General features: G+C 43.1%; 5 protein-coding genes and 1 pseudogene across 7 annotated transcripts; 1 reads left to right on the forward strand and 5 right to left on the reverse strand.

Annotated features, from left to right (window-relative positions):
* Positions 1 to 16,847: 16,847 nt before the first annotated feature.
* Positions 16,848 to 18,901, reverse strand: LOC129811024 (uncharacterized). The gene is made up of 2 exons (XM_055862123.1): positions 18,769 to 18,901; positions 16,848 to 18,086 (listed from the first exon to the last, which is right to left on the reverse strand). The coding sequence occupies exon 2, from the start codon at positions 17,930 to 17,932 to the stop codon at positions 17,003 to 17,005; it is 930 nt and encodes a 309-aa protein (XP_055718098.1). The 5' UTR covers positions 17,933 to 18,086; positions 18,769 to 18,901; the 3' UTR covers positions 16,848 to 17,002.
* An 18,108-nt stretch (positions 18,902 to 37,009) lies between these two features.
* LOC129869339 (MAP kinase-interacting serine/threonine-protein kinase 1-like) lies at positions 37,010 to 40,085 on the reverse strand (annotated as a pseudogene).
* Positions 40,086 to 46,025: 5,940 nt separating this feature from the next.
* On the reverse strand, positions 46,026 to 52,501 carry LOC129811026 (MOB kinase activator 3C-like). Its single transcript, XM_055862126.1, has 4 exons — positions 52,066 to 52,501; positions 48,656 to 49,270; positions 47,409 to 47,611; positions 46,026 to 46,350 (listed from the first exon to the last, which is right to left on the reverse strand). Exons 2-4 carry the CDS (start codon positions 49,071 to 49,073, stop codon positions 46,321 to 46,323), a joined length of 651 nt encoding a protein of 216 aa, XP_055718101.1. The 5' UTR covers positions 49,074 to 49,270; positions 52,066 to 52,501; the 3' UTR covers positions 46,026 to 46,320.
* Positions 52,502 to 54,275: 1,774 nt separating this feature from the next.
* Positions 54,276 to 81,856, forward strand: LOC129811025 (elongation of very long chain fatty acids protein 1-like). Its single transcript, XM_055862125.1, has 9 exons — positions 54,276 to 54,335; positions 66,593 to 66,703; positions 78,782 to 78,885; positions 79,023 to 79,213; positions 79,611 to 79,691; positions 79,885 to 79,941; positions 80,039 to 80,144; positions 80,578 to 80,714; positions 80,994 to 81,856. The coding sequence occupies exons 3-9, from the start codon at positions 78,825 to 78,827 to the stop codon at positions 81,318 to 81,320; spliced, it is 960 nt and encodes a 319-aa protein (XP_055718100.1). The 5' UTR covers positions 54,276 to 54,335; positions 66,593 to 66,703; positions 78,782 to 78,824; the 3' UTR covers positions 81,321 to 81,856.
* A 9,665-nt stretch (positions 81,857 to 91,521) lies between these two features.
* Positions 91,522 to 104,288, reverse strand: LOC129811027 (zinc finger FYVE domain-containing protein 9-like). 2 transcript variants are annotated; one of them, XM_055862127.1, is made up of 16 exons: positions 104,126 to 104,288; positions 101,883 to 102,754; positions 101,646 to 101,745; positions 98,895 to 99,106; positions 98,312 to 98,444; positions 97,775 to 97,897; positions 97,438 to 97,593; positions 96,984 to 97,208; positions 96,658 to 96,740; positions 96,375 to 96,479; positions 95,836 to 95,986; positions 95,284 to 95,364; positions 94,739 to 94,901; positions 93,098 to 93,203; positions 92,805 to 92,984; positions 91,522 to 92,541 (listed from the first exon to the last, which is right to left on the reverse strand). In XM_055862127.1, exons 1-16 carry the CDS (start codon positions 104,187 to 104,189, stop codon positions 92,380 to 92,382), a joined length of 2,916 nt encoding a protein of 971 aa, XP_055718102.1. In that variant the 5' UTR covers positions 104,190 to 104,288; the 3' UTR covers positions 91,522 to 92,379. The 2 variants fall into 2 exon arrangements, with proteins under 2 accessions (XP_055718102.1, XP_055718103.1); XM_055862128.1 differs by lacking the exons at positions 91,522 to 92,541; positions 92,805 to 92,984; positions 93,098 to 93,203; positions 94,739 to 94,901 and adding an exon at positions 94,917 to 95,102.
* Positions 104,289 to 104,783: 495 nt separating this feature from the next.
* On the reverse strand, positions 104,784 to 111,051 carry LOC129811028 (transcription factor BTF3 homolog 4-like). 2 transcript variants are annotated; one of them, XM_055862130.1, is made up of 6 exons: positions 110,918 to 111,051; positions 109,646 to 109,707; positions 108,683 to 108,796; positions 106,872 to 107,073; positions 105,262 to 105,324; positions 104,784 to 105,157 (listed from the first exon to the last, which is right to left on the reverse strand). In XM_055862130.1, exons 2-6 carry the CDS (start codon positions 109,697 to 109,699, stop codon positions 105,111 to 105,113), a joined length of 480 nt encoding a protein of 159 aa, XP_055718105.1. In that variant the 5' UTR covers positions 109,700 to 109,707; positions 110,918 to 111,051; the 3' UTR covers positions 104,784 to 105,110. The 2 variants fall into 2 exon arrangements, with proteins under 2 accessions (XP_055718105.1, XP_055718104.1); XM_055862129.1 differs by lacking the exon at positions 110,918 to 111,051 and adding an exon at positions 110,402 to 110,497.
* Positions 111,052 to 120,739: the final 9,688 nt, after the last annotated feature.

Consider the following 120,739-nt stretch of genomic DNA (forward strand, 5'->3'; position numbering starts at 1 on the left):
TGAGTGACCTGGGCCTTGCATGTGACATCACACACTGTGTGAGCACTACATGTCGTATTATTAAAAGAAACACTTTGATGTCTGTTCTTGTTCACGTGCATAGAATACCATAAAAGTCCAATATGTGAGTGAGATATTGAGTAATACCAAACATTTGTATCATAATGATATACTCTTGTCTTGCAGAGTTCATGTTTAACATGCAGTAGAGCTTGTGATCAGATCTAGCACGGAAATGGTAAATACACTCCCTCCACCTACACCCACCTTCCCATTCCCTCCCTTTAGTATCCACAGGGCTAATCCATGCATAGCAGGGCCCACAAAGGGTGATAGACTATGGGAAAATGGTGGCTTGGGTGTCTGGGCAGTGGCTGTCCCTGTGTACAGTAGCTCCATGCTGAGTATGAATCACACAGCAAGGCCCCTACCCTGGCCCCTGTCACAGCAGCTCCAGATCAATGATAATTACCGCCTTGACATGAGTACGCTTATTACAGTACAGGTTCAGGGACAGGGAACCCCAGGGGCCCCGAGACGCCAGTGGCCCAGGGGCCCGATCGATCCTCCCCTGAATAATGTCTATCCGGGGCCCCAGATTGGGCTTCAGCCACTAAACAAGCCATTAAGGCCAGGGCGCATGACAGCTTAGGTGTGGATATGTGGGGTATGAGCCCTAACTCTCCTCTCTCAGAGCTCTGTATGGTGGTTCCCCCATACCTCCGCACTCAATCTTCCCCCAGCCAGGGTGGACGGTGGTGGGGGTGGTGAGTGGACACACGCCCCTGGCTCTGATGCTGTAACCGTAAGAGTGATGAGGGAGAGAGAGCTAAAGCACATTGTGCGCTTGGATACACTGAGAAGGGGGGCCTTCGTAACGTGGCCTATAGATTGCTAGTGAGCATGCAGATCAAATGCAGGCACACATGTGTGCAGACGAACAGACGGACGGACGGACGGACGGACAGACAGACAGACACACACGACAGACAGACAGACACACACATGACAGACAGACAGACAGACACACACACATGACAGACAGACAAACATTCCCGCTGATCCATATGGTGGCAGCCCTCATCTTCTCTTCTCTTTGATTTCTCAACACTCCTCCAGATCCCTTGTTTTTTTCCCCTCCTTTTTTTTAATCCGGTCACACCTGTAATCGGGCTCTGCGACAGGAAACTTCAGAGAATCAATTAGTCCTCCCCTCATCCGGAAGCCAAGACGATTCCCGGAGACTTGAGCCGCAAACTCCTTCTATCAGGAGTCATTCTGCCTTCCTAACACCCAGCCTCCTCTCTCCTGAGCCTGGATAGGTTTGACTGTAAGCCTCTAAAACGTTGACAACCCAAAGCGCCTTTCTCTCTCTCCTCTCTTTCCTCGAGCCCCTACCACCCGCCTGCCTCACCCCGGCCCTTTTCTCTTCTCCTCTCTTCTTCTCCTCTTTCCATCCGTCACCGCTAAATAAAGCTAGGATTTGTTTTCCCTTTCGCACCTTGTGATAATGGCTGCCACGTTATACAGCATTTCATCCGCAATTAAATAAACAGTCCTTTTGAAGATCTCTGAATTCCACCTCTCTCTCTCTCTCTCTCGCTCTCTCTCTCTCTCTCTCTCTCTCGCTCTCTCTCTCTCTCTCTCGCTCTCTCTCTCTTCCACCGCAGCCTGCTCGGGCTCCTGCCTCCATTCCTCCCTTTCCCAAGGCCTGGTGACTAAGAACTCTGGGGGCAAAGCCAAGGACTCAAGCCTTTCTTTTGTCCTCCCGGGTGAAATTAGCGACTGAAGAGGCTTTATTGTGGGCGCCGTTGTTTTTAAATGCCGCCGCGTCGCACAAAGGGAAACGTAAACCTAGGGGGCCTCGCCCTCCTCTCCGGGCTCTCCAAACCGAGCCCTCCACTCGGAAACAAACAGCACATTGAGGGGTCAGCTTTAATCCCCCTCCGCCCCTACCTTTTGTATTCAGATTAGAGTCTAAGGAGGATTTGCAGGAGCCCGAAGCCTCTTGTTAAAAGGCTGTGTTCCCCACTTAACCTGCAATTTACCTGTCACTTAAAAGCCCGCTGCAGCAATCATACACACATTGTTGTGTTACTCCCTCTCACTCCTCAGCCACGGGTCTGAATGGACGCTTTGTGATGACTGGGTGCGTCCCAAATGGCACCCGAGTCCCAACATAGTGCACTACTTGTGACCAGAGCCCTATGTGCCCTGGTCAAAGGTAGTGCACTGTATAGGGAGTATGGTTTCATTTGGGACAGACCCTATGCGTAGTAGAAAGTGGGCAGATGGATAAGTTAACTAGTAAACAGAGATCTGTGTTTCTATAAACTCAGTTGAACATCTGACATGGAGGTAGTACTGTCAGGAAATGCAATTCTGATGAAAAGATACTGAGCAAGGAACACAAAGGAAGAGTTTAAGAAACCATGTCAACCTGGACTCAGGGGTATGGCGGGTGAGAGAGCCACGGCACAGACTGCAGCTCAATGACTTGACTTGTATTGTTATCAGCCTTTCTCATCTCCAACTAGTAGGATCCCTGCAGAGGAACTTGCCCACTGGGCACAAACGAGTTGAATCAACGTTGTGTCAATGTAATTTGTCAACGTATTGTGATGTGGGAAATAGATTGGATTTGAGGGTTTGCTGTTTTGAGGGTGACATTTCAACCACAGGATTATGTCATCATGGTAACCAAATGTCAACATAGACCTTGCATAAAATATGTTGTATTTGTACCTTTAAAACAATCTCAGCTTTTCAATGTTATAGTCAACTATCAGGAGAAGAAGAAAAAACAGCTGGGCAGCACCTCCTACTGGAAAATGTATCTCCAGCTATGATATTTACTGTATCACTGACTATTACCAATGTGCTATTGTGAGAATGATTGTTGAGAGGTCACCACTTTAAAACTAAATACACGAAACAAAAATATACACGCAACAAGCAACAATTTCAAATATTTTGCAAAGTTACAGTTCATAAGGAAATCAGTCAATTTAAATGAATGAATTAGGACCTAATGTATGGATTTCACATGACTGGGAATACAGATCTGTTGGTCACAGACACCTTAAAAAAAGGTAAGGGCGTGGATCAGAAAACCAGTCAGTATCTGGTGTGACCACCATTTGTGTCATGCAGCGTGACACATCTCCTTCGCGTAGAATTGATCAGGCTGTTGATTGTGGCCTGTGGAATGTTGTCCCACTACCCCTCAATGGTTGTGCGAAGTTGCTGGATATTGGCTGGAATTTGAAGACGCTGTCGTACACGTCGATTCAGAGGGGTGACATGTCTGGTGAGTATGCCGTGCATTACCTCATGCTGAAACATGAGGTAATGGCGGCGGATGAATGGCACGACAATGGGCCTCAGGATCTCGTCACGGTATCTCTGTGCATTCAAATTGCCATTGATCAAATGTAATTGTGTTTGTTATCCGTAGCCTATGGATGTACCATACCATAACCCCACCGCCACCATGGGGCTCTCTGCTCACAACGTTGACATCAGTAAACCGGTCGCCCACACAACGCAACGCCATACGCAGTCTGACATCTGCCTAGTACAGTTGAAACCGGGAATCATCCGTGAAGGTCACACTTTTCCAGCATGGTAGTCGCCATCGATGGTAAGCATTTGCCCACTGAAGTCGGTTACAACGCTGAACTGCTGTCAGATCAAGACCCTGGTGAGAACGACAAGCACGCAGATGAACTTCCCTGAGACGGTTTCTGACAGTTTGTGCAGAAATTCTTTGGTTGTGCAAACCCAGTTACATCAGCTGTCCGGGTGGCTGGTCCCAGACACTCCAGCAGGTGAAGAAGCTGGATGTAGAAGTCCTGGGCTGACGTGGTTACACGCGGTCTGCGGTTGGGAGGTCGGTTGGCCGTACTGCCAAATTCTCTAAAACGGCTTATGGTAGAGAAATGAACATTCAATTCTCTGGCAACAGCTGCGGTGGGCATTCCTGTAGTCAGCATGCCAATTGCACGCTCCCTCAAATCTTGAGACATCTGTGGCATTGTGTTGTGTGACAAAACTGCACATTTTAGAGTGGCCTTTTCTTGCCCCCAGCACAAGGTGCACCTGTGTAATGATCCTGCTATTTAATCAGTTTCTCGATATGCCACGCCAAGTGGATGGAGAAATGTTCACTAACAGGTATGTAAACAAATTTGTACACAAAATTAGAGAAATTAGCTTTTTGTGCTTATGGAACATTTCAGGGATCTTTTATTTCAGCTCATGAAACATGGGACCAACCCTTTACATGTTGCGCTTATATGTTTTGTTCAGCGTAGATTCACTCTCTAAGTCATTCCAAACGGTAGGTTTAACAGAGCAACTGAAATGTGACCATGCTTTATTTGTGATGTTATTAGACCTAGCATTTTGCAAAGTCATCAACAGACAATACACAATACAATAGGCCTAGTGTTTCGAGCTCTGGTTGATTTAAAATGTAATGATATTTAGTGATGTTGAATTGTTTTGGGTTTATCAACGTTAGAAGGAGATGTATATTCTGTTTGGATAGTTTCATCTGTGCCTGTCAAGGTATGCGTGAAGGGCTGTAGGAAGTCAGCTGCAGGAGAGCAGATATTTGGTAACAAAACGGAGCCTTTTATTTGGCGAACCAAAAGCACATGGCACAAACGAACACGAAATACAAATACGGGTTGAACATAACCCAACGCAACCAGCCTAACGTGCGCATACATGAAAACAGATAAACAATACCACACAAAGACGTGGGGGAAACAGAGGGTTAAATACACAACACATAACGAGGGAAATGAGAACCAGGTGTGTGGGAAAACGAGACAAAACAAATGGAAAATCGATCAACGACGGCTAGAAGACCGGCGACGTCGACCGCCGAACACCGCCCGATCAAGGAGAGGCATCGACTTCGGTAGAAGTCGTGACAGTGCCACTGACTGACAGGAGTCCAGATTGTCTACAAATGAAAAATGTATATGTTGGATTCAAATCTCCATCTCAACCAACAATCTAAGTTAAAGAATATGACTAAATCAAATCCATTGAAAGTTTGATTTGATTTAGTCCTACTCTATAACTTCCATTTTTGGTTGACATGGAGACGTTAATCCAACATATCAATTACTTTTTGACAAACTGGAATTAAAGCTAGAATAAGTCAGTGTCACAGATGGAACTATCCAAGCAATAAATACATCTCCTTTAAATGCTGATAATTGGTTGTGTTGTCAACCAAACACAATTAAATTGGACTTTTGCAATACAGTAAATAGCCTACATTTAAGGCTATCTTACAAACTAATGTAACATTCAACCTTAAACTGAATAGCACATCCATGGCCACAGTTTGAGGCTACTGCAACTCTACATGTCTTCTTACGTAATCATATAAAGCGGGAAGGTCTGTGAAGATCTTTATAATAATTGCTGTTATAATCTTTGCAGAATCTCGAACGGCATTGACCACTTGCACCATGTACTTTTAATGTAATCTCAACTGCCGTCCAGGTCATCTGGTTCTGCTATTAGATGAAGCACAGTGATACAGTTTGATTCATGTGGCCAAATCAGAAACAGCCTGAGAAAGCAACCACCATTATTCACCCTCTAAACAGCATCCATCTCCTCCCTCTTGTGAGTTCTTCTACCCAACACCACCACTTGGGGCTCTCCAGGTCCACGGTGGCTGTGAAGAGGCCCATTTATTCTCAATGGCAGAGCCAAAGGGAGAAAGAAGTGCGGCTTTGGTAGTAGACAGAGTCGGTGTGGTGTCCCAAATTGCACCCTATTCCCTATATAGTGCACTACTTTCGACCAGAGCCCATAGGCCTCTGGTCAAAAGCAGTGCACTGTATAGGGGATAGGATGCCATTTGGGATGCACAGTCAATCAGTCACTCAATGCTGGCTGCCAAAGCTCTCCTCCAAGCCCCTCCTTCTTTTAAAAGCATGAAGCATCAGGCATCAGTCGATGCCCAGCACCAAACAACAGCTCCGTTTCTGACGGAGCTTTACGAGAGTTCTGATTCGCTCTCCCTAATCTCTCCCTAAACTATCCCTCTGTAACACCCCGTACGCATTAGCCTATGTCTTATAACTTAAAAGTTTATCGTTATATGGGCTAAATTTAGATACATTTAAAAAAAAAATACTCTGGATTTTAAAACTCTGGGCAGCTTGGATTCAATGTGCACTGTGCCAAATGATAAATCTTTACAATACAACAATACAAAAGGACGGGATATTGTCCATTGTTTTAAAATTAGTTCCCTACTGCCATTGAGCCATCTCAGATTAAAACGATTTAAAACACCACTTCACCTCTTAGGAAATACAATCATTTGGATGGTGGAGACAATTTTCTCTCCCTTGTGATTTCCTTAAGACCCCTACTACAATGAATAAATCATTCCAAAACAAAAGAAGGCAAAAACTTTTTTTATAAACGGGCCTTCTCTACCAGATCAAAGTGAAGAGCCGGAAGTACGGTGTCCATATTAGGGCAGCTTGACCTTGAAGCAAGTCCTGTTATGGACACCACACAGGAGTATGGAGGATCTGAAACCAGGTCAGTCATCCAGCGAAAAACACTTTATTTTCTCCTTGTGTTGAACAGGATCAGTCGCTGGGCTGTTTTATTTTTAGAGCCTCTCCTCTTTCCTCCCCTCTTCCCCTCCTCCCTTCATCCTTCCCTCAGAACCCAAGAGAGTTTCTCCCTTTCTTGTTGAGGAACCCACCTGTCTGGTTGCACATAATGCCTGCTGTCCCCGGTGGCACTCCGCTTAGATTCCAGCATTAAAAACCCATTACGGAGCCATCAGCCATCTATCAGCCCACTCATAGGGTGCGTCCCAAATGGCACCCTATTCCCTATATATATAGCCACTGGCCAAAAGTAGTGCACTATAAAGTGAATAGGGTGCCATTTGGGACGTACAATAATGCTGTCTAACGACCTAATTGTCAGCCCTGTCAGTCACGGGAGGCTCCGCCGGCCCAGGCTGCCACCACGTGCCGCCGCCGTCTGAGGCATCGGCATCCGCCACCCGCCGGCGCCGAGTGGCTCGTCCTCATCAAAAACAGGATCGAAACGCTCCATCTGTGGAAATATGAGAGTGAGGGAGAGAAGGAGAGAGGGAGAGAGGGAGAAAGAGAGAGGGGAAAAAAACAGTTATTCCGTTTGCCGTATCCACTCTATTAGTCAGAGCAGTACAGTCAATCAGGGCCACATTTTGATTTGAGGAAAGGCAGAGAGGAAAGGAGGAAAACTGGGACATGATGGCAAAATGGCTGCCGGTCACGGCGTGGCTATTCCAGCTCAGCCGAATCAGTCAGAAGGAGTAGGTGTGTATCAAAATGGATTATTACTGAAGTGATCAGAACGCCTCTCCTGTTCCTGCCCTGGACTGTGTGTGTGTGCGTGGGTGTGTGTGTGTGCGTGCGTGCGTAGTAGGGGGCAAGAGTGAGCTTGAGGAAAGGAAAGAGTGTGTGAGTGGGTATGTTCATGAGCACTGGTGCTCCATCTTCTCTCCCTCCTACACTACTCCCTAGGTCCCTCTGCACACTTTCCTGTGAAATGATTGGGCGAATACGGAAAGGGCCCCTTAGGCCACACAGGCCTGGACTCTCTCTCTAGGAGGGGATCATTGACTCCTTTTCCCTTTCCTCCTCCTTGATAATTCATTGCTTGCATATGCCAGCTAATACATCAGATAGCCTGCCCCTCCCCTGACACACACACAAGCATGCACACACACACACCACCCAGAGGAAATGGTGGAAAGCGTCAGTCGGCAGAAAAACGGGGATGACAAACGAGAGCACTTCTAGATCTATGAATGAATTATGTCTCCTAAATACCTTGAGCAGAGGCAACTGTCAGCCTGCCTCTATGCTAATCTGGGGACAAAATATGACCAGTTTGGCATTAGGGCTGCTAGAGAATGAGGCGAGAAATTAATATGTCTGAATAGAGCAATCAGGCCATTAGAATACGATGTCGGTTTCAGCTTTGTTGGACATTTATGCATTTATCATGAGATGAGTAATAATAGTAATATCCTCCATTCGGCTTAAATGCCGTTCCTCCCTGTTGAAATAGATGTGGATTATTGTGTCAAGAAGACAGACATATCATTTGTTTTACAATAGCCGAGTCAGCGCTCAGCAGCACCTATACTACAGCAGTCATCAGGAATAGAAGAGCCCACTGCAGCGAGAAGACAAGTGCACCATGCGGCTCATTTTGTAATTGGGCTGGTGATTTACATAGGAAATCAAAGACACCACAAGGGTCGAGACAATAGCTACATGAGTTAGTTAATAGAATTACGCTTTTTCTAAAAAGAAGGCACTCGTGCTTTAATGTAAAATTGATATTTTTTTGTAATGAAAAATGTCAATTAAATGTTGTTTGTATGTTTTATTTTATATTGTTATGACAGAAGGAAGGAAGTTCAATATAACTGGAAACTGGAAGCTTCGGAAAAGGTGGAATTTTATGAGAATCAAAATAATGTTTGACATTTTGACTTTGACTGAAAGTGGTCCATTTTTAAAGCATGATGTTTATCCTTACAAATGCGCTATTATAATATATAGTGAGGTCATTACAAACTCTCACGTTCCTGGTCATTCACCTGCAGCTGATAGTTTTGTGCAAAGAGCGTTAAACAGACGGTTCACCTTGCTATTGTTCTATCTTCCAGAATCATCTCGCACCCCGGGTATATTTCCCCGGGGGAAAAGTGCGTTTAGCATCTCAAGTTAGTAGGCTCGAGCGGTTCGGGGCCACTGGAGGATACGTTCTCTCTGAACAAAAAGTTGTTGAAGAAATTGGGGCCCAAGGACAGCGACAAAGTCTGCCATTAATATTCCGATCCAGGGTTTGCCGAATTCAAACCAGGACTTCTGGAAAACCTGGGAATTTTGGAAAATGTCCAATCATTTTCTCAACCCTATTATTACAAACGTCAATAAATGATATTCCGACTCCAGAGTCCTTGGATCTACAACATTGAAGAAAGCAATATGTTACATCCAACGTAATGAATCCTAAGATACCATTACAGACGTGATCGTTTTGATTAGATTGATCTGATTGTTAGATCTTACAAAGACAAGATGATCAAAGCAACTCTCACAAGTGTTGAAGAGTATGAATAAATGATCTAATAACTCATTTGGTCAGAATATTGAATACAATACAGAGCATATATTTTATTACCCGTTCTTTACCAGGTAAATTGACTGAGGAAAAAATTGAATTTACAGCAACGACCTGGGGAATAGTTACAAGGGAGAGGAATGAGCCAATTGGAAGATGGGGATGATTAGGTAGCCATGATGTTATGAGGGCCAGATTGGGACAGCACCCTACACAGGGCAATGTCCCCAATCACTGCCCTGGGGGATTTATTTTTACCAGAGGATAGTGTACCTCCAACATCACTTCTAGCAGCATCTGGTCTCCCATCCAGGACCAAACCTGCTTAGCTTCAGTGGTAAGCCAGCAGTGGGATGCAGGTGGTATGCGGCTGGCTATTAACATCATTTAGAAGGCGTAAAAATAACATCTAGATATAACTGACATGTCTTTTGTGCCAAGCCTTGCACAGTCTCACATTCTCTGCCTTCTATTGTGAATGGTTAGATCTCCCTCTAGTGGCAGAAATATACAGTATACGATATACAAATTGACCGTTGGTGTCTTTTCCACCTTTATTCACTAGATGGAGACAGGGGTTCAAATAACTTTGTCTGACTGTCAAATAAAATGCTTGTCTGAGTAATAATTGCATGTCTTCAACAAATCATTAAAAAAAAAAATATGACAATAATTCAAATGTAATAAAAAAACAAAACAGAATTCACCATTTATCAAATCTTCATATGAGGTTATTTTGTATTTCCTATACCCCACTTTATTTGTCAGAGTTTTGAATGCATTCTTCATTCAAAGCATCACATTTGCATGACAAGGCTTGCATGGTAGGTGTGTAATGGCCCTGAGCACAGGCTAATGAGAAATGCAATGCTTTACTGAATTATATAGGCAATAACCATGTGCTCTGCCCCTGACATGACCAAGCGATTAGGCCTTTAGTCCCAATGTCAGCGTTATTAAATACACAAAGCACTGCCCCACAATGAGAGAAGAGAAAGGGACATGGGCTCCCAAATCACATTAGAATTTTGCCTCCGTAAGCAGTTATTGTCGCCAGTGATTGCAATTCAGATCCTATCTAATGAATATTCCCATGAAGGTATACAAATGAATCTACGGCCCCTGTGACTGTGGTTCATCGTAACACATCCAGGCTGCGTACCAAATGGCACCCTGTGCCCTATAAAGTACACCACTTTTGACCAGGGCCAAAGGCGTCAAAAGTAGTGCGCCATACAGGGAATAGGGTGCCATTTGGGATGTAACCCTAATCTTCTCTGGATGCAGCCAGCCAAATGAGATCAGTGCAAACATAAATCAACCTAACTTCGTGTGCGCTGTCCCTACTCCATCTCAAGTGGCAACAATGCCAGTCACCAGATTTACAGTGCCTTCAGAACGTATTCACACCCCTTGACTTTTTCCACATTTTGTTGTGTTACAGCCTGAATTTAAAATGTATAAAAAAAATAAAAAAAATAGGTCATTGGCCTCCACACAATAATTTCAAAGTTGAATGATGTTTTCAATTTTTTTACAAATTCATACAAAATGAGAAGCTGAAATGTCTTGAGTCAAAATGTGATAAACAAGTCACGTAATAAGTTGCATGGACTAGCTCTGTGTGCAATAATAGTGTTTACACCACTCCCACACATACAACCAAAAAGACCAGGGAGGTTTTCCAATGCCTCGCACCTATTGGTAGATGGGTAAAAATACAAAATAAAGCAGTCATTGAATATCCCTTTGAACATGGTGAAGTTATTAAACTACACATTGGATGGTGAAGTTACTGTACAGGGGGTACCTGTACCGAGTCAACGTGCAGGGGTACGGATTAGTCGAGGTAATTGAGGTAATATGTACACTACCATTCAAACGTTTGGGGTCACTTAGAAATGTCCTTGTTCTTGAAAGAAAAGCACATTTTTTGTCCATTAAAACAACATCAAATTAATCAGAAATACAGTGTAGACATTGTTAATGTTGTAAATGACTATTGTAGCTGGAAACGGCAGATTTGGTATGGAATATCTACATTGGCGTACAGAGGCCCATTATCAGCAACCATCACTCCTGTGTTCCAATGGCACGTTGTGTTAGCTAATCCAAGTTTATCATTTTAAAAGGTGAATTGATCAATAGAAAACCCTTTTGCAATTATGTTAGCACAGCTGAAAACTGTTGTGCTGATTAAAGAAGCAATAAAACTGGCCTTCTTTAGACTAGTTGAGTATCTAGAGCGTCAGCATTTGTGGGTTCGATTACACGCTGAAAATGGCCAGAAACAAAGACCTTCCTTCTGAAACTTGACAGTCTATTCTTGTTCTGAGAAATGAAGGCTAATCCATGCGAGAAATTGCCAAGAAACTGAAGATCTCGTACAATGCTGTCTAGTTTGAGAAACAGACGCCTCACAAGTCCTCAACTGGCAGCTTCATTAAATAGTACCTGCAAAACACCAGTCTCAACGGCAACAGTGAAGAGGCGACTCCGGGATGCTGCCAAAGGTGATTCTACAAAGTATTGAGGGGTGTGAATACTTATGTAAATGAGATATTTCTGTATTTGTCACGCCCTGGCCATAGAGAGGCTTTTATTCTCTATTTTGGTTAGGCTAGGGTGTGACTAGGGTGAGCATTCTAGTTTCTTTATTTCTATGTTTTCTATTTCTTTGTGTTTGGCCGGGTGTGGTTCTCAATCAGAGGCAGCTGTCTGTCGTTGTCTCTGATTGAGAACCATACTTAGGTATCCCTTTTTCCACCCCTCTTTGTGGGAAGTTGACTTTGTTTAGGGCACATAGCCTTTAGCGTCACGGTTTGTTTTTGTAGTGTTTATTGTTTTGTTCGGCGTCATTTTTATTAATAAAGGAAAACGTACGCTTACCATGCTTACTGCCGTGACAGTATTTTATTTGCAATTTGCTAAAATTTCTAAAAACATGCTTTCACTTTGTCATTCTGTGGTATTATGTGTTTTTGGTATTTGGTGTTTTATTAGGATCCCCATTAACTGTTGCATAAGCAGTAGCTACTCTTCCTGGGGTCCACACAGAACATGAAACATAATACAGAATGTCATAATACAGAACATCAATAGACAAGAACAGCTCAAGGACAGAGCTACATACATTTTTTAAAAGGCACACGTAGCCTACATATCAATGCATACACAAAAACTGTCTAGGTCAAATAGTGGAGAGGTGTTGCTTTATCTGTTTTAACCAGGTTTGCTGTTAATTTGAGCAATATGAGATGGAAGGAAGTTCCATGCAATACGGGCTCTATATAATACTGTAAGCTTTCTTGAATTTGTTCTGGATTTGGGGACTGTGAAAAGACCTCTGGTCTATGTGTAGATGGGTGAGAAAAACAAATCTATTTAATCCATTTTGAATTCAGGCTTTAACACAGGAGAGTCAAACTCATTCCATGAAGGTCCTGCTGGTTGTTCCTTTCAATTAAGACCTAGACAACCAGGTGAGGGGAGTTCCTTACTAATCAGTGACCTTAATTCAACAATCATATACAAGGGAAGAGCGAAAACCCGCAGACACTCGGTCCTCCGTGGAAGGAGTTTGACACGTGCTGTAACACAACAAAATGGGGAGTAAGTCAAGGGGTTTGAATACTTTCTGAAGACATTGTATAATGTGTTATTGAAATACCCGACGGCCATTTTGTGTCAACTTGGAGCATCTGCTTCCTCTGCACTGGTCTTGTCTGCTGTGAACTCTGCTCGTTGTAATGTATGGTTGTGTGGCTAGCTGTGTTTGCGGATGGCAGATGTGTAACGATGAGTAAACAGACAGTCTCGCCTTGCCACGGCCTGTTGGGTGAAATGCCAAGTGGTGGTGGGGCAAAACGCTGTGGAAAGAGCTGAAGAAGCTGTCTTGTATTCACTGCACAGGCTTCCTTGCTGATAAGACAGAATTATCCCCACATCCTGCCTGGTCTAGTTTACACTGAGTGTACAAAACATCAGCAACACCTGCTCTTTCCATGACAGACTGACCAGGTGAATCCAGGTCCCTTATTGATGTCACTTGTTAAATCCACTTCAATCAGTGCAGATGAAGCGGAGGAGACAGGTTAAAGAAGGATCTTTAAGCCAATGGAGACGTGGATTGTGTTATGTGGTTCGGTGTGCAATTCAGAGGGTTAATGGGCAAGACAAAAGATTTATGTGCCTTTGAACGAGGTATGGTAGTAGATGCCAGGCGCACCATTTTGAGTGTGTCAAGAACTGCAATGCTGCTGGGTTTTTCACGCTTAACGGTTTCCTGTGTGTATAAAGAATGGTCCACCAACCAAAAGACATCCAGCCAATTTGACAAAACTGTGGGAAGCATTGGAGTCAACGTGGGCCAGCATCTCTGTGGAATGCTTTTGACACCTTGTAGAGTCCATTCCCCGACAAATTGAGGCTGTTCTGAGCAGGGGCGCAACTTTGGTTTTAGAAAAGGTGGGCATCATTTTTTGATCCGTTCGGATAAACACTCCAAACAGCCAACCCTCCTCGCCCTCTCGGAGGCGTCCACATGGTCCTAAAACACACCATTGCCTCGTTTTGTATCTCATTCCAATGACAAAACTGGGGGGGGCCAGAAATGCAGTGAAAGTTGTGCCCCTGGTTCTGAGGGCAAAGGGGGGTGCAACTCAATATTAGGAAGGTGTTCCTATTGTTTTGTACCCTCAGTGTATACTGTCTTGTCTGAAATTTGCCTACTGTCTGGTGTCAGCTGCATGTTAATCTCATCCCCAGGCTACAAGGAGGAGATCTGGATTAGGAGGCTTGCTACATTTAGACTCCCAGAATGTTCGTCCTGCAGTATATCTGAAATGTAAGCATACTGTATATCTGAGTCAGTTTTAGGTTGCAAACAGTATTTTCTTTATGTTTTCCCAACAAACCCATCACATTTATTGTACAACAGTTACAGCGAATAACATCTCCCTCCTCCTAGCATACAGTAGAAGAATAAGATGCAAAGGACACATATATTTTAATGCTCTACATTAGTACTACAATGCAATGCTTGCAGTTGACACAGAGAGAAAATGACAGGAATCACAGTTTCTGCTAGCCAATGATTCACCAGCTTTCATGACTCAGGGAGCCTTACTTTGCTGTAAATACTAAGTTGTCCCTTTTACTGTACATACGGTGTCCAAGGTAACAGGACTTACCAATATAGGCCAAGAAAAGAAAGAAGAATATCTCAAAATAGTATGACAGGATCTGTGCTGGTACTGTCCATTATGTTTTTACAGTCTTAAAGGCATAGTTCACCCAAATTACTAAATTACATATTGGTTCCTTACCAGATATGCAGTCAGGTGGCCAGGTACACAAAACCAAAGCACAGATTGCTGTTTACCGTTGTCCAAAGATTGCTGACTGGATTTTGTCATTTGGGTGAACTGTCCCTTTAAATGCTTTAACTGTACTTCGTATAAGCTCCTCACCAAAGGGGGTTTGGCTGTAAATGTAGCCATCATCCTACCCACAGTCCCCAGATCTTAGTACAACATCCAACAAGATTAACAGTGTTTTTTTCTCATACCGAGGACTAGATTTAGCCAGACAGGGAGACCGACACAATCTACGACGAATCAGAGGCTTAGTTCTCCTCTTCTTCATTTTTTTTCTCCTCATATTTTATGCGTCCCAAATGGCACCTATTTCCATTATAGTGCACTCCTTTAAACCAGAGCCCTAAAGGGAATATGGTGCCATTTGGGACGCAAACATTAACTGACGCTGAGACTGACTGGCAGAGCTTGCCCTTATAATATCTGAGATAATCTAGTCAACACCTCTTTCCACGTCTGAATTAACCTCATCCTTCAGCCGGCTCTCTGTCATAGCAATTGAGTCTGGGGACAAGGTTAAGTTTAAACACATAATGTAACAGTCCTTTAAAAATATGCACAGTAGAACATATTGATTTGTTTCGTTTCTCGAACATGCACTTCATCCCATTTTACAATTGGGTTCATGACCACAGCCCACCATAGATCATGGCCATTCATGAGTTCAAATGATCCCAAAAGAATATCCAGGATGAAACTTCTTGACCAGAGACTCCACTACCCACAGTTTACAGTGCATTCGGGAAGTATTCAGACCCCTTCCCTTTTTCCTCATTTTGTTACGTTACAGCCTTATTCTAAAAAATCCTCATCAATCTACATACAATGCCCCATAATGACAAAGCGAAAACAAGTTTTTAGAAATGTTTGTAAATTTATATGAAAAAAAAACAGAAATACCTTATTTACATAAGTATTCAGACCCTTTGCTATGAGACTCGAAATTGAGCTCAGGTGCATCCTGTTTCCATTGATCATCATTGAGATGTTTCTACAACTTGATTGGAGTCCACTTGTGGTAAATTCAATTGATTAGACGTGATTTGGAAAGGCACACACCTGTCTATATAAGGTACCACAGTTGACAGTGCATGTCAGAGCAAAAACCAAGCCATGAGGTTGAAGGAATTGTCCGTAGAGCTCAGATTGTGTCGAGGCACAGATCTGGGGATGGGTACCAAAACATTTCTGCAGCATTGAAGGTCCCCAAGAACACAGTGGCCTCCATCATTCTTAAATGGAAGAAGTTCGGAACCACCAAAACTCTTCCTAGAGCTCGCCGCCCGGCCAAACTGAGCAATCGGGGGAGAAGCCCCTGGTCAGGGAGGTGACCAAGAACCCGATGGTCACTCTGACAGAGCTACAGTGTTCCTCCGTCGAGATGGGAGAACCTTTCAGAAGGACAACCATCTCTGCAGCACTCCACCAATCAGGCCTTTACAGTAGAGTGGCCAGATGGAAGCCACTCCTCAGTAAAAGGCACATGACAGCCTGCTTGGAGTTTGCCAAAGGGCACCTAAAGAACTCTCACCATGAGAAACAAGAATCTCTGGTCTGATGAAACCAAGATTGAACTATTTGGCCTGAATGTCAAGTGTCACATCTGGAGGAAAGCTGGCACCATCCCTACGGTGAAGCATGGAGGTGGCAGCATCATGCTGTGGGGATGTTTTTCAGCGGCAGGGACTGGGAGACAAGTCAGAATCAAGGGAAAGATGAAAGGTGCAAAGAACAGAGAGATCCTTGATGAAAACCTGCCCCAGAGCGCTCAGGACCTCAGTCTGGGGCGAAGGTTCACCTTCCAACAGGACAGCGACCCTAAGCACACAGCCAAGACAACGCAGGAGTGACTTCGGGACAAGTCTCTGAGTATCCTTGAGTGGCCCAGCCAGAGCCCGGACTTGAACCCAATCAAACATCCCTGGAGAGACCTGAAAATAGCTGTGCTGTGACGCTCCCCATCCAACCTGACAGAGCTTGAGAGGATCTGCAGAGAAGAATGGGAGAAACTCCCCAAAGACAGGTGTGTCAAGCTTGTAGCGTCATACCCAAGAAGACTCGAAGGCTGTAATTGCTGCCAAAGGTGCTTCAACAAAGTACTGCGTAAAGGGTCTGAATATTTAAGTAAATGTTATATTACCATTTTAATAAATAAAATAAAAAAAGATATAAAAAAATAAATGTTTTTGCTTTGTCATTATGGGGTATTGTGTGTAGATTGAAAAATTATTTAATACATTTTAGAATAAGGCTGTAATGTAACAAAATGCGGAAAAAGTGAGTGTCTGAATACTTTCCGAATGTACTGTATATAGTACCAGAGGAGTATACAGCACCAGTTTATGTAATAGCCAGGAGATACAGCCCTGCTACGTTAGGTAAGGTGTGTTTATAGCCTTCATCTGGATGCTCTCCTTATATTCAATATCAGAGGTCAATGTCTAGTCCTCAGAGGTCAATGCCTGGTCATCAGAGCTCAATGCCTGGTCCTCAGAGGTCAATGCCTGGTTCTCAGTGGTCAATGCCTGGTTCTCAGTGGTCAATGCCTGGTTCTCAGTGGTCAATGCCTGGTTCTCAGTGGTCAATGCCTGGTTCTCAGTGGTCAATGCCTGGTTCTCAGTGGTCAATGCCTGGTCCTCAGAGGTCAATCCCTGGTCCTCAGTGGTCATTGCCTGGGCCTCAGTGGTCATTGCCTGGTCCTCAGTGGTCAATGCCTGGTCCTCAGTGGTCATTGCCTGGGCCTCAGTGGTCATTGCCTGGTCCTCAGTGGTCAATGCCTTGTCCTCAGTGGTCATTGCCTGGTCCTCTGCGGTCAAGACCTGGTCATCAGGTGTCAAATCTATATTATAGGTCTCTGAGGTGGTGAGCCCACAGGCCCTGGAGGCAGGGTCATCCTCACAGGCCCGCAGTGCAGGGGTGTCCCTATGGGTGGAGTTACTAGACTTGTGGGAAGAGCTCGGGGAGTTGGTGGGACTGAGCTGCACGGCAGTAGTGTCCTGCAGCGTGTGTTCGCTCGTCTCCATCTCAAACGTTGCGCCGGCCCCCATCCGCATCAGCCCCCAGCTCTCGCCTCCCTTGGCCTTACGGGTATCGCGGCCCGGGGCCCGTCGGCTACACACGCAGCATGCCCCAAAAAAGGACAGAGCCACTATTAGGAGCAGTGGCCCAATGACGATGGATGGGTTGCTGGCGGGGATGAAGGACTTGAAAGTGAAAGCCCCCACCAAGGTGATGTTGATGCCTGCCAGCATGATCCCCAGGCCACAGGCGCAGCACAGGGCCGGGGAGGGGAAACTCTGGGGCCACAGGCCCCATTTTATGCATGCTTTCTTGGGCCCCGAGGTCCTGGAGCTCTTCTTGGAAAGGACCATCTCTCTTGGCTTGATGATGGGTACTGTCTAACTCTGATCTTTTTATGATTGCATATTACTTAATTGTCTTATGGATTCAGATACAATGTAATAGGCTTGATTAATGACAAGATAGTCCAGCCCAGATACAGGTCAGGTCATGGTTTTCTCTGCCCTACAAGAGATAGACAGAAGAGTCAGATGACGTGTTCCTTCCATAGAAATAGGTTTTCTGGAAATAGGTCATTGTCACACAGGTCTAAAGGTAATTGAACTGACATTGAGGGAGAAAAGCTGATGCATTATGCATCCATGTGTAATAAATGCTACAAAGACCAGATAAATCAAGGGTATTATTATCCTTATCTCTGCAACACACTGATGCCCCGTTTTTTCACGGAGAATAACACATTCAGGACTCGTTGTTATTGTTCACACGTACAGAAAGAACAAGTACAATCACACTTTGTTCTGCAAGTCAAATAAACAATTGCTTCTATAGTCCTATTTGCAAAGCTACACGCAGACATTCATAGACAACATTGTGGTAGTGATCTTATCTTATTAAAAGTGCCTTCTAGACTACATAAATGTGCAATATCAGTTTAAAACTGACAAAGCCAATAAACAAAACTGTCTAAACTATTTACACATTTGGCTACCTTGATGAAAAATGTTAGTACCATTATAGTTCTCTCATTTAACTTGTTCTTTAATGACCAACATACAGTATCTTCTAAAATCACTGATTGTCATTTAACAATTCCTTTAGAATAGAATAGATAAATAAATCCTCTCTTGGGGATGAAAACATCAAATAGTGTACAACGCCGTTGAGAGCACCTGATCTTACTTACATTTGATCAGTTCCATCATTTAGGTAATGTTGTTTGAAATTCCCAGTCGTTTGCCTTCGATACGAATCGTCGACTTTAGGTTACACTCCTCTTGTGCGCTCACACAGCCAACAAGGTGAAATACCATAGAGTAAAAGAGAAGAGCGCTCGTTAGTGTCATGCATGGTTAACGCTAAACCACTAGGGGCACCATTTGAACGCCATTCACCGATGAACACTTGCTGTACAATTATAGTACAACGGAACTGTGAAAGCACAAAGACAAACGGTTAAACAAACCAACACAGACAGGATCGTTTTTCAAATAACTTTTTCATTCTATTCCAGATATCTGCAGCAATTGACTATGCAGGCAAATTATATTTTTTGCAGAAATTGAAAAAGCTCAATATGTAGCCTACTATGGGGATAATTCTTGTTGATTAAATGATTGCGATAGCAATGTGAAAAGCTTGTTTTGGAAAGCTGCTTTGTAGACCTATAGCCCAGACAAATGAATCCACACCTGGTTCAGAACTATCCACCAACACAGTGCAACCAATAAAGCGTAACTTGTGATACACCTTCCTCTCCAGCACGGACGGCGTTATGGTCCAAAATCTGTCCAGTGTAAGCCCAATGCGTTTCTATGGGAATAATATGAAGTCATAAACTTGCCCTAAAGTAAATTGACGTTTCGGTAAAATCATATAATTACTCCTGTCTAAATAAAATCATTCAAAATACTTCATCAAGGAGCATGACTTAGCCACAGAGGATCAATAGCTTCTTAAATGTTTTTGTTGTGGATTGTTTCTAATCAAAAGTGTGTTTGGGAAGCCGGCAATTTGGGTAGTGCGCGTGGCAATAGGTTTAGCTGATTGAGTTGCGGCAGTCAGTGAAAAGCGTCTATAATATGTGTGAAGATAATGTGTTTTGAGTATCATTTTAAATGTTGGATCAAGTAGAAGGTGGGGTGGGGGTGGGGGGGACGAAGATATGGTGCGTCTCTCTCCAGAATGCATGCAAATGTAGGAAGGTGCCCATTTTGTCAATGTCTTCTTATTGCTGAACCGAGGTAAAGACAGTTTCAAATTGGATATTCGATGGATATTCACGCTTTCAAACGTCAATAGCTTTCAAACCACTTGAGCCACACTCTAAATGAGTGTCATGATGTTGGAAAAAATGCGCACAACATTGCACAGGTTTTATTTTCACGATTTGTACATTAATTCGCTTTCCAAAGCTAATAAACATGTGGAAATGTGAGCAGCATTTTTTTATTTCAAGTTGAAATAGTTAGGGAGCGTAAACAAAGTGCAAACATTTTTTACATTTGAATTTAAATTGCTTCTTGGTCATGTGACCTACTTGACTCAAACAATGTTCAGAATGTCCACTGACTACCCTTCTTTATTGCACACCCTTTGGTTTGTCCATTTTCATCTCACACGTTTATACATGAATTTTTCAAACGTTCAAATTTCAATAGCTCCTTGGTCATGTGACCTATGGGACTCAAACAAGATTCAGAATGTCCACTGACTACCTTTCTATATTGCACACCCTTTGGTTTGTCCATTTTCATCTCACATAATTTTACATTAATTTTTCTAAATTAAAAATATCAATAGCTCCTTGGTCATGTGACCTAATGACCTCAAACTACTTCCAGAATGTCCACGGGCTGGCGGAGACGAGCATAGCGAGGCATCCAGTGCGGTAACGCGACCGATCCCGGAGAAGCTGGCGGGAGCCCCGGGGAGAGTTCTCTTTTCTTTGTGAAAGGCAGGGCGCCCTGGAAAGGGTTTGCCACGAGAGAGGGGCCAAGGCCCTGGAAAGCGTCGTCCGGTGAGCTCTCCCTGTCCGTTGAAAATCCGGGGGAGAGGGTGTAAATCTCACACCGGGCCGTACCAATATCTGCAGCAGGTCTCCAAGGTGAACAGCCTCTGGCATGTTATTACAATGTAGGTAAGGGAAGTTGGCAAAAAAGATCCGTAACTTCGGGATAAGGATTGGCTCTAGGGGCTGAGTCGGTCGGGCTGGGGTGCGAAGTGGGGCTGGGCTCGAGCTGCGGCTGGGGGAGCAGTTGCTCCATCGCCCTCCTCTCGCCACCATTGGAAGTTCGTTGTGCGGCCCATCTCGCGGTCCCTCGTCCGTGGTCTCGCAAGGGGCTGTGTGCGGGGGTTCATCGGGGTCGTGTCCGTCAGCGGGCCGAAGGCGGACTGGTGGGGATTGGGTCTGACGGTTGGCAGCGGAAACTCTGGGCGTGCGCCGGGCCCTTTTCGCGGATCTCCCCAGCTACGGCGGTCGCCAGCCCCACACATTGTAGGTGGGGCGGTCTCCTCTATGCTCACTAGATTTAAGGCGGAAACTAAACCCAATGTCCCCACAGTGATAGGGCATTGCATGGATCTGGCTCATGGCCTACAAAGTGGGGAGAGGTATCTTCAGCTTGTCTGGGGAGGGAGGCCTACATCTGATGTGGGTAGTACCATCCACGCCCATTAATTTGCTGCGGAACCATACAACGGACGGAAGAAGCCTAGGTTCCCACTGGGCACGGATCAGTGAATGTCAACTTGATGAAATTCAAAGGAGTGTACCCACCTGTCGCGGTCGCACTCAAATCACCCGTGGAGTGACTGTGACCCCCTCATGTCAAAGTGAGGAATATCAATGAAGCGCTGGTAAAGGTGGTTCCTATTGGCTCTGTCCCGGACGGCTGACTGGGCAAGCAAATGATTGAAAGGGGATGATTATTTTCTGTTGCTTCTTCCGACACCCGGTCGATGGTGTCGGTAGATACTGTGAGAGGTATCTGGTTCTCAAGCCTATAAGTATTGTGCTGGCACTTGATGTCGATTGGGTGTAAAAACCCAGTTAAAGTCCGCTGAAGGTTAGTAGTAGCAACTGATGTTCATTTTTTAAGACAGAAAAGCCTCTGATGATACCACCGGGCGTGACTTGAGTGGATGTCAATTTGATGATATCTGACTGTAGCATGCTATCCTTCGTGGTCGCACTCAAACCACCTTCGGGGTTGCTGTGACCCCCTCATGTCAAAGTGAGGAAATTCGATGAAGCGGGGGTAAATGGCGGGACATAATTAAGAGTTTCTTGAGGTAGCCAAATGCCTCGGCATCTAATTAGTGATGTGCATGAATGGTGAACGAGATTCCCACTGTCCCTACCTACTATCTAGCAAAAACTCAGCCAAGGGAACGGGCTTGAAGGAATCAGCCTTGGCCGCCGGGATAGCTTCTTTTGGCAGGTGAGTGCCCGCACCTGCCGGGGACTGCGACCGGACTCAGGAGCTGGGGGCAGCACTCAGGCTGTGGAGGTTGGGTTGGAGACTTAGTCTCTGAGCGAATAAAAGCGGGCGGGTCACCAGGTGCACAGAGCTTGTTTCAGGTTACCAGGTGCACAAGGAGGCCTCCATCAAGGTGGGGGGCACTCCGAGTCCAAGCAGGGGCGGCCGGACTCGGTGGCTGGGGGCAGCACTCAGGCCATGGAGGTTTTGAAATTGTACATTTTGAAAAGTGTATGTAAAATCGTGTGAGATGAAATCGGGCAAACTAATGGGTGTGAAATGTGTAGGCCCACTGATTGTACATTCTGAACACAGTTTGAGTCCAGTAGGTGACATGACCAAGGAGCTATTGAAATTAGAAGCATAGCTATAGTATAGCTATACGGTTACATTGATGCTGTTGACCCGGATCACTGGTTGCTACGGAAAAGGAGGAGGTCAAAAGGGGGGTGAGTGTAACCGATGTGAATTGGCTAGCTAGTTAGTGGGGTGTGCGCTAATAGCGTTTCAATTGGTAATGTCACTCGCTCGGAGACCTTGAAGTAGTTGTTCCCCTTGCTCTGCAAGGGCCATGGCTTTTGTGGAGCGAAGGGTAATTATGCTTCGAGGGTGGCTGTTGTCGATGTGTGCAGAGGGTCCCTGGTTCGAGCCCAGGTAGGGGCGAGGAGAGCGATGGAAGCTATACTGTTACACAATGTGTAGGGCCACCGAGTGTACATTCTGAACCCTGTTTGAAGTCAGTAGGTCACATGACCAAGGAGCTATAGAAATTCAAACATTTTAATAAATCATTTAAAATAGTGCGAGATGTAAATCGACAAAAAAAAGTGTGTACAATGTGTGTCTATGCCATCGGGTTAGCTAGAACCAGTTTTGAACGTTTTATGAGTAATGGTTAAATAGCTATTGAAATGAGAAAAATGTGATTGGTCACTATATTGACGGTCCCTAACTCCTGTTGGTGGACGTAAGGAAAACTACAGGCGAATATCCATCGAATATCCAGCCTAAAACAGTCTTTACCTCGGTTATCGCTGATTGACCAACTCACCACGTACACCACTCGTTTTTTATTCGCCTCACAGAAGTCAACAAAGTCCGTTTTTTTTAACATAGTTCCTCGATAATCACCACGCCCCCTATTGTACTTCAGATTTTTATGATTAACCACGTGACACTGATTTTGAAAAAAAAAAAAGCTATTGAAACGAAAATGTTGCAAGACATTGTGCATAACTGGAACGCAGATGAGTAAAAATGGTAGGATACGTACTATAAGCTTCCCCAAACTTGAAACTGTAAGAAATTGTATTAGATATTGGTAACTTGTTTTAACAACTTCTCAACATTACCTATAAGTTGACACAACATACACACCCCCTCTTTCTCTTGGACATATGCTGGACACATAGGACATATACACGGCACCCACAATTCCCCTCCCCCATGACAATCACACAGACACACCCAACCCATGGTTGGACCTCAGGACAAAGAACTCTCAGGAACCAATGAAACGTGGACACCAGGCCTGATCAGGACTACCCAAGACCCAGATCGACCAATCGGAAGGCCGGACTCGCAGATCTACCTACTTTGCTTGTTGTCTATATAGTACTGAACAATTCTGGAAACTCCCTCTTTTCCGGACGATTCACTAGGAGTCAGACTGAAAGAGCCTTGCTGCAAGATTTTACTAAGATATCTTTACATGTAATTAAACGGCCTTATTATAAAATTATCCACCTCGTCCTATTGTCTCCTCTTGTTCTCCTGTCAACAGTAAACGTTTTACTAACAGACTTGGTAGCAGAGGATGGTTAAAACATATTTGTATTCGGCCCAATAGAAAATCCATCGGACAGGAGACGAGAGGGAGAATCGCGATTCAACCCACACAGGAAACTGATCAAAGAGCTCGAAACTAAAGAGGTGAGCAGATGCCCGTTTAACCAAAATCTGTATATTGTATTATAGCCAATATCTAAATTCAATGATCAGGAGTACTGTGGTGAGTGAATTGTTGCTAAATTTATGTGGAATTGTTTAGAATTTAAGGCATTGTGTACAGATATCTAAGTATTAATAGGTCAAAGACTTATTCACATAGTCTGGGCACTACGCGGTATGCTGATCGAGTAGGTGTACAGTGAAGAATAAGCTTTATAACGATTCACACAGTCGGGCCATATTTGACAGTCGATCAGGTAGGGGTTACCGTGAAGAATCCATAATTAAAAGATGGGATCCAAATAGCCGGGCAGTAGTTAGATTTGGCAAATCAGCTAGGTGTTACCGTGAAGACCCATAAAAAATAAAAATAAAAATATATAACGATTCACACAGTCGGGCCATATTTGACAGTCGATCAGATAGGGGTACCGTGAAGAATCCATAATTAATATAATACGTTTTCAAATAGTCGTGCAGTAGCTATACTTAGCTAGGTGTTACGTGAGAAATCTAATGTGTTTTCAAATAGTCGTGCAGTAGCTATACTTAGCTAGGTGTTACGTGAGAAATCTAATGTGTTTTCAAATAGTCGTGCAGTAGCTATACTTAGCTAGGTGTTACGTGAGAAATCTAATGTGAATTCAAATAGTCGTGCAGTAGCTATACTTAGCTAGGTGTTACGTGAGAAATCTAATGTGATATTGTATGTGTAAGTTGTGTTGTAATTGTATGTGTAAGTTGTGTTGTCGCAATGTGGGGGATTGAACGTTCCACGAGACCAATTGCTACTAACTAGCCATATGCTAGTTGAGGCTGTGCTAAAGTGACCGCCGTGTCGATGTGTATATATTGCTGTGAAGCAACTATTTTCTGCTGATGAGTTGACCGGATTTTTCCCTCTCCTGCTGTTGATAAATCCCTAAGGGTGAGAATCAATTTGAAAATTATTATAGAAGCGCGTGAATTACTAGTATATTGTCCCCAAAGGAAATTTCTGAAATGTTTTGGCAAAGTATTTAATTAATCGGAAAAAGTTCAAATTAAATCGGAAAAGTTAATAGAAATAATATCTTTCGAATTATATATCATATAATTGCCATTCCAATTATATCAGGAGCGCCTGAATTACTAGTATATTGTCCCCAAAGGAAACTTCTGAAATATTTTGCCAAAGTATTTAATTAATTAAATTAGCGAAAAGCAATAATGTTTTTTATTAAAAGTACCTAAAACTGTCATTCCAATTATAACAGGAGCGCGTGAATATATTCGTATATTGTTTCAAAGAGATATAGCTGATATATTGTTGGAAAACGAAAATAATTCATCGAATACACGGCAATAAAATCCTTTGTCCACGCGAGTCGGACACCAGACTGGGGGAGGTGAGGGGAAGAAAAATACATCGCTGGTTTCGATCAGTAACGGGCTAAAGTATACAAAGATAATAATAGACCCAGACATAGCTTAACGACAAAATGACCACGACTATCGTCCCCAAACACAAATTCAACGAATATTTAGATCAGAGAATGAAAGACAGAGCAGGCGGGAAATTACACTACAAACCCGTTAAAAAGATTTGGGAGGAAGTGAGGCTGAGATGGACTCAAACAGGTTTTCTTAGTGGAGTCGCCCCATCAAAAGGGCAACTCCTCATTATGGAGAAAGAATTGGAGGAAGCAGTGAAGCAAGGGATAGAATGTGAAGTTGATAAGAATAAGAGTCACTTATTTAAAAAAGAAGGGACAAAGCAAAGGGAAAAGGCACAGGCTGAGATGAGAATAGGTTTATGGGCAATTGAGGAAATTAGGAAAGCTCTCCCTTACCGGAAACCTGATACGATGGGAGTGGTCACTGGAGCACCAACTGACACCAAAGAGGGCAGGCCCAATAATAATGATGGCCCACCTACCACCACAGCAACCCCATCGGCCCCCACCCATCTATACCCAGAACTGCCACAGGGAGAGAAAAAAGCACCACCTCCCTATTTTCAAAATCCATTCACTCAGCAATCACCTCCCCCTTTCCAGGGCATGTCTGACGAATATGCTCCATGGCCCTGAAGCTGCTCACCACTAACCTACACTCATCATTGACCTGGACTACTGAAGCATCAAAGGCTTTTGCACTCTTGAAAACAGATCTCTAAGTGGCAGTAGCCTTAACAGCACCTGACTAAAAAAAAAACAAGTTCCATCTGGATGTTTCTGAAAAGGAAGGATTTACATCATCCATCCTTTTCCAGAACCTAGAGGGGGAGAGTAGAGTGTTGCGGTATCACTCCTCCAAACTGGACCACATTGAAGAAGGACAAACCACATGCTCCAGGTATCTGGCTGCAGTGGCAAAAGCTATTGGAAAAACAGCCCACATGATAATGTGCCATCCATTGGAAATCCACACCCACATGGGGTTGCAGCATATCTAATGAGCAATGGTTATACACAGATGGATGCCGCTATAGAGGAGAAGAAGGGAACATAGCAGCATACACAGTGGTGCAGCATCTCCCGGATAGATCACATGTGACTTTGGAATCTTCCATCATCACACACCTGCATCAGCCCAGTTAGCTGAAATCATAGGGTTGACACAAGCTCTGGAAAGAGCTGAAGGGAAGACTGTGAACAACTACACCGACTCAGCTTATGCTCATGGAGCAGTCCATACGAATGGATCACAATGGCTGAGACGCAACGTCATCACCACAGGAAACCTTCCAATCAAACACAAGACACAGATGGAAAAACTGATTAAATCGGTCTCACTACCTAAGAAGGTGGCCATCATGAAGTGTAAAGGACATCAACAACTGAAAAACAGAGTCAGCAAGGGAAATGATGCAGCTGATAAAGCAGCCAAGAAAGCTGGTGGATACACCCCGAGACAAATGGTACTACGGACCCAACCAGCTCGGACTGAGCTCACAAAGCAACACATAAAATAACTCCAGTTCACAGCAGGACCCTGTGAATACTCAGTATGGGGACAGAAAGAGGCCACCAAGGGACCTGATGAACTGTGGAGATGCCATGATGGCAGACTAGAGGCCCCAGCAAACCTATGTCCAGAACTAATACGAGAAGCTCATGGGCCCACACACGAAGGCAAACTAAAGACTTTACAGAAGGTGTCCCACATCTGGTGGCACCCCCACATGAAAGACATGACAGATTTGTTTTGTGACGAGTGTAGCATTTGTGGTAGACACAATCCAAAGAAACCATATCAAACGCCCATGGGTTCATACCCAGTCCCAAATGCTTGTTTTCAGGACATCAACATAGATTACACAGATATGGGGCAAGACAATGTGACAAATGGAAAAAGGTACCTGTTAGTTATGGTAAACAGGTTCTCTAAATGGGTTGAGGCAATGCCAACAGCAGGGGAGGATGCAAAATAGGTCATTAAGTGGCTGCAAACCGAACTCATGTGTATTGTTTAATGACAAACGCTCCATGTACCAATAGGGTCGGATGTGTAAATGTCAACTGATTGTTGTTTAATGATGGGGTTAGTGTACAGGCCACAATCTCATAAGTCTCGTGGAACGCGCCAATCAAATGTATGTGCAGGTTTGAAGTTGATTTGGGTTGAAGTCCTGCCCCTGGCGTTGCTGGCCATGAGAGCCTCTCCAGGTGCAGGCACCCATCTCTCTCCTCATGAGACAATGGCTGGAGGATTCATGCTTGGTCCACCAAGGAAGGGAGGTCATATGCCCGCCCTTGATGTACAACAAATTGTAATGTCTGATAATTGACAGAACTTTCTGCAGCTCTCTTCACACAGATTCACAAGGTCCAACAGGGAAGCTGACGGGAGATCCGGCACCACTGAGGGGAAATTGGTGACTGGGTGGGGTTAATGTCCACAAGAGAAAGTGGCTAGAACCCAGGTGGACTGGACTGTACGAAGTGAGGGAGGTTACTTCACACTCAGTCCAGGTCAAAGGTAAATCAGGCGCACCTTGGCACCACCCCACACATTGCACTCCAGCCCCAATCCCTTCTAGAACACTGACAGAAGTCAGAGCTGATTTAAACAGCTTAAATTCGATTCCAAATGAAGACATTTCTGACTCAGGTGATGCGGAATCAAACTCCGCCTCCCCTGATAAAGGAACCTCGCCCAGTTAGAGGGATATTTCTCCCTCCCTGGGCAAGGCTAGGGATATCTGGCCCCTTATTTGTGATATTCCTACTGATATTTGGGGTGTCCCTGGGCACTTTCACATGGTTAATAGAATAACTATAACCGGATCCCCATGGATGTATGTCACGGACACTCCAGTCTAACTAGATAATAATAGATTTAAAAAATAAAAAAAAAAAAATAAAAAAATTAAAATTTGGAAAACAATAGTTAAAATAAGGAACTAACATTGCTCAAATTGAGAAGGTTGAATAAGAGTGGGTGGAGAGCTGTGCAGAGAATGGACAGAAGATGGCAGTATTGCAGCACCCAATGGTCTCCCAGCCGACGGGGGGGCCTGGTTGAATGCTGGTGACATAATTTTGTTTTTCTGGAGTAAACATTAAGGTTAAGGGTTTCCGTGTACCCAGAGATAAGATATCTTAAAAGAATACACTCATATGGGAATAGGAGTTTTACTTTCTGAGTTTTATTTAGGCAAGGGACTTTGAGAAGATAAAGGGTTCTTTTGGTATGTCTAGATATGGAACACGAATGTTGGTGTAACATTTTGACCTGTTTTCTGTTTCCATTGCATTTTCCGGCGACTTGATCACTCGCGGGGAAATGTAGTGAGAATAATGAGATTGTGTCATTTGGGATACTAGTTTTGAGGTAAATTGATTATAATAGAGTTTATAACTCTTGACCATAAGGTAAGCATTTGTATCGGCCATTAGAAGATAGAGATAGGTTAATTAAGGTTATGTTAGGACTTTAAAGATTGACACTATAAGACCTGTTGTTATTTTTAAATCCATGCAGATAAAGTCAAAACAGTGAGACACTTAGTTAATATTGTAAAGGAACACATAGAAAAAGGCAGACAGATGGGTCTACCCCGCACTGTTGAGACCTTGAAGGTTTGAGAGCAGAGTGGGGAGGGTGGACCAGGAAATGAGCAAGGTAGGCTGTGAAATAAGATAGGAGAGAAAGGGGTTAACATATATAAGCAGCACAGATACATTTCAAAGTAGATAAGTCACTTGACAGAGAATTGGAAAAGAATAGATATGAATGTACGCCCAAGGGAGAATTGGATATGCGAGGAATAAAAGGGACGTTCCTAGAACATGATGTACTAAGTTATTATTTAGAGTAGGTAAGGTTGATACCTGGCCAGAGCCAGGTATCAAACGAAGGAGGGTACATTGTGGACTAGGAAAGGATGGGGCCTATTGGATAATAAACTTATTTAAAATTAAACATTTATAGCTAAAAAAAATTAGGCATAGAAGTTAAATATATAATCAGAAAGAACAAATGAGGAACTGTTTGCTAACCAAACCTGTATGTCCAAGAGTTTATACATTGCAGGTGAATTAAGGGAGAAGGTGAATCACTCGACCTGGGGGCATATCGCACTTGGAGGGTGAGACACACTGACACTGCCGAATGATCACAGAGTTAAGGAGAAGAACCGTTGCTAAATAGAGCTCGGGGATCAACTCCTTAATGAAGAATTCCCTGCCCCCGACCTTTCCTCACTGTGTTCGTTCATAGAAGTGAAAGTGTTGCTTGATCTCTGGCTGATGATGTGTTCTCTGGGAGAGGGTGGGGTTTTACAGGACTGCTTGTAGTCCTGAGCTGTCTGATCAGGATACGATGGGGATGATACCATCGCAGTGCTGCCAGAACCACCACCAGTTCCAACGGACCAGGGTTCAGCCGGCCTCCTCCACCACTTCAAGACCAAGTCCCACGCCATCACCTAAGCTCTCCAATCTGGTACAGATAATAAATATAAAAGACATCTCAGATAGTGAACATTTGGGGACTGAAACTGGTTATGAGGAAAGGGAGAATATGTGGTTGACCTACAAAACACTTAATAGAAAGGACTGTGTCGTATGTGGACATGCCAGACCTATTCTGGCTGCTCACCCATTTCTCCTAAGTAATGGGGAAGGTTGGATGTGCATATTGGAAAAGTTCGAGCCAAATTCAACCCTGTGTAAAACTCTGAGTCTTGTGTTCCCAGTGGTCCCTCCCCAGAAGGTACCGTGGGGAGTTAAGGCATATGGGGGATATAACAGCTGTATCCCTGGCACAGGTAGCGGTATGGACTATGGAAGGCTCCCTGCTACTACCTGCATCACTAATACCACTAGGAACTAGAGGTGTTGCTGATGTATGGTGGATGTGTGGACCTGCCAGGCGGTTGACCCCATTTTTGAAAGGAAATTGTCGTTGCTCATGTGTTTTGGCCAGTCTGATACCACCGTTGCCTATTATTATAGCTAATCAACTTCTGGGAGCTACACAGGACACAGAGGCTTGGGACCAACCCAGGAGACGGCAGAAACGTGACGCTCCTTGGTCCGAGGGTACAGATAACATGCACACCAACCTGTTGGGGGTCCCAATAGGGGTCCCCCACGAATTCCAGACATTAACCAGGAATGATGGCCTGTGGCATCTGATGCCCAGCATTGGCCCAGCTATTGTTGATGTTAAAACAAAAGGTCTGGATCAATTATAAACACACCCACACAGGACTTACAGGGATGGCTGAACAATTGGATGCTGCCTCACAAACCAGTAGACACAATAGACTAACACTGGACATAAGTCTGGCCAACCAGGGAGGTGTATGTAAAAAGATTGTAGAACAGTGTTGCACGTTTGTTCCTAACAATACTAGTCCGGATGGGAGCATTTCAAAAGCTCTGAGTGGGTTGGCAAGGTTATCAGTGGAGATGAAGGGTCTTGCAGGTGTGGAGGAGAGTGGACTGTTCCCCTGGCTGGGTGGTTGTTTTGGTAAGTACACTGCAATGATGATTACTGGATTTCTGACACTAGTTGTGGTTTTTCATTTCTGTGTTGCCTGTATCATACCTTGTTTGAAGAAGTTTGTTACAGATGTGTAAGGAGCCTCTAGTATGATGCCGTTGCTTGATGCTCCAGTTGGAGAGGCTGATACGAAAACGAGCTTCCGCAGGAGAGTGGGCTGACAGAGGAGGACCCTTGGTTTGCTGTAGTTGATGTTGAATGAATAAAAAGTGATGTTTGTCCTCCCTGTTGTGAAGGTTTGAAGTTCCCGGGTGGCGACGAGCCCACCTGGTACAGGTTGCATAGAGGGATGGACCTGAGGGTTTAACATATTCTCGTTTTTTGGTTTACTAATGTGTGGTTGGCCACTCCAGGGGTAGTTATTGGAGTGGTCTCCTTTTTGGTCCTTGCTCATTTACGACTCAACTTACATTGATGCTATTGGTCTCCCTAGGGGGTGCCAGATGAATATAAACTGGCGGACCAAGTGACAGCTGGGTTTGAATCATCATTTTGTTGGTGGTGTACAGTTAATAAAAATGTGGACAGAATTAACTACATTCATTTTAATGTCCAGAAACTGGGCAATTGGACTCAACAAGGCTTCGAGGCGGTCCATGGACAATTGGCAGCTACGTCCCTGATGGCATTTCAAAATAGAATCGCGGTTGATATGTTATTGGCTGAACGGGGGGGGGTCTGTGCAATGTTTGGTGAACAGTGTTGTACTTTCATTCCCAATAACACAGCTACGGATGGGAGTCTAACTGTAGCATTGGAGGGACTTCGTACCCTTAATGGTAAGATGAAACAGCATTCTGGAGTGGACACTACTATGTGGGACTCATGGATGGATGCTTTTGGTAAATATAAGACGCTGGTTTCCTCCATCCTAGTATCAATTTCTGTTTTTGCGGCCATTCTTGTACTTTGTGGATGCTGTTGCATTCCATGTGCGCGCACGCTTGGTAGCTGTGTTATAACTGCCGCCATAGACCCTAATCAGGAAAGGGCCCAAATGTTCCCATTGCTTGATGATGGGGAAGCTGGACCTGTCTATCTATTTGAGGACTAAGATACTTTTATGTCACGTCTCTTGTGAGACGTGAAGAGAGGGAATCAAAAATTTGTCTTCTGACAAATTTTATCCCATAGCTTTGTCTTTTTATACTTTTTTTATACGTCAATATAGTGACACCAGGCCTGATCAGGACTACCCAAGACCCAGATCGACCAATCGGAAGGCCGGACTCGCAGATCTACCTACTTTGCTTGTTGTCTATATAGTACTGAACAATTCTGGAAACTCCCTCTTTTCCGGACGATTCACTAGGAGTCAGACTGAAAGAGCCTTGCTGCAAGATTTTACTAAGATATCTTTACATGTAATTATACGGCCTTATTATAAAATTATCCACCTCGTCCTATTGTCTCCTCTTGTTCTCCTGTCAACAGTAAACGTTTTACTAACAAAACTCACGAGCTGCCTGGTCATTACTATTACACGCATTGTGCACAGTTTAGGAAGTCCCGTGAAAACAATGGGCCCGTTTATTGAAATCAAATGCCCGTCCAGAGTTTGAGTTCTGCCAACGAGGGTGAGAAAAAAGGACAACAACATTGAATAATTTCAAAATAAATAAATGGGTTTTATTGGGAAAACAGCATACCACACGGGGCTATTGATGTGCAACATAAGAACATATGCATATTTAGGAACTCATACACGTGGGCTTAAACAACAAACATCATATTTCGCTGATAGTTTATGCCAATTAGTGTGTCTCGTCCCATCTAATTTGAGGTTAGGCTGCTTCGTCCCAAATGTCTCTCTATTGCGTATATTGTAGACTACTTGACCAGGGCCAATAGTCCACTACATAGGGATTAGGGGCAGAGTGAGCGGGCTTTACCATAGCCACTGACTGATCCCTAATGTGTTGCACTGTCTCTGACGGAAACCCTTTGTTGAGTCATGCCCATTTATGAATGCCTCTTAGTTGCTATAGCGATGTATCCATGGCAACCAGGTGAGATCCGGGTAATGGGTACATGCCATTTGACATTAGCCGGGTAATACATTAAGTTAATAGGGTGAGGGGAATAAGTGCTAGACTACCATCAGTGTCCCCCATTAATAAAAGGACAAGCTCTAACAGGGGTGAAAAAGTCAACTGGTAGAGATAAATCAGTTCGCTAAACATAAGGAATCTTTAAAGAAGCACAAGCATTTCAGTAACTTAAGAGTATTTCACTAACCAAAGAGCATTTCAGTAACTAGGTGGATTTGAACAAATATATTGTACAGGCTGAAATGGCCATCTGACCAATTTCATTCTTAAAAACACGAAACTAATTTAATGTGACAGGCTAGCCTTCAGTCTTCACATGGTAAGTTATTTATATCTCCGTGATTTCTTTGGCACATTCATTCAGATCCATTTACAGACAAGCCATCTAAATGTTTGTGCAAACAACAAAACATTTAATAAAAATACTGATATATATCAAATAAAACTCCCTTTCCTCCAGAGAAAGGTATCTCTACACCATCCCGTCTAGAATATAAACTACACACATATTAAACACTTTAGTCACAAACGTTTAAAAACAACACATAATATTAGACAATTAAAAAAATAGACATTGTCGCATTTCCAAATCACTGATTATGGCAATGTCTGTGAATAGGCAAAACAACAATGAATTCACATACAGTAAATGGAGCAACAGGTTAGTGGTATTACTGAAAAAATATTTAAAAAATAATTGAAGGAAGCAATTGCAGACTTGTCCTGATATCATTTGGAAAGGAAATGTGAGGTAATGCTTGTAGTTTTTATCAAGACTTCAAATATTAGCACCATCCGAGCGAGCCTCCCTCTTTAGTGCAAGTGAAGTGAGTTCGGAACAACTGAATGTATGCGTTCTTCTTGCAAAGCATGTAAACATTTCAATCAAACTATTATATTAATCAGATTATCCACAAGAATTGCAGTATTGTGTGCATGTAACCATACTCAGTGTCTGCTTGCTTGTCATGCTAGTTAATGGTATAGATATATTTCATATGTCTCCATATTTGGGAAAGTCACAGCTAGGGTTGCAGAATTCCCCAAAGCTTCCAAAAATTCCCTGGCTTGTCAGAGATCTCGGTCGACGAATTCCATGTTGGAGGATTCCCTTATAGTTTATTCCCTGCTGGTTCCAGAAATCATCCAACTAGATTTTCGGAGAAAAAAACCCTGGACATTTTAGGAACGTTTTGAGATTTGTGCAGCCCTACTTATAGTTTATATCGACTAATAAAACCAATGCAAAAAACATAATTCCCAAGTGTCTGAAAAGTAATGCTCTACTTTTGCAGTATTAAGTAACTCTATAAATAATACCATATTCCTCTCAGTACAGAAAACTTTTCACAGCTTGACCAACACAACATAAATTACAACTATTTTATATAACAGGATTTTTACAGTAAGACAGCTGAGCTACGGTAAATATTGTATGAATTAAAGGCCCCATGCTGATATGATCAATAATCCAATCCTTAATTCAAATAGCCGGGCAATTAAGTATAGCTAGCATAAACCAACCAGCACTAGCAGTCTTAATCATACAAATATAATCCCTTCATCGGACATTCTAGTGATTCGGTTTCTGTGGTCTAAACATGGGATTGCGGTCCGTGTAGTTTGAGGTTATTATCAAATGCAGGAAACCAACCTCAACCCAAACCAGTCACTGAAACCAGACTCAGCAACTGATACAAAGCTGTGACTAAGCATGTGTTAGTTTAGTAGAAGATAAAAGTTGTTCCCTTTGTGTTCCTGTGTCTCTGTTTCTAGCTGATAAGAAGACGACTGGCCATGACGAGAGCTTGGACAATGAGGCTACCAACCAGTGAAGCTACACAGAATTCTGCTGACAATGGCAGCTATCGTCCATTCTCAGATAGTGTGCGTTGTCTCCGTCCTGGAGGGGACCCATGGCAAACACCACATAGAGAGGAAGAGACGGGGAAGGGAGACTAGCACCAGGATGGAGGGGAATTGAGGAGGAAAAAGAGGGGAACTGGGTAGAGAAAATGGGTGAATTTGATCTTAGAACCACACCACGATATTACAAGGATAAACAGGTAGAATGGAGCTAAGAAGAAAACTCCATCTCCTAGCCTGCAGTAGCAGCCATAGAAATATAATGAATAGAACAGGAATCCCCATTCTAGTCAATGATGGCATAATAGGTGGACTAGCGGCCATTGCGAGTGTACCCATCAGAGGAAAGCATGAAGTAAAAGCAGGAAGTGTACCCGTCAATATGTGTTGTGATTTGTTGATTAAACTCAATTGACAAAAAGTACATTGCATTGCATGAGCCTCGTCAGTTAACATAATTTGAATGAACATTCTACATTAACCATGGAAATTATTGCATCACAATACCAGGCAGCCATTGCAAGTATACAGGGGCTTGCAAAAGTATTCACCCCCTGCATTTTTCCTACTTTGTTGCCTTACAACCTGGAATTAAAATAGATTTTATGGGGGTTTGTATCATTTGATTTACACAACATGCCTAACACTTTGAAGATGCAAAATATTTTTTTATCGTGAAACAAATAACACAAATAACAAAAAACTTGAGCGGGCATTACTATTCACCCACCCAAAGTCAATACTTTGTAGAGCCACCTTTTGCAGCAATTACAGCTGCAAGTCTCTTGTGGTATGTCTCTATAAGCTTGGCACATCTAGCCACTGGGATTTTTGCCCATTCTTCAAGGCAAAACTGCTCGAGCTCCTTTAAGTTGGATGGGTTCCGCTGGTGTACAGCAATTGTTAAGTCATACCACAGATTCTCAATTGGATTGAGGTCTGGGTTTTGACTAGGCCATTCCAAGATTTTTAAATGTTTCCCCTTAAACCACTTGAGTGTTGCTTTAGCAGTATGCTTAGGGTCATTGTCCTGCTAGAAGGTAAATCTCCGTCCCAGTCCCAAATCTCTGGAAGACTGAAACAGGTTTCCCTCAATAATTTCCCTGTAATTAGCGCCATCCATCATTCTTTCAATTCTGACCAGTTTCCCAGTCCCTGCCGATGAAAAACATCCCCATAGCAGGATGTTGCCACCACCATGCTTCACTGTGGGGATGGTGGTCTCGGGGTTGGGTTGGGTGTGCGCCAGACAGCGGTTTCCTTGATGGCCAAAAAGCAACATTTTAGTCTCATCTGACCAGAGTACCTTCTTCCATATGTTTGGGGAGTCTCCCACATGCCTTTTGGTGAACCCCAAATGTGTTTGCTTATGGCTTTTTTCTGGCCACTCTTCCGTAAAGCCCAGCTCTGTGGAGTGTACGGCTTAAAGTGGTCCTATGGACAGATACTCCAATCTCCACTGTGGAGCTTTGCAGCTCCTTCAGGGTCATCTTTGGTCACTTTGTTGCCTCTCTGATTAATGCCCTCCTTGTCTGGTCCGTGAGTTTTGGTGGGCGGCCCTCTCGTGGCAGGTTTGTTGTGGTGCCATATTCTTTCAATTTTTTAATAATGGATTTAATGGTGCTCTGTGGGATGTTCAAGGTTTTGGATATTTTTATATAACCCAACCCTGATCTGTACTTCTCCACAACTTTTTGAGATTTTTTTTTACCGTTATGTACTATACATTCTGTCCAATGAGAGCTGAGTGGATTACCTTTGGAGGAAGTGTGAAGTTGGGAGACCTCTCTCTGGTACATTCTTGGGGTAAATAAATAACAAGTTTAAATACAACAGTGTCAATTTCTTTTAAATGTATCCTTTCCTTCATCAATGATGTATAGTTTGGAGGAAATGGACTGGTAAAAACAAGCCCTCTGGTTTCTTATAGGTGGCTTTCACCCATTCAGCCTTCTCAGATCAGTGTAGAATAGATGATGCAGAGGGGACAAGGCAAGGAAGCCAGTTAAGACTATTGAGACCCACCCAAACAATAGATCCAGTATGTTATGGTCATACACCCATACAGTACTCAGAGGACCAGTTAAGTTTTGGCCTTGGCACTCACCCCGAGCGCCCAGCGGTGCTGCAGGACCTGGGCAGCACTGAGGCGTGTGGCGTCCCGTACCTGTAGCCTGGAGATGAGGTCCTTGGCCTGGGCAGAGACATGGGCCCAGTCCCTCTCTGGGAACTCATACTGTCCCTCCTGGATGTTCTCAAACAGGTTATTCTGCAGGGCTTGGACACAACATAGACTTATAACTTGACTTTTCACCATAATAACATGACTCATTCATTATAATTAGTAGTAGTACTGTGTACGGTGAACTGGGGATGTTGTGTGTGGGGGTGTGGGTATATGTACACTACGTTTGTGTACCTGGCAGATGTGGCAGGTCTCTCCTCGGTCCCAGCCACAAGTCAGTCCCCTAGTGGTCGGTGAAGGGGGGGCTGCCGCTCAACAGAATATAAAGTATGACCCCAGGCTCCAGAGGTCACAGGGCTTGACGTGGAACGAAGCCTCTTCTGTGAAGACTTCCACCACCTCTGGGGCCTCTGGAGCCACACTGACGTGGAGAACACAAATTCCACACACTGTTAGGGCATAAGTCAAATCAAATTTGATTTCAAGTGCATTTAAAATCACAACACTCTTTACAGTAAAAGTGAAACATTTGCATTCCTGTGGGCCCCAACAGAGATTATTGTGGCGCGGTTGGCTTTTTTCATGCTGCGGGCGGGAGCGGGCGGTCAGATAGACAACTTTGGGAAGAAAATATTTTTTTTCTCCAGCAGATTGGGTTATTTGGAAACAGATATTTGACATAGCTGTCTGATTAATCCTTATCACGGGTGAAGTTTCCAGTGAAACTGTATGTTGCTCTTGTCCTCCTGTTCTTCTTTCCTTTGGCTGAGTCTGAAACGCTTACTGGCTGGCTGGCCTCCACCACTGTATCAACAAGTCAACTGTTAACTCAGGTCAACCGCTGGGGGTAGCTGCTCAACGGAAAGACTGTTTCCTTATGTTTTGAATGATTGCTTGAATCATAACTCATTGACAGATCCTTTAATGGACTAAGTGAGGGCAATGTACTGACTAACTATGTACTATTAGCCAATTAGATAATAAATTATTTCTTCAATCTCAGAGTGTGCATTGTGTTTACTGACTAACATGTTAGACTACTATGTGCCAATTTGAATTTCAATTAAATTGCACTGTGTGGGCAATGTGCATGCTGACTAATTATGCACTATGTGCCAATGTGATAACCCAGCAGACAGTGAGTTGGTTGTGAAGCTGGGCCCGTATTCATAATGATCTGGGAGGGAGAGCAAGAAAGTGCAAGCAGAGCCAGAGAGATCAGGCGGTGGAGAGGGAGAGAAAGAACAAGAAGGAGCACAGTTGAACGCTGACAAACAGTTGAGAAAAACCTTATGGATATTCCCAAACATACTTTTACATCCAGTGATAGTGTAGGCCTGTTTGTATTACTCATGGAAAATGATGCTACATTTCCCCTTTAACATCAAGATAAGCATAATAACTGGCAGTCTGGTACTACTCGACTCTGCTGTTATTATCTCTGAGGCAACAGGAAAGGTTTTTTATTTAACCTTTATTTAACTAGGGCAAGTCAGTTAAGAACAAATTCTTATTTACAATGACGGTCTACCCCGACCAAACCCTAATGACACTGGGCCAATTGTGCGATGCCCTATGGGACTCCCAATCACGGCCAGTCGTGATACAGCCTGGAATTGAACCAGGGTCTGTAGTGACGCCTCTAGCACTGAGATGGTGCCTTAATCCACTTGGGAGTTTGGCCTATTTGGACACAGATTCCAGGTTAGAATTTGGTTTATATCATAAGTAATTCATAACTTCATTAGCTAGCTAACGTTGGCTAGCAAGACGTATTAGCTGACCGAACTAGCGCAAATGTCTGGTTAAGGTTACTTTGGCTTTTCATGAAATGATTTTCATATAGCTGATAACTTTATATGGTTAGCTAGATTGTTAGCTAATAAGGTCAAAAATCTGCAATAGCTAGTTAACACTATGTTTATTGCCTCCAGTCTGGCACAACCAAGTTGTGACTGCTTTCACCAGTAAGAAGTCGAGCTGTGTTTTCTTGAATTACTAGGTAACTCACCCAATGAATGACCCAGATATGTCTGACACATAGCCTACAGTAGTTAAACTGTACAAACAGCTCTGCATATTTGTGAAAACAGAAAGAAGAAGTCCAACCAGTTCTGTAGATTGTGTGTTCAAGTCAGAGCATGCCATATCATTATTTTGGGAAAGCCAGCTCTATGCTCTACTCAGCTCTACTATCGGGTCTTCTCTTGTTACATTTTCTGTCTTGTTTTGCCCCTACTCACATACGGATGTACTACTCCAGCAGCTAGCTAACATCCTGAAATGTTTCATTATTTTTTCAGTTGGTAGATATGGTGAGGCAGAGCACGATGGCAGAGCTGCAAGCCTTCCAGAACTCTCTAGAGTTAACTTAAATTGCTGTTCATAAATAGCTAATATCCAGCTTACCAACTTGTCAAAACACACTTGTGACTTCCCTTAACCTCCAGGCCTCCGTTGTAAATAAGAATTTGTTCTTAACTGACTTGCCAAGTTAAATAAAGGTTAAATACATTTTATTTTATTTTAAATCCTCCATCAGAGCCTCTGACATCCTCTGGATTGTGATGGGTGGACAACATGGGCTTGTTAGTTTTTAATGGCCCGGTGCCCCGTTTGAGCGTGTTTTGCACATTAGACCATTCCATTGGTCCTTAGGAAATCTCCACTCAACCGGGGCATGGGGCCATGCGAAAATGACTTCCATATTTAAATACAGTTATTGACATAGCTCCTGCCCCCCCCCCCCCCCCTACCATGTCTATAGTTCAGTCATTAGACAAAAAGAAGAAGCCACTGCTAGTGGGGCAGCTTAGCAAAACAATAGTGCATTTTGTGATGAAAGTAGATTGATGTGAATTTTAGTTCCCCCGTTTTTTTCATGAAACGTTGAATTTTGCCTTACTTCTATTAGCCCATTGAAATGCATTGAATAACAGATTCATACATGGAAAACAGAGTCTCACCTTTCCATAGAGCCCAAACTGTTCCTGACGCTTCAGACGAGTCCATTGACGCTTGTGAGGGTCACAGAGCAAAACGGAGAACACCATCTTGTTCGTGAGAGTCTCATCTTTCCATACCATTCGGACGCTACGGACATTTTTGTGAGAAGACAAATATTCGGGATGTCTCATGGTCTGACAAACACCCCTCCAGCTCGGCCACCTCCACCACAGCTATGGAAGGCCGCCGTTGGCGGATACAGTGGATTGAGATGCAGCCCATGCAAAAAAAGCAGATATCTCTATCTTAAACAGACAGATTTTGATAAATTATTTTATTATACTAATTTGATTTCCATGGGGGCGCGGCCATCGACTCGAGGGGTTTAACCGGCGATAGCCGACACCCACATAATGGCGGTGTAACTGCGCTGGAGCTGTCAAATCATTGAATAGCTGCTCTTCTGATCATTGTCATTAAGCCACACTCGCATTAGAAGTTCAGGATGAGAAAGTGTAGGCTACATAGAAATGAAGACGCTCAAATTGAAAACCATTAAACAAAATACTGAGGTTTTCTATCGACCTGATCGAGGTGTACATTAGGGCTGTGGCGGTCCCAGATTTTCGTCTGCCGGTGATTGTCAAGCAAAAAACTGTTGGTCTCATAGTAATTGACGTTAATTAACATAAACACATTTAGCATCTCCTAGCTTCCATGCTTAGCCTACAAGCCACTGATGCAGATCTTTGGAACATCTACATTTTAAAAAGTCTAATAAATCCATATAATATAGCCGACACTTTTACAATAAATCCATTATCTATTTTAGACAGGTCTAAAGAAGCATGACATGAAGAAGATGTAGTCTATTTCAGAAGAACAGAATAGCATTCTCTAAGTTGTCCTGATGTTAGGTTCTGATCTGGTTATGCCAAAATGGCTGTGGACTACACTAGCTCATTAAGCAGCCAAGATTTGCTTAAAGTTCCATGACATTATTTTATAGTATGAAGAACATAATTGAACAAAGCTGAATAGAATATTAAGGATATTTTCTCCAAACGATTTCAGGGAGTGTGTACATGCAGCTACTTTGTGTTGAGGGGTTAACAAAGAAATAGGTACTCCTATATGCTTAATTTAGAGTTATTAATGTAACTTTAGTTGTTCTACAAATGTTGGGCTATATGTTTTGATTTGTAATACAATGTAAGGCTGCATGAAGCGACTCTAATGATGATTTGAAAAGAGTCGCTTGAAAGGCATGTGCTCCGCTTAAAAAAATTTGTGCAGGCTGTACACACTTTATCAGTCTCTCATTCACAATTTGACAAGCACTTCATAATGCCTCGAATTTCACCGCGACATTCCCTTTGTGTGGCCGTAATGCACCGTAAAAAAATCCATGCCTTTTGTAGCCAGTGGCCATTGTGCCCTTGGCCTTGGAGTGCTGCTTTTTGCCCTTCTCAATGACTGCTGCGCGTTCCGAAGCACCTTTCACTCACATGGCCATCCATCACCTGATCAGGTCTTTCTCACAGGCTACAAGTGAAGACCGACACATTGGGGATGCAACTGCTCGTCCTTATCCAATTCTGAGGTGCATATTGAAGATATTGGAAGAACTATCCACATTTACTTTTCATCAGCCAACAAGATGAGTAGGCCTAACGAACAGCAAAAGCACTAGCCTATGTCAATCCACTATCGCCCATAGTACAAAAGTTGTGGGATGCGATAGATCCCAAATCAATACAACCACTACAGTAGCATCTTTTTGACGCAATGTGGCTGATGCAACAGATCAGAACATTTAGCTTCAAATGTTGATCAACTATTAGGCTATTTATTCACATTATAAGTGCTGCAATGCGCACGAATATTCCATTAGCGGGAAAACACCCTTATCAAAAGGGAAAACACCATCATCAAAAGTGACTGCAAATGCATGTAACACTTTTATTATAAAGGTGCATTTTTATGGTAAATTTGATCTTCCCCAAACTTGAAACTCACACTCTGTTTATGTATGCCAATTAGGCTATACACCACTTGTAAAGCGGATTAATGTTTTTAATTTTAAGAAGTTATTTGGCCACTTTAGTTGTGATACAAACCTTATCAACACATGTAGATCTATGGGCTAGGCTACATGAGGTGTGTGACTATGATAAGATAAAGATTTTGTTTCTTGTCTTATGCTGGGCGTCATTTACAAGTGATAAAATACAATTCACAAGTGATAGGTTAATATTGTCACCCATCAGACTATTCTTGATTTAATCCTGTCTTTACATGTACTAAATAATATATGTGTGAAATTTGTTTTGATTTAGAATGGACCATTATCATGCACCTGTCTCGAAACAGGGGCAGTGGGGAAAAAATACATGTCATCTATGCACTTAAATAGCAAATGGAGGATGCTTTGCCCGTGGTTCCTTTTCATGCCAGCCAGGTAGGCTATACTCCTGTTGAAAAGATAAGCAATGTGCTTAATATTATGAAAGTTGAGAAATAAATATAGTAGGCATAGCCTATAGAAAGCTGATGGGAACCTCCTCTTTTTAATAGAGGCCATCACTCTGTTTTCTCTCGCAATTGCATAGAAATGTTGCGCAACAGGAGTGGCAAGTCGCGCAGCGGTCTAAGGCACTGCATTGCACTACAGACCTTGGTTCATTCCCAGGCTGTGTCACAACCGGCCGTGATCGGGAGTCCCATAGTGCGCCGCACAATTGGCCCTGCGTCGTCTGGTTTAAGGGAGGGTTTGGCCAGGGGGTAGGCTGTCATTGTAAATAAGAATTTGTTCTTATCTGACTTGCCTAGTTAAATAAATGAGCTCCTCATTAAGTTTTTGTTTTTCAATCACATTTGCGTTGATGTCAGAGTGATTAGAGGGACAATAGAGTGCTGAGTACCAGGAAGTTAGCAAGTTTGGTAGGCTACTAATGACCATCATTAGTTTCAGAGCTTGGAGAAACCTAATTACCGTCACTAAATGGTCACGTGGAATTTAACTGCCTTCATTACTCGTGACCACCGGTGTGTCGGTAATACGGTGACCGCAACAGCCCTAGTGTAGATTACAGTACATCTCACATTCCAGTGTTCGAACTTGTAAACAAGGTTGCATGAGATTTCTCTTAATGCAACTCTGTGCAGCCAATGGCCATGCCTGCTTTAGATATAATGCCAGGAGCCGCTTGTGGATTTGACAGCTTTAACGTTGTTCCACCTTTGACACCGCCAAAACAACAGCTTTGCGGGTGTCGGCTAGCTTGAATCTAGCCCTTAGTCTGAATTTTCTCCTGATATGGGCTTTGCAAAGTAGCTTTAATAGCTATTTGTCTACATGCTCATGTAACTGGTAGGTTGTGAACCCCAGACTCCCGCTCCATAACCAAACATCTTAACCATTTTACCAAAAAATAAGTCTGTCTTTGGCCGAGGGTGGTTCAAGTCACTGGCAAGGCTACCAAATCACTAGAACTTTTTAACTAGCCTCCGCTATACTCATCCTAGAAGTGTTATTGTTAAACATTTTGGTTTTCAGTAGATCCAGAGTGAGAAGTATAGGCCAGAAATATGACATTTAAAAAATCTAAGAAGCACAGGCAATGACTTTGTAGATTAATGGTGTGTAAACAGTGGTACAGTCTGGAGCCTTTAAGTAAAATGCAGGCCTCGGCCCCAAGGGGCCAAATCTGTTGATCCATATATAAATATTTTCAGGCTACATAAATCTACCAAATGTGCCAAATCTGGTGTGTTTATATCATAGTCCTTCTGAATTTTAAACCAGTGTTACCGTATATGGCTATTTAAAATGGCTGCAAATCTGAGGTGGCTCCTTATCTTAACCTTTTCAGAGTCCATAAATCTAACTCTGTGCCAAATTTGGAGCATTTATCTTAAAACAGTCTTTTCCAATTCCAAAAGTCGTAATGTGAGGTGATTCCATATCTAAATCTTTTTAGGCTAAATAAATCTACCTCTGTGCCAAATTTGATGTATTTATCTCAAAAAAGGCCTTCAGAACTCTAACATTTTATTACTAACAGTGACCACACACTCTCACACACACACACACACACACACACACACACACACACACACACACACACACACACACACACACACACACACACACACACACACACACACACACACACACACACACACACACACACACATACACACACACACACACACACACACACTAGAGAAACAGACAGAGAGAATCGCAAAGTTGTTTAAAGTAACTGTCCCCAGGGTTCAAATCTGTGGTGGCTCCATTTATAAATATTTTCAGGCTACACTAATCTATATTTTAATTGCTGCATATCTGGGCTGGCTCCATATCTTATTTTAAGGGTCCAGAAATCTACCTCTGTGCCAAATTTGGAGCATTTATCTTAAAACAGATTTCCAAAATATTATTACCATCTGCATGCATTTTGAAAAATGGTTGCCACATTCCCCCAGGGGTCAAATATGGGGTGTATCCATATTATTATAGGGCTCCATGCCCTATAATAGTCTTGCTCTATAAATGTATTTAACTAGGCAAGTCAGTTAAGAACAAATTCTTATTTTCAATGACAGACTAGGAACAGTGTCTGCTTGTTCAGGGGCAGAACAACACCTTGTCAGCTCGGGTATTGAACTTGCAAGCTTGCGGTTACTAAGCATTGGCGGTTGGTGACCGGTTACCAATGCTCTAACCACTAGGCTACCCTGCTACCCCAATAAATAGGACGTCCTATTAGTTATATCCATGAGCCATATTAGTATTTTAATATCAAATAGCTTTCCTCAAAACGAACACACACATAGACACGCGCAAGCACACACACACACACACACACACACACACACACACACACACACACACACACACACACACACACACACACACACACACACACACACACACACACACACACACACACACACACACACACACACACACACACACACACACACACACACACACACACACACACACACACAAAGTTTTTTAAAGTAACTGTCCAGTGAAAATTCTGTTAAAAGTCTGTTAACTCATTCTCAATGCTGTTGACTCATCCTATACTCTTATTTGTGACCAAAGCATTAAAGAAAATACATTTAAAAAACACCTCAAACTTGTATCTCAAATAGACTGCTTCAAAAATGCATGCTATTTCCAAATAGAGGATGATGTTATTCTCCTGAGGAGAATGAGCTGGCCAATCTTACTTGCGTTAAGAGTTTCTTGAACGGTATACGCCCACACCATTATTTTGTTGGGGTAAGCCCACACCACTGCAACACAGAAAAGCTGCTTTTTAACATACTTAATTACCATTTTTTGGAAGGAAAACCATTTCACTCATATTGTAATTAATTTCATAGAAATCTGGAAACACTGGACAGTTACTTTAAGGTTTTACAAAAGCAACGAGGCAGGTTTTAATTGGTCACCATCTGAATGAAAATATCCTATGTCTGATATTTAGTTTGATCACAGTTAAAAAATGTCCTTAATAATAAAATGCAAATTAACAAGGCATGCAACAAAACACTAATTGTAGTGGGTGAACTAAACTTGTCCCAACACTTGGCAATTGAATCAGTCTCACGTCTCAATCAGACGAGTCTCCCAGAGTAATCCCAGTTGAACTCGTTTTGGTAGATGAAAATTAAGTCAGTATTTCACAAGTATTGCTTGCAGTTGTCACCCTGTACTTACCCAGACACCTCACAAAATGTCTGTTTTTCAAAGTCCTTAACTCTGTTGCCTCTGGCTGGGACACATTGGACACGTATTTGTCACAGAATGCTAAATACTGGAGAGGGGTCTTGTGACGTCGCCTTCTGTCCATCACAAAATGACTCAAACACCTCGAAACCGCAAACACATTTTGGAAGTTAATGATGTCAAGAACATATGCACAAGAAAAACATACTCATGCTTAAATAAACAGAGCTAGAATAGCTATTCAAATAAAACACAAAATACTGAAATGCTGCATGTCACAGCACAACATCTAGGAAGCAGAACAGTCCTTTTTTCCTAAAAAATATAGCCATATTGGCTGAAAATGTGAATAAACATTCTAATGCTTGATGGATAACACTTAAGTTCTTCAAATCCACTCAAAATCCACTCATTTGTCCTTTGGTTGGAGTGTTTGCAATGGTATTTAAGCAGTGGGTCTCTTGAAGGGCTCCGGGGAATTTTGACATGATGTACACTCCATTGTCCAAGTGGTTTAGTTACAGATCTTCTCTGTCATTGCTCTCTGGGGGTAAAGAAAAGAGAGGAGAGACAGGCAATTCATATGATATTGACAAATGACCAGTAGATGGCCCCAGGCTTAATTTACAGTAACAGACAATGCTACACACCTACTGTCACGCTGTATGAGGCAACAAATATATTCGAACAGATAGGCTACAATAAAGTCCTCATCTGATGAGAAGTCACTCGGGCTGTTTCCATCTTACCTCTAGTCGTCCATAAGCGGAAAAGCTAAATGCTCAGTCTATCACACCCTCTTATGTGAACAACGTTTATTTCCCCCCAGATTATGTTGTTGATATAGTCTCATTACTTTTTCACCAGAGGGGAAGTAAAGTCTGTCCTTTATAATGATGATAACAGAGGCATTTTATTGTACCTTGGAGCTCCTACCTCCATCTGTTCAGATGTAACGAAGCTCTCTGCACTAGAGAAAACTACTTGAAAGTGACATGATTCTCAGTTATGGCTTTCTAGACTGCAATTTCACTTATGATGGTTATATAAACCAAAGCAGATTTTTTTACAAAGAGTTTAACAAGTTTATTTTATGACGCAAACTGGGGAAATAAGGGGTGCATCATTAATTCCAATGACTGTGCCAAAGGGAACATGAAAGACACACAGCTATCATATAATTATTTTATACTGGACTGTGATTTAGTAATATGCTCTATGCCCAGAGTTGATTCTGTATAATCACCCAGTTTATGTGGTTTGCGCAGACACTCAAAACAACATGTTCTGTTGTGGTGTGAAATAACGCAGACAACACACCGCCTTCGTTTTATGGAGGAAAATGTAAGCTCCTCCCTCATTGGGCCACGGCAAAACGAGTCAGTCTGAATGATAGTAATGTGAGGGATATACGCCCTCAGAAATTCATATCCAGACACCCTTCTACCCCTGTCCTAAATATGAACTCACAGGACATACAAATGGAAACCTTCCACCCAAGCTCTATCTAAGGATACATCCCAAATGGCACCCTATTCCACATTTAGTGCACTACTTTTGACCCCTCTGCCCCTCCATTCACGCCCACGCCTCCTTTCTCACCAGGGGCTCCAGTTCAGAGTGCTCGATGAGGCTGAACTCAGAGATGAAATAGTAGTAGTGTTTGTAGCAGGTATTGATGTGGGCCTCGGCGCCCATGCTGCAGATGCTGTCAAAGTGGTGGATGTAGACGTGCACAAAGACCCGGAAGAGACGGCTCAGGATCTTCTTACACACCTGCTGGAAGTTCTTAGGGAAAGGAACACCTGGGACCAAAGAGGATAGAACTGTCAGTGAGGAAGACTGCCACCCCATTAGAATCATTTTAGAGACCATCCCTGGATGCATTCATGAAAATCTATTTGTAACTATCAGAATGTCATTATGTTCCATAATTATGTTCTATTATGTTCCATAATTACATCTCACTTAGCATTAAAGCTATCACATTCGTTTCCATTGGAGATCATTCAAAACACACTGGACATCAATATCCTATACTGTAGGTAGATCATACACTGTACAATTTCTCCCGGCAGCCCGCAACGCAATTACATGTAAATTTAATAGATTATTCATGCACGTAATCTCCCTCCTCAAACAGAGCTTGATAACAACCCTTCGACAATGAACAATAGACTCAGAGTACCCCATTCAATTTCTTCCAAATGCCACCCCCCAGAGTGTAAATTATACCGTGACATTGGGGGGAGCCTCACTTCGGAATTTTCTTATGGGCCTAACAGTAAAGATGTTATTTAACAGTAAAACAAATGTATTTCATTTTAATGTGGCATGAACACAACCAGTCATTATGTTTTCATCTGATTGTCATTAACAAATGTAAAAAATTATGAAATGATATTTCATCATTTTCCTTCAATTCGCAAGTGTCTGAATCTATCTCACCGGAGAAATCATCATACTCTTTTGGACCAGACAGCATCAGATACATGGGCTACACATACTGAGACAGAGGGGCGCTGTTTTACTCACTCGGATGCTTTCTCCAGTGAGATTGATGCTTCTTGCGGTCAGCGTTGTCGGCCCGTCTTGGTCAAATTATCAATATTTAGGGAACGTTTGAATTTTGTTGCATTTAGAGGAGCTCATGTCTCATTCATGGGAGCTTAGCTCACACTGGTCCCCCATAATTCACACTCTGCCACCCTCATTGTGTAATTAACCTATCTAATTAACCTTTCTTTGAACCTTTCAAGATCCATTAAAGATACTGTCAGAGAGCGTGGGCATGAAGCCACATCGCAGGTGCGTTCACTATCCTAGTTTGGAACCACTGCCTTACACACCTACTCTCGTGGGAAAGATGTTCTCGTTGTTGATGTTCGTCTCTATCCAGTCCATCAGAAGGTTCATGTATTTCAAGGCGGGCAGCTTGGTGGGCTTCTTGTAGTCGTCTCCGTCCTGCCACCGGTACTCGTAGCGCAGGCCCCCCGACATGATGGGGCAGGTGCGCTCAGTGCAGAACTCGCTGACCGTGCCGTAGATCAGGTTGATCCGGTTGAAGAAGTCCACCACGTGCACAGCGATCCAGTCGTTGATGTTCTCTCCTTCGGGAAGCTGGACCACTTTCCTCAGGTCCAGGCCGGACTTCAGAGAGGCCTGGGCCTTCTTGTACAGCTCAAAGCGCTGTGTCCCAGGCTCAAAGCGCTTCCGAGGCCTAAACGTTTTGTCTTTGCTGAAGACTTGTCCGAGACAGAGCGCCATTGTCTTAATGGTGGACTCTATGGTGTGGCCTAATGGTTAGTGTGTGTGCTGGGGGTGGGGTGGGGGGTTTCCTGAGCATGGATTGGACAGGTTTCACTAACATACGTTTGTTTAGGTTGCAGGTCTCTGAGGAGTTGTTCTATTCGGAGGGCAGTGACCTCTACATTGGGGATGATTGAGAATGGAGGGACCCCTCTCTGAGACAAAGAGGAAACAAAATAGGTCATGAGAGGTTAGAGATGCTCAGCTCGTTCACAATGCTATCATGCCTGCAAAGAAAGTGTTCAACAGACCAGAATCAGGCAGCATGATAGAAATCAGGAAATGAAAGCAGCAAAGTAGAAAAAATACTGTAAGGTGGTTTATGAAAGGAATATCTTGAAGGACTTGATGAGCAAAGCATGTAGTGATTGTGAAACTGCTCGGAATAGAAAATACGACGCCAAATGTGAGGTGAGAAGAATCCATTTGCGGAATTCATTTCTGGTGACCACTATTTTCTGGCGGCCACCATGCGTTGAATGTCACAAGACTAACAACCATAGTGTCCTTGAAATAGGTCCAGTGTGATCTAATACCGAAATCAGATCAGAGGGGATAGCCAAAGGTAATTGTGTAAATGAAGACCATGCTGCACTTCACTAAGAGGAAGCGTTGTGAAAGGGTTCTTCACGACGCCTGTACATGAGACATTTTGAACTTTCCACCTAAAGCCGCCAACCACACGCTCAACATCAACTATGCAGAACACTACTTCTCACTGGTCATACAACTCCATTGGAGAAAATCCACTTGAGTAGCGCAGCTACACTGCCTCAAGTTCAATTGTAGCACCATGAGTTGTCTAACACCTTCGCCATTGACCTGATACAATATTCACGGAGATCTACTCTCCTGTAGGGATGGACAATAGCACAGTAGATAATTACTGTAATATCGTCATACATCCAGTCATTATTAGCTATTAACCATCTGGCAGATAATGGGGAGATCATTTTGCAGTGTCCTGGACTGATTAAGGATCAAACAGCCTGAATGGGTTTGACATTTTCTTTTCAGACGGTGAATGTTGCAGAGGGACAAAATCTATTAGACTAAATTGCTTTTTTTATCATAAGGGTTAATAACAAATGATTGTCAGTATCAGAATATCAGTATGAAAAAGGGGGATGAGGGGGTAGGGGGGGAGTCGTTTAGAGTGATGAGTCATCACAACAACTCGAATATCAATCAAGTCAAGCGCACCAGAGAGAAGAGAATAAGTCATGCTGGATCAGATCTTACTGAGAACTCCCCAGCAAAATAGTTCAGTACAGGGCAGCTTTAGTCGCCAGCTGGCTACTCAGCTCCATGGTCTGAACTTTACTGAGTGTCTTTACTTTACTGAGTTTCCATGAGTTTCGTGTGGAGTGCTCCGAAAGGTCAAGGCAAACTTTACAGCTGTCAATAAGTCATGCAGGTATTCGTTCCAAATATTATACGCTGAATAAATTAGAAACACTCTGATGTTCTAAAATGCATCTGAAGCTTCTTTTAAAATAGCTTCTTCTTTCATTCTAAATGACACTGTCTCGTGCCTTTATGACGATATGGACTGGATCCACATTTGTGTCCCACGTCCCATTGCACACAACTGCTCTCAACAGTTCCTGGTTTTGTTATGGTGCAACTTGTGTGGTTAAAGTGGGAAATATTTCTCTTTCTATATAAAAGTCAAGCTTATTCAGGTGCTCTGAGTCTGAAATCTACAGAGTCATGCAGAAGGAGTCCAAGTAGAAATGTTGCATTACACTCGGTTTAGTGTCGTTTTACTGTCGTTTTGCTATTACGCCTCGATTAGACCAATAGCGGCGTTGCGTTTTGCTACACCAGAAGTACATTCATTTCCAATGGAAAGCTCAGTTTGCCCTGCAGTATTGTGTTGCAGAGGCAGTTGCAGTGCGTTCTGTGTTCTGTGTGGTGCATATATTGGATTTCGTAATGAAAAAAGTTTGACTGCAGAACTTATCATGCAGTGTTGATGCAATGACGTCGTCGGTCTGATTTAGGCGTTAGACGTTAGCAGAACTTTGACAAAGCGCTTCCTCTTTCACTCCTCGTGGCCTGTATTTATAAAGCATCTCAGAGTAGGAGTGCTGACCTAGGATCAGGTCCCCCCTCTCCATACAACCTTTTTCATTATGAGCCTAAAGGCAGAACTGATTCTAGATCAGCATTCCTACTCTGAGGCGTGTAGGAATGAGGGGCCCTGGACTGTTCAGGAGGAGAATGTCATCCATCTTCTTGACAGCTTCCTCCACATATGCATGGTGTTTGTACACAGTATGTGTGGCGTGAACAGGATCCTCCTCTTCCTCAGTACTTTACATCTATTAGCTCTACTGGTGAATTTCTATTGGAGATAATACAGGCATTCAACATTGGGAAAGCACTAAGTTTGTAGTCCCTTTGAGAATGACCAGAACATTATGTGCTGGTCCACAACTGGATAGTTGGCTGATTTGGTGATGGCTACTACACTCCATTGGTTATGGTATCTAACTTTCAGATGCACAGATGTGAATAACAGTCATGGACCGTAAACCTCAGAGTACTACAGTATTGAACAGTCGCAGTGCACAGAGAATACATTTCTATACAGGCCAAGGGATTGTGCTACATTTGCTTTGCTGACTTCACTGCTTCCCAGTCTCCACATGCCTCTCCAATTACAGACTGGTGCATGTCTGATCACGTACGGGGGATGTCGGACCAGACCCACTGTGCACACTGCATACTTTACTGAGTTTTCCATGGAATTTCCTTCGGACAGTGGAGAATAACTGCAGCTCTTTCTAGATCCTACACACACGTGTGGGAGAGAAAAGAGTTGCTAATGCAATGGACCAAGAGCAGTTGGATCCAGTTATATGCATCAAAGTGAAAGAGTGAGAGAGATACAAGGAGATCAACGGAGACATTAAAAAAAAGGGGAGAAGTTTCCCCACAGTACCTGGCTGGGCTCCCAATGTGGACGACTTGGAATGTGGACAACGATCCAGGCAGATCTGTCCCTCTCCGGTTCCTACGGATACTCCCTCCTTCCCAGCCACCAACAGACCTCGAGGCTCCAACTTCACTGAGCAGCCAGCGAGACAGTAGCGCAGACAAAAAAAAAGTACAAGTCGAAAAGTTGTTTGGCTTCTCTTCCTGTGAGTGATGTCACATCCTGACTTTGTCTGAGAGGCCCCTGCTGCCTGTGTGTGTCTATCCTTGTGTGTGTGTGTGTGTGTGTGTGTGTCTATCTATGTGTGTGTGTGTGTGTGTGTGTGCATGGAAGACCTATAAATCGACAGAGGAGGTTCCCTCTCTGCCACTCCTCATTCTCTCTCTCTGTCTCTACATATCCTGTAGGAAGGCAGCCCGTCCCCCTTAGCCAATGAGGCCCAGCCCTCATGTGGGAGCTTGGGGGAAAACAAACCCTCTTATTATCCCACAGAGTCAGAGCAGGGGGAGCGGACACACACTGCGCGTAAGTGCTGCGGGCCTCTTGGCATGCAGTCTAGTCTCTCGCTCTCTCTTTGCCATTTCTCAAAAACACATCATTTCACTGTCATTGCCGAGACATAACCAAATCCATCAATTTTGGCCCGCGGAAATGTATCGTGTGGTGCCACACGTACACAAGCAAGTGTCACAAATCTACAAAGGAGACGAATGAAAGAGAAAACAGCCGTGAGTAATCAATTTCAGCATGTTTGGCAGAAATGTTCTTGTTCACCAGCTCCCTTCCACAGTAAAACGGTAAGGCTTGTTTGTTCCCTAATGGTCTAATGGTGCTGTGGACGCCATCCAGAGGAAGAGTTCTCTGTAGTTTAAAGTTACCTGGTCAGACACTGGCTGCATTCAGTGGACGGTCCTGCAGTGCCGTGATAAAGCAGTGGGCTCCAGGCCTGCAGCATGAGAGAAAGGGAGGGACCGGCAGAGAGAGAGAGCAGGCCTTTCTCTCTGAAGTGCATGTCATGTAGGGAAGACTTACCCGGTGACCCGCTTGGTATGTTACTGGGAATAAACGGTCCAATTGTGATTGGCCGTAACATGTTACGTACTGTGTTTTATATGACGATTATAACGGATTTGCAACCTATTAAGCAAAAATAGACCTCCACTCAATCAAAAAAAAATTGAATATTGATCATCAAAGTGCATTTTTCAAAATCATGAATTCTGTATCTCACAGCTGCAGTGAAGAGGTTTTCGTGTAATTACGGGTAAAACTCTCCATGCAGGGACCCACAACATCCACTGGGTGTCAGCATCTCCATATCTCTTGGTCTTGAGGGCTCAGAAACGAGAAAAGTTTCTCATGGAATCCAGAGCTTAAACAGAAGCTGCGGTCAAAAAGTCATTGCCAATAATCAATGATGAAATGAGTGTTAGATTTACGAAAATGCCTTGCAATGCTATGACAAGCCCCTTCACACGAAGTTAAAGCTCTGACGAAGGCCGCGAGGCTGATACGTAAAGCTTATTGACGATCAGTAACGCTATCAAGAGCAGTGTTTTCGTGTTTCTTCTTTCTTTTGTCCCCTTTCACACTAAGTGAAATAAAAAAAAGAGAAAGATTAGAAATGTACCACACAAATTACTGCAAAGTAATCTGTTAAATGACACCACTGCTGAATAGGACAGTATAGACTAATTAGAGATAATAAAACAGATTATAACAGAACTCAGTCAAGTAAGTTGAACCAAGAATGTATCGTAAATTACTAATAAAATAAGCCTGTGTGTGTACAGTACAGTGGCTCCTATCTTAAAGCTATCTAATACCAATCATAAATGGCTACAATTACACTATTGACAGTCTGGAACCATTATATGTCTCAGCATCCTCGGGGCTCTCGAGTGGCACAGCGGTCTAAGGCACTGCATCTCAGTACTAGAGGTTCGATTCCAGGCTGTATAACAACCGGCTGTGATTGGGAGTCCCATAGGGCGACACACAATTGGCCCAGCGTAATCCGGGTTAGGGTTTGGCCGGGGTAGGCCGTCATTGTAAATAAGAATTCGCTGACTTGCCTAGTTAAATACATTTAAGAAACGCTCTCACCGGTCTAGTTCTGGTGAGAAACGACTCCACCTTTTCCTTTGACCACCCACCCTTTCCTGCTCCATCAAAGGGATCAAAAACGGAGGGAGGGACAAGCATTTCACTTGAAACACGACACACTTAACGGTTCCCTCTTCAAGCTTCTCACGCTCTCCACCACTTTTTTCCAGGTGGGTAATATTTTTATTTGACAGATTATTAGATACTTGCTGTTTTATATTCCACTTGAATTTTGAATCAAAAGTATTTCTAGTATAACTATTGTAAAACAGGTAACCTGTAGGTATGTGGCTGCAGGTGATCTAAAGTATACTGTTGGCTAGGCTGTCACAATGTGGCAACAGTTGCCTATTATACTTGCATGCATACATATGATTAGTCATGGTAGGGGATTTCAAAACCACTTGACTTGATAAACTTGTACAAGTCTGAAGTAACACGTTTTTTTTATGTACATGCTATGTGAATATGCTATTCCTAATTCCTACAAATTACAGTCAGATTTGTAATCAAGATCATGCGCGTGCCACTACCGTTACTACATGAACAGGAAGTGTGTGGGCCATCAAATGTGCAATCACAATGCCATTGTGTCATTTTTACATCTGGCCAGTGGCGACCATTTTTTGGGGGGATGGGAGTTGCCCGTTTTGCATGTTATTTTGGCATTACCACGTGTCACATATCAGTTTGCAAACAATGTAAAAAAAAATTACAAAAATAAAATTGAGTTAATAAAGCTGCTCCAAAATGTAGGTGTTTCAGCCTAGCTCAGTGCTTCTGTGGTGGTGGGCAGCCAGCAGAAAATATGGAGCGTAGGGGTTGGTAACGTACTAGTTGTGCCGTGATTGGCTCAGTGTTCTGTCACTCTTGGGGACACAACGTCACCTCCAAATCTAAGGGTACAACTCAAAAATTCCCCTTGGGTGCTGCCATAGAGTTACATTAGAAGTGCCCAACCAAGAAGGCTCAAGGTCATTGGCCACAGATAAAATGACGTCAAATCACGTTATATCTACAGTAGCTTTGATTGGTCAACATCATACTTTCAAAATCTTAGCTAGCAAGCTAGCAGACATCATCATGAATCAAGTCAACAATCTACTGGCAAATCCTTTTTAATCCTTGTCATATGAAGAGAAATAATGAAGAGAAATTATAGTTAAACCTTATCGGTGCTCATCGGCCATTTGACATAAACATTACACAAGTTGGAAATCTCAAATCGCAAATGAGTGGTTTGGAAGGAATCAGTGGCTAACTGCAAGCGTTGCAAAGCAATCACTAGCCTGCTATTCAGTGGAGTGGGTGTATGGTCCAAGTCTGGGTTTAAGGGTCTCTTTTCAAAGCTTAAAATGATAAACATTCAACATTGGCCATGCTGTCAATTCAGCATGACTTCTGCCGCGCTCAAACAACTGGAAACTAAGGACTGGGAAATCTGACTTCAGTTCAAGGCAACTGGGAACTCGGAAAAAACGAGCTCCGACTGGGAAAATACATTTTGAAAGGTCATCCAACTCTGTATTGCAAGTCAGGAACTCAAGCCACTTTCTAAAGCTCCGACCTGAAGATCACTGACGTCATCATGATTCTACCTTGTTTTTTTTCCAGAGTTCCGAGTTGTCTTGAAAGCACCATAAATTGCAAGAGCTTTCATTGTCTGCTTATATGCCCCCTTTATTTATCCTACGGTTCTGACTTGGTGTGCAGGGAGAATACTGTAAGAACAGCCCATGTTCCTAATTCTGTCGCTGTACATTTCAAAAGTGCTGAACTATTACATCCGTCCTAGCTCACTCATTAATGTCTTAATCAAAACTCGGATTGCCTCTTATCCGCTCGTTGTCTCCTTGTGCCATAGTTTGTACATCTCAATTCTCAGTATAAATCACATTTGTTTAAGCAAGTCAGCCATATCAGTTATGTTTTTTTAAAAGGCAGTTAATGAGGCTGAATGAACTGATCACTGCCAGAAAAGGCTCCGCTGACAGACAGGTGTAGCAGTGGTAAGGTGTTGGGACTGCTGTTGGGACAGCTTTATGTAGGCCTTAACAGTTTGGGGCACTGTTTGTCACCATATTGTGTAGTGTAGTGGCTTTGCTGGCATGCATAAAAAAATATCTAATTGTTTGCCCCACCATGCTAAAATAGCCACTGAATCTGGCCTACTCTGTGCTAGTAGTTGATCCCCCCCCAAACCACATTTAAAAAATATATATTTTGCTTCATTACAGAGACAATTGGTTGTCACATTGTGCCGAGCCATCACTTGCAATTGACTGCAATGCATTTTTCCACTGTGCCATAAATCAATGTTTGAGTGATGCTGTTCACAACAACAAAAGTATGGATTTATTGGACAGTGGAACATTTGTCCCAACATTTTGGGCAGAGACATTAGATAAAAAAAAAAAAAAGTTGACTCAAACCTTACCTGGGCCCGATTGAGTAGGCTCGCGAGACGGATTGAGTGGACTCACAGCCGAATCTGGCCCACAGGCCGTATGTATCATGTTTCAGGGAAGACCCAGATGCAGACAGTCGAAGTAACAAAAGTGTATTACTAGAGCAGGGGGCAGGCAAAATGACAGGTCAAGGGCAGGCAGAGGTCAGTAATCCAGATCAGAGTCCAAAAGGCACAGAACGGCAGGCAGCCTCAGGGTCAGGTCAGGCAGAATGGTCAAAACCGGGAAAACAGGAACTATAGAAAAGACAGGAGCAAGGAGAAAAACGCTGGTAGGCTTGACGAACAAAACAAACTGACAATAGACAAAGAGAGAACACAGGTATAAATACACAGGGGATAATGAGGGGAGATGGGAGACACCAGATGAGGGGTGGAGACAAGCACAAAGAGACAAGCACAGGTGAAACAGATCAGGGTGTGACAGAACCCCCCCCCCCCTCCACACCCCTCTAAGGGCGCCACCTGGCGTCCTACCTGGGCGCGTACCTGGTTGACCGGGGTGCCGGTGTTGGAAATCAGCGATGAGGCCTGGGACAAGGATGTCGCTAGCTGGGACCGAGCACCTCTCCTCCGGGCCATACTCCTCTCAGTCAACCAGGTACTGGAATCCCCTTCCCAAAGGTCGAACCTTCAAGACGTCTCACCGAGTACGCCGGTTGGCCGTCGACGAGACGGGGAGAGGGGTGGGCCTGGAAACAGGAGACAAAGGGCTGTGAGACATACTGGGGAACCAGAGTCCGGTGGTGGTCCGCTTGTCGCCGATACATGGAGGTGGCCGTAAGGGCCGACCGGGCTCTCTTCCAGGTACGACGACAGCTGCGGACAAACATCTGGGCTGAAGGTATTCCTCAGGGAAGAGCGGGGGGTGATAGCCCAGGGAACACTCAAAGGGAGAGAGACCCGTGGCAGAGCAAGGGTGTTGCTGGCGTATTCGACCCACAGCTTGGAGAAATCTGTGGCCCACTGGAGCTGCTCGAAGACCGAGGAGATTAGTGGTAGCGGGTAGCGGTTCTTCACCGTGATGTCATTGAGGCCCCGGTAGTCAATGCTCCGGCACATGGTTTTGTCCTTCTTCTCCAAAAAGAATAACCCTGTGCCAGCGGGGGAGGCAGAAGGACGGATGAACCCTGCAGCTAGGGAGTCCTCAATGTTTGAGTTTGTGTTTATTTTATTTTTACAGGGACAGTGCACATTAATCAACGTTTCAGTAAAAGTGCCGGTTTTAGACAGCCGGCTAATTTTCAACCGCAGTCCCTGGGCAGGTTATTAAAAACAATTACAATATAGACAATCATTGAGCAGTGAGCACACACAGAGCAACATAGGATAAGCAAGACATAGCATACAGACAGAGCAACATAGGACAAGCAAGACGTAGCATACAGACAGAGCAACATAGAACAAAAAGCAGCAAGACAAAATTCATAAAAGCAACAAAGTGTTTCCACACCTCACAAGCTACAGACAACACGGACTACAATACACAGCTAGGGATTATGTTCACAAATCTGATTGACCTTTAGCCATGTAGCAGCCAGCAGCATACCACCCTCTATACCACTGCTGGCTTGCTTCTGAAGCTAAGCAGGGTTGGTCCTGGTCAGTCCCTGGATGGGAGACCAGATGCTGCTGGAAGTGGTGTTGGAGGGCCAGTAGGAGGCACTCTTTCCTCTGGTCTAAAAAATATCCCAATGCCCCAGGGCAGTGATTGGGGACACTGCCCTGTGTAGGGTGCAGTCTTTCGGATGGGACGTTAAACGGGTGTCCTGACTCTCTGAGGTCCTTAAAGATCCCATGGCACTTATCGTAAGAGTAGGGGTGTTAACCCCGGTGTCCTCTCTAAATTCCCAATCTGTCCCTCAAACCATCATGGTCACCTAATAATCCCCAGTTTACAATTGGCTCATTCATCCCCCTCCTCTCCCCTGTAACTATTCCCCAGGTCGTTGCTGCAAATGAGAACGTGTTCTCAGTCAACTTACCTGGTAAAATAAATAAATCTCTTCATGCATTTTGTGAAAGTGTGATATGTGGTGCAGTACAGACAGAATGCAGATCATTAATGTACAGGCTGAACAGGAGGGGCCCCAGTATTGACCCTTGGGGCACGCCCACATCATAGCTAAGAGTGGGCGACAGCTCATTGCTCACTCTAACACACTGAGTTCTGCCTTCAAGGTATGATTTCATCCATCCAAGGCATCGGGGGAAAAGTTGAACTTGGACAATTTTGTGATGAGCCATGTTTCTCAGAGCCATGTCTCTGAGAGGCAGAGGAAGTCAAGGTTGGAGTCTGTGAGTAGATGTTGAATTTGATCACTTTTTGGAATGACACTACGAATGTTCCCTCCCGCCTGCACTGGATGCGGGGAACTAAATAAAACAGCTTGCGTACCAGAAGCAGAGTCAGGGATTGCATATAGTGACTTGGGTATGTTTGAAGAGTCAAAATCTATCCTGGAGCCGGGTGAGTCGAGAGAACTCCATGGGACCATAGCACTCACCCACTTCCACAGTGGCGACGATCAGTGGTCGAGGCCATCCACTGCTTTCCACTCTGAATATCGCTGGCTCGGTGATGTTGGGCCCAGGATTGAGTTGCACATCCCCGGAGAGTAGGAGGGTAGTGAACAGGTAGTTTAAAAGTTTCTGATAAATGTTGGACTTGTGTTTGTTACGCCTAAGCGGTTCAGTGGAATAGGGAGCGAGGTAGACTTGGTCATTATTCAGAACATTATGGTATGCTGTGTACTGTCCGCTCCCGTGGAACGGTGAACCAATGTGTTTGGTGTTGGTATTCTCCGGTAGTAGACTGATTGTGTCATCCCAGCAAGGACGCACTGAGATTATCAGTAGAGCAGCTACATAACTGACAATCATGGCAAAGTACTGGAGATAAAACACATAATTGCGCTTTACCTCTTTGCATGAGTTACTTAGCTGGGGTCGGCGTACACCTGATGGTTTAGATAAAATAACAGCATTCATATGAGAAGCGGCACCTGCCGCACCACCCTGTCTTCCGTCCGCCATTATCCTGTTAATTGACATCGTGTTGCAGCCCGGTACATGGTACTCCATGCTTCAGAGACGCCAGATATTACCCCCTTGAGGGGTGCCCTGTTCTAAGAGACACACACGACATGTCAAACGTATCAACTCGGGAGAGACGCCATAGCCCTGGTATCCGTACCCCGACAGAGAGTACAGTTGTCCCCGGGGTGGAGTGGTGCCTGGGAGAAGGTCAATCCCGCAGTCATAGGGTCGGTGCAGTGGAAGCGAAGTGGCCCTGGCCTTACTGAACACCTTCCGGAGATGCTGGTACTCTGCGGGAATGGCGGAGAGGTCCGGGTCAACTTCCGAGTCCACAGAAAGAAATCTCGGGGCAGGCTGCGCTGACTTCAGACAGTGGGCATGGCAGAACGGGCTCCAGCCCATTAAAGGCACCAGCATTCCAGTCTGAGTGACGCAGCGGTCTAAGGCACTGCATCTCAGTGCAAGAGGCGTCACTATGGTACCTGGTTCGAGTCCAGGTTATATCACATCCGGCCGTGATTGGGAGTCCCATAGGGCTGCGCAAAACTGGCCCAGCATCGTTGGGGTTTGGCCGGAGTAGGCCGTCATTGTAAATAATAATTTGTTCTTAGCTGACTTGTCTAGTTAAAGAAAATAAAGGTTCACAAAAAAAAATTCAACAAATAAAAATGATGGGATTGTGTTGCTGGAGCCAAGAGAATCCCAATACCACGGGAACCCGAGGAGACTTCATCAGCATAAATTGGATTGCCTCGCTGTGGTTCCCTGACACTCGTAGGTTGATGGGAGTGGTATTGTGAGTGACCCGGCCTATAGAGCACCCATCCAGCACTGTAACGTCCATGGGAATGGAGAGGGGCTGAGTGGGGATGCCCAGCTTGGACACCAGGGCAGCATCCCAAAAATTCTCATCGGCCCCAGAGTCGATGAGTACCCGGAGAGATTTTGACTGGATCCCCTACAGCAGGATGGCATGGAAAGGGGTGCGAGTAAGGGGAGAGGGAAAGTTCTCCATAAGGCCCACCAGAGTAATCGCCCCTTCTTGATGAGCCTGGTTTTTTTATGGACAGGTAGCTACGATATGCTCCTTGGCTCCACAACATAGACAGCTCTGAGTGTGGAGTCGGCGTAAGCACTCAGCCGGGGTCGATCTAGCCTCGCCCAGGTGCCTGGACTCCGAAGGGGGCGAGTCTGCAGCCCTCGGTGATTCCCGAGAGAACTTGGGTGACGTCGGGTTCACTCGGACATGTAGACTTCGGGGGTCTCCAGGATTCTTCGGAGGCAAGGTGGGAATCGAGGGCGACAGGGCATAGATTCCCTCTCCCTCCCACATTCTAGATTTCACCCATCAACCCGGATGGTCAAGGCTATGAGGGAGTCAAGATCCATGGGCAGCACCCGGGCTGCAAGCATTACGGGTGTGACCCGCTGCCTAGTGATGAATCCGTGGAATTACTCCAGCAAATTCTTGAACGCCTGGTTATGGAGTTCTGCCAGGGTTTAGAGTCCCTCCATAAGACATTGCAGTAACTCCTCGTGTCGTCCATTAATGGCTCCTTGCTGGGAGACAGCATTGTGGAGCTGGTCTGAGTCTGTTGGGTCGGTCATGGCCAGTTCATACTATCACATTTCAGGGAAGACCCAGATGCAGACAGTCGAAGTAACAAAAGTGTATTACTAGAACAGGGGGCAGGCAAAATGTCAGGTCAAGCAGAGGTCAGTAATCCAGATCAGAGTCCAAAAGGTACAGAACAGCAGGCAGTCTTAGGGTCAGGGCAGGCAGAGGTCAACAACTGGAAAACAGGGACTATAGAAAAGGCAGGAGCAAGGGGAAAGATGCTGGTAGGCTTGACGAACAAAATGAACTGGCAACAGACAACACAGGTACAAATACACAGGGGATAATGAGGGGAGGTGGGAAACACCTGGTGGGGGGAGGAGAGAAGCACAAAGACAACTGAAACAGATCACGGTGTGACAATATGTTTCCCACCCCTGGTTTACACAGTTAGTTTGAATGTTGCTATCCCCCAATCAGTGTCAAGTGTCAATGGCTGCTGCCTAAAGGATAGCCTTGTCTCCAGGCTAAAATGTTAATTGCGCGAAGCGATTGCGTCAGATGTGTCAACATTTTCAGACAGTTTCCCGGTCACAGAATAAGCCTGAAATAACATCTATTTCAACTGAGATTTTCCATTGAGCATGCATATTAGTTCAGGACTGGGGTTAATGTACAGTATGTCCGGGAAACCGGTCCTCTACAGCTTCTCAAGGGAAGGACGACCCAGACTGGACTGAATAAAATGCTTTGGGTCATCATTTTATGCCCCTTGCTCATTGTTTGACTGGCCACTAAGCAATGGGCTGGCTTTCTCCTGGTTTCATTTCCCCCCAGTCATCCAGGAATACAGAGAGGACAATGGCTTAACTTGTTACTCATAAGAGTTGGCTATGTGCTCTACTTTCCCATTAGGTTAAGCAGACATTTGCTTGTGTCCTGAAGAGGAGCCTCGTGAGCCACATGATGGCAGAAATGCAAATGCTTAATTTGTCTAAACACAGTGAGTAGTTAGAAGGCACTACACAATCATTTCTTTCATAAGACTTTTGCAGACAAACTTTCCCTTTTAATCACCTCTGACAACCGAGAGAGAACTGCACCTGGATCGAACATCAGTATGTTTCCCCGAGCATATACACCATCCCAGGTTCACCATGAGCGTTGATTTTTAAAAAACATTTTTATTTAACTAAGCAAGTCAGTTAAGAACAAATTCTTATTTTCAATGACGGCCTAGGAACAGTGGGGTAACTGCCTTATTCAGGGGCAGAACGACAGATTTGTACCTTGTCAGCTCGGGAATTCAAACTTGCAACTGTTTGGTTACTGGCCCAACGCTCCAACCACTAGGCTACCCTGCCGCCCCATTAGATGAGTGATGAATGAATGAGTGAATGAGATGAATGATGAATGAGTGAATGAATGGATTAATTATTTTGATTTGGACACATCAGATTGTGGAAGTTATTTTCATACCAGAGGCAAGGCATTCCTCACATCCATCATGGATGGTGTCATTTCATTCAATATATACATAGTCTTACATAATCACACAGTACGCTGTCTGCCAGACCTGCTCTACACTAATAGGTCAAGTCTACCTTCAGGATATTACTTTTTACCTGCTTCGTTTGATCTCAATGACCGTGTTGCAGGGAGGCACAGCTTAATTTTGGCTTAGGATCTCACTGCTAACTGAAAACAGACTGAACAATGTCTATCAACTGGGCTGACATTTTGAAAGCAACTTACCTTGCATTCTCTCTCCCCCCCTTCTCAAAATGCATTGGTGAAGAAAGTCCAAGATGAGGTATCTTGAGGAGAGAGGATGCGAGGAATTAAGGAAACCTCTAGTAACTACTTCCTTTTTTCAAGATCAAGTTGAGTCTTTGCCATTTGCAGGTATTAAAAGTAATACATTCATTGGCATTTTTGTTGGAGCTCTCTCATAGTACAGTTCATACACAAATACAGTAAACATATCACAAATAGAATATAAATAGAACATCAATCCAATTAGAAGTGCTGAGATCCCTTGCTACTGATCAGAAGGGAAGTGGAGATAGATGTCTCAAACCTTGTGTGGCCGGGCATGCAGAAGACCGCCACGGCATGGGACTTAAAGAACAACCTACACAATTGGGTACATATCTGGTATATCTTAGCTATTTCAAGACTGATCATTGACCAATGTTCTGGAATGGCTATATTAGAATTTCAGTAGCATGATCTTAATTTCAGAAAAGTTTCATTGATTTTTGTGTTTCGGTATAGGGTGGAGCACTTTCACCTCACATCCCTCTGAAGGGTGGACACCTCTGACTCAAACTATCCACCCTCCCCAACCACACCTTTAGAGGGTAGTGAATGTCTTACAGCCAGGTTTCATATGCATAGGAACACATTCACATGCGTTCAGCCTGCCCCTGAACGTGCAGTGACCTTGTGTTTCTGTGGAAAGTTCCAGAAACCTGAGTACTCAGTGAGGGAGCAACAAGGGGGGGGGGGGGGGACGATGACAGAATGAGACCAGCGTAGAGTGTGCATGCTCTGTCTGGTCTGCTCCTGCAGGTAGGGGCTGTACTACTACGGTGCCGCTTACCTCGGCCACCCCTTCCCCAGGCTTCCTCGCAGACAAAAACACTAGCGGCGGTGGCATAAACATGTCAGTCATTGAGAGTCCAGCCATATTGCAAAGATTGGGAGGGTTTTTGTTGCCAGAATGTACAGTAGGCTATAGTCTTGGGTCACTCTTTGATTACTCCTGGTTCATAATGCTGTGTGCATATGTGTGTAATGCTCATTGAGATTTCTTTCTTATATATGATTGGAAAACCATTTTTAAAGGGGAAATTTACCCCAAAACACTTCTGGGCCCTCATTCCATTCAGTGGAATGTGAGAGTAGCGAAGGCCCTGGTACAGCACAGTCTAGGGTACAGAGAGAAGTCTCAGAGACACATGCTTACTTGTTTTGTAAGTATTAGAACACACTCTGTCACACACCAGGTCAGCAGGGCACAGATGAATAATTTGTTGAGTGCTTATATTGGTCCTATTTCACACATGTACAAGCGTGTATTGGAAATATGTTTTTTTTGCATATGCTACTCTCTCTAAGAGAGATGGCCAGGGTCTGCCATTATCAACAGTTAGGTAGCAATTAGGCTTAAGTGCCTTGCTCAATGGTACATCAACAGATTTTTCACCTTGTCAGCTCAGAGATTCAAACTAGTGACCTTTCGGTTTCTGGCCCAACACTAGGCTACATGCCGAGATGGGTTAGTGTCGCAGTTTATGCTGACAGTCATATAGCATTGTGGTAAAAAAAAAAAAATCTGAGGGCAGCAGGTAGCCTGGAGGTTAAGAGCGTTGGGCCAGTAACCGAAAGGTTGCTGGTTCAAGTCCCTGAGCGACTAGGTCAAAAAATCTGCTGATGAGCAAGGCACTTAACCTTGCTTCCTCTGGATAAGAGCAGGGGAGGGAGGAGGGAGAGAGTTCCCTCTAACCCTCTGTTTCCCTCATCTCTACTCCGTCCTGTGGGACCGAGCAATACGGTAACACGGCCTTGGCTTACAGAGAAACTAAGAGGCCATTAAAGTGCATCTGCACAACTATTAACAGTTGATGGGAATATGTATGGGGTGCCATTTGGGATGCTCACTTGAAGGTCTTAGTCATGGCTAAGTACCTTGTTAGAGTAGATTCACCCTTAATTAGTGATGGCTAGTTTGCCAACTGTTGTAGATCACAAAGAATTTAAGAGCTTGCTGAAAGTAGGGCGAAATTAGTAGGCTACTTAATAACCTTATACTGCAGTGGGTTAAATCAAGGTCACACATTCTTGGTAGTCTGAAACAAATCTACTTTGAAACAAAAGTATAGACCTGATGCACATGGCTGTACCATGTCAGATATAGAGTTGAAATGAATTCAATTTTTAGTTTGCATCCTAATATTACACGTTATGTACATCACCAAAATCTGAAATAGATATATTTTTTAATAACCTTTATTAATTATGAAATGATGAAAAATATTCATAACTTCCCAACCTTGTTTTTACAATGGAATTTGACTGTGCTTTTAGAAGGTTGAAAACATAGTGATAACACATCCGGAATTCAATTTGACTGGGTGAATAAAGGCAGGAAAGGGTCAATTTAAAACGAAAGGGTGTAGTGTGTCCGACTCCGACCTAACTGTTCTGTGTGGCCCAGGACTGGTAAACCAAGACGTGTGTGTGTTCGTGTCTGTGTCGCACATGTTTCTTCTAGAGGGAAAGTGAGTGAGCGTCATAGCTATGTCATAACTATTCAGCGTTAAAGATTATCTGAACATCTGTTCCTCCTTTTAAATCTGGGGCGAGGTGGTGGAGATCAGACTAAGTGATTTCACACGAGTTAGAGCAAGCACCACTTACAACATACTGTAGTATTAGTCAGGGAGTCACTGTCGTCATGTAGTAGGAACCGTAATGGCTGCGTCTATGTTATTAGATTCAACAACCAGCCTTGAGTAAACAGGAAAATTACATGTTTTATTGCATCCAGCAACTGGTCTCTTTCTCTTACGTGTTCTGAATGTCACAGTCTCTAGACTAGGGGAAGTGCTCCATGTTGTTTGATGAGAAATAAAAAAATTCAATTCCATTTAGAAATCTCATGATTGTTTTGTAGGTGTCCTTGTGGGGTTGTACATGTTTATTTGAGTAAAGACTTGGACTTCCAGTCCAGATGGAGGGTGAAATGGATGTTAGCTTCGCTTCCTTTGTGTTGGCTGGGGGACAGAGATGCTAGCGGCGCAACAATGGCCCCCTTCATGATAACAGAGTCGCCAGTGATTTCTCTGCTGCTGTGCCTGAGAATGATATTATCAGCCCGCCCCCTGGGAGAGAAACCAGCCGCAGGAGGATACCATCTTCTGCTGTGTTTACCTCTGTGAGAGGAATGGGGGGAGAGAGGAGGGGGATGGGGCAACTCCAGCCAGACCAGGGCACCTTTTTTACTATTTTTCACACCTCCGGTTGAAATAGAAGGCCAGCTCCCTCTTGCTTTTACTTTCTTACTTGCCTGGCTTGCAATCTCACTGACACATATACACTGCTCCCTCCCTCCCTCTCTCTCTCCCTCCCTTGCGCTCCCTCTCTTTATGCCTTGCTCTCTTTTTCTGAACTAGTTATTCATCCACTGTGTTTATGAGTCAGGGAGGGTGGGGACTTGGAGGGCAGCAGTACCAGTCACACTTTGTCAGTTTGCTCTCTCTCTAACTCACTCCCTCTCCCTCCTCTCTTTCTCTTTGTCCCTCCCTCTCTCTCCATATCTCTCCCTCGACTGCTGTCCTGGCCCTTCTCTCCATCAGGACAGGGAGAGCTAGCAAGCTGTCCTCTGCGGTGAACAGGACTTGGCGTCCACACTGGCATCCATTAGCCCACTCTGAGGAGAACAGGAAGTTTACCACAGCAACGACGAGGTAAGTCCACCCACTTAACACAAGATGGAGTACCCAGGAAACTAACCCTAACCCCTCTTTCCCTTTGTCAAATTTTGGCCCACTTGTTGAGCCAATGGTTTTTACCGGTCGGGTTTGTGTCCCTAAGTTGGTTTTAGGTCTTGTATCACCTCAGGGAATAGCTCTGTTCTGTGTCTTAACAGGCTGGGGTAAACACACAGACATTGTTTGGACGTTGTGTGTGTGTGTGTGTGTGTGCAGAGGTAGAAAACCCGGTGTGTGTGTACAGTAGGTTTAGCAGCCCTGCAGACACTCCTGTTAAACAGATGCTGCACTGTGTGTTTGTTCTAATGGGCTCCTCCTTGACTCCCTCTCCCCGTGGATGTCTTTTTCCCCTCTCCTCTGCCTCTCCTCTGGGTTTTCAATGTCAATAGTGAAGTCACTGAGAATAGCGTCTGGCCAAGGTTTCGAGATGGCTCATCATCACATGATACGTCGAGGTTGATAGCTTGGTGGAAGTATCTCCTCCATCCATTCTGGAGCAGGCAGTCTCTAAATACCAAAAAAATGGGTAAATCAATTGGCTAAATTTGTCTTTTTGTTTACAGTAAGGTTAGCTGGTTAGCTAGGCCTAAGTGGTGTTTCCTTCATGGAATTGAGGTAGTGTAGCACATGGACTTTGTGACCCTCTGGTTAAGGTGATCGAATCTGTTGGATGGTCATTTGATTACCATAGGTGGGCATGCTGTTTTCACTCCACCTCTTATGTGGATTTATGAAAATTAAAAAACAAACAAGTATTCAATAAATTGTATTCGTGGAGTGCCTTTGTTGCAGCTATGAAACAGAAAGCATTGGTGTTGGAACCCGGTATAAGATTATTTTTAAACAAAATAAAAATGAATACCCCAACCACTAAGACGCACGGTCAGCAAGATGGAAACATCAGTAGCCTAAACGTCATTACAAGCGCCATTACAATGACTATTGCTGACCTAGCAGTCACAACAAAACAACTATTGCTGACTTAGCAGTCACAGCACATTGAGGAAATTCTCCTGGAAGTCTTTACAGCAACATTCAGAGCGCTTTGTTACATTGTCAGTGGGGAGTCTTAAGTGGCGTTTCAAAGCTCGGGCGTTTTGTAGTGAGCTCATGTGATTGGTACCTCTTGAGGCATTCGGTAGAGATGGCCAGATTGAAGTGATGACGCTGTCAGATTATAACTGAAGGACTACTGTTATCCCACAGAATTGTTTTATAATGAATCAAACAAATGCGATCAGCGTCCCAGTTATCTCGGCTCGACTGCTGCGATACGATTCGATGTGCATAAACGCATTCATTTTCCATTCTAAATTCAAATCTGCTGCTGATGGAGCTCATGAGCTGGATCTGTCTGAGCTGACTTCTCTCTCTGTCTCTGTCTGTGTGTCTGTGTGTGTGTGTGTGTGTGTGTGTGTGTGTGTGTGTGTGTGTGTGTGTGTGTGTGTGTGTGTGTGTGTGTGTGTGTGTGTGTGTGTGTGTGTGTGTGTGTGTTAGCAAACCAAATGCATAGCTGGAGTCCTGAGCTGAATATAATATATTTGACACATCTTCGTTTTCTTATAGTTATACTTTATTTATAGTTAATCCTGCTGTCTGTACTTCGAAATACCTCGCTATACGGTATAAACAGTATATATCCCCCAAGCCTAACCATCACCCACGAATTAACTTGTAATTTTTGCAGATGACGTGTTTGAGCTAGTAATGTATCAATATTTATAATTTATAAATTAGCTATGACATAGCCAGTGAATGTATAAGCACAACTTTGGATTTCACCCCAATCTCAAAATCAAAGAGTGATTTTCTCTTCTCCTCTTGCTTTGGCCATGCAGTGCTTCTCGCAAACGTGATTGCTGTCCTTGTTATGAAATTATAAACTTCACCCTGTGTATCTAAAAACGAACATATGCACTGATTGTTTAAAGCAAAACCAAAAGTATTGCTGATGGTGAATCTGAACAATCTAAATCAAATTCATTCAGCAGGTACAGTGCCTTCAGAAACCATTCAAACCCCTGAATTTTTCCGCATTTAGTTGTGTTACAACATTAATTTAAAACGGATTATGTGATTTTTTTTGTCACTGGCCTACCCACAATACCCCATAATGTCAAAGCGGAATACTGTTCTTAGAAATCGTATGATGCAAAATGCATCATACAGGGATGATTTCTGTATTTTGAAAGTTACATATCTGGAAACTTGATTGCTGACAAGCAATACATTTTGGGCTAGGTCAACAATGGGCAAATTAAACAAATGCCCAAATATATTTTTTTGGGTGGAGTTTTCCTTTAAATCGCCTTAAAAATCTATGGCAAGACTTTAAATTGATGTCACGCCCTGACCATAGAGAGCTGTTTATTCTCTGTTGGTTGGGGCGTGATAGTGACTAGGATGGGTCATCTAGGGGATTAATGGTTTAAGTTGGCCTGATATGGTTTCCAATCAGAGACAGCTGTTTATCGTTGTCTCTGATTGGGGATCATATTTAGGCAGCCATTTGCTCATTGTGTGTTGTGGGATCTTGTCTACAGTTAGTTGCCTGTGTGCACACCAGTAGCGTCACGGTTCGTTCAGTATTTTGTTCGGTGTGCATTTAAATTAAATTAAATGTACGCCTACCACGCTGCACCTTCCAATCCTTACGACGATCGTGACAATTGACTGTCTAGCAATGATCAACAACCAATTTACCCAGAAAGACTCACAGCTGTAATCGATGCAAAAGGTGTTTCTAACATGTATTGACTCCGGTGGTTGAATACTTATCTAAACAAGATATATTCATTTTTTTCCCTTTTTCTTACAAATGTTAGGCATTTTCTTCCACTATGACATAACAGAGTTTTTTGTGTAGATCGCTGACAATTGAATAGATTTTAATCCCACGTTGTAACACAACAAAATGTGGGAAAAGTAAAGGGTTGTGGTTAATGCCTTCTGAATGCCCTGAATAGACTGTATATGAGAGTTGTGTCTCTGGTAGCTCACTTTCATTCCAGTAAAACACCATTTTCAACAGCACACAGATAACAATAACCTAGCAAATGACATAGGTTGTCACTCAACTAGTAAAGCCTAATATCGCCCAAGCCATTTTAGCATTTGAATGCTGAGGGCGTCACGCGGTTGTGCAAGATAAGGAACAGGCCGCCTGCCTCGCATTTGTCAGCGCCCGAAGCCGTCTACTGCGAACACCACATCATTTCAACGTGGAAATCTGGGTAATATTTGGTTGGGACGTTGATCAATGAGATTTCAACCTTTATTCACCCAGTCAAATTGAATTCCTGATGTGTTATCGCTATGTTTTCAACCATCTAAAAGCACAGACAAATTCCATTGTAAAAACAATGTCTGATTATTGGTTTAGTGTTCATCTAAATGTGTTATCGCCACTCTTTCAACCATTTAAAAACACAACAAAGTTTAAATGGGAATACAATGTCAGATATTTTGTATTTCTACAACAACTTAATGTGATATCACTGTACTTCATCAAATAGCAGAAACAAATGACCTGGATGGCAGCATAGTGCAAGTGATCAATATTAAAGCAATTGTGAAGATCTCCACCGACCTGCGACCTTTGCATGCTATCTTGAACATGCACGCTTTCTATGATTACATAGGAAGACGTTCATAGTTACTGTAGGCTAACCTCAAAATGTGGCCATGGATATGTTACTCATTTTAAGTTGATTCATTCTGTGACATTACTTAGTAAGATACCCTTACCTTTAAGCTATTCAGTCTATTACAAAAGTAATTGTGTTTGGTTGACAGTGCAACCAAATATCAACATTTAAAGGATATCTAATGCTTGGATAGTTTAATCTGAGCCACTGACTTAATCCTAATCCTACTCTTGAACTTTTATTTTTGGTTTAGTTGGAGACGTGAATCCACCATATAATTTGTTAAGTTAATAGGCTATTTATTGTACTGCAAAAGTGATATTGAATTGTGGTTGGTTGTCAGCACAACCAAATATCAACATTTGAGAAGGACATATGTTTTGTGCCACTGACTTAGTCTGGCTTTAATTCCAGTTTGTCTACAAATTAATAATTGATATGTCAACCAAGAATCAAAGTTGAAGTATAGGACTCAAAATTTAAGTAAAATGCATGTTTGGTTTGATTTTAGTCGTATTTTTTAACTTTGATTTGTAGATGAGATGGAGACATGAATCAAACATATTAATGATTAGCTTGAAGATTACATTTGAAATCATCCAAAGCTTGAAACCCTAGGCCTATATGTATTGTCTATTTTCAGTTGAATCCTGGGTTCAATTGAAACAAAAGCTGTATAATCCTAAATAGTATCATTGATGATATACTTACAAAAGTATGGTTACATTTCATTTTCTCTGTTAAACCTACCTTTTGGAGTGACTCTACTAGCAACAGTGAATCTATTTAGTTATTAAGAGCTCTCTCAATCATTCTCATGATAGCATATTGGTCATCTCAAAACTGGGTTCAGTTTAAACCCTGGATGGGAGACCAAATGAATAGCTGTAGATAGATCAACTCTCCAGTTGAAATAATCCTGCGGTTGAAATTCCACCCTCAAAACAGCAGTTTACGTTGATTACTTAAAAATAAAAAAACATTGTATTTTCCACTTAGATTCCACATCACAATACTTTGGCAAATTACGTTGAAACAACATGGATTCTATCAGTTTGTGCCCAGTGCGCAATTTGACTAGGCTACTGATATTGCCTGGGGTTGTTCGGCATGAAATATTACTCGTAGATTAATGACTGTCAGTTACATTCAGTTCGATATTGACAGAGAGGATTCATCAGTTGTCACAGAAGACGAGAGGCATTTTCAGAAGGTAGAAAGAATGTAATATGAGCAAAAGAATTGAGTGAACCCGGCGATTCACTTGTACCGTAAACATTTCGAATCGGGGACCGATGCGCAGCGAAGAATGTTACATCCTTATTAGAAAGCCTCTCAATACAAACTGCTACTCTGTGCACCGTCCTCAGATCTCTGGCAGTAAATTCCATTCAGCTAGATCCAACTATTCAGTGAGATTTTTAACAACTCACAAGTCTGTCCAGAGATTTAAGGAACAATAGATTATTACAATAGATTTCCAACAGTTGTCAGAATGTTCACGTGATTACTTAATATGAACGTGTTTCTCCTCAGAACAAGACAGACGGTAGATGAGTTAGAGGCACTGCGATGTGTGCCGGCACCACAGATATGTTGCTCATGCCGACTCGCCTCGTTCTCCACAGCTATTCGTGTAAGAGCTTCCTGAAATGGTTGGTCTCTGATATGAATCGGAATGGAAACGACAATCACACCGACACGTGCGCATTCATTCAACAGCCAGGAAGCTCCGAGGCCTGCCGATGCACTGTAGACCTGCATACTGTGAACTTTGCCCTATCTCACTATGACGCTCCGCTTGTCTGCCTGAAACTCATAATAAAATGTGGTTGCGTAAATGATAACCTCTACTTTAGTTGCTGGCTTTTCCTTGACATTTCCAGGCGGTGTATCCATAATGTGCATTAACATTTAGAGGCCTACGTGTCAGATTTCCACTCACATTGCTCAGGAATGCTGTCATGATCACACACGGAATCAAGACAATAGGAGTTTAACCTGATATCCCCTGCCGTGCCGTTTTAATCTGTGTCCTTGAAGGTATCCAGGTGAACAAAATGTGCAGATGCCATTGGCCACTAGATTGGATCTCGCAAACGGGGCATTCCTTTGCCTCTTCACTGTGTCCATTTGCTATGCCTTGTGTCTACAGTTACTGGTACTCCTCACCTTTACCAGGGTTCAAGAGATGTACAGTGCAGATAACCTAATGCCAGTTACCTTTGCATACAGGTTTGTTTGCAGTTCAGATGATTACAGTCCATACCTTTTATAGAAAGCTCTGTTGGTCTGAAAATGGCTGGCTGCTGAATTCAAGTTCGTTCCCACTGGGCACAGATGCCAGTTCAATGTCTAGTTTTGATTTACATTTGGTTGACTTGTCAACTAACTTGAATTCAACCTGAAATAAACAAATGTCACCATGTCATTGGATTTAGGTCAAAAGTTGGTTGAAAAAAAGACAATTCCCTTACGCCAATGACTTTTTTGAAATCCAATCGGTTTTCCGTGTTGATTCAATGTCATCACGTGGATTTATTTTGTTGTTGAAACGCCGTGTAAACAACGTTGATTCAACCAGTTTTTCCCCAGTGGGTTATCACTGTCAAAAGGAAAAGAACAAGACACTGTATTTTCCTCATGATAGAGTACAGATGCTGAAACAGATTAACGGGAATGGCTTGCTATTCAACACCTTTCAGAATAGTGCATACGTAAACTAGTTCCCTTAAGCTAGTGTTGACAAACTTTTGTTTGTCATAGGTTCAATTCAAGTAGGTCACAGGTCGTCATATACACCGCTTGAATAAATCTGAATCGTGTCGGGCAAAGTTTCAAACGGTGTGGAAGTGCATGAACTGGTAACCGTTGACATGTACACGCAAAAAAAAAAAAAACGTTTGTGTGTTTGCCACCCTCAACAAAGCACTTACCTTAAGTTGCCCCCCCAGTGTTGTTTGACATTCTTGCTGCATTAAAGACCTCCAGGCTAGTGTTTGGTTTATTGAAAGGGCTTTCCGTGAGCATACCAGCGGATGGGAGCTGAGCGAGAAGACCTTCCACGTGCACTATTGTTGTATTTTTGTAGGGTCCCTATGATTCATCGGTGTACACTTTGACAATGTTTTCTATACTGCTCTCTGTATGCTCAGACATTACTGTTTGATTCATTCCATGACGATTCTGTAATATGCATTTTTTGCTGTATGGTAAGACACTTTTTCTATACTCCCTGCGATGCTGTCTTTTGTTTGGTCCTGATATCCCTCTCATTTGGCCTCAAACTCTCGCACTGCACATTCTAGTAGACGTAGTGTATCATTACCTTTAATGGTGTTGTTTTTAGGGTGGACTAGACTGTACTCCAAGTGCAGGGAGAGCGCAGTGTAGGTTGCACTGAACAATGGATCCCTATTGCTCCGTAGTGTCGTGAGATGGGACCGCACCCACACATCCCAGCTGTTGGGGGCCTGTGTCATAATTTCCAAGATAATAATGTGTCCTCTATAGCAGAGGTCATCCATGTGGCCAGTTAAGGTCAGGATCCCAAAACATTGAGGTGAGAACAATATTTGTATTTCTCATGGGTGAAAGTATATATTCATATGCTTGTTATTTCTTTCATAAATAGTTGTACGATGGGAGTATCCATAAACAACTACTTTTATTGAAAGGTGGAAAGGGAGAGCTACATTTCAAGCTTATTTGTGAGTTCCTAGGTCATGCCATGTGGTAACTAGCATCTTAATTAGCATTGATGTCAGGGTTGCTTGTCACAATCTGACAATCGTCCCCATTGTAACAATGTACCCAGTAAGCTAAATGACAATGAAAAGTCGTCTATGTTTCACAAGTTTGGACAGCACAGTACAGCACAGTTTATTCAGTAGAGTACAGTACAGTAGAGCAAAGTAGAGTACAGTATATTAGAGTAAAGTGCAGTTTAATTCAGTATAGTAGAGTACAGTACATTAGAGTACTGTACAGTAGAGTTTAATTAAGTATACAGTCAGCAGGGGTGGCGCAGGGGGTCCCACCCGAAAAATTATTAATATATTTTTAAAGGAATTCAGTCCGGCTTTAAACTGTCTTTAAAGTTGTAATAGTATAATGGTACAAGGTGCAATTTCTAAATTGGGTAGTTTTCCTCTTGTCATGTCAGTCATTGCATACCTTAAAGAGCTATTTATAACTTGTCAGAAATATCCAGATCAACTTTCCAATGTTAGCTAACGTTTTTTATTTAGTTCCCCCCCCCCCCCATAGATATTTTGTTTTTGAGTCGCTCAAATGTTACACGTATACACATTAGACATCAAATCAAATCAAAGTTTATTTGTCACGTGCCCCGAATACAACAGGTGTAGCTCTTACAGTGAAATGCTTACTTACAGGCTCTAACCAATAGTGCAAAAAAGGTATTAGATGAACAATAGGTAGGTAAAGAAATAAAACAACAGTAAAAAGACAGGCTATATACAGTAGCAAGGCTATAAAAGTAGCGAGGCTACATACAGACACCGGTTAGTCAGGCTGATTGAGGTAGTATGTACATGTAGATATGGTTAAAGTGACTATGCATATATGGTGAACAGAGAGTAGCAGTAGCGTAAAAGAGGGGTTGGCGGGTGGTGGGTGGTGGGACACAATGCAGATAGCCCGGTTAGCCAATGTGCGGGAGCACTGGTTGGTCAGCCCAATTGAGGTAGTATGTACATGAATGTATAGTTGAAGTGACTATGCATATATGATAAACAGAGAGTAGCAGCAGCGTAAAAAGAGGGGTTGGGGGGCACATAATGTAAATAGTCCGGGTAAGCATTGGTTACCTGTTCAGGGGTCTTATGGCTTGGGAGTAAAAACTGCTGAGAAGCCTTCCTGTCCTAGACTTGGCACTCCGGTACCGCTTGCCATGCGATAGTAGAGAGAACAGTCTGTGACTGGGGTGGCTGGGGTGGCTGGGGTCTTTGAAACTTTTTAGGGCCTTCCTCTGACACCGCCTGGTATAGAGGCCCTGGATGGCAGGCAGCTTTTCCCCAGTGATGTACTGGGCCATACGCACTACCCTCTGTAGTGCCTTGCGGTCAGAGGCCGAGCAATTGCCGTACCAGGCAGTGATGCAACCTTTTGAGGATCTCAGGACCCATGCCAAATCTTTTTAGTTTCCTGAGGGGGAATAGGCTTTGTCGTGCCCTCTTTACGACTGTCTTGGTGTGTTTGGACCATTCTAGTTTGTTGGTGATGTGGACACCAAGGAACTTGAAGCTCTCAACCTGCTCCACTACAGCCCCGTCGATGAGAATGGGGGCGTGCTCGGTCCACCTTTTCCTGTAGTCCACAATCATCTCCTTAGTCTTGGTTACGTTGAGGGATAGGTCGTTATTCTGGCACCACCCGGCCAGGTCTCTGACATGACAAAATGTAAAGAATTGCAAGACAATTAGCGTAAAAACTGCTAAAATTTCTTTGCACCACATGACAAAATGTGAAAACGGGATCTTCCCCAATGCTGGAAGGGGGGCCCCAATTGAAACAGTTTGGAAACTCTGCTCTACCCTACTGTGCTGTACTTTACTCTACTCTACTGCACTGAACCATACTCTACAGTACTGAACTAAAGTCCACTTTACTGTACTGAATATACTCTACTTTTCTTTACCCTTCTGTACTGTACTGTACTCACTAGATACTGTGCTGTCTAAACTTGTGAAACATCGATGTCTATGATTGGTTCAGACCTGCTTGTCAAAACTGTGAGACATGAAACTCTGTATGAAAGTCAGCAATATTCACACACACACACACACACACACACACACACACACACACACACACACACACACACACACACACACACACACACACACACACACACACACACACACACACACACACACACACACACACACACACACACACACACACACACACACACCTCTTCATGTTTGAAAAAAACATTCCTTGTTTTCAACAAAATAAATGATTAACACAAATGTTTACAGTTTTACTTTTTCCCCTTTATCTACATATTTCATTGTCATCCAAATATCAGATGGTTACTGTTTGTTTGATTAAAATACTTGTAGTTTGGTAGAGGATAAAAGTTGCGGGTCACTTAGTTCAATCGACTTGTCCTTATAAACCTGAGGTAAAACCATCACACCTGTGTTATGCTGTTCGTTTCCAGAGAAAACATGTCTTCAAATAAGCCTGTTTGATTTCCCTTCTTCAGTCAGTGTAGTTATGTCTGCACCTTGATCTCTTGAGACCGGTCTAGAACAAATTTAAACATCAAAGATTGTTGCCTTTGCCTTCTCTCTCTCTCTCACGGCCGGGGTCATTTGGGGAGAGCAGAGAGGGAGAGTTTGTGTTTTGCCGTTGTTCTGTGTTTTGGCCTGGTGCCTGTACTTGGCAGTCCCAAACTGAGGCGAGGGCTGCCTCTGTGCTGTGGGATGGAGATACTCGTCTGTCTCCTGTAGCCCCTCCCCTCTACTGTCAGGCCATGTCTGCCGAGGGGCAGGGACAGGGGCAAGGCATGCTGGGATGCGAGGGGCAGAGTGTGGAATGCTGGGTCATTGACGACAACCCGTTTGGGTCAGTGATACTTGTTCATAAGCAGAGCACTCTGCTGCTGAACAAGGACTGTCAACTGCAGCGCACACATTTCCTTTCTAATTCTCTCATGTCATGAAACCAAATAAAATACCAGCTGTAAAGTGATGCCATAGTAATGCCATGGCAACTGCTTTTGTTTTGTCATTATGGCTTATTGTTGAGACGAATAAAACTATTTCTTCCATTTTAGAATAAGGCTGTAAAAAGTCAAGGGGTCTGAAAACTTTCCAAATGCACTGTATATGCTATGCAATTGCAATACCTTAATTTACTGACTTCACAATGTCATTACAGTGTCATTACCCAAACATCATTTATGGTATTAAACATATCAGGGCTGCCTGCATCAAATGAATATTTTTGTATTTCCCCAAAACCATCAACCCTTGTTACTCCCCAAAACGTCTGTCAGGTTTGATTAAAATACTTGTAGTTTGGTAGATGTCGCTGCACAGTTATTTTCAGGTTTCTCCAGAGATGTTCGATCGGGTTTAAGTCTGGGCTCTGGCTGGGCCACTCAAGGACATTCAGAAACTTGTCCCGAAGCCACTCCTGTGTTGTCTTGGCTGTGTGCTTAGGGTCACTGTCCTGTTGGTCACTGCCCTAGTCTGAGGTCCTGAGCACTCTGGAGCAGGTTTTCATCAAGGATTTCTCTGTAATTTGCTCTGTTCATCTTTCCCTCGATCCTGACTAGTCTCCCAGTCCCTGCTGCTGAAAAACATCCCCACAGCATGATGCTGCCACCACCATGCTTCACTGTAGGGATTGTACCAGGTTTCCACCAGACGTGACGCTTGGCATTCAGGCCAAAGAGTTCAATCTTGGTTTCATCAGAGCAGAGAATCTTGTTTCTCATGGTCTGAGAGTCCTTCAGATGCCTTTTGGCAAACTCCAAGCGGGCTGTCATATCCCTTTTACTGAGGAGTGGCTTCGGTCTGGCCACTCTACCATAAAAGCCTGATTGGTGGAGTGCTGCAGAGATGGTTGTCCTTCTGGAATGTTCTCCCATCTCCACAGAGGAACTCCGTAGCTCTATCAGATTGACCATTGGGTTCCTGGTCACCTCCCTGACCAAGGCCCTTCTCCCCCGATTGCTCAGTTTGGCCAGGCGGCCACCTCTAGGAAGAGTCTTGGTGGTTCCAAACTTCTTCCATTTAAGAATAATAGAGGCCACTGTGTTCTTGCGGACCTTCAATGCTGTAAAAATGTGTTGGTACCCTTCCCCAGATCTGTGCCTCGATACAATCCTGTCTCGGAGCTCCTTCGACCTCATGGCTTGGTTTTTGCTCATACATGCACTGTCAACTGTGGGTCATTATATAAACTGGTGTGTGCCTTTCTAAATCATGTCCAATCAATATAATAGACCACAGGTGGTCTCCAATCAAGTTGGAAACACATCTCAAGGATGATCAATGGAAACAGGATGCACCTGAGCTCAATTTCGAGTCTCATAGCAAAGGGACTGAACTTATGTAAATAAGTTATTTCTGATTTTTAATTTTAATACATTTGCAAAAATGTCTAAAAACCTGTCATTATGGGGTATTGTGTGTAGATTGATGAGGACATTTTTATTTATTTAATATATTTTAGAATAAGGCTGTAACATAACAAAATGTGGAAAAGGTCAAGGAGTCTGAATACTTTTGGAATGCACTGTAAGTCAATACATAAGGGTATTGCAGTAGCATATTACACTTACCTCTATATACAGTATAACGTATTTGCTGAGTGTAGTAGCTATTATTAAAATAACACAATGACTTATCTATTTGCTTTTCCACAGGTGATTGGGTAGTGATACCACAGGGGGAAGGAAGCTAGTCAAAATGCTTCAGGACATTGGTGCTAGAGCCATGGAGGTCTACGAGTTCCTCTTGAAGGGAACAGGTGAGGTATTTTTTGACATAGTTAATTACCTGACTATACCTCTGCTTTGTGTACTTTGAATGCGGTAACTGACATATTGCTCATAGACCTGTTTTGTAGTATGTTTTTCACAACTCTGAGAATGTTCTGTTTTTCAGACCCGCGATTGTGGGGCTACCCACTCATGCAGAGTCCGGTGAACATGACGGTCATCTTGCTGACCTACATCTTCTTCGTGCTGGTCGCTGGGCCTCGCTTCATGGCCAACCGCAAGCCCTTCCAGCTCAAGGAGGCCATGATCGCCTACAACTTTACCATGGTGGCGATGTCAACCTTTATTGTCTATGAGGTGAGACACTGTGAAGCAAAGCTCTTGTCTCTCCAAGATCAGGTTCTTGATTGGTTCTTTTGAGAGGCATCGCAACATTACTTGGAGCTAATCTTTCCCTGGCAGTATATTGGGTGTTTGGTATGTGGCAGCTCTGTCTAAATGGGTCATTCGCCTCCTTGGCCAGATTGTGTTGGATAATTAGAACACTAGCTAAATTACTATTGCCTAGATAGGCAGGATGCAAAGAGGTAAATACGATTTGAGATTTACATAAAGGTGACCGATATACTTCCATATAGTCAATATACACTTGCTTGTGTCAATAACAGTATGGGTTCTTTCCAATCTACCAATCTAGTTTGACTACCGGTAGCTACAGTATGTCTAAACTGATTTTGTCCTCTTGTGTTCTTAGTTCTTGATGTCTGGCTGGGCCACAACATACACATGGAGATGTGACGCAATTGATTACTCAGACAGCCCCCAAGGCCTTAGAGTAAGTGTTGAATCTTCGCTTCACACATGGGTTCCCCGTGAGGGTCATGAGATGCATCTTCTTTGAAAGAAAGTATGCATGACAAGGTCAACATTCTTACAATATTCCTACTGATCCATTGTATCGATACTATCTTTAGACTAGGCTGTTTTGTCCAAATTCTCACCTTTTCATGTTCTGTTCCCCTCACTAGATGGTTCGAGTGGCCTGGTTATTCTTGTTCTCCAAATTCATTGAGCTCTTGGACACGGTAAGACTTCCGATTATTTCCCTTCGATTTGGAGTCTCTCCCTCTGTTCACATTGAGGTGATCATCGCTGTATCTGACGTTCCTCTCTTTGGGTCAGGTGTTCTTCGTTCTGAGGAAGAAACATGGCCAGATCACCTTCCTGCACGTCTTCCACCACTCCTTCATGCCCTGGACCTGGTGGTGGGGCGTCAGCTTTGCTCCCGGTCAGTCCACACTGACTTCTACCAGTCAACTGGAATACTAGTTCAACTTTTGACATTTAAAAAAAGAAAACATTTATCGTCATGTTATTGTATTGTAATACTGGGTGTGTGAAATGGTGGGAAGACAATTCCACTTGAAGTCGACAAACTATTGGAGGAAATTGAGCCTTTTTCAATTAAAGTGTAGTAGTCCAAAAGTTCATGCCTTCTAAAAATTGCGTTTGTGTTACCCGTGATTACATGCTTAACCCAGAAGGAATCCTGAAACAACATAAACGACTGTCATGTATTAGCTCTTAATACAGACCACACACTGCTCATCACCCATTCATTCATGAATTTAAAGAAACTCTTAGTAGACAGGTATTTTGTTGGAGGATCCAGTGGAATGTGGGCAGGGTTGGTTTGAAGTGTTCTGTGTGTTTTACCCCAGGGGGAATGGGCTCTTTCCATGCCATGGTGAATTCCATCGTCCACATCATCATGTACTCCTACTATGGCCTGTCTGCGGCTGGACCACAATTCCAGAAGTTCCTCTGGTGGAAGAAGTACATGACCGCCATCCAGTTGGTATGTTTTGTTAGTTTGAATGGATGTATAGGGCTTTGTCATTTCCAGTATGGATTTGTACTTATCAGTAGTTTGCTATTGCCAGGTCTTCATGGCCATTTAGTTTTTAGTTGTTTCTCTAAAAGGTTATTTTTACAAAAAAAATTGGGGGACTGTTGTAGATGCAGAATACTAAAGAGGTAAATACCATTGTTCATCAGTGCAAGCACTGTGCCACTTCAGAACATCCATCCCCACATATGTAACGTTCCTCATCATTCCACCAACTCTATCCAACAGGTTCAGTTTGTGATGGTGTCCCTTCACGCCACCCAGTATTACTTCATGAAGAGCTGTGACTACCAGGTCCCCCTGTTCATCCACCTCATCTGGATGTATGGCACCTTCTTCTTTGTGCTCTTCTCCAACTTCTGGTACCAGGCTTACGTAAAGGGCAAGAGGTTGCCCAAGCAGGATACCAAGCCCAGCCTCAATGGCAAGGCCAACGGGACCACCTTGGTCGCCAATGGCAAATACCATGAGAACAGTACCAGCAATGGCACCAGCAACAGTTCCAGTCACCACAAAAATGGCAGTGCCCATGCAGGCAAGATGAAGAAGTCCTAGGATCTTCGGAAAAGAACACCCAAGACGCATGAATATGAGATCCCACACAAACTACCATGGATTCCAAAGAATGTTTTGGTTATGTTTATTTTCTGATCGTTAAGTTTTATTCCGCACAACAACCTGGGGAAATGACGTGGTCAATGATTTCCTCAGTTGGGGTCCCACATTAACAGTTTTTTTCTTTAAACTGGGAAACTAACTATGGAACACAATTTATGAAGAGAAGACATGTTATTATGACCTAATGTTATCTTCACGGATGTTGCCAATGAAGACAGTTCCCATGAAAGGTTACACACTATACGTAAATGTGCGCACAAACACTCCTACACCCACCACTCACCTGTCGCCACCCGATCATGTCCCTCTGACCGCCTGTGGACAGATGACACTGTACAGTTTCTATCATCAAACTTGAACACGCCTTTGTAAATAGTTTTACCGTCAAAAACAACTAATGAAATTGGTATGCTTTAGAATTTTGTTACTATATCTATGTTAAATTAAATACCAATAAATTACTTTTTAAGTAACTGGTATTACCTGTGGAAATGTTAATGACAATTTGAACCTTCGTTGAATACTGTAGCTTTCAAAAAGACACAAAGGTTGACAGCGTTCCAAAAACCTTTTACACACAAGTTTAGTCGACACATTTCAGTCTGCATTAAAAACACATTATGGCTATGAAAGCTGTAAAAGCCTTCCCTGAAGATCAGTGACTGACAATGACCAAGTACTTAGAATAATGGTTAACTAATGGCCTCGTCTCTGTAGTGGGTCTCTCTTCTCTTCTATCCTCAGAAAAAGTTTAATAGTGCAACTTTTGCCCAGGAATATATTTGTACAACTCATTTGTTTTCTTAAGTATTTTGTATTTATATTGTTTGTTATGGATCCCCATTAGCTGCTGCATAGGCAGCAGCTACTCTTCCTGGGGTCCGGCAAGATTAAGGCAGTTATACAATTTTAATTTGAGCAAATTTCTGCAGCATTAGTAAAGATATGATCAATACATGGTGATGATTTCATTCCTGTGCTGTTTGTAAATACCCTGGTAGGTTGACTGACAACCTGAACCAGGTTGCATGCACTGGTTACAGTTTGAAGTTTTTTCTTGAGTGGGAACCTTGATGACAGCCTGCCAATATTTAAAACCCCAGAAAATATACTTCTATGCTGATATCACATACATTATCATGCATTTCACACATAATTTCACCTGTACAGTGTCAGGTCTTATAAAGGTGTCCTGTTGATTACTTGGTAGCTGGAGGCTGCTAAGTGATTCAATTCATAAGTTAAACTATTTTAGAAATGCTAATTGACATCTTTGCATTATAGTCCCATACTTATGAGATTGAACCTTGACTTACTTTCTCATGAAACTAGCTAATGTTCTGGTCATGTAGGCACACATGGTTTTACATAATGCTTATTGTCTAAACAGTTAGCTGAATTTCTTTGTGCCTAGGCTCAAAGTGAATAAAACAGTGTTTTGTTTCACATGGGTATGAATGCATTTCCAGTAGCATGCCTGCCTTGTAGTGTTATCTCAGCCATCTAAACTACGTCAAGCATGTAGGATGTAAACAAGAGGCCCATTCTGCTTTGTTTGATGAGATGCATCGGAAGACCCGGGGAGCAGAGCGCCTTGCCGACCGCTCAGTGTCAGCACCCAGCCCACAGCTTTCTCCGTGTGGGGGAGGGGGCCTGGTTCAGGGTTAGGTTAGGTCAAACACATGATATATGAGTTTGACTTGGAGCTGGTGACAAGTGCACTGTACACAGGGTTTGGTAGATTACTTTTTAAATGTAATCTGTTATAGTTGCTAGTTACCTGCCCAAATGTTAATTAGTAACATAATTTTTGGATTACCTAAACTCAGTGACGTAATCTGATTACTTTTCTTTTCTTATGGATGACTTTTCCCTTAACAGGCATTAGAAGAAGACAAAAATAATCCATCGGATGCATTTGGTGTGTCATAATAGTGGTTTCTGACTCGCTCAGGTGTAACTTAAACTTGCAGGTTTTTCCAATCTGAATTTAATGTAATTGAGAAAACAATAGGGTGTCATAATGTATTTCCCCGGAAGGAGTCTAAGCCCTGTCTAAAAAGGGAAGGGGGGTTATACTAAGCTATATGGAATTGTTTTAAGAATGTCATACCAAGGCTCCTTTTTCTATTTGATTTAGAATTTTAAGACCCTTTGAAGTATCAACAAAAATATTACAATATTTTTGGCCTTACTGCTATTAGCCCATACAAACAACAGATATCCCCCCCCCCAAAAAAAAAAATCTAAAGGAAGTTTGTTCTGAAGTATCGGTCCTATATCTGAGATATAAAAGAAAGATCAGGAAACAGTTTGTTTACATGTATTTAACCCGTTATTTTTGGAACTGAACAGTCTCTACATACATAAAGTATAGTTAAATTCATTTTTTAAACTGGTAACAGGGGACCTTCATACGAGTCTTGTGAGGTCTATGGGCATCCTAGAGCAAAACAATCGACATTTGTATTTGTGGTAGTCTCACCTTTCCACATAGTGGTCACATTAGTGTGTAGCCCAAACTGTCCGGATGCTACTGACAGAAGTTGGCAGATTGTCTGTACCGACTTCAGACAAGTCCCAAACAAGTCCCAAGATGCTTGTGTAGGTCGTAGAGAGAGAACACCATCGTGTTCGTGAGAGTCACATCTTTCCATAGAGTGGTCATAATAGTTTGTAGGCCAAACTGTTTGGAAGCTACAGATGATTTTGTGATAAGATCGATTTTCGGGATGTCTCATGGTCTGACAAACACCTCTCTAGCCTGTCACCATTCGCCGCAGATGAGGAAGTGCGACGTAGGCGGATGTGGTGGATTGAGATGCCATCCAGGACCTCTATATCAGGCGGTGTCAGAGGAAGGCCCCAAAAACTGCCAAAGACTCCAGCCACCCAAGCCATGGACTGTTCAATCTGCTACCATCTGGCAAACGGTACCGGAGCATCGGCTCTCAGACCAACAGGCTCCGAGGCAGCTTCTACTCCCAAGCCACAAGACTGCTAAATAGGCAGACTACTAAATAGTAAATGATTCGTACTGAACGATCTGCACTAGCTCTATCTTACACTGACCCTATGCACACTCACTAGACTATATACAGTATACACACTGTATACAAACTCACTACATTGACACACCCACACACATTCACATACACTACAAACGCATACCGAAACAACACAAACACACATACACATTACACACACTTTTACACTAATTTGCTGCTGCTGCTCTGTTCTTTATTTTACTCTTATTATTATCTATCCTGATGCCTAGTCACTTTACCCTGCCTTCATGTACATACAGTATCTACCTGAAATACCTCGTACCTCTTTACGTTGATCTGGTACTGGTACTTCCTGTATATAGCTCCATTCTTGTGTATTTTATTTTATTCCTCTTGTGTTACTATTTTTATTTGTAATATTCTTTTTAATCTCTGCATTGTTGGGAAGGGCTCATAAGCAAGCATTTCACAGTAAAGTCTAAACCAATTGCATTCGGCGCGAGCCAGGCACCATGAGGGGGCTAAAGAAGGCTTAGCCCCCTCACTTCAAACCTTAGCCACCTCAGTTTTAGTTTTATGTCCCTATATAAAAATAGCCAAAAAGTTAAAAGATTGAATGACAGGTTGGCACCCACCCCAAAAATCTGTACCTCTGCTGCAGTGTCAGCACAATGGACAGGGCGCGCTGCTGCAGTGTGTGTAGGCAGCCTGGTCCGATAGACTAGACGTAACATAGTAAATGTAAATCCGGGATACTCAAATTAGTATGCTATGTTACATTTGGTATGGTTACATAAGACAGAAGGTTAGTTAAAGGTGCAATATGTGACTCTTGTCAGGAAACTAGGCATATGTTGCACGTCACTACTTTACAGGACAGACATTTGAATGTAAATTTTTTTATTTGATCAAAAATGCTTTCTGGAACATATAAACTTTAATGTGCCTTAAAAACAAACTTGTATGCCATCTGTAAATACGAATACAATGGTTAAATTATGATCCCAGTTGGTTTAGCCATGGAAAAAGTAAGGAACCTTCCCCTAGCCATGATTGGCTGATAATGGATGGGCTGGAAATGCTGAAAGATGAGTTCAGATTGATCTGAGTTCAGATTGATCTGAGTTCAGATTGATCTGAGTTCAGATTGATCTGAGTTCAGATCGATCTGAGTTCAGATCGATCTGCCATGTAGCAAATTTCTGTCTATAACATGAGCTGCTTAGTATGCTTTCTAATGTGGCTTTTTTAAAAGATGTCACAAAGAACTGCACAAGTGTTGCTAAAGCTCTCCACGTTTTGGAGGACTGAGTTTTGAAATCAGTGGAATGCCTGGTGGAAGCAGAGTATGATAGCTAAGGAGAAGGTGAAAATTCAGACGTTTGATTGCAAACGCGGAGGGAGTCGAAGAGAGAACACCGAAGGCTGTTGTATAAAACACCTGTCTGGATTACATCTTCAAACTAAGGGCAACCATGGCATCAGTGAAAGAGAGGGAGAAGTGTTCATCCATGTATATGGGTAAAATAATCTAGCTAGCTACATTTTCTGATATTATACATTTCTAATTTTGTCAAGAAATTGTTTTCATTGCAAGTTAAAGTGTACTGTTAGCTAGCTAGCTAAAGTTAGCTGGCTGTATGATCCGTGTATGATCTGTGTAGTAATGTTATTTGTATCTCAGAGCCATTTGCGTGGCTAGTTATAGCCTAATGTTAGCTAGCTAGCTAACATTGAACCTAGCTTGTTGTTTAGCTTTAGCTACCTGTAGATTCATGCAGGGTAGTAATGTTATGAGTTGGGATTATGGTTAGCTACATGTCTAAACAAAAGAGTCCAATATGCAAGTAACCATTTTATTGTACCGTTTACACCCTCTAACAAGCTAGAAACTAAACAAAAACATTGTTTAGAAAGTTGTTTTAGTTGCTTGGTTTGCTAGATTGACATATACTAAATCCTTTTTTAAACGGATAGGTTTATTGGTGTTAAAATGCAACAGTTATGCTATTTTGGACCCCCAGGCTGCTGATGTCATGCATGCTGTCGTTTTTGTGTTTATACTTTTTCATAGCGACAATGACAAGTTTGATGTTGGACAACAATAGAATGTTCATGTCACTGGGACAACAGTATATAGACATAGAAGTAGTATAAACCAGCCTTTAGTCTTGAAATCTTTGGTTGTACACTACCGTACTCACTGTTTAGCACATGGCCTCACATGAATCCTTAAAGAGATGGGTGAGGCTAAGGATTAAGAGGGTGTAAACGATGCTGAATGTCTGTAGACAAAGAAGGGATCTCCAGAATGTGTCCCAAAACATTCAAGGGACATTTTCTCAAAAGTGGGGTTACAAGTTTATCAACTTTCAAAGCACAATTACTTTCCCATTTGTTCCTCAACTACAGTGTATGATATATCATTATCTAGCTCTGAGTCTCAACTTTAACCCGATTTCAAATTTCGCTACATAAGACCAAATCGAGGCGGTCGTCACAAATGCAGAAATCCTGCCGCCATTTCCGGATTGCTAAAATGTTTATAGTTTGCCTAATTTCAGATTATATGACAAAACAATCAGTCATTGTTTAGAGAAGCAATGTACCTTCTAAACCACTGTGAAATATATTTTTCATAACCAAAAATGTTGTATTTTCAGCTGGTGTACAAAAACCAAACTTAGGGAGGGGAACATAGAAATAGCACACATAGAACATATCTACTGCTTCTTAGACTTGCTTTCAATGAGAATGACAAATCTACAAATCAATTTTTCTATTTAATTTGGTTGGGTTGCCCAAAACGTTATATTTTGCACTGTTAAGGCAAAAACATATAATATGCTTTGCAAATTTGTAACATAATGTATGTTTAGCAAATTCGTATAGTCGTACATATCATACGAAAATGTATGATGGACATTCTCAAATGAATATATCATACTAAATGGAGTATCTCAGATTTATGTACACAGTAATAGGAAATGCTCTGAGACCAGGTTCCAGCACAAGGGCTATGGAAAGCTACTGGGCGTTTAGGTATGACTCCTTTGGGTATCCATAAAAAGCGTGAAAAACCTCTTATGCCTGTTGTAGGCTAAATAAATAACGTGATACGCCTCTGCATGTAACATTTGATTTTGATTAAAAGGGCGGGGTCAAGTTTCCAGTTAAAGCTATTTCACTCTTAGCTGCAAAAAGCGTTTGTGTTATTAGACTTATCCTATTTAGCTAGCTCGAACCAGCTAATCTGCCACGATGGATATCAGAAATTGGCTTCCCTACCCATCCTTCCACAAGCGCCGCCATAAAGGCTCCACAGCCGCCTCCACCTCTGACTGTTCCTGATGATCTTGGAACAGAGGAGCCAGCCCAGGTTAGCCAAGAAATACTATCCTAGCCAACAGGTTTTCTGTAAAAAACATGAATTTAATAGCAACTGTTTCATAGGAAGAGAGTGGCTGGAATACTCGGTTACTGCAGATGCTGCATTTTGTTTCCTATGTCGAAAGATCTGTGTTGGGTCCAATGCTAATGCAGACAAGGCCTTCACCTAAGCTGGTTATTCTAACTGGAAGAATGCTATTGATCGTACCAAAGGATTTGCTAGGCACACATCAAGCAAAGAGCATTTGTAATGCATTGCACTGTGGAAAGAAAAACTAGTTCGATGTGTTATTGGGAACATCAAAGTCACTGTCAAGACTTCTTATTGATGGGCAGCCGGCAAGAAATTGCATGTATTTGTCGGCGATTGTGGACTTTATTGAGTTCCTTATTTCAAACCAGTAGTCACTGAGGGGGACATTGGATGCGATTGAGTCAAGAGACAGGAGGGCAGTGGTGAAACCTCTGTTGGATCTAAGCAAAACAGATTTAGTGGAATCTGAGTTAAGTGTCGCTCTTGATCCAATGAGGACAAATTGACCCTACTTGATATCTATCTTGCAACGATTCTCTAGGCCTCTCTCCGCTATGCCGACCATGCTTACTGCAATGAAACATGGACTGACTCTTGGGGCGGACACAGCTACACGCGAGAACTCATTTTCCACTTTGACAAACGTGTTCAGTCAGCACAGAAGAAGCATACTGCACCTAAGGAAAGCTCATCTAACCCAACTGCCATTTGAGGGGGATCTTACAAGAAGATTTTGGGGAGAATGGAATGATTGATTATTCAGGAAGTTCCACAGAGCATCAAGGAAGCTGCAACTTTTTTGAAAAGGTAAGATTGAAACAATATTGCTGGTTGGTTTTTATCAGAATCTTGCTTTAGTGTGTAGGGCGCTGTCCATGGTGCTGATAGAAAGCCGTGACATTTCGTGCCATTGAACCTGTCTTCTTGGTCAAAAGCATTTTTTGAACTTGTGGTATATATAACTTTGTGGTATATCATGATAAGCAGACTTTTATATACAGTGCATTCAGAAAGTATCCAGAACCCTTCACTTTTTCCACATTTTGTTAGGTTAAAGCCTTATTCTAAAATGGATTAAATTGTTTCCTCATCAACCTACACACAATACCCCATAATGACAAAGCAAATACACGTTTTTAGAAATGTTTGAAAAAAAAAAATGAAATATCACATTTACATAAGTATTCAAGCTCTTTACTCAGTACTTTGTTTTAGTACCTTTCGCAGCAATTACAGCCTCGAGTCTTCTTGGGTATGACGCTACAAACTTGCACACCTGTATTTAGGGAGGTTCTCCAATCTCTCTGTATAAGGTCCCAATGTTGACAGTGCATGTCAGAGCAAAAAGTGAGCCATGATGTCGAAGGAATTGTCCGTAGAGTTCCGAGACAGGATTGTGTTGAGGTACTGATCTGGCGAAGGGTACCAAAGAAATTCTGCCTCATCATTCTCAAATAGAAGAAGTTTGGAAGCATCAAGACTCATCCTAGAGCTGGCCGCCCAACCAAACTGAGCAATCGGGGGAGAAGGGCCTTGGTCAAGGAGATGACAAAGAACCCGATGGTCACTCTGAAAGAACTCCAGAGTTCATCTGTGGAGATGTGAGAACCTTCCAGAAGGACAAACATCTCTGCAACACTCATCCAATCAGGCCTTTATGGTAGTGTGGCCAGACAGAGGCCACTCCTCAGTAAAAGGCACATGACAGCCTGCTTGGAGTTTGCCAAAAGGCACCTGAAGGACTCTCAGACCATGAGAAACAAGTTTCTCTGGTCTGATGAAACCAAGATTGAACTCTTTGGCCTGAATGCCAATCATCACGTCTGGAGGAAACCTGGCATCATCCCTATGGTGAAGCATGGTGGTGGCAGCATCAGGCTGTGGGGATGTTTTTCAGAGGCAGGGACTGGGAGACTAGTCAGGATCGAGGGAAAGATTAACGGAGAAAAGTACAGAGATCCTTGATGAAAACCTGCTCCAGAGAGCTCAGGACCTCAGACTGGGGTGAAGGTTCACCTTCACCTTCACCGTCAATGACCGTAAGCACACAGTCAAGACAACACAGAAGTACCTTCGGGACAAGTCTCTGAATGTCCTTGAGTGGCCCAGCCAGGGCCCGGTCTTGAACCTGATCAAACATCTCTAAAGACCTGAAAATAACTGTGCAGCGATGCTCCCCATCCAACCTGACAGAGCTTCAGAGGATCTGCAGAGAAGAATGGAAGAAACTCCCCAAATACAGGTGTGCCAAGCTTATAACGTCATACCCAAGAAGTCTCAATGCTGTTATCGCTGCCAAAGGTGCTTCAACAAATTACAGAGTAAAGGGTCTGAATGTGATATTTCAGTTTTGGTTTTATAAATTTGCAAAAAAACTAAAAACCTGTTTTTGCTTTGTCATTATGGGGTATTGTGTGTAGATTGATGAAGGAAAATAAACTTTGTAATACCTTTTAGAATAAGGCTGTAATGTAACAAAATGTGGAAAAAGTCAAGGGGTCTGAATACTTCCCGAATGCACTGTACAAATGCTGTTTATCAACTACAGCCCAGCCTTCGACACCATAGTGCCCACCAAGCTCACCACTAAGCTTGGAGTGCTGGGTCTGAACCCCGCCCTGTGCAACTGGGTCCTGGACCCCAGGTGGTAAAGGTAAGCAACAACTCCTCCTCTACATTGACCTTCAACACAAGGGTGCGTGCTCAGTCCCCTCCTGTACTCCCTGTTCACCCATGACAGCATGGCCACGGACGTCTCCAACTTAATCATCAAGTTTGCAGACGATACAACAATGGTAGGCCTGATTACCAAAAACGACGAGACAGCCTACATGCAGGAGGTGCGGGCCCTGGCTGAGTGGTGCTCGGAAAATAACCTTTCCCTCAACAAAACTAAGGAGCTGATTGTGGAATTCAGGAGACAGCAGAGAGAACACAACCGCATCCAAATCGACAGGGACCAGTGGAGAGGGTGAAAAGCTTCAAGTTCCTCGGCGGCACATCACTGACAACCTGAAATGGTCCATTCACAAAGACATCCTCGGGCGGATGAAGAAATTCAGCTTGGCCCCTAAGATCCTCACAAACTTCTACAGATGCACCATTGAGAGGATCGTGTCGGGCTGTATCACCGCCTGGTACAGCAATTGCACAGTCCGCAACCGCAGGGCTCTGTGGTGCGGTCAGCCCAACACATATCCCGGGGCACACTGCCTGCCCTCCAGGACATCTACAGCACCCCCGGTGTCACAGGAAGGACAAGAAGATCATCAACAACCTCAGCCACCCGGGCCACGGCCTGTTCTACCAGCTACTATCTAGAAGGCGAGGGCAGTACAAGTGCATCAAAGCTGGGACCGAGAGACTGAAAAACAGCTTCCATTTCCAGACCATCAGACTGTTAAATAGTCACCACTAGCCGGCCTCTGCCCTGTACCCTGCAGTGAACTTCGTAACTGTTACTAGCCGGCTACCACCCGTTACTCTACCCTGCAACTTAGAGACTTATGCTCGATGTACATGGTCATGGAACACTGGTCACTTTAATTATGTTGACATACTGTTTTACCCATTTCATAGTTATACTATATATAATGTATTCTAGTCAAGGCTCATCCTATTTAACTACTGCTGTACACACTAATTATATTCATACACTGTCTTTACACACCATCATATACATATATATTTATATTCCGGACTGACATTGCTCGTTCTGATATTTCTTTATTTTTATTTTGGGTGATTTGTGTGTATTTTTTTGTATTGTTCGGAATTACTGCACCTGAGAAAACAATCGGGAAAATATGTGTATGCAACCAATAAAATGTGATTTGGTTTAAAAATCAAAACCTTGTATGATTTCCTCGTGTTAATATCATGTTTAATTAATCCTAGGTTGACAGTAATGCATTTCAGGGGCAATCAAGAGGAATTCAAATACATTCAAATATGAAAACATTCTTAAACATTCATTCAGTATGCATCAAACGGCTAGCTACAGATCTACTGATATATTTCTGTTGAAGTCATTCTCTTTTTCCCATTGCTTTTTAAGGTCAGGGGCTGAATCCAGTCCCCAGTTTAAAGGCATTCTCAAAATATGGGCATTTCTATTGAAAATATACAGACGTACTGGTCTCAAGCCACGAAATGAAAGCAGATTACTATACCCTGATCTCATGGCCACTTTTGGGTTTCATGTGTGTGTTTTGGTGTTATTCCACAGTAACACTGGTGATACTGGTACAAAGCCTGACAGTGGAAAAACAACGAGGGTGGTATTTCTTTCTGCTGCTGAATTAGAGGCCAAGGCAGGGTGACCTATGGAACAGCTTTGGTGAGTCAGACCACTTTACCACCCAGCCACCCCTTGCCACAGGCTGGCTGAGACATATAGAGCCTGGAGGTGAGCTTTTATGTCCATCGAATGAGCTTACTCCTTCAACCAATGCTGTTTTGTAGCTCCTTCGAACTCACAGCAGCACAAATGGAGAGCCAGGAGAGAGGATGGTGAGTGGATGGCGCGATGTGGAGATGAGTGTGTGCACTTTGACCCCCTCCCCTAGGAGATGTTTTCCAGGATATAGAAGATGAGCTCTATGACTACGGGTCCCTCGCTCCTCTTGCGCCCCCTGCTGTGGATGATGGGCGTCAGCACGGTGTCCAGGGCGTTGAGGTACGGGGCTGGGAGGGGCAGGCCATTACTGCCGGCCACAAACCCCACCTGGAACATGAAACAGCGATGTTAACCCGCCACACATCTATAGCTTTTATAATATCCCGAAGGCCTATATCCTGTCACTGTTTACATGGCTAATAACTTCCTATTAAAAAGGTGGTCAACAACTCACATTTTAGGCCTTCAAGAATTCCTACAACTATTAAAGTAAGATGATGCACAATTTGAAAGATTCCGCTTCCAGAAAATGTTATTTCTTAACATCTAAATGGTCCAAGTCCAGTATGTTCATTCAATGGCACCGTCACCTGTTGGGAGTCCAGTGTGACACGCAGCCCCAGCTTGGCCATGCCATCCTCCTTCAGCAGCTTGAGGTGTGGGCACAGTGCCAGGCAGAATGCCCTGGCCAGTCTCTCTGTCAGCCGGCTGTGTTCTGTATGGTGGTCACTCTGGCTCTTAGGATGATCCCCTCTCTGTACAAAGAACACCTGGGAAACACACAAGAGACTCACAAGACACAAGCATGTACTTAGGGAATACAGTACAGAGAGAAATGGTACACAAGAGTCAAGACTAGCGGTGAAAAGTTGGATGTGCGTACCTCTGTCCAGCGGATGACCTTTCCATTGGACTTGTATTCTGACTTTTGGAACATCTTCACACTGTTGACGGACTCCATGGACTTCCCATCAATGGGGCTGATAACACTGCAAGACACACAGGCACGCACACACAGCCATACAAAGAAGGCAAGCGACGATAAAGGGTATTCTACAGCAATGGACAACAGTGTGAGGCAGACTTGAAAAATGGATGAAGCGACAATGGGATGGGGTTCGTGAGAGCGGTTAAGTAAGATATGAAATGCCAACGTTCTTTACATTACCTTGGAAATAATTGACGACGCGACGTTGGGCCACTCGTTGAGACTTAAGTGATAATGCCCGAAAGCCGGTGTTCGGAGGATATATTGGCACGTCGAGGGCCGGCAGACCCCTTGACTTTTTCCACATTTTGTTACATTACAGCCTTATTCTATAATTAATTTAATAGTTTTTCCCACTCATCAATCTACACATAATACCTCATAATGAAAAAGCAAAAACAGTTTTTTCTAAATTTTTGCAAATGTATTAAAAATGAAAAACTGAAATATCAAATTTATATAAGTATTCAGACCCTTTACTTAGTACTTTGTTAAAGCACCTTCGGCAGCGATTACAGCGTCGAGTCTTCTTGGGTATGACGCTGCAAGCTTGGCACACCTGTATTTGGGGAGTTTCTCCTATTCTTTTTTGCAGATCCTCTCAAGCTCTGTCAGGTTGGATGGTGAGTGTCGTTGCACAGCTATTTTCAGGTCTCTCCAGAGATGTTCGATCGTGTTCTATTCCGGGCTCTGGCTAGACCAGTCAAGGACATTCAGAGATTTGTCCCGAAGCCACTCCTGCGTGGTCTTGGCTGTGTGCTTAGGGTCAATGTCCTGTTGGAAGGTGAATCTTCGCACCAGACTGAGGTCCTGAGTGCTCTGGAGCAGGTTTTCATTAAGGATCTCTCTGTACTTTGCTCCGTTCATCTTTCCCTCGATCCTGACTAGTCTCCCAGTCCCTGACGCATAAAAACATCCCCACAGCATGATGCTACCACCACTATGCTTCACTGTAGGGATGGTGCCAGGTTTCCTCCAGGCGTGACGCTTGGCATACAATCTTGGTTTCATCAGACAAGAGAAGTTTGTTTCTTATGGTCTGAGAGTCCTTCAGGTGCCTTTTGGCAAACTCCAAGCGGGCTGTCACGTGCTTTTTACTGAGGAGTGGCTTCCGTCTGGCCACTCTACCATAAAGGGCTGAAAGGTGGAGTGCTGCAGAGATGGTTGTCCTTCTGAAAGGGTCTCCCATCTCCACAGATGAACTCTGGAGCTCTGTCAGAGTGACCATCAGGTTCCCGTTGGACCTGCCTTTACAATGTATCCAAGTTCAGTTTGTGTGGTTGCTGGTTTAGCGTTCTGTAACTTTGTAGCAAGTACGGTCTGCATGTGTAGGTGCCTATTGAGTCAGGATCGCAAGGTGTTCTGATATCTTTTACAACCCGGCCCGTTATCTGCTTTTAATGTCTATTCTAGAATGCCCTTCTAGCCAATCAGAAACAAGTACTCAACAACGCTGTAGAATAAATGTAGGATAATGATCGGCTAAAAAAACGAATCATGGTACGCTGATCAGAAGTTTAATGACCTAACACTGACCCCTTATTCAAAGTGCATTCCTTATCCAGCCATTGGACCTGGACATGCTCCTGGCTGTCTGACTGGTCAATCCCCCCACAGGTGATGGTGTAGTCTTTCATCTCCCGTAGCGACCGGCGAAGCTCCACCATGGTCTCCACGGTGATCTGCACCATCAGCCCATCTGGAGAAGGGGACAGCAAAAGCAAAAACACACACACACACACACACACACACACACACACACACACACACACACACACACACACACACACACACACACACACACACACACACACACACACACACAGAGAGAGAGAGAGAGACAGACACCAACAAGGACACACACACACTCACATGCACATACATACAGCCACACACACAACTTTGAGTGCACATGGACACACACGTACAGACAAACATTGACAGACTAAATAAGGAAATCTTATTTAGGATGAAAGTTAGTAGTCAAGTAATCATAATATGACTATTTCTGTATTTTCGTTCAATACGATTAGTACGGTAACTCTCCAGTTTTAAGTGAAGATACACAAGTATGATACTACCTTCCACGATGCTGGATTTGGCAAGATATCCTGATGCTGCTTTCAGAGCTCCACTGAACACAAAAAAGCAGGAACCGGTGACTGAAACAAAACACAGCACCATTTATAACCACTCGGCTTGTAGATGTAAACATCTACATATTACAGCTGGATTAAACCAAAACTAATGACAGAGGTGAGCTTTCTACACCAGTAACTTTCTCACGATGGTTCACCCTCTCACGTGACACGACATTGCCCTCCAGTGGTGAAAAAGTCACAGCAAAGGCACGGTTATTGCAGTGAGCATATAAAAACATGACAAATTACGCATACGATTTTCCCTAGGCTGCCAAAAGCCAGATACACTGGTTGTGTTACGTGGCAGCAAATATTACCTCTCTGTACTGTAATCTCTCTCCCTCCCTCTCCCTCTCTCTGATGGTAGGTGATGTGCTACTTGCCCTTGTGTAGCATTACCCCTCTACTTGTATTTCTCTTTGATTACAGGACAGGCAGTCTGCAGTCTCCAATAGTCCCCATCACCCTCTGTTGATTACAGGGGCTTCTCACTTTTGCGAGGCTGATTGTGGATGCTGATGGCCTGGGTCTGGTACTGGCCATCGTCCCCCTGAACACAGATGAGGTGGGAGTCTGCCGCCACGTTGAAGCATGCCCCCATGGCCAGCACATGCTCATTGGACTTATTCAAAGCCCTCATCAGCTGAGAGAGAGAGAGAGAGAGAGAGAGAGAGAGAGAGAGAGAGAGAGAGAGAGAGAGAGAGTGAGAGAGTGAGAGAGTGAAAGAGAGAGAGTGAGAGAGAGAGTGAAAGAGAGAGAGAGAGTGAAAGAGAGAGAGAGAGTGAAAGAGAGAGAGAGAGAGTGAAAGAGAGAGAGAAAGAGTGAAAGAGAGAGAGAGTGAAAGAGAGAGAGAGAGTGAAAGAGAGAGAGAGTGAAAGAGAGACAGAGAGAGAGAGGTGAAAGAGAGGGAGAATGTATTGATGAGAGTTGTTTATAAAGGAGTGTTTTTATCATTGATAAAGTATTTATAAGCATTTATAACAGCTTATTGGTTACAGTTCACCAAGTGTTGTTTCATAGTTAAGCTGTACCTCATCATAGCCGTTGGTAGGGATTTTAATGCAGGTCCTCTGAGCTTCCAGATCTATAGTGAGTCCAGGCACCACTGGCAGAGTGTACCGGTAATTCCTGAAGTCCTGGTAAGCAATGAGGGAAAAATGTGTGATTCATTAGGCCCCAAATGGAAACAACTGACTGAAACAGGCAGGGACTATCTGAATTTGTCCAGTAAGAATCGTTTTGGTACGGGTGTGCCCAAATGAATGCAACCTTGGTGTTGATTGCTGTTATTGTAATGAGAGGCAAGCTACTTACTACTAGCAGCCTCATGATGGTGTGGCCAGTTTCCCCAAAAAGAGCCTTTCTGAAGCGCACACTGTACAGAGGACAGGGGTAAACTGGAAAGGAAGGGAGAGGAGTGCCTTAATGTGGATGACACTGAGTGGATGTGGCAGTGAAACCCACACAAAGAAGAGAAAAGCCGCACACTGCGTCTCCAATGCAACACACGTAACAGATACCACAAAACGACTGCTATGCTGCCTTCATGTGTGTGTGTGTGCGCGCGCACATGCACGCTCACACACACTCTCTCTCTACCCAGCTACATCTCTCTCCTGCTTCCTGCAGCCCTGACTCACATCTGTACTCAGCCCCCAGTCTGAGCATGAGGCGCAGGGGGAAGGCCTTGGCCCAGGGTACTTCAGCCCGGTGGACGAGTAGGCCAAAGAGGAAGGGCTGGTTGGGCATTGGCAGGCCCTGCAGGGACTGGAGAGTGGAGCGGACCCAGAGGAATCCTGCATGCTCCTCACTGCTCAGGAAACTACTGGAGAACTGGGAGAGACCCAGGTGGCTTAGCACCTTGCCTGTGGAGGAAGGAGGGGGTAGGTGGAGGGAAAGAGATGGAAGGAGAGAGAGTGAGATGGAGGGAAAAGGAAAGAGAGGCGAGGGAGGGAGATAATGAGAGATATATAGAGAGAGGGACTAGTACACCATTAAACAGACTTGGAAGTCTTTTCAAGATCTGCTTCAGAGCTTTATCCAGTGCTGATCAACGGCAGCTAAGTTGCCAGACCACGTCAACGCCAGTCTCACCTGTGAGGGCGTCCCTGTAGAGCTGTATGAAGTGGCTGAAGATGTCCTTGGGGAAGCTCTTCTCCTCAGGCAGACACTGCAGAAGGACCACCACCTCCACCTGGCCTACCGCATGCATGCCCTTGGACGTCACACACCAGCACTTCCTGTTTACATCTGGGGAGAGCCAATGAGAGGCAGCACTTCAATATGAGGTCACTGCTGGTGACACGGTCTGACACTCTTATAAAATATACATGTGACTTGAGTCAATGGTGAGCTAAGAATACATGTAAACAGTGTATACACACTGTCAATGACTGGAAAAGGTTGAAGGTTGAGAGGAAAGGTCACATACAGTTGACTAGCTTGACCATGGCCAGTAGGTTGGCGTTGAGGACAAAGACCAGGGAGTTGGGCCTGCCGCTCTCCAGCTCCTGGATGAGAACCATCTCAGAGGGCCTCTCTTCAACCGTGTAGTCTGGGCGAGACAGAGGAAACTATGAGCTAGACATCCCTAGATGCAAATACCGCCTTTAAAAACAGTCAGCCATAGTTTAACTTCTGTGTCTAAATATGACTAAATAAGATTTGTAAGCTGGCCTCTAGTGTTACCATCCTATTAAATTGCCCAACATGAAGACAATAAGCCTGATCATGAATCAGAGTAACACCTCTAACGCTAACCCTCTGATCATTCAGTAGCTAAGGCTAGCATTTAGCATATCCAGTAGATAACCCTATGACAATCAGTACAGTGAGCTAGCCGTTAGAATCTCCAGCAGCTATCTACCTAACTGTATGACAATCCCAGTATAGTAAACCAGGGTTTCCCAAACTTGGCTTTGCAGTAAGCTAGCCGTTAGCATCTCCAGTGATAGTAGCCTGGTCGTACCTCCTTTGACTCCGGTGGAGGTGAGGATGGGAGGGAGGCCCTCCAGTGGGATGAGGTTGGCAGAGCTGCTGATGTGGCTGCTGACCAAGGCTGCTGTACCCCAGCCACAGGGCCCACACGCCTCCTGCAGAGGCTATACAGAGAAGGGAGAAGAAGGATGAGAAGGAGAATACTTTATTAATCCATACAAGACAGAAATTGGTCCGCTCTGACGCACACACGGCGCCGGGTGAGCAGTTTAGAGGTTAAGTGCCTTGCTCAAGGGCCGAACGGCAGGTGATAGCATCGAGGATAGTTCCAGACAGATTTTCCCACCAGACATAGGATTCCAACCAGCAACCGAACCTGCTTCTCTAGCCTCTCGGCTACCTACTGCCCCTAGGTGGAGGGAGGAGGGGAAGGAGGAGGAGGAGGGAGATAGTGAGGCAGAAAGATAGTCAAAAAGAGAGAGCTTATGGAATACTGTGGGGTTATGGATATCAAAGATACCAACAGAAAGCATGTTACCACATCCTTAGAACTTTTATTTGAATTGTATAAATTGTAGCAAATCAGTCTGGTCTGATAAGGTTTTGTTACATACATTGAGCAGGGGCATCTCCTGTGCTATTGGGGCCCTCCTGCTGGTCTGTGGTGAGCCAGTGGCGCTTCTGATTGTAGCAGCTATACTTCTCCTCAATAATAGCGGTGAAAAGGTGGGGCCTCTGATTGGGGTACAAGGTGCAGAGTCTGATTTCTCATTGGATAGGATCTCATCAGCAAACCACACCTTCCTCCTGCCCCTTGGAGGGGTTCCTAAAGAAAAACACACATGAGAGAAAGTCAATAATATAGACAGGAAGAAATGTCTACATATTGCACCAATTAACTTTATAAGACATTTGTCGCCTCAATCCCATTTTGACAGCATCCCTTCTGATTTAAACAAAACTTTCCATACATGTTCGCCCATGGAAGAAGTGGTCAGAAAGTGAATTTTTGGACAACGAATGCCAAACATTCAGGAGATAAAGGTGCTAAAAGTTGATCTGTTTTTGCATACACCACCATGAGACATCCACGTCTTCGTCACTGGAAAAGATTAACGGTTGAGTTTGATCAATTTAAAAGCTTACAAACAGTTTTGTCAAACAAAGGTTTTTTGAATTCTTGTCATTTTTTAAACTTTTAACATCAATTATAGAAAAAGGTGTAAACTCATATTTGCATATGTTGTAGCTTAGAACCTATTTAACATAATTTGAGGTTTTTGTGTCGTGCCCACCATCGGTTGAGACACAACATGCTCTTGTCATTTCAATCATAGAAATATAACTCATAGAATGGACCTATCCCTTCAGAAGACTGTAATTTAGCTGGTACACCACAAACATTTGAATTGAAATTGTAACTTCTAATTACTACTACAAAGATTACCGCCGGTACACCCACTGTCGACTATCAACTTAAATGGACATGTTTATTCTATTATCTATATTTCTATGATTTCCATAGGTACTGTGCATTCGGAAAGTATTCAGACCCATTAACTTTTTCCACTTTTTGTTATTCTAAAATTGATGAAATACATTTTTTCCCCTCATCAATCTACAAACAATATCCCATAATGACAAAGCGAAAACAGGTTTTTAGACATTTTTGCAAATTTATACAAAATAGAATACAGAAATACCTTATTTAAATAAATATGCAGAACTTTTGCTATGAGACGAAATTGAGCTCAGATCAATCCGGTTTCCATTGACCATCCTTGAGACGTTTCTACAAGTTGATTGGAGTCCACCTGTGGTAAATTCAATTGATTGGACATGATTGGAAAGGAACACACCTGCCTATATAAAGTCCCACAGTTGACAGTGCATGTCAGAGCAGAAACCAAGCCATGTGGTCGAAGGAATTGTCCATAGAGATCCGGAAGCCACTCCTCAATAAAAGGCACATAACAGCCTGCTTAGAGTTAGCCAAAAGGCAACTAAAGGACTCTCAAACCATGAGAAACAAGATTTTCTGGTCTGATGAAAGAAAGATTGAACTCATTGGCCTGAATGCCAAGAGTCACGTCTGGAGGAAACCTGGCACCATCCCTATGATGAAGCATGGTGGTGGCAGCATTGTGCTGTGGGGATGTTTTTCAGAGGCAGGGACTGGGAGACTAGTCAGGATCGAGGGAAAGATGAATGGAGCAAAGTACAGAGAGATCCTTGATGAAAACCTGCTCCAGAGCGCTCAGGACCTCAGACTTGGGCGAATGTTAACCTTCCAACAGGACAACGACCCTAAGTACACAGTCAAGACAACGCAGGAGTGGTTTCGGGACAAGTCTCTGAATGTCCTTGAGTGGCCCAGCCAGAGCCTGGACTTGAACCCGATCGAACATCTCTGGAGAGACCTTAAAATAGCTGTGCAGCGACACTTCCCATCCAACCTGACAGAGCTTGAGAGGATCTGCAGAGAAGAATGGGAGAAACTCCCCAAATACAGGTGTGCCAAGCTTGTAGCATCCCACCCAAGAAGATTCAAGGCTGTAATCGCTGCCAAAGTTGTTTCAACAAGTACAAGTTGTTTCAACAAGTACCGCATAAAGGGTCTGAATACTAATGTAAATGTGATATTTCTGTTTTTTCTAAAATGTCTAAAAAACAATTTTTGCTTTGTCATTATGGGGAATTATGTGTAGATTGATGAAGGAAAAAAAACAATTTAATCAAGTTTAGAATAAGGCTATAATGTAACAAAATGTGGGAAAAGTCAAGGGGTCTCAATACTTCCAAATGCACTGTAATTTCAAACAACTGCTGTTCCCATTCAAGTCAACATTCTCTGATGTTTGGATCACCAACCATGTTTGTGGTACCATTTGAAAGTAGAAATCTGTATTTTATTCTCATTTTAGTGCATTCATCAGCCAAAACATGACACCTACCCTGTATTCAGGAACATGTTGTGTCTCAACCGATAGCGGGAACAACACAAAAATCTCAGACAATGTAAAATAGGGTATAAGCAACAACATATGCAATTATGTAAAAATCTGAGTTTCGTTTTTTTTTTTAGGTCATTTACATTAAAGGTTAAAAAGGGACATATTATTATTTATTTTTTATTCACAGAAAGTAAGAAATAGTTTGACAACCCTGTTTGTAAGCTTTTAAATTATATAAATCTCATTATTTGGAGCCGAATGCCAAAACATCACTTTATGAGCACTTCTACAATTGGCAAATATGTATGGAAGGTTTCGTTTAAATCAAAAGGGTTCCTGTCAAAAAGTGATTGAATTTAAATGGATTTACCCTGTAAAGTCATGGTAACAGTGTTGTCATGTGATACTCACGTTTCACTAGGGTTGAGTGACAAGAGACACAGACACGCCCCTCCTTCCCATCCAGGTGTGTTAGTCGGAACTTCAGACCGGAGCACACTGAACAGAATACCTGTAGCACAGACACACGATCACTAATGGTCAGCCTAATTTCTCAGGGATAACATACCAGAGACAAACATCCAATCCCTTCTTACTTTAAATACAACTGACACACAAACACACAAAATAGTGGTGCAAGACCCTCACCTTGCCACAGGCGCGACAATGGTGCCTTCTCTTGGTGAAGGTGAACCTGACATCACACATCATACAGACCAGCGCCTGGGCATCAGGGACCCACACGGGGGCTACCTCCCCCAGGATAGTGCCTCGCTCCCTGGACAGAATGCCCGTGGGGCCGGCCTGTAGCTCATTGTCTGGATCCACTAATGGAGACATAGGGGAAGGTGTGCAGTCCCCCACAGCTCCCTCTTCACTATCTGCTTGAACTCCGTTGGCGTTGGTCTCGGTCTCATCATTAGCTAGTCCGTTGGCTTTGGTCTGGCTCTGAAGCCCCAGTCTAGGCCCTTGGATCTGGGCATCATGGCCGCCTCCATTGGGCTCCTCCACAGGGGGACCAGACGGGTCGTCAAGGTAAGGGCCTAGGGCATCTGAGCCACTGGGGGGGTCCTGCAGCTCAAGTCCACTCTCCTCCAGCTCCTTTTCCTCAATCACAGAGTCCTCCTTGGAGGAGGATGGCTGGGGCCTGTTCTTCACTTCCTCTTCTACCTCCACCTCCACTTCTGGCCCAGCAGCTTTGGAGGGGCTGAGCATTAGGGGGGTAGAAGCCTCCCCAAAATTCCTCTCTCCCCATGTTGAAAGAGTGGTCACAGTGCAGTTTCCCTCCTCCAGCTGTCTCATCAGTCTCTGAGCGGGGGTCTCCAGTTGGGAAACAGGAGCCACCCCTGGGCTCAGGACCCCCTCTGAATGGCCTTTGGGTTTTGCAGGGGAATCTGATCCGATGTGTCCACAGCCCAGCTGTCCTGGCTTTGTGACATCCCCATCTTTGAGCATCAGCAGACAGGGTCTGTGGAGCCAGTGATGCTTAGCATCCATCAGAGACGGAGCATCTGATTCATCTGTTCATACAAAGACGCGGGAACAGATCAAAACTATGTGAAGGTATATGTCAAATGAACCTGACATGGACATTCTACATCACAAAGAGAACAAACAGGCATATATGAAGACCATAACATTTAGTCCACAAGAGCCCCTAAGCAATCACTCACGCCCATGATCCCAGACTTGACAGATCCCAGATGTTCCTAGGTGGTAATGGGTCCAATACATGGGAGGCCATTTATCTCATTGCTTTGAATAAGTTAAATCATCTACTGAGGCCAACATATGTGCACTGTCATGCTTGAGAGAGCTAGATACGTCCCAAATGGTAGCCTTTCCCTATGTAGTGCACTACTTTTGGCAGCCAATTCCCTATGTAGTGTACTACAGGCCCATAGTGGTCTGGTCAAAAGTAATGCTCTATATAGGGAATAGGGTGCCATTTCAGAGAGAGACAGATCCAGAGAGCCAGGTAAAGCTGACTCATTCTCTGGGGAATAGGGCTATAGTGAAACACCAGCATAAATAAATACAGGCTACAGTGGCAAAACTGGATGTTAGATTATGTACATTAATATTATAACGTTACATTATTAATAAAGGTGCATACAATTAGTTTGACATTTTCGAGAATGGATGGATAATGTCAATAACACAAATAAAGATAATATCAATTTCATTCTATATTTTTGAAATATTCTACTTCGCTATCGACTGAAATAAGACAAAATGTTATGACTGTGAGGAAGAAAAATTCATAATTCAGATTTGGGGTTACATTATGCTGTGTTTGCGCCTTGGTTGGTTATTGACTATTGCACAATTTCAGGTAGGCCTACCCTTTAGCGTTGGTGAATTCTTGTCGGGGTAAAACTGCATTGCAGCTTTACCCCCCCCCCCCCCCCCCGCCCCGTTATTGCACCCCAACCCAACCATTCATGCTGACGATCACAGATAACTGGTAAATATATCAGCTTTTTTACGGCGCATATAAACTACAATAGGGCTCAACCAGTACAGCTGACTGAGCGTTTGCTTCGCGGGACGGTGACGCATCCAGCACACGTGCAACAGTTTAAATCCCCTCTCAACCAGTGAACACGGCAATGCGACATTTGCTCGCCATCCCGATTCATTAATCGTTGCAGGTTTTAATCGCAGCATTATTCCCTTTATCGCGTTATTTCCATATAATTCAAGTCGTATTTTCCCATTAATTCATATAGGCTGAAGGAATATTCTCGTGTGCTTCTGCCTTTCTATGAATGTCGCACGCGGCAAGACGCATGACTGCACAGATCAGCTACAATTTCCCCTATGATAGCGCGAGATGATGTAGTTCTATCTGTATGATTTTATTTTATTTTAGAATAAAAAAAACGTACCTTCTGTCAATGAACCCAATAGGCTTTCATTCTCATCGTCCCGGGCACTGAAGAACTTCAACATATTGCAACATTAGTGGCGAAGAAGACAAGAAAAGCAGTCCTGCTCACTAGCAGAGGGACGATTTCCCTCCCACTATTCCCCTCTCTCCTTCTGCGTCCCCCGTTCCCCCCCTCTCTTACTGCAGGTCTTAAGTAAACTCAAGGATGTCCTTAAATGTCCTTTTCTAAAGCAGTGCACACTGTATTAGAATATATGTTTACCTAATGAGATCATTCTATTACAGAAAATGTGCTCTTATTTCCTATCCAAAAATGTGTCTACTGCATATTTTCATGTCTTTATGTGGTTTAAGTGTTAGGTCATAATATCCAAGTCATGTGTACATGAAACCTCAGAAAACATGTCTAAAAATAACACAAAAGCCTTTACAACCATCTTTGATTTCATCCAAGTCAGTCTAATATCACATTTGATGTCATCTCTGCAAGGCCTGATTACTTTGAGCATGAGGCTACAGCGGCTTGAAATTAAATAGTGACTAAATAGTTATGCATCTTGATACAATGATGGCCAGGGTGACAGCCATTGTGACAACAGTCTTCAAAAATTAAATACCCCCTTTCAACAGCCAGAAAGACCACAGCACCATGTAGAAAATGTTAATCACCTTTATTTTGTTTCGTAAAAACAAACAAAATTATTAAGACTAGCTTTAATTAATGACCACCGCAATCCTGATCAAGACTAACAATGTGGTGAAAAGTACTGAACCGTTGACCAATGTGTTGGGAGTTGAAATGAGCAAGCAAGTCTGATAGGGACTGCATCCTTGGGACATTTCAAAATACACAAGTCTCTGGTTGACGGTATAGTGTTTGAAATGATATGTCTTCGTAGCTAGAAGTTAAAAGATCGTAGAAGCCGCCTTAGTTTCTTAATTGCAGTTCCAATCCTTGTATGGGGTCTCAAGGGGAAGATCAATCAGTTTGCCTCATTCTTTGATGCTTCGTCAAAATTCTCCACCAGGTCTGAAGAGAAGAGGAAAACAAAGGATGGTTTTACAGGATGAAATGATGTAATGTTTCCTCTGAAGTGTCTGATATACTTCCCTTGCAAACGGAATCATCCTTACCTGGGACATCGTCATCTTCTTCTTCTTCAATATCTTCTGCTTTAGGGGTTTTGCTGTCAAGTACTGCAATAAACAATATACAGTTGAAGTCGGAAGTTTACATACACATTAGCCAAATACATTTAAACTCAGTTTTTCACAATTCCTGAAATGTTATCTTAGTAAACATTCCCCATCATAGGTTAGCTAGGATCACTTTATTTTAAGAATGTGAAATGTCAGAATAATAGTGGAGAATGATTTATTCCAGCTTTTCTTTCTTTCATCACATTCACAGTGGGTCAGAAGTTCACATACACTCAATTAGTATTTGGTAGCTTTGCCATTAAATAGTTTACCTTGGGTCAAGAGTTTCGGGTAGCCTTCCTCAAGCTTCCCACAATAAGTTGGGTGAATTTTGGCCCATTCCTCCTGACAGAGCTGGTGTAACTGAGTCAGGTTTGTAGGCCTCCTTGCTCGCACATACATTTTCATTTCTGCACACAAATTCTCTATAGGATTGAGGTCAGGGCTTTGTGATTGCCACTCCAATACCTTGACTTTGTTGTCCTTAAGCCATTTTGCCACAACTTTGGAAGTATGCTTGGGGTCATTGTCCATTTGGAAGACCCATTTGCAACCAAGCTTTAACTTCCTGACTGATTTGTTGAGATGTTGCTTCAATATATCCACATCATTTTCCTCCCTCATGTAGCTATCTATTTTGTGAAGTGCACCAGTCCCTCCTGCAGCAAAGCACCCCCACAACATGATGCTGCCACTCCCATGCTTCACGGTTGGGATGGTGTTCTTCAGCTTGAAAGCCTCCCCTTTTCCCATGGTCATTTTTGTTTCATCAGACCAGAGGACATTTCTCCAAAAAGTACAGTCTTTGTCCCCATGTGCAGTTGTGAACCGTAGTCTGGCTTTTTAATGGCGGTTTTGGAGCAGTGACTTCTTCCTTGTTGAGCGGCCTTTCAGGTTATGTCGATATAGGACTTGCTGATTTCTCTTGATTTTTCCATGATGTCAAGCAAAGAGGCACTGAGTTTGAAGGTAGGCCTTGAAATACATCCACAGGTACACACCTCCAATTGATCCAAATGATGTCAATTAGCCTAACAGAAGCTTCTAAAGCCTTGACATCATGTTCTGGAATTTTCCAACCTGTTTAAAGGCACAGTCAACTTAGTGTATGTAAACTTCTGACCCACTGGAATTGTGATAGTGAATTATAAGTGAAATAATCTGTCTGTAAACAGTTGTTAGAAAAATCACTTATGTCATGCACAAAGTAAACGTCTTAACCGACTTGCCAAAACTATAGTTTGCTAACAAGAAATTTGTGGTGGTTGAAAAATGAGTTTCAATGACTCCAACCTAAGTGTATGTAAAACTTCCGACTTCAATTGTGTATATATAGTAAGCATCAAGACGCTCCTCACGTCTCAAAATAATCCCCAGTGCACACCGTAACAGAATTTCCCTTTGCCACAGAAAACATTTTGCAACAAAAACCGAGAGCTTCTATTTGACAAATTTTGCTAGGTCCCTCCCCGTTTTGTCCCGTTTGGTTCCTTGTGAATAGACCCCAGCCCTAACCTAATGATTTTACATGAGGGCCAACCCACCTTGTCGAGGGAACTGCTCTGCTAGTTTGCGCAGGCTGGTGAGGCTGTCGGCGCCCAGCTGGCTGAGGATGCCCGGCAGCATCTCCGTGAGCTGCTTGGTCTCGGCATGGCCGGTGATAGCGAATGTGTTGGCCGACAGAGACGCCTGCACTTTGGGGTTGTTGAAGTGGATCACTGAGCCGTCATCCTTGATCATGTTTACCTGGTGACAGTAAGGGGGGGGGTTTGCTCACTTCAAAATTCTACTCCAAGTTTGGTCACCAAAGCCATACTAGGCTGCAGTCCACGCAAGAGACTTCAACATCTACAGTGCCTTCAAAAAGTATCCACACCCCTTGACCTTCTCCAGATTTTGGGGTGTTATAGTTTGAATTAAAAATGGATTCAATTGAGACTGAGTCACTGGTCTACAGACAATAGCGCATAATGTCAAAGTGGAACTGTGTTTTTAGAAACGTTTACAAATGTATTAAAACTGAAAAGCTGAAGTGTCTTGAGTCAATAAGTATTCAACCTCCGTTATAGCAAGCCTAAATAAGTTAAGGAGTAACGATTTGTAACGAAAACACAAGTCACATAAGTTGCATGGACTCACTGTGTGCAATAAAAGTGTTAAACATGATTTCTGAATGATTACCTCATCGCTGTACCCCACACATACAATTATATGTAAGGTCCCTCTGTCGAGCAGTGAGTTTCAAACACAGAGTCAACCGCAAAGACATTGACTATCCCTTTGAGCATGGTGAAGTTCTTCGGAGGGTGTATCAATACACCCAGTCACTACAAAGATACAGGCATCCTTCCTAACGCAGTTCCCGGTGAGGAAGAAAAGCGTTCAGGGATTTCACTATGAGGCCAATGGTTACTTTAAAACAGAGTTTAATGGCTGTGATAGGAGGAAACTGAAGATGGATCAACATTGTAGTTACTCCACAATACTAACCTAATTGACAGAGTGAAAAGGAAGCCTGTACAGGCTTTTTTTTTTATATTCCGAAACATGCATCCTGTTTGCAACGAGGCACTAAAGTAATACTTAAAAGAATATGGCAAAGCAATGCACTTTTTATCCTGAATATAAAGTATTCCAAGACATTACTGAGTACCACTCTCCATATAGTGGTGGCTGCATCATGTTATGGGTATGATCGTTCAGGATGGAAAAAAAACACAAAAAACAGAATAGAGCTAAGCACAGGCAAAATCCTAGAAAACCTGGTTCAGTCTGCTTTCCACCAGACACCTTTCAACAGGACAATAACCTAAATCACAAGGCCAAATCTACACTGTAGTTGCTTACCAAGAAGACAGTGAATGTTCATGAGTGGCCGAAATGTTGACGTAACAGTTGACTTAAGTCTACATGAAAATATATGTCAAGACCTGAAAATGGTTGTCAAGCAATGATCAACAACCAATTTGACAGAGCTTTAAGAATTTTGAAAATAATAGTACGCAATTGTTGCTCAATCCAGGAGTGGAAAGCTCTTACAGACTTACTGCAAAAGGTGCTTCTATAAAGTATTGACTCAGGGGTGTAAATACTTATGTAAATTGAATATTTTCTATTTCATTTTCAATACATTTCCAAAAGCATGGCTTTCACTTTGACGTTATGGGCCATTGTGTGTTGATGGGTGAGAAAACCCCCTAATTGAATCTATATTGAATTCAGGCTATAACAACAAAATGTGGATTAAGGGGTATAAATACTTTCTGAAGGACCTGCATAAGGGAGGCATGAAACAAACAAAATATACATTGTGTAATCTTAAGTTCTTAAATGTTGTAATGGTAGCTGTATTTACCTCTTCAATACCAGCAATGTTGTTGACAGCTAATTTCTTTAACGAACTCTGAAGTTTTTTGTCGTCGGCTGTTGCCGTTCTGTGTACGACCTTCTTCTTCCTACGTGCCGAGCCCTGAAAACAACACAGGGAGATGTAAGAATGTACATCAATGGAGGTTAAATAAAGCAGTGGTGTGCCCAGTGCTCTATCAACCCATTAGCAGTATCGGAAACCATAAGGCGGATGATTAAAAATAAAACATTTGCAAATATATAATATAGAAGTAGTAGCCCTATATTTCATTTACACACGTCACCATAAATGACAAGAATGTGCTATTTTAAACAACTTTTAGACTATATTGTCATTTGATAAAAATGTATTATATAGGTCTAACTCATCAAGATTGACTTGATTTAATACACATTTCAACAGAGGCACGTTCAACAGGACGCAATGTTTTGGAATGTTCAGATAGACACATTAATGTATAACAAACATGCCTCCAACATGTAGAAAAGGGATGGGCAACTTTGATGGGGGACAAAAATAAATAAATTAGAACACATCATGAGGGGCCAGAGTGGCTCACGTGTCTGTGTACCCACATCCATACCCACATGCTGGCAGAGCCGGCCCTAGCCTTTTGGGGGCCCTAAGCTAAATTGAGTGGCCGCCTTGGGCTAATTGAGTGACTGACAAGAGAAAAACTGCTGATGCATAACTAAACTCACACAGTATCTGCGCATGTGCACGGGCTCTATTCAAACTTCTATAGATAGGCATGGGACCAAAACAGTGGAGAAGTTTAGCCTTGCACTCCAATGCCCTTAGTTGTTGCGGAAATTGACCCACTATGCTGTTTACTTAGCGCACCTACGTCATATCACTGACTACCTTTAAACATTGCACACCATTCTGTTCTGCTGAACGCACCCTATGTACTTCCTGTTGAATCTCTAAATATGGAAATTAGCTTACCTTTCCTCCTATCCGGACCTGGGCTTGAAGTTTTGCTAATTTTTCTTGGTTCATGTTTCTACCTGGAAAAATGACAGATGCGTAAGAGTTAAACAAAAATATTTAAACTAGCAACTGAACTGTTGGAGGCAGTGGAGGCATACGAGTTGTTATCTTGTCAATTATCTACACTAGTATCAGAACTATTTGCTCCAGATGACCAGTTTCCTCCATAATTTGTCTGGAAGTGTTAGGGATTGCGTCAACATCCATCTGCTGCCAAGCTAACTAGCCGAGAAACGCTCAGAGAATGGAGTTCGGCATTCCTCACTTAACTAGCTGCTAGCTATGATAGCCAGCTAACAACTGTACACGCTAGGGAACTTATTATGTGAACGTCAATACTCGAGCTAGCTAACCACATTTGACAAGAGGGCGTTGTTACTAGCTATCTAACTTTAACTACCTACGGAGAACAGTTAAACAAGAACATAGCTACAATTTCAGAAACGAGCCTAAACCACATGCGACATCTTTCACAAAAGGGATGCTGTCTGTTGAAGACGCAAACAAATAGCCAGATATGGTCCGGCTAACCAGACAGACTAGCACGCTAGCCAGTTAACAAAATGAAAACAGTGGATTTGCTGGGTATCCTATGAAGTGTCATTGCCTCTTTTCATCTAAGGTACATCGATCCCAGTCAAATATCAAACACAAACGTAATTGTTTACCATAAAACCACTCTAAAATGGACGTAAAAACAATATACTAGACCTGATCCACAAATATCCGAGGAAACATGCGGCAACGAAAGATGGGAGGATATGACGAAGATCTTCTTCTATGGTATATTGGCGATCGCACAATGTAATGTGCATTCCGCCACCTACTGTGCGGGATGGAAACAGGACTCCCCAAAATTTTACAACATACAAAAATAAACGACCAAACTAAAAATAAATAAACTGACCTAAATCCCCCAAAAATTCTGTATTTTTTTTTTTTAACATCGGATTCCGAAACAGGCTCAAGGGGAACCTAGGAGGGCGAGTCTTCCGGCGCAATAATCTGTTCTTAACTGACTTGTCTAGTTAAATACACATTTTTCTAATGTAAAATCCTTAAGTGCCAAAAACTGACAGACTCCACTTTTTCCAGCGCATACTACACAATTTCGACAACTCAAACAGGTCTCCCACATATGTATCCTTACTCAACAAACGCATCCCAACATGAAGTGATTCATTAACATTCATACACGTAACCTCCACTCCAATTTTAGACAATTACCTTTTTGTTCCAGTTTTCGATACTACTGTTGTCCATTCATAACATTAATCTTCAGAAACTTTGCCCGACGCGCTGCTTGATTCGAACTCATCATCCAATCCGTCGTCTTCGACTGACCCATTTCTTCTTCTTCGAGTGGTTTTCCGGGCGCCTGGACGCTTTGTTGCGTATTGCCATAGAGTTTCTAAACCTAGAAGCGCAACATTGCAAGACTTCCGGGAAACAGCTTGCGAAAATAGACCAAACATCCAAGCCGGTGTTTGAGGAGTAAATGAGAGAAGTGAACAATTTTTATTTTCGAAATCTGAAGGCACAACCTAGATTCGAGCAAACGGCTTAAGTAGTTGAACATGTTATTACTCCAACCTTGTGAAAGTGACAAACTGACACGTTTTCATTTTCCTCAAAAATAACATTATATTGAAGGAGTGCCTTTGGTTGGACGGTTTGCACATGCGCAGTTCGGGGCGAGACGACCGTTAGAGCCAATGACGTTTTGCTACGCAATACCTTAGCTAGCCAATGGCTGCATTCCAAACACTGAAAAGACACACCCTCTCCCCTCAAATTAAGTGGACACTTCCAGTGATGCAAATTTAGCAATTTTGTTGCAAGATTTAGCAACTTTTCAGACTACACTGATCAACTTTTTTCAAACAGCACCTAGCAACAAATTGAGCTACTTTTAAAACATTTTTTTGAACTTTTAGCAACTTTTGAAAAGTAACTCAAATGCTCAAATGCACGCATTTTCCCTCTAAATGACACAAAAACGATTTTGTCTGTCACACACTCAGTCACAACACACGTGCCTGGCTGCAAAAGTGCATTGTGAGTGATGTCAGCAACAGGCGCTCAGCTCGTGCACAGGCAGCAGCAGGCCAGCAGCAATTTCAGTAAATTGCAAATCATTGTTGGCTGACTGCAGTAGCAGTAATATGGGTTCGACGAGCCAAACCCAATGAATATAGTTGGTCATAAATGTTTGATCTTGAACAGAACTTACAACATCAATCAACATGCCTTGGTTTCTCAAATGATTGCCTCGCCTGGTTCACCAACTACTTCTCCGACAGAGTTCAGTGTGTCAAATCTGAGGGCCTGTTGTTCGGGCCTCTGGCAGTCTCTATGGGGGTGCCACAGGGTTCAATTCTTGGTCCGACTCTCTTCTCTGTATATATCAATGATGTCGCTCTTGCTGCTGGTGAGTCTCTGATCCACCTCTACGCAGACGACACCATTCTGTATACGTCTGGCCCTTCTTTGGACACTGTGTTAACAACCATCCAGACGAGCTTCAATGCCATACAACTCTCCTTCCGTGGCCTCCAACTGCTCTTAAATACAAGTAAAACTAAATGACCGATCGCTTCAACCGATCGCTGCTTGCACCTGCCCGCCCGTCCAGCATCACCACTCTGGACGGTTCTGACTTAGAATATGTAGACAACTACAAATACCTAGGTGTCTGGTTAGACTGTAAACTCTCCTTCCAGACTCACATAAAACATCTCCAATCCAAAGTTAAATCTAGAATTGGCTTCCTATTTCGCAACAAAGCATCCTTCACTCATGCTGCCAAACATACCCTCGTAAAACTGACCATCTTACCGATCCTCGACTTCGGTGATGTCATTTACAAAATAGCCTCCAAAACCCTACTCAACAAATTGGATGCAGTCTATCACAGTGCCATCTGTTTTGTCACCAAAGCCCCATATACTACCCACCACTGCGACCAGTACGCTCTCGTTGGCTGGCCCTCGCTTCATACTCGTCGCCAAACCCACTGGCTCCAGGTCATCTACAAGACCCTGCTCGGTAAAGTCCCGCCTTATCTCTGCTCGCTGGTCACCATAGCTGCACCCACCCGTAGCACGCGTTCCAGCAGGTATATCTCACTTGTCACCCCCAAAGCCAATTCCTCATTTGGCCGCCTCTCCTTCCAGTTCTCTGCTGCCAATGATTGGAACGAACTACAAAAATCTCTGAAACTGGAAACACTTATCTCCCTCATTAGCTTTAAGCACCAGCTGTCAGAGCAGCTCACAGATCACTGCACCTGTACATAGCCCATCTATAAATAGCCCAAACAACTACCTCTTCCCCTACTGTATTTATGTATTTATTTTGTTCCTTTGCACCCCAGTATTTCTACTTTGCACACTCATCTACTGTCAAATCTACCATTCCAGTGTTTTAATTGCTATATTGTATTTACTTCGCCACCATGTCCTATTTATTTCCTTTACCTCCCTTATCTCACCTCATTTGCTCACATTGTATATAGACTTATTTTTCTACTGTATTATTGACTGTATGTTTCATGTGTAACTCTGTGTTGTTATATGTGTCAAACTGCTTTGCTTTATCTTGGCCAGGTCGCAGTTGTAAATGAGAACTTGTTCTCAACTTGCCTACCTGGTTAAATAAAGGTGAAATATATATATATTTTTAAAACATGTCTCAATCAAAATTGTACAGCCAGAAGAACAGAAAAGAGTCTGTACCTGAACAAATGTCAAATCATGTTTTTTTGCCGAGATGGAAAGTCAATTTGAGTAACGTTATTGTGCATTCTACATCATGACGCAGTTTTACGTTATCACGCAATGACATCACAACGTCATTTAGCAACAAATCAACCTGCCTCTAGCAACTTACCCTGAAAATTATTTTGCAACACTGGACACTTCTGATGATGTGTCTTGACGTCTGACGAGTTTACGCTTGCAGGGCAGAAATTCGTTCATCCAGCAACGATTGTTTTCAGCCATCGGTAGCTTGTGGGTGCTTTATATGCGCTACAGTCAATTATTATTGCATGTCTACTTATATTAACTATATCCTTATTAATATACACCTACTGAATGATAGCTAGCAAATTAACTAACTAACGTTAGCCTGCCTAGCTGGAACTTCTGAAGAAAGACATTTTTTTATTTCTACAATTTCCAAAAGATAACCAAACAAAAACATCAACACTTTTACGAGATGTGTTTGTGCATTAGTAGCACAGTTTCTAACTTATTTACATTCCTTTAAACTTACACTTGTATGTTGACACCATATTGACGTTGAGGTTTAACATTTTGGCAGACTTTCCTTAGCGGATGTACAATCATCGCAAATTGAATTATGGGGCGTTTCAGGCCCCGAAGTGAACGTACTTGTACACTCGCAAACTCCATTAAAAACGAGGGCTGAGGGCTTGCGTTGCAAACTTCCCTTGCTTGGCTAATCATTTGGACCGACGGCTGCGGGGATTCCCCCAAGGGCAGACGGTTTAGGGCCAAGGGCTGTCAACTTTGAGTTTGGAATGCAGCCAATGTCTCCAAGACATTGCCTACATGTGTGATCAGGGATTTCCATTGGAAAAGCAGTTTAGCCTATCTTTATACTATTTTTTGGTATTGCTGTCTTTCACAGTTTGAAAAATGCATTTCACATATGTTCACAAAAAAGGGGAAAAGAGAAATGGGGAAACTCATTAACCCTCCTACCGTATGGGAGTGATATACAGGGGGGTCTGTCAGAAAAAACATTTTGAAAAGCTTTGTGTGTTAAAACACAATCAAACAGAACTATTCTAACAAGTCTCTATAAATCACTTCCTCATAACTGCAAATTAATTTGAACTTAATTTTTATTACCTGTCAACATAGTCTTGGCCTACTCCCAAAAGACTTCAAATTCACAGTTTGAACAAAAGGCAATTTGTAGAAAAATGTATATAATTTAGATTATACTAAAGGGATCATTGAACTTGTAGTCTATATTGTTTTTCAAGTAGGAAAGAGCAGATATAGCAATACAAAGTTTCAACGATACAATGAATGTGTTTTAATTTACATATGTTTTTCACCAATGCCGATCTTTGGCATGCATATTGTTGGCATGATGGTTAACACAAACACAACATCTGCACATTTTATTTTTTACTCAAGAACACATAATTAATTTATTAATCACAAATCTCAAACCACTTGATCCTTGGATTCGTAAAACGCTTCCAAGCCATGTTTCAACACAGATGAGGCATTTACAGTCAAGTTATACTGTAAACTCTCACGTCACCCCGCTCCTCCGCTCTCTCCACTGGCTTCCAGTTGAAGCTCGCATCCGCTACAAGACCATGGTGCTTGCCTACGGAGCTGTGAGGGGAACGGCACCTCAGTACCTCCAGGCTCTGATCAGGCCCTACACCCAAACAAGGGCACTGCGTTCATCCACCTCTGGCCTGCTCGCCTCCCTACCACTGAGGAAGTACAGTTCCCGCTCAGCCCAGTCAAAACTGTTCGCTGCTCTGGCCCCCCAATGGTGGAACAAACTCCCTCACGACGCCAGGACAGCGGAGTCAATCACCACCTTCCGGAGACACCTGAAACCCCACCTCTTTAAGGAATACCTAGGATAGGATAAAGTAATCCTTCTGACCCCCCCCCCCCCCCCCTTAAAAGATTTAGATGCACTGTTGTAAAGTGGCTGTTCCACTGGATGTCATAAGGTGAATGCACCAATTTGTAAGTCGCTCTGGATAAGAGCGTCTGCTAAATGACTTAAATGTAAATGTAATACTGCAGTGACTTGATATATGTTACACTGCACCGATGTGACTTTCATTGGAAACCTTTGTGCATTCTGTTTCAGCTGTATACATAGTCCATAAATATACGTAATGTGACGTCAACACGGTTTAAGTAAACACTGTTATGTTAAATTAAAATGATCCTCTTAAATCCTTTTAAAACCACGGAAAGGATAGAGGTGATCAACTCATCATCAGATGAGCTAAACTGACTCGGCTGTAAGCAGGCTGAGCACCCATGGTGAGAGAATCACTTCTAAAAATGTCTTAATACAGAAAATCTGTTGTACAAAAAGTTCAACATTTTATTTAAAAAAAATATATACACCTTTTAGTCATTTATCAGACGCTCTTATCCAGGCGACTTACAGTTAGTGCATTCGTCTTAAGATAGCTAGGTGGGACATCCACATAACACAGGCATAGGAGGATTATTTAAGATACTGTTTGAAGTGATAGGGTTTCAGATGTTTTCGAATGATGGGCAGGGACTCTGCTGTCCTAGCTTCAGGAAGGAGCTGGTTCCACCATTGGGTTGCTAGGACAGAGAAGAGCTTGGACTGGGCTGAGAGGGAGCTGCCCTCCCGTAGGGGTGGGAGGGCCAAGAGACCAGAGGTAGCAGAACGGAGTACTCTCAGTTAGAACAGACAGACACATGAATCCCAAATGTGTCAAAAACACATTTTTCATCAGTCCACAGCACCGCAGCAGCTCCAAGAGATAGGCAAACCATCTGCAAGACACAACAGTAACCTCAACGGCCGGGCCAGCCAGAAAAGTCTCTTAAGAATTCAAAACCCATATTTTCACGTGGTAACAACGGCATAGCTGCCATATTGGGATTGCAGAAGACTGTGAAACAGAACTATTAGCTTCACCGGAGGAACACCTGCTGTAGTTGATGTTTCAGATTGCCTGGCACTCTCTCACTGGCTGATAGCGAGCTTGAAACAACCAATTGGCCTTGTCATTCTGCACAGGCTCTAAGGGCTCTGAGGAACTCGAGAGCAGCATATGTCTTTAGTTCTGAGCACCTGCATCTATCATAATACGGCTGAAAATCACAGTGAAGACTCAAGAAAACAACATTGACAGCTAGTGCTGATTGCAGAGTTCATCCTTTCAAGGTCAGGTGGTACTGTACAGTAGTAGGTTAGCTAGAAACAACAGTCAATGGGGCTAACTCAGGGGTCCATATTCGTCCAGGCAGGTTCTGTGTGCCTCATGAATGCGCAATACACTGCGTGCACAATTATTAGGCTAATTCTATTCCACAGTATTCATTTTAATGTTGAACAAACATAATGCTCTAAGTTAATCCAAAATGTTATTGAACCTCTAACCTGAATGTTTAGCAAAGGAAATCTGAGTTTTGTTTTTCTCAGGAGAATATAAGTGTGCAGAATTATTAGGCAACTAAATTACAAAAATAATTTTTCCCAACTCACTTGCTTATTCTCAATTTTTAGAGTAAGTGTAACATAAGTAACAAAAAAATGACAATGAAATACAATTTTTGGCCTTTCAAAAATATTCCATAACCAATATAGCCACCCTCCTTTTCAATAACTGTCATGAGCCTTCCATCCATGGAGTCTGTCAGTTTCTTGATCTGTTCACTATCAACTTTCGCTGAAGCAGCAACCACAGCCTCCCAAATGCTGTTCAAAGAGGTGTATTGTCTTCCGTCACTGTAAATCTCATGTTTGAGAAGGGCCCACAAGTTCTCAATCGAATTTAAGTCAGGTGAGGAAGTGGGCCAGGTCATTATTCGGGCATCTATGAGGCCCTTGCTGGCTAGCCAAGAAGTGGAGTACTTGGATGCATGTGATGGAGCATTGTCCCGCATAAAGATCATGGCCTTCCTGAATGCTGAGGACTTCTTCCTGTACCACTGCTTGAAAGAATATTCTAGAAACTGTCAGTAGGTTTGGGAGTTGAGTTTCAGTCCATCTTCAACCCGAAAAGGTCCAACTACCTCATCCTTAATGATAGCAGCCCATACCAGTACCCCTCCTCCACCTTGCTTGCGCCTGACTCGAAGTGGTACCCTGTGTCCATTACTGATCCAGCCACGGACCATCCATCTGGTCCATCAAGAGTCACTCTCATTTCATCTGTCCATAAAACCTTTGAAAAATCTGTCTTCAGGTATTTCTTTGCCCAATCTTGACGCTTCAACTTGTGAATCTTATTCGGTGGTGGTCATGTTTCAGCCTTCTTGACCTTGGCCATGTCTCTGAGCACTTGACACCTTGTACTTCTGGACACTCCAGGTAGGTTGCAGTTCTGGAATATGGTGGCACTGGAGGATAATGGGTTCCTGGTAGCTTGACATTTAATTCTTCTCAAGTCTTTTGCAGTTCATTTGCTCCTTTTCTTCTCTATGTGTTTTTTTGCGCCCCAGTTGACTATTCGCAACAAAACAATTTATTGTCCGGTGGTCACGCCTCAATAGTTTAGCTATTTCAAGAGTGTTGCATCCGTCTGAAAGGCATTTGACAATTTTTGACTTTTCAGTGTCAGTTAAATCTCTTTTTTGGCACATTTTACTTGAGGTAATAAAGCTGCCTACTAATTATGCACACCTTGATGTAAGGTGTTATTCACTTTCGCCACACCCTCCCTCATTACACAAATACATATCACCTGAAAATGATTACATCCAATAAGCATTCAAGTTTATATGGTTTGGAGAAATAATGGCAAATGTGCATAGAATAATGGAAAATGTGCATAGAATAATGGAAAATGATGACAAAATTTGGTCTATTTTCACCAACGTGGTATTGTAAACACAACACATGTTGCTGTACATTTCAAAAGTGCTGAACAAATAGTTATTTTGACTACATCCGTCCTAGCTCACTCATTACTGTCTTAATCAAAATTACGGATTGCTTCTTATCCGCTGGTCGTCCCCTTATGCCATAGTTTGTACATTGTCAGTAGAAACCACATTTGATTAAGCAGGTCAGCCATATCAGCTGGTTTTTTTAAAGGCAGTAAATGAGGCTGCACTGATAAGGCTCCGCTGATAGCCAGGTGTAGCATTGGTAAGGTGTTGGGACTGCTGTTGGGACAGCTTTATGTAGCCCCTAACAGTTTGTGGGCACGGTTTGTGACCGTTACAGTGCCATTAATGTATAGTTTAGTGTTGTGTAGAAGCTTTGCTGGCATGCATCCCCCACAGAGTTCCTCTGTCCAGTGTCTGTGTTCTTTTGCCCATCTTAATCTTTTATATTTATTGGCCAGTCTGAGATATGGCTTTTTCTTTGCAACTCTGCCTAGAAGGCCAGCATCCCGGAGTCGCCTCTTCACTGTTGACGTTGAGACTGGTGTTTTGCGGGGACTATTTAATAAAGCTGCCAGTTGAGGACTTGTGAGGCATTTGATTCTCAAACTAGACACTCTAATGTACTTGTCCTCTTGCTCAGTTGTGCCTTGGGGCCTCCCACTCCTCTTTCTATTCTGGTTAGGGCCAGTTTGCGCTGTTCTGTGAAGGGAGTAGTACACAGCGTTGTACGAGACCTTCAGTTTCTTGGCAATTTCTCGGAATAGCCTTAATTTCTCAGAACAAGAATAGACTGACGAGTTTCAGAAGAAAGTTCTTTGTTTCTGGCCATTTTGAGCCTGTAATCGAACCCACAAATGCTGATGCTCCAGATACTCAACTAGTCTAAAGAAGGCCAGTTGTATTGCTTCTTTAAATCAGCACAACAGTTTTCAGCTGTGCTAACATAATTGCAAAAGGGTTTTCTAATGATCAATTAGCCTTTTAAAATTATAAACTTGGATTAGCTAACACAACGTGCCATTGGAACACAGGAGTGATGGTTGCTGATAATGGGCCTCTGCACGACTATGTAGATATTCCATTAAACATCAGCCGTTTCCAGCTACAATAGTCATTTACAACATTAACAATGTCTACACTGTATTTCTGATCAATTTGATGTTATTTTAATGGGCAAAAAAATATGCTTTTCTTTCAAAAACAAGGACATTTCTAAGTGACCCCAAACTTTTGAACGGTAGTGTATGTCCTCCTGTTTTTCTCTTCTTGACTGGTGGCACATCCATTGCTAACTTACTGATCCTATGATGAAGACTAAGACAGTGGTTGTGCAAGTAGGTCTGTTGCTACCAAGTATTCTTGACTTCAAGGTGATTATACAAAATTACACAACATTTCCACATGGAAATTGTGTTTTTCGAAAATGTAATTTGCGCTTCAAATTATGCCAAAAAATATTATCTGTTTTGTCTCACATAATTTATGGTCCAGGGCCTGATTACCCAAAACCATCTTAAGGCTAAGTTCATCGTTATAAACGTCATAGGCGTATCTTTAAATCTCAGAGCTCTTTCCCAAAACCCTTGTTACTCAAGTTGTACTTGAAAACACTAATTATTTGCCGACTGCCTCAGACCACTCGTAGAACAGCTAACTGGGTAGTTAGATGCTTTTTTTTGCCCTTCTGCGTCACTTCATACACACGATATCCGCTAAACATAAACATCTTGATTCTATCTGTTTCTGTGACTGCTGATAACTTCTGTCACGATCGTCTTCTGGATAGACTGAGGACCAAGGCGCAGCGCGTGGAAAGTACATCTTTATTTAAAGGAAGAAGACAAAAAACGAAACGAACACTATACAAAACAATAAAACAGACGACCGTGAAGCTATACAAACATAAGTGCTGACACAAAACACTTCGACATAGACAATTCCCCACAAACAGCTAAAGCCTATGGTTGCCTTAAATATGGCTCCCAATCAGAGACAACAATAACCAGCTGTCTCTAATTGAGACCCAATTCAGGCAACCATAGACTTTCCTAGATACCTACACTCAACCATAGACACAGCTAGACTTCGATGCTAAACATAAACCCAACTACTCTAATAAACACCCTAAACTTTACAACCACCCTAGACACTACAAAAAACACATACATTCCCCATGTCACACCCTGACCTAACTAAAATAATTAAGAAAACAAAGAATACTAAGGCCAGGGCGTGACAGTTGTCTCTGATTGGGGATCCTATTTAGGTTGCCATTTTCCATTTTGGTTTTGTGGGTTATTGTCTATGTGAGGTTGCATGTCTCCACTCAGGGTTTATAGCGTTCACGGTCGTTTGTTATTTTATGTAGTTTGTTCAGTGTTATTTCTTTATTAAAAGAAGATGGATTATCATCACGCTGTGCCTTGGTCTCCTCTCT

The sequence above is a fragment of the Salvelinus fontinalis genome, chromosome 14 (assembly GCF_029448725.1).
Source record: "Salvelinus fontinalis isolate EN_2023a chromosome 14, ASM2944872v1, whole genome shotgun sequence".
NCBI classification, from domain to species: domain Eukaryota; kingdom Metazoa; phylum Chordata; class Actinopteri; order Salmoniformes; family Salmonidae; genus Salvelinus; species Salvelinus fontinalis.

What these genes read in the sequence shown, in the direction of transcription:
- LOC129811024 (XM_055862123.1), bottom strand. Translation starts at nt 17,932, where the DNA reads ATGGTCCTTTCCAAGAAGAGCTCCAGGACCTCGGGGCCCAAGAAAGCA.
- LOC129811026 (XM_055862126.1), bottom strand. Translation starts at nt 49,073, where the DNA reads ATGGCGCTCTGTCTCGGACAAGTCTTCAGCAAAGACAAAACGTTTAGG. An exon ending in CATCTTTCCCACGAGAGTAG is followed by an intron (nt 47,612 to 48,655) that starts GTGTGTAAGGCA and finishes CTTTGGTCCCAG; the next exon opens with GTGTTCCTTTCCCTAAGAAC. An exon ending in ACTCTGAACTGGAGCCCCTG is followed by an intron (nt 46,351 to 47,408) that starts GTGAGAAAGGAG and finishes CTTTACCCCCAG; the next exon opens with AGAGCAATGACAGAGAAGAT.
- LOC129811025 (XM_055862125.1), top strand. Translation starts at nt 78,825, where the DNA reads ATGCTTCAGGACATTGGTGCTAGAGCCATGGAGGTCTACGAGTTCCTC. An exon ending in ACAGCCCCCAAGGCCTTAGA is followed by an intron (nt 79,692 to 79,884) that starts GTAAGTGTTGAA and finishes TCCCCTCACTAG; the next exon opens with ATGGTTCGAGTGGCCTGGTT. An exon ending in GGGCGTCAGCTTTGCTCCCG is followed by an intron (nt 80,145 to 80,577) that starts GTCAGTCCACAC and finishes GTTTTACCCCAG; the next exon opens with GGGGAATGGGCTCTTTCCAT.
- LOC129811027 (XM_055862127.1), bottom strand. Translation starts at nt 104,189, where the DNA reads ATGTTGAAGTTCTTCAGTGCCCGGGACGATGAGAATGAAAGCCTATTG. An exon ending in ATTGGGTTCATTGACAGAAG is followed by an intron (nt 102,755 to 104,125) that starts GTACGTTTTTTT and finishes TTGTATGAACAG; the next exon opens with ATGAATCAGATGCTCCGTCT. An exon ending in ACTGGGGGCTGAGTACAGAT is followed by an intron (nt 96,741 to 96,983) that starts GTGAGTCAGGGC and finishes CTTCCTTTCCAG; the next exon opens with TTTACCCCTGTCCTCTGTAC.
- LOC129811028 (XM_055862130.1), bottom strand. Translation starts at nt 109,699, where the DNA reads ATGAACCAAGAAAAATTAGCAAAACTTCAAGCCCAGGTCCGGATAGGA. An exon ending in ACATTGCTGGTATTGAAGAG is followed by an intron (nt 107,074 to 108,682) that starts GTAAATACAGCT and finishes TACTGTCACCAG; the next exon opens with GTAAACATGATCAAGGATGA. An exon ending in AGAAGATGACGATGTCCCAG is followed by an intron (nt 105,158 to 105,261) that starts GTAAGGATGATT and finishes TCTTCTCTTCAG; the next exon opens with ACCTGGTGGAGAATTTTGAC.